Below are 133,410 nucleotides of genomic sequence, written 5' to 3' on the forward strand. Positions count from 1 at the left end.
AGTTAATTCATTAGTAAAGTCACTCAAGCTTGACTAATAACAGTCTGAGACAGAAAATCTAGTGATTTAAAGTAAACCCTTAGTTGCTTGCATAACTTGATGCATATGATGCCAGCTGCCGAAATTGCCATTTCAAACCTCGCTCTGGTTGGCACAATGGGAACAAATAGCTCTCAGCTGCAGGTGAAGCCTACCAGACCTTTCTCCTCAATCTTTGTATAGTGTCAGTTCTTCTTAAAAAACAGCCATTAAATTATCGCCATTGTCTTGGGGGAATGGTGATTGATGCCTCTTCTTTTATGCTAACTCAGCTTGTCTCTCTGCTCTAAATGGCCTTGTCTTTGGCATGGATGTTGGTAGTACATCATTAGGTTTTGGTACACTTCGTGCTGCCTGCTTGCTCACAGCTTGGCAACCAAGGCTGTCAGGTGACGTGGCCGTGCAGCAGATTAATACAACTCTCCCAAACTCCTTAATACAAAAAGCTACGGGCTCCCACCTGCTGGGGCTCAAACAGGGTGCTTTGCAGGGAGTGCCTTCCCTGCGTGAGTGTTAAGATGACAGGTAAAACAACAGGACTCAGTGCTTCTTGCTGCATCTGTTAGGTGTCATCCCAGCTGCCGCAGGTGGCCTGGGAGGATGCACACAAGGGAGCGGGAGCTACAAAGAACTCTCATGATGGCAGTGGAGCCCAAACCAACCGTTTCAGGTGTTTATGTTGGCATTCAAGTGCTGTTGTTTTGTAGTTGCATCAAAAATGTGAGCTACTCCCTCATATGCTGGTACACTGCAGAGGATGGCCCTTTTTTGTACACAGCTGATCATTGTTTGTAAAGTACAGCCACATACCTTTGAAGAGGGATCAAAAAGAGAAGTGAAACCAAGGAGAAAGAGAAAGCTCTAAGGGTCCGTAAGGAGCAAAAAGCATGTTCTGTGAATACCAGTACAAGCCTTCAGCAAACCCAGAGATACTGGTGGTTATCCCTGTGACCATGACCAATATGGTCCTGAGTGCTTTTTGCCATGCTGGGTTCCCTGGGAAGCACTGAGTGGTTTCAGAGGTGACTCACATTCATGCTGGCAGAGCAGAGGGTCAGCTGCTGGTCAAGAGCCACTTCCCTGCTGTGCCACCGTGCTGACCTGCGCTGGGATGGGGACTGGGCCAGGAATCAGACCTGACAGTGCTGTGGTTTTGGATCAAGGGGTTTGGCAGTCTGAGCTATGGCTCCAGCCTGAGTGAGTTGTTTCACTGTCTTCCTGCAAAGCAGGAATAGCTGTGGTAAACTCACAGGTGACTTCTGAGAGCAAATTTCTAAGGAGCTGCGGGATTTTTTGACAAGGAGATTAGAGGGTCAGGGAGGACAAAGACAGAAGTGTTTGAAGATATTTTTCTTGTGTGAAAAATCTTCCTTCTAAGACTGTAAATATTGAAATAAAAGAGCCAGTCTTTATATCTCTCTGTTTCCCTGTGTAGCATCACCCTTCACCTCGCTGGTCCTCTTCTCCCTCTTCCTCCCTTGCCCATTTTGATTGCAAGTTCTTTGAGCAGGAAAAGTTCCTTGCAACGTCTGAATTGGCATAACATGCCTCTAGTGCTGGCTGTGGTTTGTCAGAGTAAAATGAGCCTTAAATGCTTTATTTTTTCCTTTCTGCCCCTCAAATAGCCATAGTTTGAATTAACTGTGGTATTCACAATTTGTAGATTTCAAACTTCCAAGTAAAGACAGCAAGTACTAAAATAAATAGACACATAAAAATTGTTATCTTAAAGAAATAAAAAAGCTTAGCCGATCAACTGTACATCACACCTGGGGAGTGTGTGAAGCTTACCCATGCATCTGTACTTGACAGATGGGTGGCCTGAGCACAGGGTTTGTTACTCAGGCTCATATTTTTAATCAGCTTCTGACTCAGGAGGCAACCTATGTGTGCTGCAGTCACCAGAGCACTTAGCAGATGTCATACAGACAAAATCTCTCCCAATGTGAGCCTTGTTTGAACTAAGGGTACTCACAGGACACTACTAGTGAGATTACTATGGTGTTCATGGTATAACATGACTCTATTTAATGCATAATGGGGTTTACCTTTAACTCATTTTGTATTCTTTTTCATTTTCTTTTTAGGATAAAGAGAGACCAAGAACCTTATTTCTCCCATATCTTAAGTACTGGGTGCAGTTCAAGTCTCTGCATCTCCAGAAGGATGTACTGAAGTAGAAGATACAGAAAAGGGCAATGAAAATGACTGGGGGTGAAGCAGCCACTTCATGTGGAGGGACTAAAAAGGCTCCTTAGTTTAGAGGAGAGAAGGCTGAGGGGTTATGTACAAAGTTCACAAAAACATGAAGGTGATGGGTAAGGCAAACTTGGAACTGCTGTCCACTAAATCCCTTAATTCAAGCACCAGAGAGTGCTCTGGGAAACTTGGGGAGATTGGTTTAAAACACACACGGACCGGTGCATGGCTGGTAGCAAATACCTGGGAATCATGTCCATGGGGGGCTGCAAAGGTGAATAGTATCAGCAGGTTCTCAATAGGAGTAGACACCTCCGTGGCCAGCAGGCTCATGAGCTGGCATTCAGGACCCATGCAGGTACCTCCCATAGCATCCCATCACCTCTGGGGCTGGGAGCTCCCAGCAGTGCGAATGGACCACAGCAAATGGTAAAAATCCTGTGCTCTCCCTCATAGTGGCTCCTACTGCCCACAAAGGAGATAGAGTAGGGGGGTCAGGGATCACTGGTCAGACCCACTAGAGTGTTTCTCAAGTTCACCTTCTGCAGTTTTCTTCCCCAACGGCTTCTTGCTCTCCCCAGAGTCCAAAGAAAGCTCTCACTTGCAAAGGGACCACCATGGTCTGGCAGGAAGGGGGTGCATGCCACGGAGTAGATGGTTCTCATGTCTCCGAATGTGGTCCTGGAGTTACTTTTATTCTGCTTTGGTGGCCGGGAACAATACTCCTTCAATAAAGACACTGTTTTAGAGTGACTCTGTTTACAGCCAACTCCAAACAACTTTTTGCAAATGTTTTCCCAAATACAAAATAATAAGTCTGCTTTGGTGGCATTCAACTCCTTCGTATCATTCCTTTCCAGAGATGTGAGGGGAATATGGTTTGTTACGACGTTCATGGACACAGAGCCTTTGGCAAACATGCTCCTCCATGAAGAATCACAGTAGGAAGGGATCATCTGGTAAATCTTCAAAGCTCCAGGAATTGCCCAATTGGACATTAGAAAAAAAGTGTCTCTAAGTTACCCGTTATGGTCTAATCACAAAACATAAAAAAGAAGTATCTTAGGAATGCACAAAGCAATAGTCAAGGAATCTGCAGACAATCCAGTGATTGCCCAACTGCTGAGCAGATCGCTACAGGTGAATTATAAATGCAAACAAAATCCTTTTACAGATAAATTTGCAAACAAGAAAATGTCAGATAAACTAGACTTGGTTAGAAGTCCTGTTCTAGTTTTTAAAACCTTGATTTGTACAAAATTGGAATGATAGAAAATAATGGCTCAAAGGCCTGTTTCAGATATGGGTTGGGGTGTTTGTTTTTTTTTCTTAAGTTTGTAATTGCTTCTTTTGAATGAACATTATGCCCTTGGAAGATGTTTGGGAACTACAGAATTCAATCAAAAGCTAAAGAAACCTTCCTTTATCCCTCCATTTTTCCAGCCAACCTTTCTGTAAGGTGACATGCTGCCCCTACTCAACATCAAAGACCTTCCATGTGTTGTTTCTGCTGTTTCCTTTCATCTTTGATGTGGTTAGATATATAAAATCATAATTATATGAATCTAGAAGTAGAAGCAGAGTCTACTCTTTTATAGCCTGTTGCTAGATGAAGGGGATTTAACCTGTTCCTGGACTTTCTTTGGAACACTCAAACTCATCAGTGATCCCCATATGAGCTGCTGTGTTTACTGAGGTCATCCATTTTATGGATTAAAGCACTGGATTTGCCCTGGTTCTGCATCAGGTCAGAGCTGGATGCATTCTGCTGGAAGCTCCTGAGAAAGCATTTTAACCTCTTCAAAGCTCCTGAGAGCATTGCCGATCCAAGGGGACCATGAAGAGATAGCTGTGTTCAGGGGGGAAGAGGAGAAAGGGTGGGATGGCCAAACTTTGGGTGAATAGGAATCCAAACACAGCACTGCCTCACACCTCTCCCCTCTGCTCATTCCTTTTGCTACCTTCACACCAGCATGTCTTCTGGACTCCCAATTGCCTTAATATCTCTTAACTTCTTAGTTGCTCATGCCTGTAAACAGCTCTCAAGATTCCGGCAGGTGAGATGTGAAAAATGAATGGTGAGATCTCTGGAAAAGAAAATCAGTGTCTTCAGATCCTGTGGAGATATACTCTGAGAGACTCCTTCTTCAGGCTCCACCCAATTTCTTCAGTAGTAAGGATCACCCACATTTCTGAAACACATTAATCCCATGTCTGTCTTGCCTGCAAGTTATTCCATGTGCAGGGTGACATGGAGCTGGATGTGTAAGCAACTCCAGCTCCTGGGAGTGTAAATGATGGTGAGCACTCGAATATCTGGAAGGAGGAGATTTGCATCCAGCATTTGGCACAACACTCCAATAGCTAAAGGGCTTTATCCATGTGCATGACTTGGGTGTCAGGACTGATATCCCATGACTGTCTGAGAGGCCATTGCAGTCGCTAGCACATGGGCATGCGAGGCTTGCAGTTCTGCTCCCATTGCTGGTGGTCAGGCCCCCACACACAGTCAGGCACACAGAGCCACTGTGCCCAGGAAAGTAGCTAGAAATGGAGTTTAAAGAGAAGATGGAATAGACTGCGGTGATCAGGCACAGAGACAGACCAGCAGCTTCATTACATGCAACTAGCCCTTTTGATTTTCTTTCCCTCCATTCTCCTACATTTGTTTCCTCAAAGCACTTCTACCTCTTCATCCTACATTTAGTCCTTCCCTTACAGGACCTGCTGCAAGTTTTGTGCTACCCCAAAATGTTCTTCCCACTCTTCTTGTACTCTGTCCCACATCCCCATAGGCACTAACCCCCTCAGTCTTTAAGGTGAGCAGGAAGATGCTCGGTTAGGAGCTGTTACCCCCAGACCATGGGCCTGGTGTCTGGTCTGTGATAGCCCTGGAAAGGTCAGGTTTCTCCATCAGGTTATCTTAGTTTTCTCTGATTGGGTTATGGAGGTTCCTGCCCTGTCATCACTGTTCCCCTGTGATTCTTTGTGTTCACAGGGATAAGCTTTCAGTCACATAGCCTAATACCTCAGGCAGCTGAATCCTGCTCCTAAGGCTGATCAAGAAAACAACAGTTTCTGGAAAATTGTGCCAGATACTTGGATCATGCATGATAATTTTTATTGACATTATAAACTTGCAGATCTTCTCAAGGCAAATTGTTGTTTTTGAAGATCTGTGTGGTCTGTCATTTGACTAAAGTTTACTTTCGTGTTTGTAATTTATTTTTATTTCTCTCCATTCTTCCCATTGTAAATAAACCATGAACTTCTGCCAGACAAGCAAGGTGACCAGTGTCATCCAGCCTTGCACAATGACATTCCAGAGGCAAACCAGGGCCCTTGGCATCTGCTCTTGTCCCTATCCCCACAGGGCAGGACCTGCCTCTCTGGCCAATCTGGATTGTCCCTGGCAGTTTATAAGCAGTCTTTTCCTTCTCAGACCCACAACATCAGCTGAATCGGACACATGCAGAAACACCTCTGGGTCCATCTTTACTAGGGATGAACAAAACTCTCAGGTTTCAAGCTGTTTGATGTCTGAGTCCTAGCTGAAGATTAAATTAAGACTTAAGCCTATGTTTATTCTCTAAAAGCCCGGAGTTTTATGATGTGTTTCCAGGTAGAGTAAACACTAGTGTTAAAATTTGGTCTCCAAACACAGAAGAGGGTTTATTTCTATATACGTAAAAGCTGATCACTTCTATTTCCAAGAGTGCAGTTGACCGTGAGCATGTCAAGAGTCTAACGTAAAGCAACAAACCTCATTCCTGCCCATCTACGTGCTAGAGATTTAAATATTATTTATCTATCCCTGAATTTTGCTATTCCCTGTTGAACAGATAACTTGGAGCAAAAAAAAATGGCCAGAGGGACTGCCTGCAAGCTTCAACTTTTTTGTCCTCATTTAAGAGAGGGAAAGCTCCGATGAATTCCTTCAAAGCTCTTGAAAAAACTGGACAAAACTGCCACTCCAGCTATAGCCCACACTTCAAATGGCTGTGATATGGCCTTTTCTGTATGTTACATAGTTCAAGGAGGCAGTGAAGTGCTCAGTGGAAGATTTTGTATGGGAACTTTAACTTCCCATTCCATTTGACTTTTGGTCTTTAAAATACAGGTCAAATCAATGAATTTAATGAAGGCCATGGAACACAAAGGCTTTGCCTTGCATTTTGACCTAGATAAAGGAGAGTCAGTCCAGGTCAAAAGGCTTTAGCAGCACTTTAAGTGGTTAGTACACAAATGTGACAGAGTGTTTAGACTCTCAGAGACTTGCAAGACCCAGTGACAAGCCGTTAAAAGTATTTGAAATAGCTGCTTGAATGAACTTTGATAAGGTACTGCTATTGTCTTCCATTGTCTCTTTCTTTCCATACCAAAACACCCCCAAAAGAACAAGAGTCAATGAATGTATAATGCAGTCCCACTTTTACTGGATTTGGGGCTTCTTTTTGGTTCTTTTGGCCCCTTGGACTTTTTTTGTGAACAGTTTATGCCATTTTCATTCATTTCCCCACATGAAGCCTTTCTCAGAAGCTAGTGATTAATGTGACTTGTCAGTAAGAGCTTTTAAAGTGCAATAATACTTACAGAAGCTATAACATGTCAATCGAACCTAAGATTAAGAACAAATTAAGAATAAATTTACTCTTACTGAACCGTCTTGAGAGACGGAGCTACCAAACGTGAAGGTGGTGGTGGCACTTTCCAGCTCCTACAGCACAGATCCAGACATCTGAGGCAAAGCTAGCTCAGAGCAGCAGGCCTGTACATTAAATTCTGGATTCATACCTTTCCTCTCACTGGGCTTAAATAGCCTGGTGAGACCATGAGGCATTTAACACACGTTCACATACTCTATGCAGGCATCTAAATTAGGTGTTTGAAATCAGCTTGTTGGTAAAGGTAAGTTTCTATTATCAAAAATAAATATATTTTAATGGTGGACAACATACTGTCAGAAAGTGCCAGATATGCCAGAAAGCAAATCTCCATTTAAGTACATAATTATTCTTCATTACCAGAAAGCATTTGTTCAAGGAAAACTGGTAAAATGCATAACAGTTCATTATGCAAGACCAAATTTGTTTAGGAAGACCAAAATCCTAGTTAATTTGTGCAAGGCAGAAAGGTTCAGTTTTGTTTTGCTTTTCAATTTTATTGTAAAAAGTCTGCTTCTTGAAAGCTTTCCAGGCCAGAGATCAGGTTCCCCTTTTATAATGGGAGCTATTAATGCCTGAAATGGGCCACTCTAAAGAACCACATGTCTGTTTCACATGGTTTGATAGCTCCAAGATTTTGCTCACTGTGCTTTTGGGACTATTCTCAGTATTCTCTATAGTGAGATTTTTATTGTATTTTACTCTTTTGTCTGGTTTTTGTGTTAGAAATTTTTCCTTTATTCATTGACCAGCAACTTTCTGTCACCCATCTTTGACTTTTCTTCTTACATCTGCATTAAAGCTGTCATTTACTTCTGCTTTTTCCCCTCTCTCCATATTTGACAGCAAAAGCCTTCATCAGCTTTTATCCCTTTTTGTTCACATTATGACATAACCTGCGCAAAGTGGCACAGCTCCCCAATTCTTGTATATAAAATTTGCAACATTTTTTGAGACGGGTCAATGCCCATTTTTGGGATCCTTTTCTTTATCTGAGTACCGTGTTAAAACTTTTTGCAGATGTGAGCTATTCAGGAGCAGCCTGCGGCTGCATGCAGAGATGGGGAAAAGAAGAAAAGGCCTTCCTATTTTGTGATTGCCATAGTAACTCAAACATTGCCAGGGTGTTTGTCGGTTTGGTAGGGCATAGCCAGGGAATTTTATTTCCTGTGCAATCAAGCCCTCTACTGGAGATCATGGCTTGTATGACACAGGGTTACAGAGAGGACAGTGGGCTTGTTAGGCCTGGATTAAGCATTTCACTTTAAAATAATACCCATTTGTATCCATTTTGTTCAACATAACAACAGCTGCTGGCCTTGGGATGACAGGCTTGCCTTTTTAACCAAAGTCTCGTATGACATTTATGAATGAGACAGACTCCATTCATTTTCACTTTGAATTCACACTGGTTATATTTGGTTGTTTGATTCTTTTTTACTTTAAGTTGTTCCTGCACTTATGTTCGTGGTTTATGAGAGGGTAAACTCCAGCTTTATTTGGGGTGTCTGACTTTCATTTCAGGGGAAACAGCTTAAAAAAGAAAGGAGAAAGAAGGAAAGAAAGCATTTTATGTCAGTATAGTGGAAGATTTTTATTAAACCAACAGACAGAGATGGAGAAATAAACCTTCAGGCATAGGAGCTTTTCTTCAGACCTATACAGGAGCCACAGACTTCAGGCAGAGAAGGTTTCTGTCTCTTTTCTGGATCAGCAGAAAGACTTGCTGCTCCAAGAACTTCCCAGGTTTCCAGGTTGGGACAGACACAACTACTCCCTGCATACTGTGCTTTGCATGCACCCACCCAGGTCATTCTTTAGCCACAGCTGCTGCTGCTCCAAAGCATCCCAGCTTTCACCTGACCGTGGCTTAACCTAGAGGCTCCACTGAACTCGTCTCCTGCCCACCTTCTGCAATGGGTCCCAACAGAGGACTGGAGACAGATGCACTGATGCAGACGTGGAAAGGAAAACAACAGCTTTTGGGGAGGCTCTTTCAATGGATTGATTTCAAAGGGAGTTCAATTTTCTGATATTTTATGGTCATTTTCTGCTAACCTCAGGGTTGTAGGGAAAGGATGGACCCACCCAAGCAATTGTGATGAGGCTGAGAGTCACCTTTCATTCCTCATTCCTTCATCCCCCCAAAAGAGTTTGTTGTATTGGTTTGCATTTGTAATCTGAAGCAAGTAAAAAAGTGAGGACCCCATTGATCCTGGCAGCAAGTTTTCCATGCAGAGTGCAGGGGAGCTCTGCAGCTGCAGGTCCCATGGTCTTTGGCCCTGGTGAGCCTTCATGCTGGTGCTGGGTAAGTACAGGACATTCCGATTTCAGTCAGGCAGTAATGGCATTCCTGCCTGAGGTAATGCAAAGGAGCAAGGCCAGGGTGAATAGTGCCTAGAGCTGGCATTTGCTATCATACCTCTGATCAGCCCTCCGTCCCCATCACCATCCTCACATAGCCAGTCCCGAGGTCAGGGCTGCCCTGAAGTCTTCAAGGAACTCAGGACACAGACACAAGTTTCATGTTCCCACCAGCTCCTCTTCTGACTTTCCTGCTCTTGCAGCAGGGCTTTGAGAGACTCACAAAATTATCTTGACACATCTCTTCAACTGCATTCACCGAAGAATTCCAGCTCCATTTAAATATCAGCCAAAGTACTTAAAATCTGGCATATTGGGAAAGCTATAAGGGAAGCCTCCCTTCTATAAATCCAGACATGAAATTTGGCTTTTCTTTTCCTTGAAACATATCCTAGAGGAGACAGTCACCCCGATCTTTTTCCTCTACTGAAGCTCTTATTTAAAAGCTTCCCTGACACAGGACAGCAGTTTGGTGCAGGTGCCCTCAGCTGCCTGCAGAAAAAGCAAGATGGGGTGGGAGGAGAGAGAGTGCTCTTGGTGACATCAGCACGGCGAGCTTGATATCAGATCCTGTCTGAAGGACAGAAGCTGCCTTACACAATACCAGATCACTAAAATGCTCCTTCCCTCCTACCCTTCTTCCTTCCCTCCCTCCACCTTTCTCTCTCTCCCCCTCTCACTCCTTCCCCCACAGTGAGGTCCGAACTTTTCATTCCTGAATCATAAGAGAGGTTCCAAATTAGACAGGACTCGAAAGCTTCCTTCATTGTTGGTGACTGAGGGAACAGAGCAGAATAACTTTGATGACATCAGAAGGGCTACAGTCTGACTTAGACACACGAAGTACTGGGCACTCCACCATGTGAACCTGACATTTGTGTAAACCAGACCTTTCTCAACTCTGTGTCCTAGTATCTTCAGGATCCAAATCCTGGTTTGCTGATGAGATGCAGGAAAAGCCAATGAAGACTGTAGTTATTTTTCTACCTACTTTAGAAATGAAATAAAATCACTTGCTTTCACACAGAGACTGAAGCAATGATATAATACTCAAAAATATCATTAACCAAATGTGGTGGTTCAAAGAGGGATTTTTCCTGCAAGTGGCATGTTGTTAATTGATTTGGAATCTGGTCTGTTTTGCTCTTCCATTCCAGAGTGGATTCACAGCTGTGAGATTGGTGGGCACGTCCCATACTGCCACATGAATTCACTTTAACCAGGCTGGAGTGCAACCATGACCATGACCGATTTGAGCTGCTTGACCATGGAAATGCCTTCACTGAGCTGGTGTTGCCCACCAGCTGACAGTCTCTGACATTATTCACCCAGTCAAGCCCCAGGAAAGGCAGTACCCTGTGCCATGGGAGCTCTCCAGCTCACCCCATGCCCTTACCTTTTCCTTGCGGGCACTTCGAAGTCACACCATTTAAGAACCAGAATGGGGATTAGGATAACTGGCTACTGGGAAAAATCTCTTTGGCCACATTTATTGCAGGATCTTCTTTCCCCTTCTCAGAAATAAATGAGTTAAGCTGATGTAGAATAAAGAAAAAAGAAAATATTGTACATTAGGACGGTGGAGTGGCTGATCTTCTTAAGCATCTGTTTGCAATGAACTCCCTGCTTTCAGATTGAATAGTTAAGATTAATATTCAGCTATCTCCCTGAAGCAAACAGGATTGTAGCCCATTGCTACTTCTTTACATATGTTTATGGACCTGGATCCAAATCACTCAGGCCACAATATCTAAGAAGCCTGAACATGCACATGGCTCATTAACCCATGGAAGATCTTCCTCAAGGACAGCTTTCTTGTGTACTGCCCTTCCTACTTTCTGCACTGAAGTGGAACTTCTGAAGAGGCTGCCCAACATGTGCCCCTCTTCCAATGTGCTACCTTCCTGGTGGGTGGGCTGGATGGGGCTGTAGTCCATGACCTGCCTTCTTAGTGCCCACATCTGCACAAAGTAATACTGTAACCACTTGTAACTAACAACATCACACACAATAAGGCAGGAACATCTGGATATACCACCACTCTGACTGGGAGCAGGGTCTATCTGTCCTAAAAACCCATTGCTGCCCTGAGATAAATCTAGTGATCTCAAAAAGTCTCATGTGCAACCCAGAGGAAGACTTTCTTCATTAACACAAAGCTGTCTACATTCTGCATTCTTGTGACCTCTCTATTTTGCCAGTAAATCAAAATTCCTGTTTCAACTCTCCCTTCCCTTGCCCCAAAGAAACAATCCCATTGGGAAAGCCACCATTAATAAAATAAACCATCATGCTAGCACAGCTGATAATCATAGTATTCTTTAGGTATTTCCCCGTTTCCACTGCCAGGAATTCTTCCTCTCACATTACAGCAGGTAGAAAATACTATGGAGTTGGCAAGCTTTTATTGTGTCCATTATCTACATACAGTGAAATCAGTCCTACTGTTATCAATAGCAGTTGAACCTATAAAAAATCATCACAATATGATGAAGTAAGGCTATGATGCTTGGAGATATTCATAACTCCTTGGAGATATTCAGAAGTCTTCTGGAGATGGTCCTGGGCAATGAGCTCTAGGTGGGTTGGACTAGGTGACCTCCAGAGGTCAACGTCAACCTCCCTGTGATGCTAAGTTGAGTGCTGGATGCTATAATATATATATCCAGTCCAGGTTCCACAATTCTGAAAAAAGAAGTTGTCTCAAAGGTCAGTCAAACACAGTGATGCATGAAAAACTATTGTTGTAGAAGCCTTCACTTGCAATCCATTTCACACCTTGCTTACTTATCTGCAGAAGAATTTAATTCTTTTTTTCCACATGGCACTTGATTTGTAAGTTTTACAAACCAAAGCAATTCAAAATATTGTATCTGTATTCAGCTGTTTTCATCATGGTCAGACCTATAAACACAGCTCTGTTTTGGTGGGACCATGGTCTTTCCTGAGAGTGAGTTGTGATTCACTGGGCAGCAACCTTGCCCTTCTTACAGCATAGGAATTAGGATGATAGGAATATACATTTGCCTTTAGGTTAGACATATTAAAATTCAAGGTGTGCTGACCTTTGAAATAGAGAAGTAACATGCCTCTTATATAAATTACCAAATTTACTCTCCCAAATTTACTTATACAAAATATTTACTCAGTTCCAGAACCAAATGATAGGAAAAACTTACTAAAATAATGTGCCACATGATGTAATCCACTTCTAGGAAGAGCACTGATATGTCTCAGAGCTTGTCTTCAAGGTAGGCATGTCTCTTCACTACAGTTGTCACATTAAGGTTATTACGTGATACCTAAAATACATTGCTGAACAGGGAAAATCAGTAGACTGCTACCGCTTCTCACAAATTGTGAACTAAACAGGGCTTAGAAGCTACTTCCATGATCTTATCCTTTGCAGACAGAAGGTTGCAGTGGGACTTAACTAAACTTTAGTACACTGTGTATTGCCTCACCAGGTACTGTAACATGGCATAAGCACAGAAGAAAGGCAAATAAAATCTGCAGCCAACTCCTCCTCCATAAATTACATAGTGTACAGCTTTGTTGCTGCTGCTGCTGAAGAAAGGTGCTCAGACTAGATGCCTAATGGCACGGGAGAGAGGAAAAGAGCCTGTGCTAGCCGTGGCATGGCTGTAGTTGGCTCTGGCCCTGGAAGGGTTAAATGCTTTGTGGTGAGGTGGGACAAACTTCACTTAAACTCAATTCTGTGGCCAGCCTGATTGTTTTGACACCTGCACTATGTGTGGGATGGCATGGTCTCCTTTGTGGTGCATAATGACACATCTTCATTATTGTTCTAATACTCTGAAAAAAAAAAAAATCCCTAATCTTTCTGTGGTGCCAGTGACTGTAACAATGCCGGGACGTTTTATTTTCCTCCTTGCTCTCTTTCCCTTAACCCACTATTGTTGCCATAGCCACGATGGTGCAGTACTGCTGGTTCAGGGAAGTTTCTGTACTGTACCGCCCTGAGCTTATTGTTTAAATCTGTATTATTCAACTGTTCTGAAGATTTACATTTTTAATGGCTCATTTATGTAATCCCATAAATAAAGTAGCAGAAAAGCATCCCACACAAATGAGTGAATTGGGGTTTGAAAAAAGCTGCTGAAGCAGGTCACTCAGGGTCTCAGCTGCGGGGCCTTGATTGGTATCAGCGATATAACCACTGTGGCAATGGACTTAAGACCACCCAGTCAGCCCCAAAATGGTGCATTACCAGGGAATAGTGGAATGGTGCTATAGTTCAATCTCTCCTATTTAACAGGGAGCAGAGTTCTGCTGCAAAAACCATTTCAGCCTCAGACTCATTTACCTTATTGCTTTGACAGCTGCACCTCTCCTGCCATAAAGTTTAGATGATTAGCTTTTCCCTCCTTGCAGCTGATGGTGATAGGTTTTTTTTTCTTAACCAGTATATTCCTGAAGCTGATAAATTCCCTCTGTAGAGGCTGTGAATTCAAGCACCTGCCTGAAGAATTTGTTTTACAAACTGAGCACTGAGATGGAGATATGTTCTAACAATTCTAAGCTTCTCCCCAGTGCTCCCCTTGCTGGCTACCTCCCAACACATAAATCCTTCATGAACTGTAAATCCTTTTGAGCAGCACAAGTGTATTTGTAGCTGTACTGGTGCTAATGAAAGATGGTAAAGATATTTTGTTTCCAGTCAGTTCTCACCCTTCAAAGTTGATTCTTAGTTGTTAACTCAAAGAACCAGCCACACAGCTGCTGTGCATTTGGGGAACTCTTGTGTCGGGTGCATCTCCTGAAGCACCCTGCTCTCCAGGACAGGTACCAGCAGCCAGCTGCATGGCCCACACCTCACACCTTCACACTACTCGGCAGAGTCAGAAGGAGAAACCCACCTAACTCCAGCCTTGTGACCCTGACACAGCTTTGGCTCCACCCCAGAGTGCCCAGGCTCAGCACGGGCAGTTTGCCTGGGGCTGCCCTGCTTAAAGTACTGCAGCCAGGCAGATGTGAGGCAGAAGCCTCGGGGCTGGAGGACCCCACTGATGTACCTGCAGAGAGCTGGTCCTCAGTACAAGCCCTCATTGCCTGGATAGCCTGGGCTGCATGGGAGCTCAGGTCACAGCAAGGTGGGGGAGCAGGGGCAGAGGGACAAGCTGGTATGACCCGACAAACAGACACAGGACTGGCCATTTCTCTTCATTCCCAGCATTTCTGGGGATCTCAGTTGATGGCAGCACATTTGGAAAACAGTTTGCTCTCCTGTACCCTCCAGTGGACACCCTGCCGCTGCACCAGGGAAGCTTGGCGGTGGTATGAGCTGAGACCCCACCGTGGTGGGCACCTACCACGAGGGCCTGCCATTTCTCACCTCCCAAACTTGACAGGTAACAATGGGCACCATCCTCTCCCTGCCACAGGACAGCCAGGCCAGGTCCTCATAGCACTGCTCCCACATACCTTCCCTCCTCCCAGAAAGCTGTGGGAGTGCACAGGTGTGGAGACAGTCCCATCCATCCTCCCTGACTCTTCCCAAGGCTGTCAGAACAAGCACCAGCCAAGGCACTGGCTGGAGGACAGACAAGGCCCACGCAGTCAGGGCCAAAGCAACGTGACCGACGTCCAGCACCCCAACAAGGTCTGCTGTTACTGACACACCAATGCTGCCCTCCCTATGCACAAACATTCTAGGTGCAAAGGAACAAGGCGTTTCCCCCTAATCCAAAAGCAAAGCAGCTCTTTACAGAGGTACGCTGTGGGAAGCTCTGCTGGCAGATAAACCACAGTGGTCTGCAGGCGAGGGGCAGCCGGACAATAGCCCTTCCTCAGTTTACCTGCTGGATCTCGTTCTGCCCGGCTGCACGGAGCTGAGTCAAAGGAAGCTGCTCCAAGGCAGGGAGCAGGCAGCAAAACAAAGGCACGGAGAATACCAGCCGGCCCAAAGGAACAGTGGGGAAGCTGGTAATTGGGCCGTGTGTGTGTTTGGCTTTCGCCAGGCTAGCAGGTTTGTTTTTCTCAGGCTGGAGCCTAGACTGAAAGAGACATGGTGCTATTAAAGAACTCAACCTAGAAAGAAGAAAAAAAAAAGAAAAAATGTTGGCAGCGACGGCTGGAGGTGAATCTCAAGTAATGAGAGTGCGGTGGGGGCTCTTTGCTCTTTCCCAAGGGCGGAGATGCCTGGGAAATTATTTTCAACAGGCAAAGAAAAATGAAGTTTAGATGAAATTCATTCCAGTGGACTTTTATTGCTAGTTTAACTCATTTCTCAGACAGCAGAGAGCTTACTGGGCAGGATGCAATGGGTCTTGCTACAGAAAGGTAGAGCTGTGCCTTCCTGGTCCCTTCCTTGCTGCAAGTTTCCCTGTAGGGATCCAAGTCTAAATGGGACCTGTTGGTGAGGCAGACCTAGAACCACCCTCAGGAAGGGATTCTCCCACAGTGGGGCCGATCCTCAGTCCTTTTGCCGGCAGATGATGCAAGGAACTGCACATCTACCTGCAGGTCTGTAGCACTTCTTGCAGGCAGGATGTGTGCAGGAGCTCAGGGCAGACCAAAAGCCATGCTCATGCAGCACTACGCCTGGGATGCTTTATCCTGCTCCAGCCTAACACCTTGCAAATGTCAGGTGTCAGCACGGAGGACTGTGATTCCTTGTATGTATTTGCAAAGCACATTATAGATATAAAATTTTCAATAAAGTAACCAAACCACCCTATATCTAAGCTTGGTGTTAGGGAGGGAAAATATATTTGCAGACCCTTTCCCTTTTAATTCAGAGAGAACCTGCCTTGAGCCCTGTGGTCTTCACCTGCAAGTAAAGGTGATGTGAAATTCTGCTGCTGGACAGGCAGTCTTGAAGGCTGGGGAAAGCAGCACCCAAATCGTGAGTCCCAGGAGGAAAAATGGGACCAGTAGGAGCTGCTGGTGATCCTACACTGTTCTTCTGACTTCCCTCCCCCTTTAACCTACATGTCAGTGGCCCAACGGAGACTCAGCGACGTGTTGAGTGTGTGCCAACCAGTTCAGCTCTGCTGACGGCAGCACAGCTTCACTGATTCACACCACATGAGGGTTTACCCATTGGCACAGTACCATCTGCTTTTCTAGGAGCCCATGCTTTCTCACAGAGATTCATTCAACCGGAATGGTCTCAGGTATTTGACATGAAGGAGGTCTTCCCAGCAGCCATGCCCCACACAGCATCTTGTGGGAGTCCTCAGGGAGGGACGTGGAGGGCCAGACCATGGGAAACTTCACCCGCCTCTCCTTGAGGCATCCCCCAACTTAGTAAATTGAGACCAGGAGAGAAAGAAGGGCGTAACACTCGGAGTCAAACTCTTTTCTAGATAAAACACACTCTGTTCTCCAAGGACTTTGCAAATGCCTTTGCTGCATGGAGGAGCATCAGAAACCAGCAATGCCATGAAACCACAGCAACACCACGGCTTTAGCAACGCCATGGATTATGCTGAAAAGTGATATTTTAATTTAGGGATCTGCTGCAGCAGAGTTGTCAAAGTTTAGACATCCAGATTGACGCCAACCATTTTGCTTACCTTCATTTTGGCTTTTGCTATTACTCTGGTATCTGCTAACGTGGTAGGGAGAGAAAACGGTATTGGAATATAATATACAGAATTAATATGAAGTAATAGCTTGCTTAGAGCCTTGGTTTCCTTCACATGTTATATTTATTTCTTAATATTGTTATTATTGAACTTAACAGCTCATTACAGCAACTGTTGGTCGTTGCTGTTGGATTAGCTGCTTGCTGGCATTTTTCTTTCTCCCTTTCTCATGTTTCCCAAAACTGGACTTTGGTTGTATTTAAAAAATTGATATTGAGCTGAGTGTAATATCACTGCTGTAGCACTTTCTGCAGGCTTTCACCATTCCATCTGTGTGTCCCAGGAAAGCATGGACAGCCTGGTTGGGCCGTGGGTTTCATGACGAGTGAAGGACCAGGGACATGCCCGCCTGGAGGCAAATGTGTGTGCTCCTGCTTGGCAGGAGGGAGATCTGAAACCACAGTAAGAATACTGCAGCTGCTGATTGTCCAAGTAAACAACAGGTCATGTCCCTGAATTCTCTCTTCATACTACAGTCCTGTGTTCATGCTCCTCTTTCAGATACTCCATGACAAAACTGAACACCCCCAAGCCAGAGCCTTGCAGTGGCAACTGGATGGAGGCACAAACCAAGGAAGGATCTCCACAAAGTGAACTTTACTGAAACTGCTTAACATACAGCTTAAAAGGATTAATGATTAAGTAGCTGCATCATGTGGCACTTTTTCGGTATTATTCTAATTACCTTATGTTTGTGACAAGCATCAGAATCAACTCCACCAAGTTTCAGGGCTTGTGCCCTTAGCCTTAACGCTGACAAACAGTATGGATCTTTGCAATCCCAGCACAGATCCAAGACGGGTCAGAACTGATGAGAGAGCAGGAAAGACTCACTGTGCTGTGTTTGCCACCCAAGGGAACAGGAACTGGGTGCGATGGGGTAATCACAGTTCCTCCCACACAAAGGCGCACTGGTGGAGGTGGGAGGGTGGCAGAGAGCAGCAGGATTTCTGTTCTGTTTTGTCAGCTCTTTGGGGTTGTTGTTTAAAGACTTAGGAGTTCAACTAAATCCCCAGTTATGCTGGTTTCCTACAGTGGTCTAGACAGTCTTTTCTCATTCAAAGATGAATTAAAGACCATTACAATTTTACACCATTAAAGATGCCATTGCCTTCACCTTCTGACAGTTTTGATTTTTGCCTTTGTGATTGTAGTGTCATACCCTTGTAAGGCACTTCCCGTGACTGTGTTCCAGCCTGCAATGACACTGAAATGACAGAACATGAGTCTGTTTGTCACGTGATACTCCAGCCTGTAACAGTGCTTCATGGGCATACAGAGAGCCTGACGTTATCAACATGAGGCTATGATATGATTTTCTCAAAGCATCCACCTGTATCTAAGCTGGGTAACCCTCTATCTCAAATCCCCACTATAGAGATTAAATTAATCCTGCTCTGCTCACTGCCAAAGCCACGTTTAGCCATGGCTTGTCCACAACCACGTGGCACTGGTTCCTACCAGGTCCAGAGACAGGGCTCCACTAGCCTGTGGGACCTTACCAAACATGGCCACATTGGAAAGCTGATGGCCACCTGCAGAGCAGCGCAACAGAATGGAAAATGGGTGAGGAACACAGCCTACAATACTTATGACCATGCAAAACCTATTCTTTATGGTTCAGACATATCCACAGAGAAAACCTATAAGGAAGTCATAGATGGGGAACTGAACTCTTCTCCAGAAACCTACAGTAACATTACAGGGGACCGTATCCCCTCCCCAGGGCACCCCACCACTTCCCACACAATGTTTGTGCAGCTGACCCTACACGACCACGATATAAAAGATACAGGATGCTCTTGGGAGAGCTATGCAGAACTTGCACTGTTCCTTAGCCTAAACTCTTTGGCTCAACGTTCCAGTTGTAACACAAGGCTCATCATTTTGGGCAGCAGTGAATATTGTATGAACAGCAATTTTGCATAAATACAGCACATTCTTTTTGTTTCCTCTTACAAACAAAAGTTTATTTTTTGCTGTAGACAGAGAGTCAATGTTTTGAGATTCAATATGGATTTTGCCTTCTAGAAACATTTTATAAGGTAATGGCCTGAGAATGATAAAACCGCATTTAATAAATTTAGAGTCTAAGCAATACTGAAATGATGTAAAATAAACAGGGAAAATACATCCACAGTCTTCATATGAGACTTTTAGAGGCTGCTAAATATTTGGCATAAGAGTATTTGAGCTTTTTTTGTCTTAAGATTATTGCATCTGAAAATCAGTGTGTGAATATATATTTTTCAGGCTTTCTTTTAATTGGAGCTATGCATTCCTTAACATTTACTCTTGATTATTTCCTATTGACAGTCACTAAAACAAAGAGTGTATATTAATGCAGACAAGAGTTTCATTCATAGATGGTGAGCTACAACAGGATTATTTGCAAGTGCAAAGATCACTCACATGAATAAAGATTTGGTGGATCAGTGACTCCACTGGTAAAATGGATAAAATCCTTCTCCAAACACAATCCAAATATGTTTTCTTGCTACTTATCCAAGCAAGTCTGCATTTGTGTTGTTCCACTTTAATTAACTGAAAAGACATAATTATTAATGAGAGCTCTGATAGGACAGGAAAGAAAACATGCTTCTTGGTGATCAACTTGCAGCCACAACAACAAAAAAACTCCAGTTCTGTGCAGGAAAAGTAACCCCCTCCTGCTACATTATTCCATTGATCTACAAACATTTACATCTCTTTTGTTAACTAGATTTCTGTAGAAATTTCATGATCAGTAAAGAATGCTCTTACAAGTGGACCTCAAGAAACTCCTGTTTTAGACTGATACAGTCTAAAAAAGAGAATCTGGTTTTGCCTTTAAGTGGTGTTATACATGAAATCTGTTGGGCTTTTCCTGGATGTTCGTGATTTTGTGTAAATAATTCAAACTGCATTTACAAAGGAGAAGAGGCTGTACAATAAACATAAGAACTGCATGGTACTATATCTCTGAAAGTCAAAACTAACGAAAGCATTTCATAAAGGCTACATAAAATGTTTTTTCCTCCTCTCCTCATACTGTTTTGTGATCTACATTCAGTATCAGGTTGATGAAAATGAACATTTGGAAGATTTCTGTCCAACCTAATAATAAAGTCTAATAAGCAAGTTGTTCTGGCTGTGGGAAGAGAATAGCTTCATCTGAATAAACTGCGTCTTCCACACTGTGCACTGAAACTAAACAGAGACAACATTGGTAGCTCATAGATAAACAAGAAACACCTGTGAAGTGACACTGCAGGAACACTAAAGGTGCATTCCCCTCCCATGTGAGTAACTAGGCTGCAATGCACTACTATGGGAAGCCAAGACCAAGAACACATTATTTATTTACGCATCTATACTTAAGGACTAGGCACTTTTACATGTAACAAGAGTGCTGAGTTACAGCAGTTAGTAACACATTTTGAAAAGTCATGTCAAGTTTTAATTTTCAGGGTTAAATACTATCTTTAAGGTACCTTATAAACATGATGCTGGTGCTGCACAATATGAGCAACTGTAGACACAATACAAACCTGGCTTTATGCACCCAATTTTCTATTAAAAAATTCATCAGTGGATGATCACTGTGATCTCTTCTAAGTTTACCCATTCTGTGGTTCTATGAAGAGTTGCCTTAAGAACAGGTAATGCGCAGCACAGGATTTTGTGTTTATTAAGTATGCTTATTAAAGACAGCATTAAAGGATGGAATTAACCAATGCAAGATTAATAATTCATGTATATTCTTTAAGTCAGAAAAATGTGGAATTAGATCTGAACCTACCACCATCACCACCAAAACAGGCTTTCTCCAGTTATCTGTGTTGGTCATGTCAGATCCTTTAGTTGAGCATTTCCAGTATGTAAGCATTATCAACAATCCAGACTAATTTTGAAAGCATATTCTAATCAGTTTCCTACCTGAAAGTCTGGCATAAATTATTTTAGAATCAACAACAGTCCTTATTCTAAAGAGGTGTTTGAAGGTCTGACTGTTGAAAGCTCTCAGGACAGCATATTATCAGCACGAGCCAGACCAGCAAGAATTCACAAAAACTTGTTCTGTGGAAAATCCCAGTCCAAATCCTGACCAATGGTGAGAATAATTCTCTGCTGCGGTTACATCCATCCAGCACCATCACTGCAGCAGAGTCCAGCTGGTATTATAGCTGCCGTCCTTCCAAAAAGGATTACTAAGAGTACACAATCAGTTCCCAGCAAAATAAGGACTGCAAACAACTTCAGTTTATTTAAACCAAAGACAGGCCTACATTCTCTAAAGATACTACTCTTTCATTGATCCCACTTGAATGATTATAAATTTTCTGAAAGGCTGGGACTTCTGTTCTAGTGCTATAGTTCCTGCAGGGAGATAGAGGAACTGTCCACAGCTCCTCTGTGGAAACGTACAAGTATCCCACTTCATTGGGTATGCTGATCCTGGCAGTTGCCGGTGGGCTCAAAGCCAGTTTAACTACCTTCCCATTACTCAGAAGAGTAATTCCCAGCTCATGCACTAAAATTCAGCCACAGCAGATCACCACTTCGGTCTTCCCATCCCCTAGCTAACAGGAGCTTTCCAAGAGACAGGTAAGTGCGGCAAGGCTAGGTGCACACACGCCTATAGGTGGCACTCTTGCCCTGACTCAACACGGAAGGACCACGAAGCCCCGGTTCCTTTGGAGCAGAGAGTCAAGAAATGCACTAAAGCACTAATTCCACAAGGCACGTGCAACGAACATTTTCGATTTTATTGTCACCACACTTAAAAACATAAACCTATGTTCAAAACAATTATTTCTGAGAACAGTGAAATACAAAATATTTCACACAGAAGTTTGTTACTGTAACACAAACAGAAGTGAGACGTAGAATATGCCAGTGTATTATTTGTGCTCCCAGTCACAAATTTAAGAACTGTACCACTACAGAATTGTCACACAGGCTTGGAAAGTGAGCATTTGAGCATTTGACTGTTTTTGAGCATCACCTCTGCGTTTCTAGTATTACACATTTACTTTGAAACTTCCTAGCAGTGGACAGAGAATGCGAAAATTTTGTCTTCAGGGTTTGTTTTGAAAGCACCGTGACAACAGACTGTTCAAACTACTTCCTTATAGAGGGAAGTCTAAACAGAGACAATTATTGCACGTACAGCTTTTTAGGGGTAATGTTTATGGTTATCTATGATAGATTTGTGCATATACAATAACAAGCAAAATCAAAATTTTCCTGGTAGTTCCTCCTGAAAAGTAAAGCTGGTGTTGCCCATCTTAAATTTGTTCTTTTCATACTAAAGAAAGCAATCTCTTATATTCTGTAAAAAATGCATGTGCTTGGCCAGGCACTGACCAGCTTTCCCTGCCTCAAGATTCTGTAAAACTAAATTAACCCAAATAAGCAAAACTTTTTTATTGGTTAGCAGCAAAGAAATTCTGTAAACTTCACGCAATGAATAAATTTCTGCTTAATTTAAATCTATTTCCAAAAGAGTGACATGACTAAATGATTTGTACCAGACAGAGACACACGAATCACACTCCATCACCAAGACCCTAAGCTTAGTCAGAAGGGGACAGAGCAATGGAACAAAGGGAAAGGAATGTCTGCTCTAAAACGACTGAAGGATTTATGCTGCACTTTGCTTTTCTCTTAAAGGTCCCAAAGAAAAGTTTTCTAAAGCTACCTCAAGGTTACCTCTCACACAAGCAACTTGGTTCAAAACTCAGGTTTGAACAGCATCTCTTCCTGAAAAACTGAGACATCCCTGCTGTCCTACACTTAATGACATTCCTGACTTGTAACAGCGTGTATTTGTCACTGTCTTCTCCTCATCGTTTGCTTGATCGCTTTTCATGCTTATCCTTTGTGTGCTGGTTCCTGGTTTGGTGCCTTGGAGGAGAGTAGCTGACTCTCCTTCTGGACTGAAAGCTGGGTGTATATGGGTGAATTCTGCGTTTCTTTGGTTTTTCTTCTTTTCTGCTTTTGTTTGGCTCAGACTCCTTATTGTCTTCCTTTTGCTCACGTTCTTGGTCTTGTTCTTTTTGAGATGGTAATGTGTTTTTGATGGTATTAATAAGAAATCTTTTATTTGTACCAGCAAGAGGACATTTCAACCTGTAAAGACATTTAAAAGTGATCAAAAGACAAGATAAAAACATCCTGAAACAAGTCTAAGATTTAAACTTGTGATTTTTTTAAGATAAGTTTGTGATTTTGGCTTTCCTTGCATGCCACCTAGTGTAAACTCTCAGTACAGTAAAACATGTTCAACGTTATCTCCATTCTCCTTCTGTCTTACTCTTTATGGGAAGAAAATTATTTTACTTCAACATAGTGAAAATCCACACGATTTTCACAAGGTCACGTGTTCACGGAGAGACAGAGGATGACAATATAATTTAAGGTTGATGGTGCTTAACTTAGCTATTCAGGAATCAAACATTTAGTAACATTTTCTAAGTTGAATCAGAATGGTTTATAAAAATGACCACCTTCTAAAGTCAGCATTATCTACTGAACTCTGATATTCAGGAAGTGAGATACATATGCATGAAGAACCCAAACAGCTGTAGCAATGTAACATATACATGAGGTATATCAATTTTAACATATCTAGAAACTACCAAAGTGTACTACTTCTTTTTCTTAAACAGAAAGAATACTTATCCAACTATTTTCCATTTTTTCTGTCTCCTCTCACAGCTTAACACTTTTGCACACAATTTATCAGCTTTGTTCAGTAAACAAGTATCGTACATTTCATTTATCTTGTTGGTATCAGCTGTACTCCTGCCCACTTTATCACCTTTTAAAGAACGGAATGAGAAAAAACAAGTTGGAACATGTTCCTACAGAAAGCAGAAATCACTCTGAAGGCTTTGTTTATAGTTGGAGACACTGCACTGTTTGTCTTTACAACATTTTTGACAGAGGTTACAGGATTACTTTAAGAAAATCAGAGCTGTTGGAGATCACAGTGCCATTTACTGAATCAACCACACAGGAATCCTAACACCACACTGTTAAGATCATCTATTCTACTTGCATGTTCTGTATAAGTGTAGAAACCATACCCTATTCAAAAACCTTTGACATCTCTAAACAATTAGAGGTATCAGAACAATAAGCAAATTGCAACAAAGATCACATCTGATTATTTAGTATACTTCATGACTTAACTGGACATGGCATTTACCATGATGTTTTGCTTCAGGTCTGCCCACTAAGAATTCCTGAAAATTGTTCTTGTCCTAAATCCTCAAAGAACTTAGGAGACTAACTGTACAAGTATATACATTGAACAGCCACGCTGTTTTATTTCCACTAGGTATTTCCTGAGACATTCCTATAGCATAGCTAGTTTTAAAATTTTCTAAATTTTCTGCATAGAAATCTACACTGTTTTCCTCAAACCCTGGTTCAAAATAATAATAAAAAGTCTAGATCTTTATCTAGTATAGCTGTTTCACAAATTAGGGAGACAATATTTATCCATTAATTGTATTACTGAGTAAAAACACAAGGCTAATAAATGTCAGTAGAACAGGGCTTCTACTTCAAGCTACATCACCTATGAACATGGTGCTGAACATGCCATGGCACAGGTTACACTGTAGACATAACACAAACCAGCCAACATTTAAGTTCTCCATGTATCTTATGCGAGCATTAAACTGTTGTAACTCAAAATTTCCTACTCAGGAATGGAGCTTTCTCTAGGCTGCATTCAGGCAAAAACTGTTTCACATTTGTTCTCCTTCCCCTTGCTTTTTCTTAAGAGCTAATGCATTGATTTAAGTGCTAATATATATAGTGCCAGAAGGAGACAATCTGCCCTAAATAAACTCATCTGGCTGAAGTATTTATTTCTTTTTGACACTATGAGTGCTGCCTGAGCTACACTAAGAATGAAAACTGATGAGAAATGCAGGACTTGAGAGTCAGTTAAGAGATGCCATTAGTTCACCATCATACAGTGATAAAAGTGAGCCACCAGGCTTTCACGGAGCAGCAGTAAGTCATGGCACCAAAGAAAAACATTAGCCCTTACTTTTATTGACCTCAGACTTCAACAAAGCAAATTCTGCCTTCAAGTCTTAAAGGAAATGAGATGTATGGCACATGCTACATTACACACAAGCACATGTTTACATATATCCATGGTATATATAGAACTCTAAAAGTGAACTGTATTAATCCACCAATATCTTTGAGAGCATTTCTAATCACAAGAAAATTGGTACCCCAAAGACAAGCCTTTGGCTCACTGTAGGGTCTGATCCTGCAATGCTCAATTCACTGACAGCTCTGCCCTCAATGTGAGTTCTGAAGGGCTGAGAGGCAAGCTCAGCCTATGCAAGGTGGAATACAATACTGCTGACTAGTAAATAGTGCCACAGAACTGATTTGAGAAGCTTTTCTTTATAACAAATGACAAAAAAAACCAAGACATGTTAAAGAACATTAAAGTTCTGAACCAGAGCGTGCCCCAAACAGGGCTGCAGACATGACTGAAGCAAGCACACACCCTGCAATGCTAGAGCAGTCTTGTCTACAAAACAGACTCCAGTTCTGTGGCAGTGTGTTCACTCAGCAATAAGGTTCATTTTTTGCTTTACATGCTCCAATAAGCTAAACCAACCTATTATTACCAAGAGAATCTTGCCTCCCTCCACAGGTAAGTCTCACACACCCCAGAATCTCTCCACTATGCAATGACCAAAACAGTGCAATGTATTGTCAAAATACAATGTTAATGTTAAAATGCAACGGTATTGTATTTTGAGAAAAGAAAAATTAAATCTGTTATTGTGAACGTAGGTCAAATCTTAACTCTACTTTTGACATTTTAAGTCAACTTCTGTGCAATAACACAGAATTTCCAACCAACACCTGCCATCCAGTGAAGCAGTGACATTCAGTACAGAAGTATATATACTATACAAGTTCTTAACAGGAGAAACATGCCAACACTATTTAAGACACAAGAGGACAGTGCCATGAGCCACAGTCTTTTCTTTGCTGAGTAATCAGACATATCAAACAGGCTTGGCACAGCAAGGCTCATCATATAGAGTAAAAGCATATCTTTCCAGGAAACAAAGTTTATTATGGATGAACTGACAAGAACATTTCTACCATTTCCAAAATGCCATGGAAAATACCAAACTTAATAGAAGAGTGACTGAAGGCAAAAAAAAAAAAGGCAGTTAGAGGTTGTTTTGCCAAATCAACTAATCTATGCTATTACCCTTTCACAGGGGACCTCACAGAAAAGGATGCCTGGGAGGACACTGCAAGCTTTTAAATATGACCTTGGCAACTAGGTACAGCTGGCAGGGCTTTGTAGAACCATAGAATGGCCTGGGTTGGCAGGGACCTTAACAATCATCTACTTCCAACCCTGCTGTTGGTTCCTTTCACTAGACCAGGCTTCTTAGAGCTCCATTCAGCCTAGCCTCGAACACTTCCAGAGAGGAGACACCCACATCTTCTCTGGGCAACCTGTTCCAGTGACAACTTGACTTGGGATTAGAACATGTGCTCTGGTGACAAGATTTTAACATAGTTACTTTGCAATCTCTAACTGTGCCCTATTTCTCCTCCTCCTTCTCCTCACATTCAAATGAAAGACACAGGGGAATCACATTGCAGTGTTTCTGCACAGTCACACAACACCCATTCAAAGACAAGATGCAATACAGCATTTCACAGTTCCGATGCCCTCATCATCATTTTGTATTTTGCTATACTTCTAAAAGATTTGGTATTGAACAGAAAGCTATCTATAGGAATGAAAGCAATTTTAGGATTGCTTTACAAGAAATAGAGTTAAAAATAATGCCTCCAAAATTTATCTTTTTGCAATTTCATCTGCTCTTATAATGCAGAGCTGAACAAACCATCCAAAAATATCCTGTTTTCCATTTCTTATTTTACATAAGCTTCTCAAGTAAGCCAAGAAGGATACATTCAGTTTAGCTACCAGCATCTCTGACGATCAGACCTACACAACAGAGGAAAAAAAAGCCCCTAGAACTTTTTTCACACAGTAGCTTCTGTTACATTTTAACTGCTTTTCTTAATTAAATGACAACAACTGCTTAAAATGGGACCCAACTACATTGCTGTGGAAAACCTTATGAATTATGTACATAGCACCAAGAGAAACATTTAAGGAAAGCTGAACTTTTAGCTTTATTTTAATTAGACATACAGTGGAAAACCCCAAATATCCTATACCTTTATTCCATCTATATCCAATAGCTTCTGATGAAACAAGGATAAATTTATCTAACTATTCCAAGTATTCTCACACTGTTTGTTCACAACTTCTCACTCCGGATCCAGCTGGTCCTTCAAATGTTAGCTTCCAAACAGCTGCTTGGATATATTTTCTTATCTCAGAAGTTCCAGCATCACAGCATCATCACTGAGATTCAGCCACAATTTCTGCTCTCTTCTGCTCAAGATTTCCAGGATTAAGACAGCTTCAGAAGAGGATTCTCCCTTCCCCTTCTCTGAGACATTTCCTTATTTGTGATTAGCTGTACTAATGCTTGAGCCAGATACATCAGCAGCAGGATCTACATGTGTCATCGTAAGGATGTAGGAGACCCCCCAAAAAGAGTCACCATGGCCATAGAGTACATACAAAAGAAACATTCTAGGAACTAGAAAGACTGCACTGCTGAGTGAAATCTACAAATACAAATATCCAGTATTTCTCAGATTCATTTACCATGGATGTACATACTGCCTATCTGAGCAGTCCTGAGAGTATGGAGACCAGGGAGCTTAGACTCTTAGCAATTAAGAGTTCATGCAGTCCACTGCCAATACTGACAGTTGCTCCATGTCCAGAGAGCCTCTGATGATTTCCCTTCCTGCACAAGCTCTTGCCCAATATCACTGCCAACTTCCCTGTTGGTTGCTTGTTCCAAACAGGGACAAGCTTTTCTTCTACTAGCCTCTAACCTGTACAAATTGCATCTCCTGCCCATGTCATCCACACTAAACTTGTAAGACAATGTAGCAGCAGCAAAAAACTCCCCAACTGGAAAAAATACTTGCAACGCTGTCCCATATTTGAAGGCTGAATCTTTGTATGAAAGACTGAGCTAAAGGTTGACTGCTTTGTACACTTTTAATGTACCTGTCAGCTAAGCCAGCTTGAATGCCTGTAATTTAGGCTTCAGCAGCAGCTGACTATCCATCTCAAATGATGAGATAGCAAGAAGTCAGGCAGGGGTGCTTGGGGAACTTTTTCAAACAGTGCACTTGAGCTATGGAGAATTAATCACTCCAGATGGTAAAAGAGTATCAACTTGAACCTGAAAGTAGTCCCAAAACAGCATTCAGAGGCTTGCTGGCTAAGACTTTGCTGCCACCAACATCCACTAGGAGACATTACTTTGTAATGGTATGCACAACGTAATTCCCTCCCCAGGAACACCACTTCTCCATACACCTCCCTTGAACCAACTCCTGTCAAATGCCACTGACTCCAGAAATGTATTTCCCAGTATTCAGAGGCTGCTGGAGAGCAACATATGCTGGAATCAGTGAAGTATGAGCAGTAGTAGTCTCTGCTTCTCCTTACCCAAAGACAGGTGGTAGAACATATCTTTTCTTCATAGTCCGAGTTGCTTCAACTTTCCAGTGCCAACGCAGGACTGATGGCCTTACACTAGATGTCTCCAGGGTTTGTGCATCTCTTCTCCAGGACTCCTCTGACAAAGGGTTGAGGAAATCCCAGAAGTCCTCATGAAACACACCTGTAAGCATTTCGAGTTTGGCAAGGAAGGAAGTTTTTGCATTTCACCTGTTAACGCTGTGCTCTTAGACAAGTTGGTGATGACCTCATCTTTGCTTCTATCAGTGATGCTTTGCAGGATCTGGTCCATTAATACACATTTTCATGAACCAAATTTTCTGCTCATTTCATTTGCTATCCACAAAGCTCTGAGCAGCAGTTACCTTCCTCTCAGTAGTTTACACCCTGGAAGGTTACATATCAGCCCTGGATGTAATCTCTGAAGCCCTTTAGGATTTACTTTGTTCCAGGATCAGTTACATCTGATGGCATTTTGCTGGAGTGTGATACTCAACCTAGCATAGTTAAATTTCCTTCCAATATCTTACTGATTATATAATTTCTGACATCTATATGCAATACCTATTTGTTGGGCCAGTTCAGAAGCACCAGAGCAGCACAACAGGACATGAATAATATTAAAGGGACGAGAGCAGTGGCAGCTTGCAGCTGCTGTTCTGTCCATTGTTCTTGCAGAACTAGACAGCAAAGGCTTAACAGGATTCTGCCTATGGGGGGTTTTATACCTTCCTTACAGCAACACATGCCAGCTGTACAGTACCCTATGCCAAACTCTACAGCAGCAGATTTGTGACAACTGGGATTACTACTAGTCTCTCTAAGGATAAATTCAGAAAGGAGAAAGTCCCCAAAGATGCATTACATACAAAGAAATCACCTCTGAGAGCATAATATCCTGAGTTGCAGACAGCCCGAAGCTGGGATAGTACCTTGAAGCTACTATAGAGAGTATTCAGAAAGAAAGATATTCAGCAAAGCACTTCCTAGGCACTGGGTATCAGCCACTGATGGAGACAGGGCACTGCAGAGATGGATCCTTTGTTTGATCCAGTATAGCTATTCTCATGTACCTCTGGAGTGAAAAGGATCCTTATTTAACAGTCTTAGTTTAGGATATCACCACAACAACCCCTATATCAACAGTCTTCATCTGCCTGAAGCCTTCTCGACAATCCTCTTCACCTTTAACACAATCCTGGCCTAGCCAGACACTATTTTGCTCTAGTGGAATCTGCAGCTGCTCAGAAGAACAGGTCACCCTTGGCTATCCCATCCCCTGGTAGGTCTTGGGATCAGGCTTTAGCAAACTGCCCGGTGCCACGAGCTGATCATCAGCTGAACAGGTCCACTACTGTTTTACAGACAAGGAATAAGTAGGCAGACCCAGGAGCGGAAGCTCAGGCACACTCCCGGCAGCTATTCCAGGCTGCACAAGTTGCAGCGAAGTTGCGCAAGGACAGTTGATTCTCTCCCAGCAGAAATCTTTAGTCTCCATGTCTGGAATTAACTTGCAAATTCACAGTAAATGAATGCATATAACACTTCATGGTGCTAATTATCTGCACTCCTTTACCTGGCCATTTTGGCAAGGCTGACAGAGTAAAAGCATGATGGATCAGTATTGTTATAGCCACTCTAGGGGATTCAACCAATTAAGTTATTTTAACATAAACGGTATGAACTGCATTCCTAGAAGAAATACTGAGTAAAACACACAGAAAAACCCAAACTTGCTTAGAAAACATAAAGAAATAATTTTTTTTCAACAAGACACTATTCAGAGCTACTAAAATTAGCCGAGAACTTCATTAACAGTGCAGACTTATCTTTTACTACTTTGGTGGAGGAAGCCAAACTTTATCTACAAATAAGTTTAATGCAGTCAACTGATGCACTACCTGTATGAACATCTCTAGATCCAACAGCTTCTTACCAAATAGCTAATCATACACATTATTTTAAGATGAATGACTCTTCTCAGCATGTTATTACTTTTTAAATTACAATTACATGCATTACATTCCATTATAATCTAGCTGTAAAATCTGGACTACTGCATTGTATTTCACTTAAGTTTTAAATACTGTGATTCTTTTCCCAGTTGCTATAAAGGTTAGCCTAGCCCCTGGGTTTTAGGTTTTTTTTAGTATTAAAAAATAGCCATCTTCCAAAACTGGGTTATACTTGAGTTCACTGAGTTTGGTTTTGGCTACAATTTACACACGAATTCTCTACTAAAGGATAGTTTATTACTTTCAATATAAGGTTTTAGGTTTCTTTGTTAGGCTATGGATTCTTTTCACTTAAGACAGAATCTAACCCAGTAATATGTGGATAGTATGTAAGCACATGCGCACTTCAGATAGCTGACATTTTAAAGGTTCACGAGCTTCCAACCCGAGCTTTGCAATTCCATCTATTATAAGGACATATTATTACAAAAGATATTCTCAATTTTCCAATTGCTTTGACTTCAACACATTCAGACAAGCAATTTCATGCAGACAGAACTTACTTGAACTTCTTACCTAGACTCAATTTTTTGCCCAAATTAATATGTGGATGAAGACAAATTATTTAAACACAAAGCACATAAAAAGGTAGAGACTTCTGTCACGCATTAAATACAAAATTTACTTTGGCATCAGTCAAAGCATTCATTTCCTCTTGGTACAACTTACCAACCCATAGCTCCCATTGTTTCAGCCCTGGTTCTCCCACGTTTTGCCTCTTTAAGTAACTCCTCCACGGCCTTCCTAAATATGAGAAAAAGAAACAAGTCACCACTGGCGGAACACAAGAACTTGCCACTTTATGCACATATGTAGGGAAAGTGGACAGCTTCTTCACTGCAGTGAGTTAAGCATTAAAGAAGCTACCAAAATCACCCTGACTTTATGATAATTTGGATTCCCATGCACCAAGACTGAAAGAAACATTTTGAAATATTAAAAACAATTAAAGTTGTTGCAAATACAACAACAGTCATACTAAATGAAGAACAGAAATATGCAAAACTGGTGTATTACGCTGAAATGCACAGTTCCTGTCACTTCACTTTGGGAATGCTCTTCCCTCCTGTCACTTCGCTTAAGTTCTTCCTGAAGTCTTTCAACCACAGCAAACCTATTTTGAGCACAGCTGAACACCACCAGTAAAATAGCAAGCAGTCAGATGACAGTAAAATCACTGCAACTACAAGTTGTCAAACTGTACTAACTTTGTGTAACAGAGGAAGAAAAGAGCTCGTCTTTGTGACTGTGATCTACAGATATATGTATGTGTATATATATACATATATAAAAACTGAGATCTGTAGATCTGTGCCAGGCAGGCTTCAAATATTCACAGGTCATAACTTTTTCCTTAAGAGTTCACATTTGAAGGGCTTTGCAGAGGAAAGTGTCCAAGACTTCCACAGAAACAACAGTACAGAAATGCATCAAAAATTGCAGTATTGCTTCTCTGTGCAGTAGTCTATTAATGGCACAATGGTTTAAAGTTCCTCACAGAAGTCTTTCTTATCTAAGGTTATTAGTATGGTCTCAGTAGCAACTGGGCTTGGGGTACTTCAAATCCTTTGTAAGCAGACATCTGACTGCGAGAACATGTTGCATATCCTGTCATACCACAGGCATTCATGAAAACCAAGTGACTACCCAGGTAAATTACCATCTGTTAGAGCTGCTGCCCCAAGATGCCAAGTACAGTGTCAGCGACCTCACCAGCTACTGATGCCTTCTCAGGTAGTGGAAGTAGTGTGTGGGATGGCTACTTGCAAGAACACCAAAAAAAAGGGTGCAAAATCAGGCTCTACCACTGGAACGTGAGAGATTTTGCATACACAGGTTTTCATGAAATTATAGCAAAATTTATTTTTTCCCCAGACCCTGAATCTGCTATCTGAGCAGCCTAAGCTAGTTTACAGTGACGACAGCAAGAACATATGGCATTATAAAAGCTTGCCCTGAGCCTTCAAACAGCAATGTCAGACAAAGGTGAGGAAAGAAGAAAAAAGTGTCTGATTTTACTTAGCAATTACCAAACTTGGTGATTCTGTTTTCAGAAACCTGACTAGGAGGCAGATTAAAAGCCTGTCAAAAACCTACAAAAAGCCTACAAAATCTGTCACAATTCATAACTAAAATAATAGAGAAAAGTATCTGAGCTACAAAGCACTAATAAAACACATATATTGTGAACAGCTACAATTCAATTTTAGGGAAAACACCACGGTAAATTAATATGGTGACAGCAATTCTATTTACTTAGGTAGGAATTACAGGCCATTAAGTATTTGAGACTTTTTTTTGTTGTTGTATCAAAGATCAGACTGACTTGGCATTCATCTTGGAAGCCTTCTAAGTCCACACCTGCCTTCATTATCAAACACTGTTCCCTAATAATGGTCTTTCAACATCACTCTTATTCACTGCACCTTGACAAAGCCCTTTCAACTTGCACAGGCAAATTAAACACAATGCTCAGATCCTCTTCAAAAATACGTGTTTCCACTCACTGAACTTATATCCTCTACACAAGTAAGCCAAAAGCTATGCAAACAAGATTTTAAAATTTGCTTTTAGAGGCCTCGTGGGACTCCACATTCCTTGCTATCTTCATTTTTACAGCTTGGTTACAATACAGTCCCGTGGCTGCCAGCTTCAATTCAAAGAGCAGCAGCATGAGCAAAGGGAATGCAGCATGCAACTTTCACATGAGAACCACCCGAACACTAGGAGATTGATAGGAGGAAAAATTAGGGACAGGAGCACATTTAAGAACCCTGTCATCATTCTGGCATCTTTTATAGCAAGCACCACTTAAAACTTTCTGTGGCAATTCTTTTTGAGCAATCAAGCTGCAGAATTACAGTAATATGAAGGTACAAGCAGTGATATTTTTATCTTCAAGACTATGGTCCAAGACCTATTTACATTTCTAAGGTATTAGACTTTTTCCTCTCTCTATATTACAAGGTTACAGGCGAAGCTCCCGTTGCATAAATCCTAATAACCTGTATGACAAATGCATGTGCCAAAAGAGTAGAATATTAAAAGCTCCCAAGACAGGCAAAATGAGAGTTATTTTCTATTCCCCACTCAGGAGAAGAGCTTCATCTTTTTTTCCCAAAAGATCAAATTGATAGACTGAAAAAATGAATAATTGGTAATAGAGGTATGTCTGATACAGTTACAGGCAATGAAAACACCGTGTCATTACAGAGACCACCCAATGTTTGTAATTACAAACGACTGCTAGGAGCAGATGTATCGTGCAGGATCTGACAGCCAAGGGGCCAGGCAGTCACAATTCCATGCCCAGGTTCAACCAGCAGCAAGGCTGAAAATCTACTCCCAGGAGGCAGATGCACACACCATGCACCTACACCGCTGGCCACAGCAATCACAGACAGACACACAGAGTACTCACACCAACAGCATCATCCTGCTCTTGTCTCCAGCCAGGTGTGGGAGCCCCCAAGTCTTCCGCTCAACTCCACTGTTGGTACAGGCCATCCCACAGAGCTGGCTGGGACTCCCTGGTCCCCCAATACCCAATCCAACCCACTGCAGTCTTGCCTGCAGAGACACACAGGCACACATATGTGTCTCCACCTTGACCTTACAGTCTCTCCAGCAGGTGGTCAGACTCCCTGGTGCCCCCAACAGCTCCTCCTGTGGTCTTGCTCTTGGAGATACAAGCTCACCCTTCAACTCCCTCCTTATTCACCCGCTCACCAGCTATTCCAGTTTCATCTTCACCAGCAGCCACATGCTCCCTCATACACCCATACTTGCTCCAGTACTGCAACACAAATAAATAGGTCCCCAATCCCATTCCAGTGGCCGACATCTGGATTTGCTCCCTCCATGAAGTGTCCTTGGTAGCTGGCACCCAGTCTTCCAGCCCAGAGTCCCAGCCTAACTGCTGGCATCCAGGTCTTCACTTGTTCCAGTTGCTACCACCATGAACACAGTTTGACTCCAGCTGCTAGCACTGAGATGTATACCCTCTCCCCTCAGAGTCCCTTACCCAAGAGAGAGTTAGAAAGGAATTTAACAGGAAGACAGGACAGCCTGTGATGATCAGGCACAGGGCACAGCTAGACAAGAGTACCCACCAGCACCCTATTTGCACATGACCAGACTCTTTTACACCCTTATTCCTCTATTTTCCCATTCTTGCTTCTCCCCAAATGACTTGAACTTATCGCTTTCCTTGCCTTTGGTTCCTCCCCTACGCATCCCATAATAAGCCATATGCAATCTCGAAATGCTCTTCTGCATTCCTTAACCCATCGCACAAGCCTACAGAGCAACACCCTTAAGTCCCAAAGATGTTCCAGCACTGACTTGTCTTGATGGGTGCCATCCCTGGAGACCTAGGCTGTCTCCCAGCATCAGCCCCGGGGGGTGGGTCCAAAGATGACAACCATTTCTCTCTGACCTTATGATGGGTTACCACCGGCCACTGTGTCCCCACGCTCCTCTGGGCTCATGGCGACAGAGCTCTGATGGACTGGTAACTCCTGGGATGGTCCTGGGAGAGGCCAGGACTGGGTGCTATTTGGGCTCCCCTCATCCACCATGGTCTCTCTCTTTAGTACTCTCTGGGCTCCCTGGAAGCTTTCGGCACATAACCTAACAAACTCTGCCGTCTCCGCCCATGCCATCATCTCATTAAAGATCCTGATGAGAACTCTAATGAAAGTATATCTACTGGAATGGCTTCACAGCACACAATCAGCTATGGAAGCACACAGACCAGGAGTAGGAGGGCAGCATTCCTATTCAACACCTCCCACAGTTGGAGAAGGGACATCATCAAACCCATCTTCATTAAAGCATGAATAACTGTTTGCAGTCTATATCCCCACTATCCAAGCTCAAAGGCCAGGCTTCTCAGCTACTGCAATCCACAAAAATCATGCTTAAACCTACTTCCTGAGGCACTCTAGGTCATGACAGCAAGCTGCAAGCCCAGGAAAAAAAATTATCAATTTTTGAATTCATTTTTCTCCACGGACTTTTATGCTAACTATACAACTTATTTTTAACTGTGCATGGGACTGGAAATAGAAGTGGATGTTGGTATTCCGATTACATCTGAATAATTAATATCAAGACCTTCAGTCAAGTGAAGGACTGAAGACTGCCAGTGTTATTTATAATTAATTCCTGTGAGCTGGTCTTATCTGCTCACCCTTATTAAGAAAACTGATGAAAAGCAATGTCAAGAATAAAGCCTAAACCACAACATTAAGAGCAAGAATGAAAAAGGCACAAATATGCCACAAACTTCCTAATGTTTGTTCAAAGGCAAATACATTCTACATTGGGTATGTGAATGCTCTCATTCTTGATCGATCAGGTTTCGTACTTATTTAAATATTCTATTTGTCAGTCCTGTGAGTGCTATTTGCAGTACATTTCTGTGCTGATATTCTCACCAGTTTGAGTAGTACTGAACATAATACTCCATTTCAAACACTGATTTTTAGCTCGCAGACCACATTTTTTTTTTTACCAGGAATATGGAATACTGAATTCTGACAGTTTGATTTTAACTGTTAAAAACAACAGTAAGAACTATCAGTTTTCTCCAAAACACAAAGATTGCTCTTTAAAAAGTGTAATTGGGATGCCCATGCAGCAAAAATGTTAGACTATTGATTCTCAGCTCAACTACAGGGCTCTTGTTAGAGCCCTTGTGATTCAGAGCAGCATCTCCTTAGGAAACAGTTAATTCCAAGCAAATGATGCTCCAAACAAGCTTGCCAAGCACTTCTAAAGAAGTATGGTATCCAAGGTTGTGAAATATTTATAGCTATTGAAAGAGAGAACAGATTATGGAAGGATTTGGACACATAGTATAACAAAGCCACTTCCTCTGTATTTGCAGAGAAATGACATTTTTACGTGCTTCAAACACACAGAAACACCATGGAAACAATTCTGGAAGGAGAGGATGAAGAAATATTTTTTTTAGATAGGAGTAAATTGGTGACCTCTGTAATATCCCAGTGGATATTTAGTTGAAATAAAGTAAGAAAAGCACTGCTTCCAGAGGAAACAAACTAAACAGCTCCTACTAAGCTGATTTGTAACTTTTTCCATCGTATTCTTGGGTCATAACTTCACAATACCATTAATTATATGTTAACAGAATTCATAATTTTCTTAGAAGAATCATATGGAACCTCAAGACTCTGGGTCTTCACTGATGCACCAGCAAGTTCACAGGAAAAAAAATCTCAGTTCATACTTCCATCAAAAGTTACTAGGTGAGATGGAGCAGAGGACACAATTTTTACTTACACACCTGTGGTATTTACAGCTTTTAGAGTTTTAAAATCCAGAACATGCAACAGCCGCACAGTAACTTGCAAGTTAGTATTCAGCTTTCTAGGAAAACATCACATTTGCTTCATATTAAAGTGAGGAAAACATCAAATGCAAGATCAAGAGAGAATCAGACACAGTAAAGCTGAAAAATAATATCAGGAAATGTGGCAATAAGGACGAAATAAAAGAAGGAAGATGAAGAGATCTCTCCTTAGATAATAACAAAAAAATAGGATGACTGACTTAACAGATCACTTTTTGGAATATTGGGACACAAGATTCGCTTCTGACCAGAAAAAACATGCATAAAAATAGTTACACTTCTTTTCTCTCTCATGGTAAATTAAATAAAACCCATATGTACAAAAATATTAAGTTTTTATTTAAGACTTATTCATTGCAAGCAAGCCTGAATTAAGAGACAGACTACTAAAAATATTCTAGATAAACCCATTTTAAACACTAAAAATCCACCTAAAATAGTTAACACTGTGGCCACAGAACAGAAATGTCGTTATTTGTATGCCAAAGTCATATTATAAAAAGCCTAAAAACCTAAACTACCATCGCTGTACTACTCACAGGAGAATACAATCAACAGATTATTGAATATGAACCTAAGCAATAATGCCTGTAACCCAAAGGATAAAGGTCTGTGTTAGACTAGTAAGGGATTCGTATTGAAGATCGTACAGGGAAGCATATTTAGGGCAAGTAATACCCAAGAATGACACCTAAATGCACACAGCACAAACTGAATTTAGGGTGCTACTAGCAAAGTGAGCTGTTACGAAAACTGAGGGCATGAAAAAGTAACTAATGACAGTGGGATCCAGGACAGAAAGTGTTAACCGCCAAGGGCACTATACTGTAGTTATAATGTGTTTGGAGCCAATTAAACACATACAGAGGTGAGCAGCAGCATGGATTGAAGATACCAGACAGCTAAACCCTATCTTGTACCACTCAGTAAGCGACACTGAGCTTCATCCTCATTATCTACCATGCTGCCACAGAAAAGGAATAGCAAATCCCAACTCAGACTGAACCTATAAGGAAGGATAAAATTTCGACTATGGTTCCTGTGAAGGAGAGCACCAGGAGGTGAGCATGGAGCAGTCAGCCATAGCCAGAGAGCAAGCAGCTGTGCCCTAAACTGCCCAGAGGACCCCAAGTCCCCAGCACAGCGATAGCAACCAGGAGACAGCATGGAAGAACAGTGACACAGATTCACCTTGCTATGAATAAAAAAGGTTTAAGTTTAGAATGGCACTAGTAAAAATAACATTCACGCGTACATAGAAAGAAGCTTTAATTATTAAACTGATGATCTGAGAACAGAAGTAGCTTACCAAGAATTAAAAGCCTCTTAGAGAGCATTATGCTCTCTAGTCTTCCACCACCCCAGTACTATTGCTTTTGGCCCATGTGAAATATGTGCCAGACATAAGCAGAAAACAGTTATTTTCTGTAAGCACTCAGACATCATTTCTTAAAAGTTAAGGAAGAGAACCAGGAGGAGAACAGTTCAGAAAGCTTCTGGTCATCACTTAACTGTAACAGTTGATTTAAACAGCCACCACAAAAATGAACAACTCAGAAACAAACTTGCTAAAAAAGTAATGAAACAATTCCAATCACACAAATAGGACTACTTTAACACCAACTAGTGGTATAAACATGTAAAGTGTATTCCTGAAGCAAGAGAGGCCTACTTTGAGTATCTAAATATAGAAATCTCTATTTTAATCTTCAGTGTTTGCTTGGGAACACTGAAACTCACTATGCGTGGCAAGACGAATCCACTGGTCCCAACAAAATGCAAAGTAGAAAACAATTTTATTTTCTTGACAAAATAACTGCCAAGCTTTTTGTATTATTCCGTACAACAGGGCAATTTTAACAATTCGTCAACTGGCACATCTCCAGACCTGAAAACTGAAATTCGTAATAACACGAGGTGGGTTTTTTTTAATTTATTTTACTAAGTATACCAACTCACCAAATTGTAACTGATGAGGGATGAGCAACCTAAGACTTTACAATCTTGTTTCTAAACGGCACCAACACGCAGTACACGAACAAGCTTGTGGCTTTTTTTGGAATATTTTATTTATTTTTATTTGTCTGTTTGTGAGTTGTTAAGTAATGAATTTTCCTCATTCTGTAGGGAGATTTATTTTCTACTGGAACTCCAAAGTTGTGTCCCGAAGACACCACGGAAGCGGCTCCAGGCCGCGTTCCCTTCGGGGCACCCCCCCACCACACAGCCGGGGGTTGTCAGGGGAGAGTGGGCAGAACCCGGCGGGGCTCGGGTCCCCTCCTCTGCACCGCGGGCCACCCGCCCCCGGGCGCCCGGCCCGGGACGAGCCGCCCCAGGGCCACCGCCAGCCCCGAGCGGCCCCAGGCCGGCGCTGCCCGGGCCTCGCGGGGCGGGAGGCGCCGCCGGGCCCCACAGAGGCCGCTAGCTCCCGGGACCGCTCCGCCGCTGCCCCCGCCGCTGCTCGCCCCTCACCTCTCCAGCTCCGGGTCCTCTTCCATGGCTCCCCTGCCGCCCCCCCGCCGCGGACCCTCAGGCGCAGGCCGCCGCCATCACCCGCTGGCGGCCGGGCGGGGCGGGGCGGGAGCAGGGGCCGGCGAGGACCCCGGCGGGAGGAGCCGGGGCGGTGCGAGTCGAGCCCCGCCACACCCCCCGGGCACCGGTGGCACCGGCGGCCGCGCCCCCCGTAAAAGGGAGTGCGGGGCAGTGGGCTCCGCTTGCGGGCGGGACCCCCGCGGACCTCTGCCGCCGCGGGGGAAGGGGTGGCGGGGCCGTGATTGAGTGTAGGGAAGGCGGGAACGCCAGGAGGCGGGAGCAGGGCTGGGGCTCTTGGTCACGAAGCCCCCCCCCCAGGGTTTGCCCCCCGGGCACAGCCGCGGGGCTCGGGCGGGCGGGGACAGGTCCGCGGGCAGCGCCGGGCGCCGCGGGGGCAGCGCCCCGCCCGGCCCCTCCTCCGCGCCGGCCCCGCCCGCGCCCCCCGCCGCCCCCGGCGCCGCGCTGCCGATCAGGCGAGCGGCGGGGACACCCCGGTCCCGGGCTGCGCCGCGTCCCGCCCCGGCCCCGCTGCCATAGGCTGCGGGCAGCCCGGCCCCGCGCCCGGGGCCGCGGCCGGACTGGCGGAACGCCGCTGTCACTTGGGCCGCGCCGCTGCCCGGGGCGAGGGGCGGAGGCGGGAGCACTGGCCCGGCTCGGCCCGGCCCGGCGGAGACACGCTCCCCAAGTGCTGCTGCCCAGAGTTTGCCTCCCGTAAGGCGGGGCCGCCGCGGCTGAGGAGGAGAGCGCGGCGCGGAGCCGGCGGCGGTGAGTAACTTCCTTGCCCCGCCGCGGCGCCGGGCGGCTCAGCCCCGCTCAGCCCCCTCCGCGGCGGCGGCGCTGGGGGTTCCCGCGGGGGTGGCGGGGCCGGACTGAGCCGCTCTAAGGGGGCATCAAGTCCGGCAGAGGGGCCAGGGCCCGGGGTCTCCGCGCGGGGTTGAGGTGGGAGCTCGGGAGCTGCGTCCCCGCCCTGGAGCCCCCGCCTCGGCGGCGGGGCTCAGCCTGGCGGCGTTGCCCCTCTGCGAGGCTGAGTGGTAGGCTCGGGGGCTGGCGACCCTCCCGGGAAGCACCTGGTTCTGGGGTCCCCCGATGCACCTATGCTGCTCTCTCGTGTGGCTCTACTAAAGAAGCTGCTGCCTGGAAAGGAGTCAGATTACTGCGTGCGGGGGAGGCAGAGGAACAGCTGCGAGCGAACCCCTGCTGCAGGAGCGGGTTTCAGGTTGTGTGTTTTACAGCTGCGCCAGAGGAACTCGGGGCGGGCTGCGAAATGCCGCTGGAGCCCGTGTGGTTGGCAGCTATTTCCAAACGTCGACTCCAGCCCTCGATGCTCCGACCCACACTTCCCGTTCATCTCCCTCATTTGTTAGCTCTTATTGCTGAAAACGTGGTTAGAAAACTTTAAACCTCGTGTCTTCTATGCTTTAACAGGGCATACTTTAAAATTATCACTGCTTTTGACGGAACATTAGTACTTGGCCAAGTAATTGAGAAAACAGTTGCTGGAGCTGTGGTAGTGGCGGATCTAGCAGCCCCTGGTGACTTTTCTTACCGTGTTCCTAATGCATAGTGCTGATTGTTTACTTCTGTAGAAATCCACTGTTAAGTACGTCCGAGCTTCCTTTAATTCCTCTTTTAATTACATGATATTGGGGTTTGTTTTTTGTCTCTGACTGTGAAGTTAAAAAAATGTCTGTTAAGGATTAGCTTTGGGCTACGTTTGATAGTCTTTGGAAGTAAATTTCAAATCATAAATGCTTTTGAGCATCTGTTCAAGAGAGAAACTGTTCTGAGCTAGACTCTCATTAAATAAACACTTTGAATTACTGATTTCATTTTTTATTCCTCTACCCAATTCTTTCTGGCTTTGCAATGCTTTATTGTAAGCTGCAATCCAGCAGCAGATCAAGGAGGCTTAGGAAGAAACATCAGATGGTTTTGGTTAGTGTCCCTACCACTTGGAAAATAAACATGTTAATACCATATGCTGCCCTGACTTTATTAACACAAGTTTCCTCAAAATGGAAATAAGTTATATCAATGTACTTGCTAGAACTATTAAGACTTAATGAGAGTCCTTCATAATTACTCTTTTTTTTTTTTTTTTTTTGCTAATGATCAGCTCACTGAGTAAGGAATCTTCTTTTCTGAGCACAGTACAACATAAAATTATTTTCTCCAAATTCAGCAGGCTGCAAAGAACACCATTGTGCCCAAGTAGATTTCTTTTTTTAATAAAGTTTGTAATATTATTTTTTAAAGTGCTTGTACTGTTACAATTCTAAAATGTGTGGATATTGGGGAAACAAAAACCAGCATAATTTTAAAATGAGAGTTTAAGTACTGAATTTTTAAACATATTGACCCGTACCTTTGCCTTCAGTGACTTCAGCAAGAGAGAGCCCTGGGCCTTGGACTCAGGTCTGAGACTTGCAAATACCGTATGACTTTCTAACACTGGACTCAAATTTTCTATTACCAAAAAAAGAGCAACTATTTAGGGACAAAACTTTGCAAGAGGAATATAAGCTGGTGATTAAGTGGAAAAGTACTGTTCTCTTGGGACAGGTTAAAAAATAAGCCTACTAAAAGCTGTCGTGCCAAAAATGTTGGCTTTGACATTGCAGGCTTTAGCATTTGCTTGGAATCTTTTTTCTTGGAAACACTGACCATCTCAGTGAAACTTTCTTTTTTTTGTAACACTTTACATGTACTGAACAGCCTGTCAGCCTCAGTTGTGGTATATATTTATGGGCCCGTATCACTGAAAAACAGCAGAAGTGTGTTAGTTACCAGTTAAAACTATACTTGAAAATATTCCAAAATAACTCCAAAATAGTCCCTTCTTCTTTTATCCCATTTTTCTGTACTCTTAAAAAAATGTTAATATAGTTGAAAGCAGCTGTGAGGAAGTTGTATGAACAATATCAAAATGAAATGTGTAAAGACATGATGTGTACTAGACATTGAATTAATATAAATTATTGCCTTGGATCAGCAAGATGACACTTGTTTAAGGAGCTATTAGACATTGGGAATTGTAACTAATAAGAGAACAGCATTCATTCAGTGTTAAAATGCTCTCTGTTGTAAAAGGCACCAGAGGAAGCTGGTTGCCTATTTGATACGGTAGTGGCTTGCCTCTGATATTTGAAAATTCTTTGTTGATTTGCTATGCAGAAGCATTTTAATGTGACACCATTGAATTGCATGCTGCTTAATTGTTTTATTAGGTCAGTGGAGTTTGTTGTTTAGAAATTGTAGTGCCTTTTGAGGATGAAAATGCTTTTAAATATCAGTATTAAGTTATGTAATTGTTGGGTCATTCTGTCTACAGAGCAATAAAAAGTAATAATATTGTAGTTTGTGCTTTTTTGTTTTCTTGGTCCCAATTCTGTAGATGTTTGTGTTTACATATGTTTAATTTTAAACATCCAAGTATTTCTTTTGGAATTAGTGGGTCTGTTCTTAGGCTTAATGTTAAGCCAGCATGTAAATGTTTTCAGGGTCAGGATTTATGTTCACAAAGTTCGTGGGTTAAACCTGTGATCTGTTTTCGTACTGATTGCTCTGTATTTTGCATGAGATAATGATGGTAGCTGACTTCTGCTTCTGAGCTGGGGACTGGTTTATCCACCAGCATGTGTGGAGGTGCCTCCAGCCCTGCCACTGCATTACATGGTGTAGCACTGCTGTATCTGAGCTGACTTCATCTTCGCTATGTGCTTTGCAGTGCTACAGGCACCTCTTTCGTTTCTGAAGTACTTTGGTGATATCAGAGATGTCAATCCTTTATGTTCTTATTTCAGTTGATGTCAGTTGTGGGCTGGAACAGGGGCGAATGTTGTGCTGAGCTGTGCATTAGATAGTGAACACAAAATCTGAAGTGTGCAGTGATTTGATACAAAGTCAGGTAATTTGTGAAAATGCAAGATTTCAAGTTGTTTTGCATGTCTGCAATTTTCCTACTCAAATAATGGGAAATACTTTCATTTTAAAAATGGAAACCTGGGGTAGCATAGCTTAATATTTGCAGTCTCATTTTTGTTTCAAGTAAGCAAGTAGATGTTGCTCTGGGGTTTGGAATGTTGTTAAGAATGTCTAGAATTTTCTTGCTGTTATCACAATAAACCAGACCAAATTGGGTAAGAAAGTAATTGTTAAATTATAAATGAGTCAGATCAGTGTTATATAGAAGTCAATTTTTGCCCAGGAAGAGTTGGTTTACTTTGGGATAGAGTGATGGATGTTGTGTTTTGCCTGGCTGTTCTTCCTTCATTCCACAGAGGAATCACTGAATCATCATAGAATGGTTTGAGTAGGAAACGATCTTACAAATCATCTAGTTCCAACTCCCATGCCCTGGGCAGGGACACCTTCCCCTAGACCAGGTTGCTCAGTCCCATTTTGGAGGAGCTTGGAGGAGGTGATCTTTGAATATTAATAAGCTTTTTTGGGCCCCTCTTCCCTCCATGGCGTTATCCCACAATGCTCAAGCAAGCAGATCCCTGAAGAGGCCAGCGTCTGTTCTCCTGAAGCCAAGGGTAGTGACCCTGCTGTGCCCCTTCCTCATTCCCCTAAAGTTCTCAAACTCTGCCATTCCAAGGTCACTGGAGCCAAGGCTGCTCTGGAGCTTCACATTCCCCACCAGCTCCTTTTGTTGGTGAGAACAAGGTCCAGTATAGCACCTCTTCTTGTTGGCCTATCTATCACTTGGAGAAGGAAGTGTTTTTATATTCCACTGGAGAGATGTTACGCGCTTAACCCCTGATAGATGGGCTGTGCAGGATTTTTGTGAAGAACCCGTGTTTGTAGAACAAAATGCAATGTGATGGAGTATATCCAGTGTATGAACTGATCCAGTTTTAAAATGCTGTAAATGCTAGATAATGAAGCAGGAGGAACTATGAGTTATTTATCCTTTTTCTAGCAGTAGAGCACAATGGAAAGTGGTACACATTAAAGGAGAACCCACGTGTCAGGGCAAAAAGGAGGAACCCAGTAGCTGCAGAAGGGGAAAGTGGGATCAGGTTTTGGATCTGGTTGCCTGGAGTGGTATAAAGCTGTCAGATATTATTCAGCAGAGTGAACAAAACTGAGCGACAGGCTTCCTACTTCTGTATTGTACATTCCTTGCAGTGGGAGTGATTTTGGAGTGTGATATAGACTGTTCCCGAGCCCCTGAGATCACAGTGCCACTGCATGTTTCCATGACCTTGTCTGAAGAGGTTGCACAAGTCCAGTGGAAGATGTCGGGATGCCAGTGTTGTGCATTCCCAGGGGCTGGCTGGTTAGCAAACAATTTGAAATAAGCACAGTTTATTATTGGGTTCCAGTCAGTGTTCTTTATGTTGGCACTTTTACGACTCTTGCAGTTGTACTCATTGTGTAGATTTTTTTTTATTTTCTTTGCATGCAATTTTTTTCTTGAACCCAAGTTCTCTACCACAGAGAACCTCTCTTAATGCAGTGTCATTTTCAAAAATTTTGGTCCCAAAAGGCAAACAATATCAGTGACACAGTATTTTAAGCTCTTACCTTCCTGTGGCTTTTTTTGTTCTTCAGATTGGTTCTAATCCTCATTTCTGAGTTCATAGATAGGAAGAAGAAAGCTAGTGCAGCAGAGGTTTTTGGCACAACAGAAGCAAATTGAAATTCAAGCAAAGCTAATGGAGGCTGACTTGTGTGCTGAAACCAGTTTGTGGGAAGTGATTTTTCGTAGTAGCAGTCTTGTGCTTGGACAAGCTGTCGTGTTCTGCCACAGGAATGTTGTGTTTGCTTTGAAGGGACCAACCCATGAGGTTTGTTTTTTTTCTGATAAAAAACAACGTTTCAGAATCCTGGTGTGTCATGATTTTTCTGGCTATCAAGTTTTGGTTGGTATTCCTGAAAAAAGTCTTAATTTAAAACAAAAACAAAACAAAACAACAACAACTTAGCTGGTATCAGTGAGCCACCTTTGTTGGTGCATTTTACTTTGTCGTAATGTGAATGTGCTTTTGTCTGCATACCTCATAGTCCCCAGATGAAAGGAACTGTTACTCTTACGGCAGTAGAACAGAGCCTATAGGGGTATGCCCATGTCATCCAAATCATTGCTCTAATTGACATCACTGCCTGCAAAAACTAAACCTCTACAAGGCTCTTAAGCGAACCACATTTTTACTTCGACACTCTTGTTTTTTTCCGCTGCCATCAGTAACGGCCTGTGCAGAATGGTACCATCCAAGTCCATCCTATAGCTGGATAACCTACATCTAGAGGAAGTCACATTTCAAGGAGGATGCTGGAGACATTCTTGTCTGTGTCTGCCTCATGGATAGTGCAATGAATATCAGCAGTAGATTAAATACATAAATATGGGCTGTTAAGTTGCCTCTGTGCATTTGGAGGTTAAAAGTTATAGAAAAAAAAACCAGTAAAAACTATCGCCTCTTCATGCGGAAGAGGATTGCTTATTATTACCTCCAATAGCCCACCCTTTGTCTTCTTGCCTCTTCTTATTGGTTCTGTTCCCCTGCCCTGTATAATTTTCTCCCTTTTTTTTTAAATCAAATTGGTTAGCATTTGTTTATAACCAGAGTGAAATAGCTGTAAGTGAAAGCTGATCGATGCATCACAAGACCTCATGGATCCTAATATGTTGTGTAATTGTTCTAGTTGTGTTCAGAGAGTTTGCTATAATCCCCATTCCGATTGTACAGCTCTAACTACCCTTGACACAGTATTTGTGCACCACAGCTGTCATCCAAACCCACAGTGCTCCCCTGGGCTGCCCCGACTGTGAATTGAAGTAACTTGTTTTTTAAACTTCTAAGAAAACTTTTTCAGTGAAGCTTCTTCTGGAGCAGGTTGATGAGGATTTCCTTCTGTCTGGCCTCTTTTTCCTGTTTTTATGTCTTGTTTGCTCAAGAGGGATTTTCTCATCCATTTATTGTTACTAACAGAAGCTAATGGAGGCTCACCCAGTGAATTAGTAAAATAGTTGTCCTGCATTTATGTTAATTAAAAATTAGTAAAATTAAATTCCTAAACTGTTTTTGCAATTAGTGTATTGCTAATCTGTCATTGCTGCTTCTAATGAAGATAGAAGGTATAAAAATCACAGGGTTTCCTGCCTAATATTAAACCAGTACTGAATACCTTCAGATTTTAGATTTGCTTCTTAACTGTTTTAATTCCTTTTAGATGTTAAAGGTAAAGCTAATCTCGATTATGATAAAAATACAAATATTTTTGTGTATTTGTGGATCTGTCATGCATTTCATGCAAATGTCTTAAAAAGACATGTAAGTTAGATCTGTATGTAGACATTACAAAACTTCATAAGAATTCAATGACAACCACCAAATGTATTTCTTTTTGAAATCAGCAGTAAAAAAAGGTTTCTGTCTGCTTCATCTGGCAGAATAACCACTCTCCATTCTTGTTACCTGGCGGATGGCTCAGCATGTCTGTTTGCTCTAGATACTTTTATATTCTGTAGCTGGAAGTGACATGAACTGAATTGGGCTTCCCCGCATGTACAACAGAAAATATACCTGTCGTCGTGTATTTATACAGTGTTGGAATGATCCTCTATAAATAATACTTATGGGTTTAGTTGTGTGAAGGGTTTTTCCCCCCTTTGAAATCCATTTTGACTGGTAGCTGCTGACTTATATATTGACTGTGGCTCTCCTGCTTTTTGCGGGGAAAATAACTTTGCAGTGAAGCAAAAGTGAAGGTGATTCAGTGGTGGTGAAAAGGAGAATCAGCAGCACATCTTGTCTGAGCACTTGACCTGAGTTGTCTTGCCATGTAAGCAGAAAAAGAGAATCTATGGGAAAATTAACACTAAAGTGAGTGGTAACACAGAATTTTGGGTTACTGGAGTGTGAAATGAAACCGTTAACGGTCCTTTCTTCTGCAGTAAGGGATATGTGCCATTGACTAGAGAAATGTTGTAGAAATGTAATGGTTTCCTAAGTCATATTTTGAAAAGTTTGAAAAGCTGCGAAGCCAGGAAATGGTCAGAAGTGCCGTGCCGCTATGAAGTGGAAGATACTTAATCAAGAACTTTTGGGTACAGCTTGACATGTTACCTCCTACAAACAATCAGAACCATATGGATTTCACAACAGCTATCTTTTGTCTTTAAGTGAGTCTCAAGTTTAGTGAAGGCAACTTAATTCACACAGTGATGTCAGCTTTGTGCTGAGATTTATTTATTTTTGCCTCACAGCGTCAGAGAGGAAAGAGTTCTGTTTTAGCTGCAATACTGATTTTGAGGATAAAGATGTTTTGTTCTGGGGTGTTGATATAGGTGAGGCCGTGTATACCTGAAAACCTGCTAAGCAAGTTAAGTTGAAATGCAGGAGAGAAGGGATTTCACTTGAATGCACCCACGTGTGTTAGGAGCAGTTGCTATCCTGTATATACTGTTTTTCAGATGATGTATGACGTGCTGAGTCTTATTTAGCCATCCCTATAGCTTGACTGCAGTGGTGACTCCATGGGGTATTCTGTAGGCATGAGAGTCCTTTTGCCGGCTTCTGCTCCCAAGGAAGTCACTCAGTTCACCACAGCTATGATGGTGTGGTTATAGTAAAGCATCCCTTGTGGCCTTTCTTTGCTAGGGCTGCTTGTACCAGTCTGGTTAGCATTCTACTCTTCATTGATCTTCCTTTACAAATATTTGTGCATATATATAAAATTAATTTCTTTATATAAAGAAGTAAAACGGCATAGAAAGGGAAAAAACAAACCCTGTACTTACTATTTTCTTTCAACAATTCTCTTTTTTTTTTTTCAGACCTTAACTTAGAACTACTTCCAAATTTATCTCTAACATCTAAGCTTTTTTATTGAAGAATGAAGCAGAACTACAGTAGTAAAAAACATAGAAATCTGATCCAGTATGTTTTTACTGATTTAATTATTGTTCAGTTCTGTAGTTTTTTACCTTTTTAATTGTGAAGTAACTTTATTCTTCTAGTGCTGGCAGCAGTTACAGCAGTGAGGAGCTTCAATAATGTGTTGTTTAAAGTAGAAGATCTGTACAGATATTATTAATTATCAACATTCATTATAGAAAAGCCATGAACAGTTTATGGGTTTCATTGAGGGAATTTTTATCTGAATCGCCACACCAAAAGTTTGGAACACAGTAGTTGTGTGATGGAAAAGTAGTAACCTTTATAGGATAAACAGAGTTATTTTCTTGATTTTCCAGCTGATGAGTGAAATATGTAAAAAGGCATCAGTAAAAGGCATTGAAAAACATATGATAGCAAAAGCATAGTCCACAGGCTGTTCTGTCCTCAGTTTTCTGACATAAAATAAGCCTGCTTTTCAAATTTGAAATAAAGTGGAAGCATTTAAAGATGTGGAATAACCAATCATTTAATCAGATATTAGAACTGTATGAAAACATATTTAAATATTTTAAAAATTAATTTAAATACATTGATAACAGTCTTTATTAGAAAAAGTGCTTTACTTTTACATGAATTGACAAGGATTAGGATTTAGTAGTGAATTAATTACTGTTTTCTGTTTGAGGGGGGGGAAATATTTTCCCCAAAGATACCGCTTCTAATGCTGCCATCTTTCTTCCCAGATGTGCTCAAATACATTCTACATTGTTTTAAAACAACTCTAATCTTTAATACAATTATCCGTAAACTTCCTTTGTTTACTAAGGGATTTTTTCAGATTATCAAATCATTTTATATACAAATCCTCCTTTTCTTGGTGCATACCATAACTCTCGATTGCATGCCTGAGGCAGTGCCCCAAATGAAACCAACTGACATCAATTATTGATGATTACTTTCTGCCCGCTGGGAGGTGAAATCAAGTCTCTGATCTCAATTCAGGATCTGTTTCAAATGGAGGGTAATGAGAGCGGGTGCAGGGGGACTCCAGAGCAGGTGCACTGATTTGCAACATAAGCATAGGCACGATGCTTATGAGTATGTGGGTCTGAGAAGAGAAAATGTTTGGAGCCAAAGTTTTCATGTGGTTTCAAAGAATTTGTTCGGTAGTTTCCTAGAAGCCACACATCAAAATAAGAGTGTCTCACTGTGGTCATATTTCATTGCACTGGAGCCTGGGATAGCACTTAATAGGAGGGGAGAGCCCCTCTGTCCCAGTTCTTCATCCCACCTAAATATGGCCTGATCTGATTCACTCTGACTCCATCGGTCTTCATAAGCTGAAACTGTACTCCTTAGTTCTCGTGTACCAGTAACTGTCTTTCAGTGGGGTTTCCTAAGTGTGAGATCAAGCAACCTAACAGAAACTGGAAAACTGGAAGGCAGTGGGTAAGCTAAAATGTGACATTTCTTAATTTTGTAAATTAGCTTGCAGCCTGAGTCATCATGTTTTAACATTGCTACATGTAATTTTTGACGCTGTCTTTTTAATGCAACAGTTGCAGCAACTTCATTTTTAGTAAAATCCTTATTGTTTATGAGGTTTAGAAGGAACTGGCAATACTGCCTGAACTACAAGACAACTTAGAGACAGGGGAAAACTTTATTATCCTATAGGAGAAAATTAATCTGCTTTCTGGAGGACAAAATAATGAGTGAGGATTTGGGTCCAACCAGGTTTCCTCCACTGCAAATTCTTTCCAATGTTGGCAGCCTCTCATGAGCCTACCTGCCTGGGTCTCCCAGCAAAACATACACTCTTGGGTATTTTTTTAGTAAGCTGTCTTTAGACTTGCTAAAAAACAGGAAAAAGAAGGGAAACATACATTTTTTTTTTTAAGAACCCAATGTGGAATTTCTTGGGACAGAGCAAGTTGTGCAGGCACATAAGCATTTTTTGTGTTTGAAATCGTCAGAATCTGTTGTACGGATAAAGGTCAGATGTGAATACAAGAGTATGGCGTTTTCTCATCAGGACTGCTCCTCCATCCTCTGAATTCAGTTCTAACGCCAAATGTCGTAGGGAGGAGTAAGTGAAAGAGGATGCATCTTCGAAGGGCAAATCAGTGCAGTGAGAGCTTCCCTGGTTGTCAAAAGCCTGAGTAAGCAGGTGGGGCTGGCAGCATGCCCTGAAGGTTAATGCGTCGGTCACAAAGCTGGAGGGGGAGGTGAAGCCCTCCCTTCTGCCAGGGTTCTCAAAGAAGATGCCCTGAGAAGGCTTCTGGCTCCTGAGTCTCATTCTACCTTGGGTGCAGGGAGAAGGAAATGGTAACTAGGACTGAGAAAATGCAAGGCTAAAAAATAATTAGCCAAAAAATCAGTGTATATAGTATTGGTGGCATTTAGAACCACGTTGGTTTCTTTGGTGGGCTCCAAGCAGCAGCAGGGCCAGTGTTTCCTTTCTTTTGCAGCTGAGCTGCCCTCCCAACCGCCCCAGCTGCCTACCACACTAGCTGGGGTTTTATGGTGCCTCTGAGGCTATTCCTGGATGTCAAGTCTACGCTGGAGAAATACTGCCAAATTTTCTTTAGCGTTAATGCAGGAGAGGTCTAGCTGAGCACAGAGACAGTGATATTGTTAATTTTCCAGGCTGTTGCTATCTTACTCTCAGCCGTCCCTAGACAGCCTCACCATTTTATGTTTCCTCTCTAATGGTGTGAGCCGGGATGTCATAATATCCAAAACCAAATGTACCAGAAAATACAATAAATTAGAGTCGGGCTAGCAGAGTAATTGAAGAATAAACTGAATTTTAAACAACACAAGATTGTGTTATGAACTGATTGCTATGCATAAAATGCACCGGAGGAGTGTGACTTCATATAGATTTACTATTGATGGCAGCATTTCCCAGATTGCTGCTGGTAGTAAAGAAATGAAAACAATGTGAACTTTTGAGTTAGTACCACAACATATTGCAGTGAAGGAGAAGTACCATTCTAGTTACACTGCAAAGTAATTCTAGAAGAAAAATTTTCTCGGTTCTTTATTTATTTGTTTAAGAGGTTTACATGAATTTAGCAATTCTTGAGCTTATAAAAGTCACAAAGGGAGTGCACACCTTGGCATGGAAAGAACTAAATTTTCCCTCAACTTTTAATGTAATTCTGTAAGAAATTACTTAGGAAATGTAGCAGTAGAGTGGATTCCTCTCAATTCAGAAAATTGAGTCGAAGGACTTTTAGGGTCCTTAGGGAACTTTAAGGTTGTTTGCCAGTAAAGTTTTATGGCAGATAGTCTGCATATTTTTCTTTGAATAAATTTTTCTGGATTTTATTTCATTAAAAGCGGGTAATGCACATACATAAGACATTTTAAAAATAACCCTCTAGCTGTCATGCTGGTAGAGATGTAGGGACATGGCAGAAGAAGGTGTGGGTTTGTGAGCTACAAGTTACTTCAGCTGAGCCCTGGAAACTGAGCATCTGTGTTCTCCTGGTCTCTTGAAATGTGAAATGAGATAGTGCTAGTGAAAGCCACCCTGAAGATTGCTCATACAACCAGAAGCCATGGGAAAGCCTGTGGAAATGCAAGCAATCAGTAGCAGGTACTTGGTAAAAGATAACAAATGTTGTTTGAGCTGCTAGGTTGAAGAATCTGTGTGGGTTGTATGAAAGCGGGTCCTGTGCAGAGGCTGACCTGTCGATGTTAAAGTAGTCAAACTTTATATGCGGAGAAACCTAAAAACCACTTTGGGCAATATCTTATTTTCTAATCTTTCTGATTTTGAGAATGCGAAGTCAATTTTGTAAGGATGAGATTTTTGGCTACAGTGATTCAAGCTCAAGGCAAGACTCTACCACTTCCAAAATTAAGTTGTGCAGTGGAAGCAAATGGAAGGGCTGTTCAGTGGTAGAAATCAAACATGAGCCTTCAGTGGCAGGGAGGGCAGGAACAGAGAAGAGCAGTATTACTGCACTGAAAGAATCTAATTTTGTAGTGATAAGCAGTATGATTTGTTTAATTGAGTGCTTTTAAGTTTAAAGGTTTAAGTTGTATTTAAACATGAAGTGATATTGTCTATTTTCGTTATCGTTGTAAAATTTAAATAAGGTTCTCTACCAGCAATGGTAATGAAATACTTTGATTTTTGAACTAATTTTACTAAATAGTGAAAAAAGGTAGTTCTTGTGAGATAAATACTTGAATATATACAGTAAGCTTTAGCATTATTAAACTAATTCAAAGTGCTGTTAAATCCCTTGATTTAAATTATTTCACTGTGCCATGACCTAGTGGAATTAGAAATTAATCTGGAAGATGCAATTAATAAACTACTTATATCCCCCATGTAATACTTAAAATTAATTGTTTTTCTGTATGTATTTTGGTCACTTAATAACTTATCTCCTTGCATCTATCCTGTATCTCCATAGAAGTGGGCTGAGGGATCACTGGGAGGCAGGAGGGAGGACTGCCAGCTACTTCATGTCCCTCCAGGCTGCCAGGGGAGATAGTGAGGGCCAGATTCATAAGCTGCAAACAGCCTTGACTCTGGCTCTTCAAACTTGTGTAGCAGAGAACTTGGGAAAATGCTGCTATAAAGGAAAAAAGAATCTTCCTAGCAATAGGGGGGGGAAATAGGCAGCATTTAACCCACTTAAAAAGAAACAAGCAATACAGGAATTCATATAAGAAGGTTTTGAGGAAGGTAATTTTCAAGATCTGATATTTCTGCTTGCTTCAACAGCAAGTTCCGATATTTTGTAAAAAATTCAGAGCTCTCCTGTGCTAGTGCTCCTGTTTCTTTCCCTCTGTCCTGCACCCCAGGTGACTTCTGGTGAGTTACAAAGCACTGTTTATCTTTGAGAGCTTTCCCCAGTGGAGCACAACACTTGTAACAAGAATTTGTACGATTAAGTTTTTCTCTAGCTGTGGTCAGTCTCTTTTCTAGTGCTTCTTACCTAGTTAACTTAGCACATGAAATCTGTGTACCGTGGATGGGCTCTTAGTGCAGGTAAGACCACTCAAGAAACTTTGAGTGCGGTTGTTAGGGAGGAGTATGATGGGTAAATGGAGTTCTTGCTGAGAGTTGTGCAGCATGATTTTCTTTCAAAATGTATTTGTGGCATGGAAGAAGGTAAGAATTTCTGATAAAGTTTATTGCAATAATAAACGATAGAAACAAGTCAGTTTGTTTTGGAAGCTGCAGACAATTGAATCATATATTACAATTTAAACAATATATTTTCTATAACATTTAGAAGCAGAAAATCTAAGCCATTTTCACAGGGTGAATGCATCTTGGAAACATGCAGAGTTATCATGATTAACCATAGGAAGACAGCTCCATATTCAATCCTGCAGTAAGGTGCCTAAGAGTCCTTCGAGGAAGGGAATATTAACAAGGAACCCAAAGGTGCTGTAGCTGGGGCATGGGGCACAGGTGGTACTTTGGACCTACTGGTTTCTGACTTAAATGCACATGCTCACACATGAAAGCTGGAAAGGCTTAAAAAAACCTGAGAAGTTTACAAAAAAATAATTAGTGGCAGGTTTGTGGTATTTATTCAAGAGCTCTTCTTTCCTTGTCTTATTGGTAAGTAGACCACAGTGCATAGTGCATAAAAGTAATGGGAAGTTTCATCATTTTATAAAGATGTTTACATATCTGATGGCATCGCTGACAGGCAGCTGGTACAGCTGGGTATGTCTGGTAATGGTTTGCTACAGACTGAGTAAATATCATAAACACCTAATGATGGGAAACCCTCAGGAGCAGTACACATGACTAGTTAATACCACTAGGTAAAGATTTCACTGTTGGATGCAAAGCTGCAGAAATGTGTATTTAAATGTGTACACGCAAACTAATCACTTCAGCAAGGTACATTGTATAGTGATGCTATTGGGATCTGCACTTGATCGTACAAATGGAATGCTTTTCCTGTAGTAGGTGGCAGGGAACCACTGTTATGTAATGTCATTAATGTCATTTCACAGCTACTAATAGGGGGGACAGGTGGGATGAGAGATCCTGAGGCCAGCGCACAAGGTAGCCAGATCCATCCTTGTATGCCCTGCTGCTGCATTCTTGCACTGCTGAGGATCATTTTATGGTATGTTGTTGAATCCTGTAAGGAGAGCCTTGTAGTCTGGCAATCAGCTTTGCAGTGGAGACTTTAATGCTTGAAGAATCTCTTCAGTGTGTCATTTTAAATTATATATACCCCAAAGCAAGTATAAATCACAGAATACCAGGTTGGGAGGGACCTCAAGAATCATCTGGTCCAACCTTTATTGGCAAAAGTACAACTAAATAAGATGGTCCAGCACCCTGTCCTCCAGATGAATCTTAGAAGTGTCTAGAGTTGGGGAATCCACCACTTCTGTGGGGAGATTATTCCAGTAGCTGATTGTGCCTCTTATGTTCAGTCGGAATCTCCAAAAGGTGACTTGTACGCCTTGTCTTTTCCACGTGTCTCCTTGTGAAATAGAGTCTCCAGCTTCTTTGTAGCCACTCTTTAAATACTGGAACATGGTGATAAGGTCTCCCCTAAGCCTTCTTTTCTCAAAGCTGAACAAACCCAGTTCTCTCAGCCTCTCATATGGCAGGCTTTTCACTCCTTTGATCACCTTTGCCCTCTCTGGACCCTCTCCAGCCTCTTCACATCTTTTTGGGATGCTTCTAGTGTGTCCATTAGATAGGGAGATGAACAGCTCATAAATTCAGATGTTGCTTTGTTTCATGTTCAGTGAAATAGACTCTGATGGTTGTAGTGCTGCAACACAAAGGCATTTTGAGTTTCGTGAATGCAAGAAGGAATATTAATTCAATTTATCCCTGAAAAGTCCAATGAAAAAAACAAGGAAGAGCCTTTCATTTATTTTGTTATGTTGTTTTCCTACTTTGGTAAGAGCTGCTTCTCTTCAGCCTTGATAAAGGATGTAGCAGCTGAAAAGAAGCTTTCCTCATGTGAAGAAAAAGGGTGAGAAGTTGCAAAATTAGTTTAGAAGACAGTCAACAGAAGTATTTCATAGGGCTTACAGAGGATCCGTTTTTATGAAAGTGGGAGAACTACAGATATAAACAAAGTCCATACATGAGGCAGTAGTTTGTTTGAAGTGGCATACTACTAAAATGTTGGGTTTTGTTCCTTCCAGCTCTTCCACATTTCTGAAGAGGGCACGGAAAAAGAGGAGTTCATAAAGGTTAAGACTTTTATGATTGTCAGTGACTTTGAGGTTCTTGGGTAAAGGCATTAAATAAGTGGAGTATACAGTGGCTGTATCGTGGCCAGTATGTTGTTCTGTCACACCTTACAAAGTTAAAATGTCATGAGTTCAAAATATGTTTCCTCATATTTATGCACAACATAGAACAGCACAATTGCTCAGCTAAATAAACAGGACATTTTCCATTATAAGGTGCCATTACCTTTGTGCGTTCTTGTCATTTATGAAATCAGTGGGTGGTTAATTAAATTGCTCCTTCGGACTCTTCTGGAGGCTGTGTATTAATTATATTTTAGTGGTGGTATGCACATTTCTCAACTTTTTAATGAGAGTAAAAGTTGTTTACCGCTTCCTTCAGAAATACATTTTTGGGTTTGGCGTTTGGTTTTTTTTGAGGTTAGTATGATAAGAGGTTTTGTGGTAGGTTTTCTTTCCCATAAAATCTCATTATTCAGCTGATCATAGCAATCATGTAGCATGTTTAGTTGAAATGAAATCTTAAAATGTTAAATTTCCTGTTGCAAAGTGCTATTAAAACTGTAGTGTGTGTGTTAAACCCAATGTTGTTGAAGGGAATAGGTTGATCACTAAGGAGGAGAACATTCTTCCTTTAGCCACTCAGGTCTTTTGAAGACATGGCTCCTGAAGGCATTTTTGGGGCTCACATAGTGAGTTCTGGTTCAGCCTGTTGGCTGTCCTCTGCTTTCACAGTAGTAGAAACAGTACTGGTGTTTGGGATTTTGGAGGGAGCCGTGTGACAGCAGGGCTGGTCTGGGGGGTAGCTTCCATGTACCAGAGTAAGGGCTCTGTTTACACTCCCTTCCTTTGCTGTGTGACTTTTCACATGCTAAGATCATACAGCTAAGATCCTCATGTTAAAAATTTTGGTATCTTACCAAATGCCATTTCTAACCATGACTTCATTTTAGTTAATGACATGTGCATGCTAAAGGAAGCCCTCTGTCAGCATCCCTGACAGAGGAATGCTGTAGCCAAGATAGGTTTATATTTGTTCTCTATCTGAAATGGTGTATTGCAGGTAAATGTAAAAACCCAAAGAAAATGCCCCTAACCTAGCGTAAATATCATTGACATTGTTGTTTTAGTGCTGTTGGAAATGTCTCTAGCAGAGGTGAAAAATTTCCAAGTGTTCTCTGTTTTTGAGATACCATTACAGGTTTTATCCAGTGGGAAGGAGCAGAATGGGCCTCACTTCTGAGTGGACAATTTATTTAACTGTTCTGGTGGTCTCCCCAGGGTGATGTCTCAGCTAGGCCATGCAGCTCTCCTATGAACTAGAAGGACATCAGTCCTCTTCATTATACTTTTTATCCAAGTGTGTTTGTTTAAGACCATGCCAAGCCAAGAAAGTCAAGAAAAACAATTTTGGTAGTTTTTCATATGGGTAATTTACTTTGCAGTCATATTTTCTCAAGTGGAGAGTGGTATAAAGACCACCATGACATCTTCTGAAGCGTCCACTGAGACTTCAAACTGAAGCCCTCACCACTGGAGCATAATACTTGTCTACTGCTGATTTACTCTGGTGTTTGTAAATTTGGGTTGGGTTTTTTTCAGCCACTTCATGGAACTAAGTGAAGGGAGAGGATGGTCTCAGGAAGGGATATGGTGGTTATCGCATTTTGGTGGCTGTAGGTGCTCCTGTATATCATTTGCATTATGTCAAATATAAGGGGAAAGTAATACTGAAGTATTCAATTTGCAAGTGATGTTATTGAAATCCAGTATACTGGACTTTATAAAAGCTGCTGTGAAAGATAGTAGTTTGTAGTTTGTGAGTCTGCAAATATACAGTGTATCTAGTATTCGAAAAGCTAGGATCTTAGTTAATTTGAAAGAGAAACAATACTCTTTTTTCTCCTCCTTTTTTAATTGACAAAAGTAGAGCAATTTCAGGATGTAAAACTGACTGTCTTTACTGAATACAGCTGCAGTGTTGAGATACTGAATTATAAAACTATATAGAAATTGAGATTTTTTTTTTCAGAAAGTATGTGCAGTTTTGAGAACTGTTTCAAGATTTCACTTTCATTTCCTTTTTTCAAAAAACCAGAATTTTCTTAAATAGAAGAGTACAAGAAAGAAAAAGAATGTTATATAATCCAATTTGTTGTTTTTCTTGCAAACATTGTGTTCCTTTACATAATATTTATAGCATACAGCACATGGAGAGCACTACGGAGAGTTGAAACCTCCTGTATGTGTTGTGAAGCCACAATATGCATGGAGTTACTGTAAGTGTTCCTGCATGTGTGATGCACACGCACACTCGCCGGGTGTGCTTACAAAACTGTGATGTGCGAGATGTAGTAGCAATGTTTCATTATGCATTCATGAGGAATTGCTGGCGACATTTTAGCTTGCAGTTAATTTTAATATTAGGTTTAGGATTTGAAAAGGACACAATGTAAGAGAGTGCAGATCCTTTACCCTGGCTTCTGCCCTGGCTAGTGTTTCCTGAGCCGCAGCTATTAGGACTTCACTCATATTCATGTGAGGTTAGGTGATTAATGTACTGCTTTAAGTAAATCAAACCCCAAGAGCTGCTTGGTGATTATGAGAGGAACTGGTTCTGTTTTAATTACCCACTGGTGAATTAATTTGTGTATACCAATATGCCAACAACCTTTTTCCTTGAAGTTCTCTGTGATGTGATATCCCCTCCTCCAGGAGGCCAACAGTATATTCTTTTCCTTTATGCTGGGCAGGTATGCTGTGCTCCCTTCTCACCTCCACTGGGATGGAAGGGTAAGAAATGTAGACCAAAAAGGTGAGGAAGAGAAGGAGCTGTCATGGTCTGTGTTGCAGGTTTTGTAATAGAACCTGGGTGCCGGCTGCCAAGGAATTGTACCAGGGTGTTTCTGGGGCTCTGCTCGGCATTTTAAGGCTGCTCCTCTTGAGAGTCTGGGCGCTGGGTGCTTAACTGCAGGTTAGACCTTGTGGTGAGAATTACAAACAAGCAATGAAGGGATTGCTTTTGATTCAGTTTGTTTCAATTGCATAGGCTATTCAAACATGAAGTGTAAAGCGAGTCTCTTAAATTAGCTGGTTTGTGCTTTTGTTTAATTTTTTTTTTAAATTTCTCTTTTGGAGGGTTTTTCCTAAATTATATGTTGTTTTTAGCAGGCTGAATACAAAGGCTCTTTATGATGATTTGCATGAATGTGTGTGAATTTTTAAAGATTAAAAAAAATATATCTTTGTGTGGTTGTAAAAATTCAAGTTTAAAAACACCATTTCATGAATTACATGAGGTATCTTACATAGTATTCTTGTAGTCAGAAGGTGAGAAAGAAGTAGTGAAATACAATGCAACATTTATGCAGATACAAGCAGAGGTCAGCATATGTTCTGGCTGAAATTAAACCAGTGTCCTCCTTTCTCGCAGCTATTTGTATTATTTATAATTGCATGAGATGTGTATTGAGAGGGTGGCTGGGAAATAAGCTCTTAAATACGAAAGCTCTTTGGTCTCCTAGGATACGTGTGGAGTAGTGTTTGTACAGTTATCCATAAGGTTTTCCAATGGGCATCCTAGAAACCTTGGTAAACTTCCAGGTAGCCTTCATAACCACCTTGCAAAAAAAGGTTGCTTGTTTTGCTGGGTGCTATGCAACACATGCAAACTTTAAGTAACACAAGTCCTTTGATTAAGATTTTTTTAGAATCAGAAGAGGATGATATACTCCTGAAAAACAGAATGAGAAACTGAAGATCATTCAGACTTTTATTCCTTCTTTATTTATTAAATCTATTTGCTTTCAGGACTTGTTGGTGTGTAGGTATTTTGAAATAACTGCACTTAATATTTTCAGCTGGAAATGTTTATCCCGAAGAATATTTCACATTTTGCTGTTTTTCCAGGATTTGAGGAGGGGAAGGAGAGAGGAAAAAAAGATGGGAGAGCAAGTGAGGCATCAGGTGTGGCTGTTAGGAGGTTTTTTTAGTTGAAGATTTGAAATTGTTGGTGAGGTTCACTGGTTCTGTTGGTGTATTTTCTTACCTTAAGCATACTGTGTATCAATGTTTACAATAATTATTTGGAATACGGTTTTATAGCTAGTTCATTGCATGCTCTGGCTGTCAGTTTTTTGGTACTGGGAATCTCTAAGCCAGAGTATCTCCTCGGTTACATTTGCAAGTCTGAAGGGAGTCTGGAGGGCAGTGGAAAACTTGGGTCTCCAGCCAGCCAGTGCCTCAGCAGATGTGCTGCTCTCCAAATCTAGCATCCAGAAAGAAAACACCTTTTATTGGATATAGGAAAGGTACAGTGATTTATTTTCATGTACTCAGTGGAAAAAAACCCAAGACTCTTTGTAAACCCTTTCTGGTTTATATTCCATTTAGTAATAAGGATTCACTAAAGCTAAAGCAAGACAACATACTCTAACAGCAAAATAAGTATCAGTTCAGAATTTAACTTTATTGAAACCTAATGCTCAATTAAACCGGTCCGTGTGGACAAGCAGTAAATCTGAGTTCATAAATTTCTAGTCTCAAAGTTTACAAAGGGAAATTATGCAAATTACTCCCTTTAGCCAAAGTATGCTATATTATTGCAGAAGCTTTCTAGTGTAACTTCTCAGTTCCATGAAAGGTTTTACCTTTTCCATCTTAAAATTCTTCAGCTGGGATGGCCTTTTCATGACTCCATCCTCCCTATGTCTTTTATTTATAGTCACTCAACACATGGAGGCAGCCTAGTTGCCTGGGATATTACTTGTTTCTGTGTTCTCATCTCATATGACTGATATTAAGAGACAGTGTTGCTTGTAGTTGAGTTGCTGCTTTTAAAGTAAAATGTCTCCTTTGAATGAGACTCTCATCATGTTCTTGTCTGCATTTCTGGTTTTCACATGAAGTACAGGATAAAGGCTTTTAATTACCCTGTCTGTCCTCCTCTTGGTTCACTAAATTGAAATTATTAGCTTTTTAACTGTCAAAATCAGTGAAAATCAAGGCTGTTTTTTATTGCAGTATTGAACAGTTCTTTATGGAAGCATAAAAGGTTGGTTTTCTGACACAAATGTCTGTGTCTAGCTGGAAACTGGTAACTGTAGAGCAGACTGCTTTTTGTGGGGTTGATACAGAAGGGACCCTTCTCAGGATTAAGTGTGCACTTCTTTTCTGGGTGTTCCTTAGCTTTTTAGTGACTCTGCTAAGTGAAGATGACTTGTGGCATTGTCTTTAAACCCATTAAACCCTGTTCTTGTGAGCCATTAGATTGCTCTGAACTTGATTGGTAAGTTTGAGCTGCTTCTTACAGGATCTGGAGTTTATGAACAGGGACTTCGCAGGTGAACTTCTGAGTAATTTCTTGAATACCTGTTGCTGATAGGGGCAGAGAAACTTGGAAGTATGCTATTTCCAAATACTCCCTTGCATGGAGCTAACCTGGCCTTACCAACACAGGTGCTGCTGCTTCTGTATGAAGGGTAGGCAGGTGTCTACAGCAGCACTGGTGTTCATGTGGCATTTCTGGCATCTCGTAGTCTCTTTGCACAGCACTGCGACTTTTTTTTGTGAAAAAGAAATATATCCCGTGGGAATGTGAGTCCTTATCTTGGAGACACCATAATACTTTGGGTTCATTTACACAGCTCCCAGTGCAGCAGGATTGTTGTGTCTGATGGTTTCTGGCTCTTGGACAATATGGCAATTAAAAAAAAAATGTTTATAAAGCTTGAAAAATGTTTCATCTAAGTATCTGGCATAAAACATGTGAAAGTGTTTAGCATAGGTTGGGAGTAAAAAAAGAAGTGCAGAAATAAAAGAGAAATTGAATTTTTTATGTCTATGAACCTAACCTAACTTGTTGAGAAGTGCCTCGTTTGAGAAAATGGGTGTTGTGGTTAAGGAGTGCAAAGAAGATGGGTACTCCAGAGGGTGAGTTGTCTGCCTCTTAAAGACCTTTTTTCAAAAGCATTGCTGATGAAGTACTATCCTTCAAAGCAAGACTGGTATTTTAAAAGCTAGCTCTTAGGGGTTGAATGCATGGAATAAATTAGGAAGTGAAAATGGTATCATCCCCCACAGAATCTCAAATGCAAAATTTCAGCATGTTGAAAAGAGATTGGACAGGGAGGAGGAGGAGGAGGAAAAGGTTGGCTCCTTCCCAATGTAGCATGCCTCTGTTGGCCTCTGTTGCTGCAACTATTTTGACCATGAATACAGAAGAGCGGTGCCTAAAGTTAGGAATCTGAACGGCCTACCTGGTGGGGCTCTTTAGCGCATTGCTCCTTTCCCACTCTCTTCCCAAAATGTGGTGAATCAGAATTGCCTAGTGACGTAAATGTCTTGTATATGTTTTGCAAATTTATGATTAAGTATCTAAGAACTGAAATGCATTTTTCTTTCATAATTCTAGGCCTTTTTTTTTTTTTCAACAACTCCATTTTTGTTCGCTAGATGAGCATAGCAGTTGGGAGCCCTGATGCCTCCCCACCCTAACAAACTTCTGAGCTTTCCCCCTGTTTGCTCGTAGCCTTCTGTGAGGACTTAACTCTCGTGTATTGAGCAATTTTATTCTAGTTTATTTCTTGATTTATAGTTCTTTACATATATTGTCTGTTATATATGATTTCTGCATATGGCTACCAGTTTGATGTCTTACATAGGTGCTGCCACTTGTCCTTAGTGTCATTTTTTTTTCTTTGATTTGATTTTAATTTGTACTACTCACTTAGAAGGTAATGGTTTTCAGTTGCCTGCCTTTGTTTAGGAATGTTATTTTTTCTTAAACAAAGAGAACAAGGCCATCAAGGAAAGTGGCCAGAAATGCTGTAACAGCAATTCAGCTCTCCCTCCTCCACATTATTCATTCTGCGAGGGTGAGTTGGAAGATTGCTGCTTAATATTTAGCCCCTGTCACTCATGCGAGAATACATACCAGGACCTCTTGGCCTGCTGTGTGTGTGCTGCTGTGCATCTTTGCCAGCATTTTCACTTGAATCTTAAAGAACTGTTTTCCAACAGTGTTCCCGCTGAAGTAGTTTCTTTCTGAGAGCAGTAACAGGATTCAAGGGACACGCTGTAGCAGCCAAACTTTGCACCTCAGGTGGATAAATAGCTGCGCTGTAAAAGCTTCCCTATGTAATAGGTGGTGAAATTCTATTTTTATTTATATATGTTTGTGTGTGTATTTAACATGCAGTTAGACAAACTTATGGAGAAAGTATTTGAAATAAACAGCTGGCAAACTTGGTTAGGGGATAGAGAAGTGTTTTAGGAAAAATATTTGATTTTTTTTTTTTCATTCAGCAAATGTTGTCTCCACTCGTTCTTGGTGGCTGTGTAATTACAAGGGCTGAAGTGGAGAATGTATGATTCCTATAGTGGGACTAAAAAGCAGGCTTTGCTCCATGTTTTTTGTCTCTGTCAAATATGTATAACCAGACTTGATTTTACATAGTCAACTCAACATCCACTTCCCTCTCTGAATCCTGTCTGGATTCATGCACAGTCTACTGTGCATGTAAATATCTGTTTACATACAAAGTATTTAAATGGTTCTTATTTAAGATAATATTTGTATATTTTAAGACTACAACTTCTAGATCTAACATGTTCTTGTTATGTAAATTCTGATAATGTGTGGAGCCATACATTTTCAATATCTCTACAGAGTACAACTGTTGAGGTATGACAGGCAACATAAGCAGAAAGTCTCAATTCAAAGGTTTTATTTTCTGAAAAGCATCCTAAAAAATAGTATGGGGGTATTTTGTACAAATATAAAAGAGCATGAGGACAAGTCACGCTCTGCCTTTTCTGTGTGCCCAAAGCTGGGTCAGCCAGCTTTTTACACATACCAGAAAGAAAGTTCTCCCTGGAAATTAGGTGGAAATTAAATTATGTACAGCAGCAGAGTTAAATTTCTTCAACAGATTTAATAGGGAGAGGCACAGCCGTCTCCCTAAAGCATTAAGAATCAAAGAACTTACCTTTATCATGGAGTTAATTCAAGTGACAGCTAGTGCATGGGATCCTAATGTCATTCCCAGGCACGAATAGGGACTGCTCAGGTGTGGCAGTGCTTTTGGGATGAGCCACCTGCTTGCCGAGGAGTGACCAGAGCCAGCCCAGCTTTCCCTGATCCCTGGCTGTGCTGGGCTGCAGACCAAGAGGGGTGGTTGTGTAGGTGAGCCGGTCACTGCCTGCAGTATCCCTGCTCAGGGGCAAGTCATGTCTCCTGGCTAATTTGGCCTGCGTGTAGGTAGGCTGAGTTAAATGCTCCTTTGACTGTGGGCTTAAAGAAGGCTCTTATTTTCTTCTTTTTCTGAGAGAGAGTCCTAATGTGATGATATTTGTTTTCTTTCATTAGGGAGAAAATAAGCAGTTTAGGCAATTACCTTAGCTCTCCAAGTGATGCTCCTTAGCTGCTGGGGTTTGGCAGGTTGAGGCTGGAGGCTGAAGCTGCAAGCTTCAGACCAAGTCTAGACCATCCTCTGCACTACTCTCCTGTACTTAAAACTTTCTTCCTCTGGTCATGAGTTCTCATGTGTTCTTTTCAGCCCATGGGCACCCGCTCCTGCAGAGGACTCTGCCTCCTTTCCTGCAGGACAAGGACAGCGTGGGGCTTATCATTTATCTGAGCTGTCTCTAAACGGAGTCTTCTTGGCTCTGTCTCGCACAGATCTTAGAAATGCTTGTTTTGAGAGCGATTGTGGGATTTTTGTTAGCTTAGTAGGAGGTAGCTTTGTTTTTTTTCATGATGTGGCTAAGCAAAAAAACTGCTTAGTAACAGCATAGTTTACCTTTGAAAATAGCTTTCCACCATCACTCAAGGTGTGGTTGATGGGGGAAACCAGCTGTAACAAGTTATGCAAGGTGGCATATGCCTGAAGGAAGAGATGGGCTGGCGTTTCTCATTGAAAATAGTTAAGTCCTGCAATTTAACTATTCAGAAAGTTCTTTTATCCTTTACACCCCTCCACCCCCAGCTTCTCTCTGTCATCAAAGCTATTTTGCGATTAATCCCAGTGCTGTCTCCCTGAGTTTCCTCCATGCACACCCGTAGGGCTGGGGGCTGGTTATACAGAAGAGCAGAAAAAGGGAACATAGCTCTCAGATTCCTTTAGTTTCTTTGGATCTCTGCTGCTCCTTAAAATCTGAATTAATCAAATCAAATTCTCTCTGTGCATCTCCAGGAGCAAGCTACATTTAATCTAGTTAAGTGTTTTCTGTTCATCCATGAAAGTCCCCTTTTCAGGGCAAAGTGCGCAGGGGAGGGCTTTCCAGAAGGTTTAGCATCTTGATGGACAGCTTTCCGCTGCCTTCATATCTCCGAACAGAAAGGGTGGCACATATGGCAAGGGCTGGTGGACAGATTGCACGGCAGAAAATATCCATGGTGGATAAGCAAATGTTTTACTCTTTCTTGCCTTTCTCCTCTGCTCCATCAGTGAGAAGAAAGCTTTACTAATTGTCTCCTTATCGTGGATTTTTGACTCTTGGGGTACTCTCTTTGCTTCCACTGGATATAAAAGCCCACCTGTTACAGCAGGTGTAATTAGATACTGCTTTCCTTATTTTTGCACTAGGAAGGAAATTTGTCTTTGGGTCTCCTGGCAGGTAAGAGTGCATTATTTTCACTTTCATTTCATTTTACTTTTTATTTTTTCACTGCTGCAAAAAACTGGAAACAGGTTTAGAAACTTGAAGGAGGTTTCTTGCAGATCTTTTTATATGCTCAGACCTAAAAGTTGCCAGCCTGCTCGGTTGTTGAGATACCTGGGTGCATCTTGAGTCGCCAGGTGCTTGTCCCATGTTTAGGCATTCCTGCAGTGTGGTGGCTTCTGACACCAAATAGGGTTAGCCTCCAGAAAGAGGCACTTTTCTTTCCACTGAGTAGAAAATTTAATTTACTTAGAGAAAGGGAATCCTCTCACAAATTATAAAGACAGCTCCTGCCTCTCTTGTGAAGTGGGATGGCAGAGGAGGGAAGTACTTGTGAGCAATACTTCACTTAGGTTGGGCAGCAGTGGCTGCCATGCCTGTAGAGGAGAGGGTACAAGCTCAAGTTCATTCTTCTCCGGCGGGGTTCGTGCTTCCTGCAGACTAGGAGTGGCTCTCATCTGGCTTGGCTTGAGTGTCCTACTTCCTCCCTTTTCAGTGTTAATCTTGTTCAGTTGGAATATGGAAAATTTAATCTGTAGAGGTATGTTCATTAAAGGTTCGTACTCTTACCTCCTTTTCTTCTATTCTGAGGTGATTTATTTGATGTAACTCTGTATTTGCTACAAAGAATGGATATTTCATTGCAGGGACCTCTGTCCAGTCACAGTGCTCATCTTCCCTATCTCATTCGAGACCAATTTGACTAACATAAAGCTGTTTTAATCTCCTGGTCCCAAAATAGAAGCCATTCCATTTGTGCCACGGAAGATGGCTGCAAGATGATCTTTGCATGTTTGAGCAAAACCTTCTGGCCATTTGTTTTATCTTTGGGCACCATGTCCCTCTCTTTCCTCCTGTTAAGGATGTCGAGCATCCCTGGGTTTGAGGTTGTGGTTTTGGGAGGTGGGCATCATCCATCATCTCTCCTAAGGATGACTAGTCTTGTGCTTCCCTTTGGTGTCCCTGTTCTGTACATCACTTCGTTTCCTGGTGTGATGATTGCTTGGAACCTCTAAACCTCTGTAGGCAGCCGTGGGGCAGAGAGGGCAGCACAGACATTTCCTCTGCCGGTCCGCTCGCGTGGCAACGTCTCACACCCTGATGTACAGCGGGGACCCTTAACGTTGCAATGGTAATTAAAGCCCGTAGCCCCCTAGTTGCCATGGAAACACGGCACTCTACAAATATCAAACACAGCTTACAGTCCTGTTAATTTTCCCAAAAACACTTATTCCTCAGATTTAAGCAGGGTTGCATTTTGCATTTTTCTTGAAAAATACCGTACTGTGAAAATACTCAGCAAGGGGAGTGCATGTGCATGTTTTTTTAAGGAATTGCATGTAAAAACCCTCGCTCCTGAGGTGGGGAAGGAAAACTGTCACCTGTGACCCGTTGCCTTTGCAGTGATAATGGCGTCATCACCTGGTGTAGGGTTGACATCTTGTCTGTGAGGGCATTCCTTTGATGGAACCAAAAGGCTATCACAGAGGCAAAAAAATAATCTATGGAGAGGTGGTTTTATTGCAAACCTGGCATTGCCTGGTTTTGGTTCAGTGGAACCAAGTCACCATTCATGTGCAATATTATTTATTTTGAATATAAAACTTCCAGTCACTGTGCTGAACACTTAAAAACATGGAAAAGGGTTGCTTGTATTTTTTTTTTTTTTTTGGCACCAAAAATAGGTGTACTGGGTAATTGGCATGCGGTGACAGTGTGGCTGCAGCTTTAGCAGAAAACTGCCCCAGGCTAATTGCTGTGCCCTGTCCATATCTGGTAGATTTTGTTTCCTGACTTTGAGCTGACAGGTGCTATTTTTTGACAACACTTTCATTTGTTTGCATTTTCAAAAGACAAAGAGTCTTAACAGGATTACTGTCTCATAAACTTGGACTAGAATTGTATTGGGGTTTGGTGTCTGAAGGCAGTGCAGCCCTCAGATATCAGTATAATTAACATGGCTGTTGTAAAGTCAATACATGTTGCTAGTACTGCTTCACTTGTTTGCTGTATGACTTTAATATTAAAGCAGAGATTGTATCTAATGAGCTGGGTCACGCTTATGGGAAGATGGGGAATAACACTTTTCCCTTCTAGTGCTGTTCGCTAGCTGTTTATTCCCATTATGTTTTTTATTAGTTTCTTCTATTTTTTATTCTTCCACTCAAGCTAGGGTCTGCTTTGAGAACAGTTAGGAATCATCAGCCTGATACTGTAATTCCTATGAAGACTACCGGACTGGGAACTAAGAACTAATGTTTAATTAATGTCATGATGTGGTTTTAAGGAATGGATTTAACCACTGTCTAGTTTCCCTTTCCTGGGGCTTGTGTTGATCCAGCCCTGACTTCTCAGACATGCTGTTCACAACCCTGGCATTTGAATAAGGCACGGGAGTTTGGGTATCATGGGACCCTTCCTAGCTAGCATAGGTACTCAGGTGCCATTGACCATGGAGAACAGGCTTTGGAAATCTTGTGACATTTTAAAATTAAGCCTGAAATCCAGGTTGATGACCATACTGTTGTTCAGTGTTACTGATCAGTTTGTGTTATATGTTGCCTTGCAAGGTCAAATCTGACTGACCAGGAAAGGACTGCCTGAATTCAGGGTCACATGAAGTCTTCACCATAGCTGTCAGAGTTTTTTTCCATACCCTCCCTTTCCACACTGCAGAGGGATAAGGAAGGGATATACTGAGGCATTTCTGTGCTGCCAGGAGGCAGCAAAATTTTGAGCCTTCTGGGAGGAGAAGAAGCAGCAGCCAGTACCTGGTGGCCTTTAATCTAGTGGAAATATGGGTGGACGGTTTTTCACTTGCAGTTGGTTTAAACTACACGGTAGAAATTAACCATTGATTCAATGGGGAGATAGATCTCGGTGTGAATATGTCCATTCTGGTGTAGAAAGTTGTTAGGCACAGAACTGAGATTTGCATCCCAGCCATTTTGGGACACCAGAGTCCAGCAAAGGAACAGAGGTGTCATTCATCTAAGGGTGCTCTTTTGACCTTTGCTTTTGGTTGAGAAAATTGCATAGGGGATTGCAAACAAAATAAGAAATTGTGGTACAGTAAAGGTAATTTTTGAAGAGGTTAGTTGGTAAGATGGTTGTTCTATATAGTTGTTTGCTTCTGGAGAATACTCAGGATTTTTTTGTAAAATTTTGACCAGTCAGTTAATGGGCTCTAAATCTCTAGGATTTTATTGAGATAATTTAGAAATAGATTACTTAAATCCTGAGAGCATTAATTGCAAAATACATATTTCCATTAACTTCAAACTGGAACTAGTGTTAATTATTTGTGACTTACGTAAAGACAACCATAGTAAAAAGGCCAAGTTATTGTTACAATTCCAGTTTGCTTGTGGTTTGTTTGGGGGTTTTTTAATAGTGCCTATTCAGATAGAAGGAATAAACATTGTGAAATCTGATGTAGGTATAAAGCCTGACATCTTATGCTTTTGTAAAAATGTGTCAGGCTTCTCCAGAGAATGTTAGTTGAATCAATAAGTCAGAACTAGAGGAGGCCTAAGGATAAGGCTGTCTTTTGCAGCCTAAAAATCGTTCTCGTGCGCACTCCACTTAAAAAACTAAAATAAAAATTTGCACAGTCAGATGTCCAGTCTTGCCTGGTTTCCAAATGGATTGTGATTTAAAACTGAAAGCAGGGCAGCACCTGCACTATTTGACTGGTTTAACGAAGTCCTGGGAGAATTATTTTCTAGGGAATTATATGACTTGAATAACGGGCCTGGCTGGCTCTTTTACCCACTTCATATTTTTTATAATTCTGGCTATTTTTCCTGTTTGCAGCTTTCCTGAGCTGTTATCATCCTGTGATACTGGTGATCTGCTGTGATAACAGATATAGCAAATAGTATAAGGGATGCAGAAAGAGGGTTGAAGTAGGGTATTATAAATGGCAGTGCTCTAATACTGTGGATTTCAGGGGTATAGTGCTTTACATCAGTGAAATTTAGACCTTGCCTGCCATCCCAACTGTTGCTCAGACTACAAATATTGTGTTTGTGGACTTTGAAAAGAAGCTGTTATTTTGCACTGAGAACAAATAGTAAAAAGTCTTTAAATTGATAATTAAGCACCACAGTATATGAACAATACAAGTCCTGGTGAGTGATTCCTCAGTGATGGAATGGGCTTGCCCCAAGTACAGCACAGCAGTGAAAAAAGCAGACAGAAGTGTGAAAGTACAGAAGTCTTGATTTTTCTATTATTATTTTTTTTGTTATTTTTTTATTTTTGAGGGGTATTTTAATTTTTTTGTTTGTTTTCGGGGGGGTTTGTTGTTGGTTAGGGGGTTTTTTGGGTGGTGGCAGTGGGATTTTTTTTTCCTTTTGAGTCTTCATGTTGTAATCCACTATCTGTTTCTTCCACAACTCTACTGGCAGAATGGTTGTGGAAGGGTGATGACGTCAGCTGCAGAAAAGGTGGTGGGGTTACTTCATATGGCATTTATTAATAGTTTAAGCTAACAGGACACTGGCAGCACCAAGGACTGACTAGAGGCAATGTCAGCTGTCAGCAGGAACAGCCTACCCCTGGCCTGGAGTGGCACCTCTGCAGCAAAGCACAGCATTCAGAAACTGGGGTGGGTCAGTCGTAGGAACAGGTGTGTCTGCTCACCTGCTGCAGTGGTGGGCCATAGAGTGACTGCCTGTGTTTCACTCAGGACAAGCTCTTGTGACTTCAGTGAACAGAGCCTGTCTCTGGGTATACATTTCCTAGGAGAGAAGACTCTTTGTGATAATTTTTAATGTGGCAGTGAATACCCAATTGCTCAGTAACTTTTCTGATTTTACCTTTTGTTCAGAATTTATAGTAAGCTATTAAAAAGAGTTTTTAACACATGCAAGGATTTAATTACAACCTTCTAAAAGAGGGGCCACAAGTATCTTTGACCACAGCAAGTCACACAGCTCAAAGTATCTCATGAGTATATTTACTGTATGACATTGCCTGGAGTTCTGTCACAGACTGCTGTGTGAGTTACACAGACTTCAAAGGATAGAAGTGCTAGAAGCCCTCAAGAAGGTGAATTCAGGATGTTCACTGTCAGGAGTCCATAACTGGAGCTCCATAATAGCAGTACGCAGAATGGTCCTTGGGTTTTTCTGTAGCCTTGCTGGTGTCAGACTTGGTCCTCTCTTGGGACCTGGGTTACCTGGAGAAGGAGGAAGAATCCTGGTCGTAGTCAATGGTAGAAGTGAGTCTACCATTTGGACAATGCACTCATGAAATGGCTTTTGCTACCTGTCTACGTGTCCCTTTCCCCTGCCCTGCCTGTTGGTGTTGCAGGTAACCCCAAGTACAATACGGCACGTGTACCACGTGTTCCTTTCCTGGTGCCCTGAGTAGCAAAATAATTTGGTAAAGTTGCAAATCAATGCAGTGTTTTTCTAGAGCATTTATCTGGTTTATTTTGCATTACATAAAGAACAGCCATTAGATGGTTCTCATCCCTTTTGCATTAATCCAGCAGCACAAATGCAGAGCTGCAGTTTGAGCACGTGGACCCCGTGCGCTGCTCTCCTTATCTGCTCTCCAATCTTTGAGCTCTTACATAATACGTTTAAGACTGTTTTTTGACTAATCTCTTTTGGGGTCTCATTTTGCATTCTTGATCTCCAGCAAGAAAGAACTGCTGTGCTCTTCTCTCGTGAAATCCTTTCCAGAAGGTGCACATTATCTACTACGAGACAGGGCAACGATGAGCATCAATTTCCACAGCAGAATAGAAGCCTGGATTACAAATTACTATTTAATCCTTTTTGCGTCAAAGGATATAATAATCCTTGTAAAATGTGCTCTAAGTCTTGTGCTTGGCTGTGTGAGGTTAAGGGGCAAAAACCAAAACAGGGAATCTCTTAAACAGTAAGACATAGTGAAACGCATGTATTGCACATGAATTTCAGAATATATATTTAGTACTACATTTCAGCAGCTAAAAATAAAGGTGATGAGCTGGTACCTAGACTACTAGTTTTCATTTCTCCGTATGGTTGCTGCTACTCTGCTAGAATACAGTAAGTGTCTGTCATGAGTGTTGCCTGCTGAATTGCAATTAAGAATTTAGTCACAAAGTAGGCATTGCTCAAATTTGCTTCCCCCACCACCACTGCGAACATTTACCAAAACTAACAAATATAGAGGTCTCTTAAGACTGTGAGAAAATTTGTTTTATGTTCTAAATCATCCTGTTTTGAGTGTCAAGCAGTGTGATTCCATAAGGGAGAGAAAGGTAAATAAGGTTGGGAGGGATAAGGATTTAGTGTTGGAAATTGCAGACTGACGGCTGCACAATTTCCCGACCAGGCAGCTATTTTAAGAGGGGCAAAGTTTAATAACATAAAAAGTTTAGAAAATAAGTCCCACAGTGACAGGCCTACAGTCCTTTATTGTCACATTGAGTCTGCTGTAACTTTGTTAGATAAAAAGAAAAACAGGATTAAGTTGTTTGAAACCAACAGCTTCATATGATTAGTTTATTCCATATTTGTATTACTGGCCTCTCTACTAAATCAGGTGGGTCATATTGGATAGAATCTGTCCTTACTGCGTAGCAACCCACAGAGAGAACCTGAAAATAAGTGGTGACATATATGCAATATTACTAATGGAAGGAACAGGGTAAGCCGTTTGCCGTTATTTTTAATGCACTCTTACTTAGAACTTTACTAATAATGTAATATTCTGTATAGTCAAAATCCTAAAAAGAGAGTAGAACCAGATTAAAATAATAATCTCATATTAAAGAACACATTTAATTACTTGGTCATATAACTATTATTCCACAATAGGGTATTTTTGTGCCAGATGCTAATTATACGCTTCTAGTGTGACATTGCATAATGCGGTGTCCTTGCTGTCACAAACTGGTCATCTTGCAGGTGAAAACTGTGCAGTGCAGCAGCTGTTACAGAGACATTAAATGTTTGTGTTGTAAAAGGAGTCATACTTGTACATTTTTTGTTTACTCTCTTCTATGATAAACTTAGAGAAAACAGGAATATTCCCTTAATCTGTCTAGCTGTTGTGTTATAATAAACCCGGAGTCAAATGTTTTGAAAAGAATTTTCATATTTAGTGCAAAATGAATAATTTATTTTTTTATTTGTTACAGAAAATGACATTTGATTGAAGAGCATAAGTCACCCTGGAAGAAGCTTCCCTATGAGCTTTACATGAGCAACCTCCTCCTACGAGGAGGAAGAGGAGGAGGATCCGTCAGTCTTCTTAGCTGTAAAATGGGGACTACAGGTGATGACATGGCAGCAGTGGAGCAGAATGCCTCCTTGAACCCTCTGTGCTTTGAGTGTGGCCAGCAACACTGGACAAGGGAGAACCATCTCTACAACTACCAAAACGAAGTGGACGATGACTTGGTCTGTCACATTTGCCTTCAGCCCTTGTTGCAGCCGTTGGACACTCCCTGTGGACACACTTTCTGCTACAAGTGCCTAAGGAACTTTCTGCAGGAGAAGGATTTCTGCCCGCTGGATCGAAAAAGACTCCATTTTAAACTCTGCAAAAAATCCAGCATCCTTGTTCATAAACTGTTAGACAAGCTATTTGTTTTGTGCCCCTTCTCTTCTGCATGTCAGGAAGTCATGCAGCGATGTGACCTGGCGGCACATCTTAAAAACAGGTGAGCGGTGCCAGTGCTTGCATTGCATGTTTCTTACACCCTACTATGCCAGTTTGTATAGCAGTAGAAATTGGTGGCAGGAGGGCGAGAGAGTTAGTGATGGCTTTTAAATTCCCTGTAGAAGACCCTAGGAAATGGTCAGTCTGTGACTATGTACAGCTAGAGCACTGGTAGTATATCACACCAGAAAATAGTGAAGACTGCTTGGATACAGCCATAGGGGGAATGACATGATTCATTAGAAGTCTGAAAAAAATTATTTGTCAAAAAAAAATAATAAATGAGGGTTGATTATGGTAGGGGAAAAAGGCTGAGGGAGGGGAAAAATTAGAGATGTGCAAAGGAGGACAGAAATAATGCAATAGGAACAAAGAAGATTTAGTTCAGGTTTTAGGGAGAAAAGCTTTACAATGGTCTAGCACTGGCACAGATTGTTTATGTGGTGATTGTGCATTTCCCACTTTCAGAACATTTATGAACATATTAAACTAACCTTTATCAGGAATTGTTATGTCAGAATTGATTCTACTTTGAGATAGGCAGGTGGACAGGGTACCTCTCACGTCTGGTGGGCCTCCTCTACTTGCCCTCAGTCTGGTCCAGCAACACTGGTGACCACCCAGGCAGAAAGGTTCATCTGGGAGGTGCATGGGCCTACCCCATGAACTTCTTTCCAAGTCTTGGTCTTTGTCCATTTAGAGACCATCTTTAGGTGAAGGGTGACATTACAGAGGGAGATCAAGAGTCAGGTGCAGTGTGAGTGTGCGTGCAGGCAAGTGCTCCACAGAGAAGGGAAAGAGGACAGCCACCACCTGCCTTGGAAACAGTTTGTTCGCATTCATATTTCCAGCATGCTGTCTTCCTGCTTCCCCACATCCTGAAGGCTTCTGGGGATTCAGAACCTGGGAGGACCCTGGGCATACAGAACATTGAGCAGCTCTAGACTGTGATGAGCCTTGGAGCTGCCTGGGTTTTGTTGGTTGTGGTAGTGCAGTGTCCATGTCAGGGAGGTATGGGGGCTAATGAAGAGCCTTTCCCTCTGCGTTTTTTTCTTCTTTTATTTCTCCCTGAAGTATCCATGTCAGCTTAGGCTCCTGCTTGTTTCCTTCTGGCAAGTAATTTCCGATCTATATGATTACTTGCGGGTGTTGAGAAGGCCTAATTGTTTGTTTCATTTATAACCCTAATATTAAACCGATTTGATTTTAATAAAAGGCAAAATGCTAGCAAGACTACTGCTAAATATTTGATTTATCTTCTGGTTTCCCAGTGTCGTATCCCTCACCTCTTCAGTCCTTTTTCCTTGGTTGACATCTCTTTGAATGATATTAGGGTTGTTTACAACAGAGTCACATAATTTTTTTTGTACATGGAACAGTGTGTGTGCCATCTTTAGGTATACATGAAATATTCATTTACTTAATGCAAAAGGTTATTATGAAATCTGAGTGAGCTGAATCACTAGCTTTTCCTGTTTGTCGGCTGGAAAAAAGCTTTCAGTTGCAGGAGGCTGCTCATTTTCAATTCCTTCTGTTGTCTTGGGATGCCGATATGCATTTTGAGTATATGGTGATTTACAGTTTTCAATTAAGTTTATTTGCAAACATCTGAACACCTGTAAATTATCATTGCTGCCATAAACGATGGCAGCAACTGCATAGTTTGAATTTGATTCTGTATGGATTAGTGAATCCAGTAAAATTCCACTACTGATCATTACATTTAGGAAAGAAATATAAAATCCAGTATTATTGTAATTGTCAGCATAGATTAATATAAACCAGTCTGAACAAGCCTTTACATGAACTGGTTTGTTTTTCTAAGAAATGTAGTATGGTTTGTTACTTTTCAGTGCCTAAAAACCTTCACACTCGGGTTTTCCGGTGTTGTTTTAATCGGCTCCATTTGAGCATAAAAGCTGGAAGAAAATGTTGTCATATCCACTAGGTGCCTCAGAGTGTAAGGTTACTGCAAGATGCTCCAACAAGGAGATGAGAGGCATGAGACACAAACTTCACAGTCACTAATTGCACTCCATGATACCTCATTGCATAAAAAAAATATTCTTGATTTCTCAAACTCTGAGTTTCATTACATTCACTTGCAAACTGTAGTTTTCAAAGTTAAACACAATACACATAATCTGATTTTAAAGAAAAAACCCAGAAGTAATATTGTACGATTTTTTACAGTCACTTGGTACAGAAAATTTGTTAGTGTTTAGTACAGTAGGTGCCAATTTAATTTCCTAAATATCAAAGGGAAATTGTGGTTCTTGTCTGCTCTGAAGCCACTTAACTCCGTGTAAGCTTCTCACGTCCTTGGGTGGGAGAGAAAAGTATGCAACAAAACCAGTCTTTTTTGATTTTTCTGAGTCTTCTCTGATTCACAAACCTAGTTAACTCCTAGTGCCTTGTTTTCTTCTTTTTTTTTTTCCCCTTTATTTTTTTTTGTTGTTTTCCCTCTGGCAAAAGACAAACCAAGACCCAGACGCTTAACTTTCCAGAGCAGCACCAGGTTTTACTTTGAATTGCAGTTGTAAATCTTGCCACCAGAATTACTGCTTAAGGTCACTTTGCTAGCAAAGTTTTATGAGCAATAGCAAAAGCATTTGTGTTGCTTCTCTGCAGTCTTTGCTTAAATACGCATCCTGCTTGGAAAATGATTTAGTGCAATTGGTTTGAGGTTATTTAGTGTGTTTGCTTTTATCAAACCTCTAGACTGGGCAGAAGGTGATGGCATAAGTTACAATGAATTCTTTCTTTATAGTAAGTAGTGAGCAAATATGTTTTTCAAGCTCCTACTGTTATTTCACAGAAATACCCTGTAAACTACATCTCAATTTTGTATGAAAGCTCTTTTTGTCAGCAAAGAGGGATTGCTGCTAGTGTTCCAAGAAGTCAGCTTTTAAATGAGAAATATAGTAGATTTGGCTGCCAAAAAACAAACAAACAAACAAACAAACAGAACAACAAAAACCCCAAACAAACAAAAAACCAACCAAAACCCACAAACAAACCAACCAAAAAAGACCATTTTTCTTCTCTGTCTGATATGAATTAAGAGAAATGGAAGATAAAAGCTATGCTTCATCACCATGCAGAACTGATGTTGAAGGGGGGAGAGGAAGAAGTCGATGAATATAAGCAGAAGCTTGTTTTACATACCGAGAACTGCCCTTCAGGTTTCCTGTTAAATAGCCAGCTTTAGCTAGTTGTTTTAGTATCATGGAATAGTTTGAGTTGAAATCTTACTCTTGAGCATCTTGATTCATGAAAGAAATAATTTTCACAAGTTTTAGAAAACATTCCCGCCTTTCTCGCTTCTAGCTAAGATATTCTGGCATTGTAGGTAGATATGAAATGCAGTTCCTGTAAGACATGTTTCACTCTCAATTCAGCCCTTACTTATGCAATTTGTTTTATGAGAATGGATTCCTGTACCCATACAATCTTCAAAGCTTGTTTTGATCACGAGATGCCCATCTGTGTACATAACTTGTTACAAGATTTAGTCCAAAATGTTCTTTATCCCAGATATTTGACAATAGCAGTATTGGTAACGGTGTGCACCTTTAGAGATTTATTGGCGCTTGTTAGCTGTTACAACTGCTGTATGGTTCTGCTGTTTGTGAATAATACATTCCTACTGCTAATAAAAATCTTTTTTAAGTTGCAAGTGGAAGTCAAAAATCTCCTTATAGATGTGATTGAATACCAATACAGGGCTTTGCTGCTTGGTAGGAGGCATACGGTGTTTAAAGACTTAAGAACTGGCATCCTGTGAATCAATGTCTCCACTGGACAACTACTTTCCTGGCAATGCAGTTGCACTATACCAGGTTGAAAGTCATAGTTTGTTACAATTAGTGGTTAATTTGGGGAAGAATCTGGAGGGGTTTTCCTCTTTTTTGCCCCATACAGTACTACACAAAAGGGATTCCACTGAACTGAGTAGGTGTGTTCAGAAGGCTCTTTACGTTTCTTGATATTAGCCTTTGAAATGACAATTAAACAATACTGGCAAAAATAAACCTCAAATCTATTTATATTTTGTGTGATGACTTTCATCATCTGCCAGGTAAAAATGGGAGAATGTGTTCTGTGAAGGAGGGTAGAGGAGGACCTGGCTGTGGTTTAGAAGGCTTTGACAGAAATAGGACGCTTCCAGGACTGAGTTTTGTGCTGTCCTGGTTTGATACAGTTTAAAAAAAATAAAATTGGAAGGTGTGCTTTGCCATCTCCACCAGGCCCTTTGGTTTCCTGAGGCCTTGTGAGCTGGCTCAATCAGAGCCTAACAGCACAGTGGTTTGGTAGAAGGTACCTAAAGGAGTATGTGGTTTGCTGAAGCAGTCTGTAACACTGGACACTGCTGTCTAGGCTCAGCGGGATTGAAGCGTGGTCCTCTGACAGCGTCAGTTTTGAATAGTTCATTCCCCTCTTTGCTGAAAAATCCCCACTCCTATAACAGAGCAGTTTAGGGACAGCAAGGATGTGCAACTTGGGGTGCCTTTGTGCTAAATTCTTACGGAACAGTGTGGGAGAAACATGTCTGTCAGTGCTCCCAGTAGACAAGAGGTTTCCTCTGCAAGAGCATTTACCTCTTGCTGTGTTGCTGCAGAAGTGAGTGATGGTGGAGATTGTTCTTTTTTTTTTTTCCTATTGCCAGAGTTAAGATTTGAGGGAGCATGAGGCTAAGCCATCAAGTTGAAGTATTTTAGAAATTTTGAGGGAAGCGTTTGCATCTCTCCTTTTCTTGTTTTTTTGGGATTCTGGTTTTGAGGTTTGCATTGTGAAATGGTCAATGTGAGAAATTTCCTGCTAAGTTTTACGTGGCTCTGGCCACAGAACAGATTTCTTAGCTGATCACCACTATATCAATGGTTTTATGCAGCAAATATTGCTTGGGCAAAATCAAGAAGTAGGGTTGTGTTTAATCATTAAAATCAGAGAAAATTTTTCACAAAGCATAACCTTTCAAATAATTTTCATCTTTTATGCTTGCACTTTCCTTCACTTTGAAGAGCAAGATGACCAGCAGTTGCTCTGGGGAAAGCCCTAAGAAATTTTTTCTGAAATGCGTCATGTTATTATGTGAACTGTCTCTAATGTATGGTTTTATGCATATTTCAGAGCATATTTGGGTTACCTTTTGCTATTCTTCAAAACATGGGGAACAAAAAGCTCCAGGAAAACTTTATAGCACCTTCCAATACCTACAAGGGCTACAAGAAAACTGGAGAGGGGTTTTTTGCAATGGCATGTAGTGATAGGTCAAGGAGGAATAACTTTAAACTGAGAGTAGATTTAGTTTAGATAATAGGAAAAAAAATCTTTACTGTGAGGGTGGTGAGGCACTTTCTTGGAACAGGTTGCCGAGAAAAACTGCGGATTCCCCATCCCTGGAAGTGTTCAAAGCCAGACTGGATGGGGCCCTGAGCAACCTGGTCTAGTGGAAGGTGTCGGTGTCCCTGCCCATGGCAGGAGGTTTTGAACTAGGTGATCTTTGAGGTCCCTTCCAAACCAAACCATTCTATCATTTTGTGCATATCATGACTATATATATATATATAAATGATTTAATTATTTTTATGTATCTCTCTCTATATATATCACTTTATGTATGTATAACATGGCTGGGGGTCACAAAAGCTAAGGTGTCTATCAACATTATTTGGACCTAAAAACTTTGTTATTAGGTTATCTTCAAAATCCCTCATGTTGAAACATTCTAACCATATATTATCAAATCCCCTTCACAGAGTATCAGAACAGAATTGTGATTCTCAAAATATTCTGCTTTAACAAGTTAGACTTCTGCTACCTTTAACTCTGTTAGCTCATTTCTTCTCCCATTGCAAAAATAAATAATTGCTTCTTTTGTTATAACAATCTGTCAAGTTCCCAAACAGTGAGTCCTTTCAAGAACGTGTTTCCTTTTTTTCTGACGCTGCTACAATGTGAGTGTTTTTAGGTGGTCAGCAGCTTCAGAAGCAGGAGCTTTAACGACATCAAATACTGTAAGAAGTGATATATCAGACACTGGCAAAACTGTCACAAAGGCAGATGTAAGATTGGTGTCCACATCTAATTATCTACACATAAACGCAAGACTATCCCATAAATGAAGGCTTTCCATGAATTTGCAACATTGTAGCCCTTCTTTCTTAAACATAAGCAAAAATAAATATTGCATTAAGAAGAATGGAAATTCACAAAAATGAGTTTATAGTGAAAAGTATCAAATGCTGAGGGAGGATTGTTACATAAGGAAAAGCAAAAAATTTTACCTCCTGTGTGAAGTCAGAGAAAACAGGAGATAGAAGGGGAATGAAACACCTTCTACTGGTCCAAGAGATGATGAGCAGAACTGTTACTTTTGTTGAACTTCTCATACAAACTCCTAGACAAGCATAATTTTTTTTTTAGTATTTTAACAATTAGTGCAATATGGGTAAAATTTTCATCTCTTTCCTCCCTCAACCCCAGGAAAATATGATGAAAAAAGATTGCTTCAGTGGGTCTCCAGACCTGTCTTTGAAAGGGGCTTCTCTTATGTGGCTTTTTTTGCCAGTCTTGCTTAGTCTTTTCAGCAAGGTTATCTTCCAGAAACTGAAATGTACAGAATCCACCTTCTAGTGCAAGGTATCCCTGCCCATGGCAGAGGGGTGGAACTAGATGATCTTTAAGGCCCTTTCCAACCCAAACCATTCAATGATAACAAATGAAGTCCACATTCAGAAGGTGTTACAGCACATTTAGTTCATGGCCAAAAGTAGTAGACATTTGGGGGAAAAGGCAGTATTATCTTGGGGTTCCGTCCACTAAAACATATTTTGGCCTTAAAATTCAATGTGTTTAATATTTATTTTTATGATGAGTTTAAAGCTGTGGCTTTGAAGAAGGCTGATTCTGTTCAACGGAGTACTCAGGGATTTTGTGCTACAAACATGGCTGCAGCCTTGAAGTATGGTATAAACCTTGTCTTCACAGGTGTCCTGGGGCTTCTCATCGAAGGGTTGCTCTGGAGAGAAGGAAAACGAGCAAGCTTCAAGCAGAAGCAGAGGGCGAGAGTGGTGTCGGTGGGATGGAGCAGCCCAGCAGTTTATCTCCAGATGCAGATCAGGGAATAGTGCCAGCTGAGCAGAGCTTTACCTCGCCTGCCCTTCCCACATGGACAGACGAGTCCGGCATCGACAATCCACCTTTTGAGGAGAACACAGTAGCAGACAGTATGTCATCACTTATCTTCTCAAGCCTCTTTTATCAGATGTGGAAACATTTGTGGTGTCAGAGCTTGTCACTTACCAACTGTGAATGTGCATCTTCATCTTCGGCTCTTTTCTTTTGCAATTTCTGGAGAAATGTTACTGGGTTTTGGTTAAGTGTAAGTTTATAACTGGGATAAAGTCACAGGAGGGAAAGAAATATCTCAGTGTGTGTCAGATACCATGGTGGTATGTATCATGTCATGGTCATGGTGCAGTAGTTCATGTTAATCTGCTAGTAGGACTGGCCTCACAGTGAGATGGAAGGAGTGTAATTTCTGTAAAATTACAGAAGTTGTTTTCTAAGATGAGGTTTGTGTTTCCCTCTTCCTCCTTGCCCCCAACTGGATCAGCAACCTTCCTGCACATGGAGTGCTGTCCTGCTCAAGCAAAAAGGCAGCTGAATTACTCCTGCATCCATCTGTACTGAATGAGCAGTAACGCCTCTAGCATCTGGAATTTTAGAGAGGAAGTGCTGAGCCTTACCACAGAGGAAGGTGGTCCTGTCCCTGTCTTTCTCCTCTGTATTTGCCATCCTTTGGCATTCCACTTTTCCTTCTTTAGTTGTCTCCATGTTTGCTTCAGAAATGGGCTTCTTCCCTTGACCTGGTAACTCAATAGCGGCTCCTAGTGCAATTGTGAAACCAGCTGACAAAGAGCTTACCGTGAGGTAACCCCTAAAACACATTTTTATCGTCGTCACCAAATGCAAATCTGCAAGCAACCCAATGTATAAAATTTATTATAAGGAACAGGATCCAAAGGATTCGGGTATCCTTTTACAATCCAAATGACCCCATTTCAGGAAGCATGGATGCTACTAAGTCATTAGAGAGCTGTTTCTAACCAGCTAGGAGTTTCATCAAGTAGTGGAACTAATCTATTTGCGCTTTAGTTTGTTGTTAAACCACTGCTTTGTGACCTCTCTTACATTATCCTTTGATGATTTGTTTTATTGAAAATGAATAAGTAGAAAGGATATTAATCATCTTTCTTTTTTAAAATAATTGGCAGCAAATCAACAGCCACCTGCCTTGCCTGAAGGAGAGATCACTACTATTGAAATTCATCGGTCCAATCCTTACATCGAATTAGGAATTAGCATAGTGGGTGGCAATGAAACACCTTTGATCAACATTGTCATTCAGGAGGTTTATCGAGATGGGATCATTGCCAGAGATGGAAGACTTCTTGCTGGAGACCAAATACTTCAAGTATGGAACCTAATTGTGTATTCTATCTGCTTGCTTTCCATTCACTCCTTGCAGAACTTCTGTTAAAATGAGATGGGAGATTTTCCTTGTCAGACTATGTTGTGTCAGTGTTAGCATTTCAATTATCAGTTGGAAGGCAAATTAATATTCAGAGCAAAGCCTGTAGTTTTAGTAGTTTTGGCTGTCATGCTTTATGTTGTTTCTCGGGCCAGTCCCTGGAATTTTTTCCTCCTTAGCATCTCTTATCAATGCTTAAAATACAAGTTTATTTTTCTGTTTTTAAATGTTGTGGGACTTGGTCCTTGTCTCAACTTTATGCATGCATTTTGAAGGAACCCAAAGTTATTTCTGGCTAACAAGTTGGCGTAACTTTATAAGCAATTTGTGGAATGTAAGGCTGGCTTCATCTAAACTGCTATTTTAATCTAGCTTCACTGTTATCTTCCAAAAGCCTAGGCAGTTGACCTGCATCTTTCAATATGTGTGAAAGAGTCAGTGATAGTCTTCAATGGCGTGATTTGAAGCAAGGTGCACTAAGTATTTTCAAAAAAAAGTAAAATTAAAATATAAGTTGGTTTTGATTGTGTATTTTTGTTATGGTTTTAAGTAACTACCACAGACAGTATAAAAAGATCAAATTCTTTTAATTTTGACGTTTCAATTTTTATGTTAGGGGAAGGGATTGTTTATAGGACACTTAAGAATGGCAGTAACTGAGTGCTGCATAAACAGGACAGTCCTCCAGCTTTTTTGTATTTTTAATCATTCCACCTGGAACAAATATATTACTGTCAATTCAAAAGTACTTCAGTAAAAATGACTGCTTTTGATCTGGCAGCCTAAGATCAGTACAAAAGTAGTATCAGCCTTCTTTATTTCACTGTTTTGAAATCAAGCTGATAGAAGTAGCTTAAATGCAGTAGTTATGCTTGGAATGAAATCAGTTTGCACTTCAGAAAATAAAGTCCCTTTTGAGAAACATGCCTTTTTCCTCTCCTGGAGTGTTAGCATAGTGTCTGGCCAAGAAAACAACCCAAGAGGTTTCCAAAATGTTGTCTTTTCAACAAGTAATTGCAGACACTGATTGAATGCTGCCTCATTTATTTTGATACTAAGGGCTCCACTTGGTTGACAGAATAGAGAGTTTGAGCTCCAGTGAAGCTTTGGAAATTCCTGCTGTTTGGGTAGGTGTCAATTACAGTTTCCAAGGCCATAAATGGCAGTACATTGACTGTAAATAGGAATTTACAAACTGCAGTGAGTCTTCCCTATCAACATGCTGGCAGTGGGGCTGTCAGATGCTAGGGGGGTTTCGAAGGGAGAGGTACAGAGGTTAAAAGCCGAACTTTTTGGAAGTTACAATACCTTTATTTCTTTGAATTTACCTGTGCATGTGCTGAGCTGTTATATTAAAATGACCAGACTCATTCTCTGGCGTCTGTAGTTCGGTACAGTTAGATGCAGCTCACCATGCATACTTTGGTTTGATATTTCTGAAAATGTCTTTAGGGACTTTTATGAGCAGTAAAGGTCTAAAAGAAAGCCAGAAAGGACTATGAGGTGAAACTCAGCATTTTCTTGCCCGGTCAAATGAGAAGTATTACCCTTTTAAGATCTGTGGGAACAGCATTTTGTAACAGCTACATAAAAGCTTATGTTGTCTGCAAGGTACAGATAGGTGCCTAACATTTTCAAAGTGCTCTACAAATTGTCTCTTTTTTATGCTGGACTGTGACTGTAATTCACGTAAAGCATGTCCTAATGAGAATCTCTTTCCCCAAGAAATGCTAAGGCTGTTTTATTCTGAAATTGTGAACTGCCTTGTAGAAAGAAGAATTACATTTTATTGCATGTATTCTTTGTGCCCTTTGAATGCTTCCGTATTTTATGTATTTACTTTAACTAGAGACAGCTAAAAATAAAACTGGACTTAATTTAAGTGCTCTGATGGATGAGCCATAGTGGTTTTTGTGGGGGGCAGCTCTAAATGTTATTTCTCCTAGCTATGCCCCTCTTCCCTTTGCCCAGGGTTACAGCCTGTCTCAGGGCAGTAGCAGAGCAGGACGTGACCATGGTTTGGTGTCTGAGCTCATGGTGCCGCTGGCAGCAGTGGCTTTGTGCTGGGGGTGGCTCAGTGAGGGTACTGTGCCCCTTCACCATTCTGAAACTACCACGGCCAAATGGTTTGGCACAGACCTCTCGGAGCCCCTCAGCTCAGATGTGTGATGTAAATGCGGCAGCTGTTGTACATAGATTTCTAGGTCCTTTCTCTTCAGACATTTTAAGCTTCAATATTGCTATTAGATGGTGAGAAGCTGCAAGTTTATATTTTTACTGAGGTTGCAATGGGGAGCATTAGAAGGCACAGGTAAGGCAGATCAGCATAGGTCATTTGATGTTAGTTTCTGTCTGCTGAAATTGCGGGGCAGGGGTTCCTCCACTAAGGCACAATAGTATGTTCTAGGGGTGAAGCTTTAGTGTTGACTTTGAATCCCTTTTTACAGGACAAGGCAAACACAGCTCTTGTGCTGATTTTTTTGTGGTGTTTGTTTTCTGCCAAATCTCATTGCACTGTCAGTTCTTACCTTATTCTGCAAGAAATGACTGAAGATTACTGATCTTTGTATCAGTGGGCCATATAACAAACACAATTCTTAGTTGTAAGGCAGGAAAGTTTAATTCATTTTTCATTTACAGCTGGATTTTGAGGGATACAGCTTAGAAGTTTTAAACTCTGACCTAGGTAAAGTCTGTGGAAAATCACCAAAGTTCACGCTAAGACTTGAGAATTAGGACAACCGCCTTTTTCCACAATCCTAATAAACAAATTTCATTATTCTGGATTCTGAGGTTTGCTGGGGTTTTTTTTTCATGTTGTGGAGGTACTGCTTATTGTAAGACACAAGCTTGCTTCAGAGATTTTTATGTATTCTTTTTATAGCTATTATTTTACAGTTTTAAGTGATGCTGGGCTTGACACTGAAAGCCAAAGTTCTTGGCCTGGAGAACAAACATCTAAGGAAGATAAGTATAGGAAACAAGGAGAACAAAACCCCTGACCTGTGATGGCAGAGGGTGTTCACTGCAAGAAAGATGTTGTCACTTCTGTGGGAAAAAGCCTAAAGGTGTACCAAGTTCAGATTAGATAGGAAAAATTTCTTCACAAAGGGGTTGTTAAGTACTGGAACAGGCTGCCCAGTGAGGTGGTGGAGACACCATCCCTGGAGGTGTTTAAAAGACTTGTAGATATGGCACTTGGGAACATGGCTTAGTGGTGGACTTGGCAGTGCTGGGTTAACGGTTGGACTTCATGATGTTAAGGGTCTTTTCCAACGTAAAAATAAATTTTTAAATTGAGCAACCAATATGAGTTTGCAGGAGATGATGGAAGGACAAGAGAGGAAGTCTAGTAGGGTCAGATATGTAGGTTGCTCTAAGGCTGGTTTTGCAGTGAGTGAATTTACTTTGGAAAGGAAAGGACTTTATTTCCATAACCAGGAACAATATCATTCTGATATATTTTTGTTGTTGTTGTTGTTTTGCAGGTAAACAGCTTTGACATCAGCAACGTGTCTCACAACCATGCTCGAGCTGTGCTTTCCCAGCCTTGCTCAGTGCTGCACCTCACAGTGCTGAGGGAGAGGCGCTTCGGCAGCCGCACGCACAACCACGGGGACACCCCCAGCTCCCTGCGGGAGGACAGCTTCCAAGTGACGCTGCACAAGCGTGACTCCAGCGAGCAGCTCGGCATTAAGCTCGTGCGCAGAACAGATGAGCCAGGAGTTTTTATTCTCGACCTTTTGGAAGGGGGGTTGGCTGCTCAGGATGGCAGGCTCTGCAGCAATGACCGCGTACTTGCAATTAATGGACATGACTTGAAGCATGGGACACCAGAGCTTGCTGCTCAGGTTATACAGGTAATTTGCATTCCCTACCTGAGCTCAGCTTTATTTCTTGGGCAAAGCCTGGGGTAGAGTCTGTCCCAGACAGAATCAGTTATGTAATGCCTAAAAGCCTGTGGCAGTACAAATTGCAGTGATCTGTGTTCTGGAAATAATAGTGCAGAACAGGATCTGCTTCGCAACTAACAGATGAACATCACCTCCTCAGAAGTGAAAAGTGTGTTAGTCTTCCCTGGCATGCAGCCTGAAGGTTAGAAAATGGCTCATGTGAGTGAGCAGAGTAGCTTATTGTAGCCTATTGCTTAGCAGAAAAAAAAAAGAGGATTATTTTTATTCTATTTATGTATGTATTGTATTTTAATCTGCCAGTAAGCTCTGTAAAAGTGGGCTTTATTTTGTATTGATTTGCCTGTGCATGGAATTGAGTTGAAACAGGAAAGTAATTGTCAGACTTCTTGCTGTCAACAGGTGGCAGCTGGGAAGTCTAATATAGGTCTTCCATGAGTTCTGCATGGTAAAACTCATTTTTTGAGTGTTCAGAAGGGTTTATTCACCATGTCTGGCTCTGCTCTGGACACGACTGTTATCCAAAGCTTGATGCAGTGTGACATATGACCCTTCCCTGTTCCCACAGGAAAACCTTTACTCTATGCCTTTCTCCCAGTCTGTAAGGAAACAGCTGCAGCACTTTGCTACTTCCTGCTGATGGGATGTTGGTGAAAATTGCTCTGTTTTTAGGAAAGTTGGAATATACCAGTAGTAGGTTCTTGCAGTGTAGTGCAGTCATCTTTGCCTAACCCAGCACCACACCGAGAACTCTGGTACAAATGAGTAGTAAATATTTGTTTCAGGAATAATTTTGAGAACTTTCCTTGCAGTGAAAGGAAATTAACAATGATGTTGGGAATTGTAATTTCAGTTCCCAATTTTTATATAGAGTGATTGAAATTTAACATTGGGTAACTTTTATCTATTAAGGTGTGGTTTTGCAGCAATAGAAAGAGTTGTTGTTTTATTTAACATCTGGTAACTGAGTCTCCTGATATTCCCCAAACTCCAGAATTTGATGGTCTACTCATGTATAATGTCTTTCTTGGACGTGTCTTTGGGAAGTACCAGAGGTGTTCAGAGCTTTTGACCAAAATCTGCAGATCTGGAGCCATCACACAGGCATTTCTTCCATTTATTGCTATGTGTTGCTGAAGTTCATGAAGAATGCAAATGGAATGGGGTGAATTTTAAGGTTTGAAGCTTTGTAACACAAACTGAGAAATGGTCCTTTTGACAAGGGATTTCCGCTTGATGTAGATGTAGCATCAGAGGTGAAGGAAGAGTGTTAATATCCCCTCCATTTTGGGGAGAATTGCAAAAAGAAGCAAGTAGGGAACTGTGCAGTCTAAGCAGGAACTGGAAAATAAGTTCTGCTGTTGTCTCGTTTCACATTTTTTCATGTTTTCCTCCCTCTCTAATAATCAATATCCTATCAAACTTGATGACTTTGTCTTATGTATTCAACAGGCTAGTGGGGAGAGAGTGAATTTGATCATCTCTAGACCCCTGAAGTCACAGACAGTCAGTATTATCCGAGACACCGGGACTCACAACAGCAACTCACACCAACACCAGTCCCAGCAGCTGTTTCACAGCAGACCTAACTCACATAAGGTTGGTGTTTCTCCTTCTGGGAGGTATAAATACCATTTTACTCATGTGATGGTCCAAGTGTGTAGCAGGGCAAAACTAGAAGAAAGGATTGTATCTTCTTTTTTACCTAATGAAAAAAAATTGTGATGACTTCCAAGTATTCAGGTCCTGCATCGTGTCTGGATTGGGAACAAAAGACACACAACAGCTTTTCAGTATGTTTTGGGATTTGTGGACTGCAGTGAAAGAAGCAAGTTCTATGAGCTCATACAGCTGTAGTTGTTAGACCTTCCTTGTCTAAGACAGTGATTCATGTGTTATTCTTGCATGGAAGAACTGTCATTCAAGAATGTTACGTTTTTGTTGCCACTGTGCTAGCTTCAACCAGGAAGGACAGGAGGTGTGGTGTCCCCGATCCAGCTTATAAAGAGCATGTTGGAGGAATGTGTCATCTCCTCCGTGAGTCAACAGTCCTGGCTGCAAGACGCTGAGTTCTGCATTGTCTCAAGCAGGGAGAGAAAGGCAAAATGAGGAGACTGTCATGAAGCTAATGTCAAATTATCTGGAAGACCAGCAGGAATAAAGCCTCTGCTTGAGATGTTCTTGTAGTTAGAAAAATACAACTTCTCACTGTTAAGAAGTTGATTAGCATCAATTGGCCTTAGTTTGTGCTCTGGAGAGTCTACATACCAGCTGCAAAAGAAAAGATGATGTATAAGGGCTTTAAAGGGTCTCTTATTGTCATCATGAAAACACATGTGTGTTCATTTCTTAGGAGCTTCTTTGTAGTTCTGGACAGTTCTGGGAACATCATGCTGATGTTCACCGTGACACGAAAAGATTTGTTTCTGGTTTGTCTACAGTCTTTTCACTGTATGAATTTCTAGTGTCATCCTAAAATTGAGCCTGTTCCAGTGTAGGATGTTAATTAAAACTAGACTGAGATTTTCAAGATAGGCCTTTATAAACTTTCCATCTATATTTAAGTATCTGCATGCCATGGGGGTTTTGTTGGGTTTTATTTTAGTTTGGGGTTTTTTTAGGGAGAGGTAGTCTGATCTGGAGGAAATTCAGCCAAAGCTGATTTCCACTACTTAGTCCTTCTAAACTGTTCTGCTAAAGTGTAGTTCTGGGGTGTATTTAGTTGTGTTTTGTTCTGGAGTTTGGGTTTTGTTTGGTTGGTTTTTTTCCTTAGTTTTAACAGTGTTATTTATCCTTACCAAACAGGATCTCTCCCAGTGTGTTACATGCCAAGAAAAGCACATTACTGTGAAAAAAGAGCCACATGAATCTCTGGGAATGACAGTGGCAGGAGGCAGAGGCAGCAAAAGTGGCGAACTGCCCATCTTTGTGACAAGTGTGCAGCCTCACGGATGTTTGGCAAGAGACGGCAGGATTAAACGAGGTGGGGTTTGACTTCCCTGGTGCCATGGGTGACCTCTCATTGCTTTCTGATGACTACATTCTGTGGAGTCAGGTGGTGTCAAAAAGTCTTTCCACAGATGTAGGGAAATGCTTATGGATGCTTTTCTTCATGATTCAGTAATAGAAATACAGTATTTAGTATCGCACTTCCACCTTTTCTGGGAAGGGGATGTTTAGAGTGTGATAGCAGGGGAAGCAGATAAGACCAGGAAATGTCTGGTTAAATTCTTTAAAGCTGGCAGTAATTCCCTGATTACTGGTCTGGTGGGATGCTTTGCTCTGTAGCACACACATCCTGGTTTTGTGTTTAATATAGTGGGCGGGACCACATCTCTGTCCAGGAAATCTCTGCTCCCCAGTATAATATCTGAACAGCAGAGATGCTCTGATGACAGGCCACAGTTTACCCATGCTAAGTTTACCTCAGAAGCCACATCAGTGTTGATCCTAGTTCCCAAATGCGTTCTCTTGGGTTTGCTGGTCTTCAGGAGTGTTGCAGCACCTGCCCTTATTCCTTGGCTTTGCAGAAGGGAACGAGGAGGTGGAGGTTAGACTCAGCATAGGTGAAGGCAGTCCTGCGTGACTGATAGCAAAGCATTTGATGATTAAAACGTATTGTATGTGAAACAAAGACTGCCTGTAATATATCTGCGATTCACAGTCCACAGAATTACAGAATGTTTTAAGAAAGAAATTTAGGAAAAAAATTTCACAGATTGTACATTTAAAAAGAACAGTGTGGGAGCATCCTTATATGCTCCCGAGAGAGGGAGATTTACACCCACATACCAGCAGGTATGCTTTCTTTTTCTGTACTATGATGAAAAACACACTTGATAGAAGAAGTACTATTGTTCTTTCATTGTGTAACATTAAAGTAGCCACAGCAGCTACTGGGAGGAAAAACCTTTTAAAAACTGAATCTCATTCCAAATGTGATCCAGGTGTTCACACTTTTGCTTTGTTTTTTCTGGCTTTCATTGGTGAGACATTGTGTAAAAAAAGGAAACTGTTGCTGCTTCAATAGTTAGTAACATTCTTGTTTTCATCCTGAGACTTTTAAAAAATATTATGAAGTTAAATTTTAATTTTGGCAGGTTTTTTAGTGGCTTTGACTCTTTCCATATTATCTTTGTAGAGATGCTCAGTTTGTTTCTTGGAATTAACTGGGTTTTATACCAAACTTTCCAGTAGATTTTGAATTCCGTTTTCTTCTCCCAAGGAACAAGTTAGAAAACGGATAACTTAAAACACTCTGTGGAACCCTGCTTATCTACAAAAATAGGTTACTTTGAGGTGTCTGTATTGCTCCTTCCAGCATTCTTCCTTCACTTTTAAGGTTAGAGTGAACATAAGATCCACTACTGGAAACAATTGTCATGGCATCTGCAGTAGCAGTTGCAGCCGAGCTGGTGAAATGCTTAGGTAATTTCTATTTCAAATTTTCAGGGCAATATACATTAAAAACCACAGTATTTGATGTGTTACGGGGAAATAAATTATACCAATCCAGCTTAATAGTTCAATACGTTAATGTTTCAAACTCTCAATGTAAGGCTTCAGAGCTGTTCACATTCCCAGTCTGTTAGTTCAGACTGTCTCAGGTCCAAAAAACAGTATGAAATGAAACTGTGGCGTGGGAGGTGCTGTCAGTAGGAAGGACTGTCAGACTGATGTGGTCTCACTTGTGCCTTTGAACAGGTGATGTGCTGCTGAACATCAATGGCATCGATCTGACTAACCTGAGTCACAGCGAGGCCGTGGCCATGCTGAAAGCTAGTGCTGCCTCTTCCATAGTTGCCCTGAAAGCCCTGGAAGTCCAGATTGTAGAAGAACAGCCCCAGGCTAATGAAGAACAACTGAGTACCATCAGTGAAAATGAATATGATGCTAGCTGGTCACCATCGTGGGTCATGTGGCTGGGACTTCCAAGGTATGGAATGAATCAGCAGAGTAATTAGTTAGCTGTTTTAAGCTAAGTCCAAGAGAGATAAAGAAGCAGAGACCTTATTAGTTGCAACACATCTGCCATTATTTCTGCCTGCCTGACTATATTTCGTTGGCAATGTGCTTACGAAGCAGACTGTGAGCAGGAGCAATGTTTCCTTGGGAAACTCAAAGGTGAATAGACTGGGTTCGTCCCTTCACAAATCATAGTGACTACCCATGTGGAATCTTCTTATTGAACACAATTCATCATTTATATTGTTTAATCATATAATAACTTTCTGTAAAATACCTAAAACCAGAGTAATCATTAATAAAAATACGAAGTATATACCCATGTGTCTCTTTGCTAATCTGCTACCTGAATTTATGAGGCCAAGTATTTAACTTCAGAATATTGGATTAGGCTTTGGCTGTTCTGACACTCTTGACACATCCCTTGTCAAGACTGTAGCCATGTAACTGTAGACACACAGATGAACCTATAGTTATAAATCCCCATCTTTTTTTTTTTTCAAGAATCCACTACCATCTCTTCCAAACACAAAAACTCTTCAAGGTTTGCAGTGAGCTCCCTCCCCTCGAGTAATCTGTAATCTGATGGACATCATGTTTCATTTGTACTCTTCGTTTTTCACTCTCATGTGGCTGCAGCTATAAACTCATTCTGACATTGCTTGCTATCAAGAAGAGCTTCTGCTACAGCAGATAGTGTTATTAACTTCAGTCAGGGCATGCAGGTTAATTCCTTTCTCTCTGATGGAGTTACCAGGTCTGTACTTTAAGTGTAAAACCAAAACAACAACCAGACAGATTGGTAGCAGAATGCGGCCAAAGATAACAGAACTAACTATGCATTGGTCCTCCAGAGATTTCACTTTTTCTTAGTTTAACTTTCAGTTAATTTCTCTTTTATTCAAGTATAAATAAGCTACCTAATCTTGATAAATGACTCTCAGTTCTGGTAAAAGTACTCCTTTTTGTGCTTCAGCAGTGGGTTATTTCTTCTATACCACAGATGCCCCTGTATGGCTCCTAAAGTTATGTTATGCATTGTGCTGCTGTTCTTAAAAATAGTAAAGAACTTGGCCTCTTTTTACTCAAAAGTTAATGTCTGTGTTTTGAGGGTTTTTTTGGTTCTTTTTTTAGTTACGGTCATTGTCAACTTCATTGGCAAGAATTAATTTTCACTAGAGAAGATACCATATAGCAGGACAGTTAGTAAAGCGTGATCTGAATTATTTGCATTCTGTGTAATAAAATGATTAGTTGTGTATATTTTCATTACTGGTGATGCATCAGTTCAGAGGTAAAAAAGATTGTGTATGGAATTTTAATTTTTACTTAAAGTAGAAAAAGCCTAAACTGACTGGGGGTGGAAGAAAAACACTCTGCATTTTTGACTCTCGAACTAAACACATCAGGTATCAATTTTCCACCCACATTGTTGCCACCTGCAAAAACTCTAAAATGCTGTTCTATTACTGTCAGTTTACAGAGTTAACTGTGTTTAAGTAATTGTTCTAGCACTGCATTATTTCTTTTAAAACACATTCCTGTCTCAAGATTGTGGGGTTTTTTTTGGTAATTGGTTTGAATACTGCAAAATTACTCTGGGAACAGAAGTCTAATCACCATCCCTCCCCTTCTCTTGCACACTTAACACAGTGGTAATGGTGAGACAGCAGATGTTGTGCCTACTGTAAAATTATACACGGCTTTTTCTCTTGCTATCCTGTGCTTCCATTCCACAGCTGCCTACATAGCTGCCATGATGTAGTACTGCGGCGGAGCAATTTAGGGAGCTGGGGCTTCAGCATCGTCGGTGGCTATGAGGAGAACCACACAAACCAGCCTTTCTTCATTAAAACCATTGTTCTTGGGACTCCTGCGTACTTTGATGGAAGATTAAAGTAAGCTAATATAATAGTGGTAGAAATACTAATAGTAATAACAGCAACAAACCACTTTTAAATAGTTACATGCTGGTGCAACTAATTGTTTAAGGAAATACACTGTAGGATCTTGTGCTGGGGGATCGTGCAGCCCTGTAGTGCTTTGCCTCCCTGATGAGTGTGATGCAGGGAATTAACAGGGAAGGGATATCTGTCAGAGAGGATGGTTGTGCTGACATCTCTGCCTCTCCTGTGCTCCTCCCCAGCTGTGGTGCTGATGTCACCTGCTGTCTCCATCTCCCTGTAGATTTCTTCTTTAGGCCAAGAGAAATGCAATGTATATGTGCTGAACTAGCTAGCTTTTGTCTTCCTAGAGAACAGCTAGAAATGAGAACTTATCTCTGCAAAGTAGGGAAAAATCTTTTGTCCTTTCATATAACTTTCTGAAGCCACTGCTGGAAACCCTGGTACTGAAGATGGGTGCTGCTGCTTTAATGGAAGGGCAAGAAAGTAGATGAAAAATATCTCTGAGAAGATTGTTAAGGAATCAAGTCCCCGTGGCAGTGCCCTGAGAGTCATTAGTTGGCAGGAAAGTCACTGATAAATGAAGCAAGTTCAGCAGAGGCCCCTGAAGTGGTAGGAGCTGGAGCACTTGCCCCACAAGGAGAGGGCTTTAGGGGCAGCCAACAGCCTCTTCCAGTACATAGAAGGAGATTATCAAGGAGACAGAGGCCGGGCTTTTCAGTGGTACAGGGCAAGAGGATGAGAGACAGCAGGCACAAACTGAACAAACAAGGCTGAGACTGTAAGGAGAAACTACTTCCCCTGGGGATAGTCAGGTAGTGGCATAAGTTGTGTGGTCTCTGCCCTTAAGAGGTTTCTGAATCGTACCTGGGTAAAGCTCTGAGAGTTCTGGTGAGATCTTACAGCTGACCTTGCTTGCAGCAGAAGGTGGACTGCAGACCTCCTGAGGTCCCTTCTAACCCTAAAAATTATATGATTTTACTTACACGTTATGTTTGGATGCAGCCCCCAGGTCTAGTATCCAGATACAGATCTTAGCCTCGTGTAGGATTAGTTCAGAACTAGGACTTAAAATTCCTATTTAAGTTTCTCTTGTTCATAAACTTGATTTTGTGAAGGTGGCAGTCAAGAATATGCAACTTGAAGTTTCATGGCATGATTTTTACATGTAGATTTGCTTACAAAGTAACTTAGGAAAAAATGTGCTTACACTTAGAGCCTTGACAGTAATTGATTTTTCAGTTCAATGACTAAATAAATAAACGAAAAAATAACTTGGCTGAACACAAAATTACTTTTTTTCCAACTGTGGAACAGTTTGCATTAAAGTAAAGATCTCAGTTCAACTCAAATAATTTCAGGTTGAGGACTTAATAACTAGAAGTCTTCACACAAATGGAAATTCAAGCATCATTCCTAAGAAGGGGGGAAGAGTCGGCATGGTCACATTTAGCCCCTTGTAAAGAATGGAAAAGATGCTCGTGCGATATTGTGATATAGTACCCTTGGTTCAAATGTACTGTCTCGCTGAGAATATGGACTTAAAAATGGGCCATTAATAAGGGAGAGCTCCTTAGAATCTGCATCTTGAGTTATTGTGGGGCAGGTCTCTTTAAAGCTGTTCTGTTTTGTTTAAGTTATCTAAATGTTTTGTTAGGCTAGAAGGGAAGGTAGTAAATAACTTTACAGCTGAATAGTTTAGACAGTTTTCTGCTTACATGATCTGTCTAGTGTGATTTTATAGAAGGTGAAATGACTTCAGCAGAAAGGCTGGGTGAGTGAGATGCCACTCAGTGAACCATAGCATTGTGGCTTGGGTGATGTGGTTCCTTGGTTCTGACAGAGAAGGACTTCTGAACGCACATTTGACTGGTCACACTGCATCCTCTTCCTCTGCTCTAGCCAGGTGGAGGGCACCGGGAGAGTTCAGGAAAGCATCTTTTTGCCACCCATTTCGGTGCCTCCAATAACTGGGAAGATCAGTTTCAGGAAAAGTCCCATTTGATCTCCCAGGTCATGTTCAGCTGCTCTGGGGAATGCCAAACACCACGCTCAAGTCACAAAGAAGAGATGTCTGGAGATGGAACAAGCTCAACATTGGAAGGACTTAGGTGCCTTTTTGAAGTTTCTCTGGAGTGTCTGAAAAAACCAAAACTTAACCCTTTGAGGTCAATTTTCTCAGGGCCAGCAAGCAGCACCTTCCAAAATTTCTCTTCCCTGTTTCAAAACACAGAGATGCTCCAACTTCTCAGTTGAACCATCTGCTGAGGGAGATTTCAAGCCAAACAGTTATATTTGACAAAATCATAAGCCACTGAAAACAAGGTTCTCGGTTAGAATGTGTTTGGTTGGTAACCATAAGTATCTTTACTTACACCTCCTACAGTAAAGGCATGTTTGGTGTAAATGTGCTATAATCCACACAAACAAACAGAAATGCTTCTATCATGCACGTGCTACCTCATTATCTTCTCCTGACTCCATTAGGTCTTTCCAACTCGCTCTTTTCACGTTTCCCTCTAGGTCTGTTCTTAATACAGAACTATCTTTGTATTAGAATTGAATTTTAGCAGTTTGGGAATTTCCCAGATGAGTTTCATAGAATCCTAGAATATTTTCAAAGTTGGAAGGGACCTTTTAAAGGTCATTTAGTCCAACACTCCTGCAATAAGCAGATATATCTATCAGTAGTAGGACAGACTTAAAATTTGAACCCCTTTGGGTTTTTTTAGCTACCATTCCAGCCTGATGCAAACCCCAGCAGTGCAGTGCTGTTTGTTGGTGTGTGCTAATTACAGCAGAGCAGGACTCATAATGTCATTTTTTCTTTTTCTTCTTGTGTTTTTTTAGGTGTGGTGATATGATTGTTGCTGTAAATGGACTATCCACGGTTGGAATGAGCCATTCTGCACTCGTTCCCATGCTGAAGGAGCAGAGGAACAAAGTGACTTTAACTGTGATTTGCTGGCCTGGAAGCCTCATATAGATGTGTGAATCACTTCTGTTCAAAGCAGCATCTTCTTCTAGATAGCTGGCACAAAACTTTCCTCTTATCTTTTTTTCCCCTATTAATACAGCTGGTTATAAGCAGGGCCAAAACTGCTGTATTTTCCTTTTTTACAGGCCTCTCAGACTTACTCTGTATATTTTTCCAGCCTTTTCTGTTTGCTGTGTCTATTGCTGACACAAATGCAAATGTACACAAGCTCACAGAGGAACTCCCACTCCACTATGGTTGTCATTGAGTTTTTCTCATCAGGCTTGTAGAGTCAGCAGAAGAACTTAGCAGTTCTTTGGGTTTCTCTGCACAGTCCTCAAGTTATATATGATATATAAATGTAATATTCATGTGACCGCTCTTCCCTACAAAGAGAACATGTGTCAGTTCCAGAATGACACATTTATCTGCTGCTATGAATCAAAACCTGTTTCCAAAGGTACATCTCTTCATTTTGTAAGCCTTTCCAATTTTGATTCCATATTTCAGACTGATTCAAGTATTCCATCTTACTCATCAGAAATTACTTGGTCCCCCAGATTTTTTTTGCAGGGCATCAGTGTTCATAGAAAAGTAGGACAAAAGCCTGATATTACTGGAATTTTTATAAAGTGCAATAATTGGACTCTTTGTTAGGAAACTTTAATATATTACAGAGTTTGTACCCTATAATGACAAGAAATATGGAAGTAATTACCATTGCAATGCTGGCAAGAATACACGTGCCCAAGGTCGCCTTTGAGTAAATGGCTTGCAGTATTAGACTTTACTTCACAAATGAATGTTTTGCTATGTCAGAGAATTTTGATGAACATTTTTATAAAGATCATTTTTACCATTTCTACTGTAGTTGTCAGCTGTCTTTATTCAAGTGTGGAAACAATACTTTGACTTGTACTTTCTAAATGAGAGAATTATTTCCAGGGAAAAAAGCAAGCTATTAAGAAACCATATGTTACGGTTTACAGGTGGGCAGGCTAGAAGGAAGACTCTTTGATTTCAAGTCCAACTGCAAAGTTCACTCTTACTCTGTCATCTGCTGACAAATGTGCAAATGCCTTGATATCAAATGCTGAAACGATCTCTTTTGCATTTCAGGATATTTTTTTTTCCCTTTTAGAGAGCACCTGCTATTAAGTTGTCGGTAACACTATTTGTCTTGGATTGTATTTAGTATTTTTACAAACAAACCTGTAACTTCTAGACTTTGCCTTTCCATGATATTTGCAGGCTAAGCACACATTTGTGTAAGAAAAAGACGGGTGGAGCACAGAAAAGTGTGCTGACCTGGAGCTAACCCTGTGCGTTGTCAGTGTTCTCAGTATTTGCAAAAGAGCTTCATTTATAAACCAGGTTCCCAACCGGAACTGATTTTCTGAATGACCTCTGTATTGTATTATTAATTACCAGAGAATGTATTTGAGAGTCACAGCATATTTCAATTGTGGAGCATGAACTTTATTTTCAGACTTAGCTGGTATAATATTGGGGCATATTATCGCATGTCATTAATTCCAGTAGCTTTGTTTTCAAAAGAAATGAAGTTACTCTTTTGCAAAAAAAGAAAAAGAAAAAAAAAGTAAAGTAAAAAGCTCATGTAAGTGAAGTGGGTTTATTCCTCTCTGTAATATATACTATCGGTTTCATTTCATAATACTAAAATACAAAAGAATGTCCTCTCCAGTATATTACTGTAGTGAGAATCCTTATTTCTGAAACAAACACCAAATTTATTTGATACTCTAACTAATTTGAGAACAAGTTTTCTCCTATCCTCAGATGGTGTTTAACTGTATGCTTTGCCCTTAATGCAGACTTTTTTGTAAAGTACATCTTAGTGTAGCCTTTAGGGAAGTTTTTGACATATGTATTAGATTTAATATTTTTTATTTTAAAAATTACACTTTTCATTCAGAATTCTGCAAAGATATTTTTAGATTTTTTTTTTTCCTTTTATATGTTATATGTAACAAAAGCATGGGTTAGCTTATACTGTGCAGTTTTGTTTCTGTGTGCTGTAGCTTTTGATCAGAATATTTAGTGATAAAACGTTTCAGAATAAATTCGCTTCCTGAAACATTTTCCCCCTTTCTCTTGTAGCTGATAGTTGGGTTTGGTTTTCTGTGCCTTCTGTTTTAAATTATTTCAAGTTTATTTTTTTTCCAGATACTGCTATCTAATTGTATGGTATTAATGAAGGATGAATGAAAATAAAAGTTCATTCTACACATTGTAATAACTCGAAGTATTGTCTCACTCTTTGCAACAGATACCGGTAGCTCAATGCAGACTCAGTTTGAAGGTTATTTTTTTCTGCCATGATTTATCATAAATTACAGTTAATGAATGTACCAAAAGGGTCTGAAGGCATGCTCATCCTGCCAGGGCAATATACCAGCTGTTTAACTAGAACTCAGCGCTGAGAAGTGTTTCTGAAGTGGAGGTAAGATCTGTGCCTTTTGGTACTTTGCCACAAGTAGCATTTCCTCTTTCCCCCTCAGTGCCAGCTGGTACTGATCAGCTTGAGGATGTTTTCACAGCAGAGATTTGATGCAAGGAGACAGTCCTGCTGGAAACATCAGTTTTACAGCGAAAACTTGAGCCTCCTGGTTATCAGTTTCCATCTCCTGCAGGCAAGTATGCTCTATCTTTAGATGTCTGCAATGCTAGAACAAGTCTAAAAGCAATTTCTTAATGAATTGCAGTAAAGTTGCCTAGAGTCTGTATTCTTACTCCTTGCAGTAGTTAGTGGGTTATGAATAGTTGAGTTGCTTTAACACAAAACTGTGCCTATGTACAGAAATGCAGAAGAAACCAGCCATGTCTGCCAGTAAGCTATGAGGTCCTGTACTTCTGTAAGGTAAGAGCCAGACCACCAGAGGTTTGGTTTACAGACAGATGAATGAATTCATTTTTGCACCTGGAGGTGCACAGAGCTTTGTGTAAGGTGGTGGACTTAGTCACCTGTGTGCTGGATCTTCATGGGACGAACAACTTTCCCAAACGACCCTAGGGATCTCAGTTAGGAATGTAAAATGGTTTATTCTGCTTCACAGCATGCCAGTGAAGTGAAATTTGAAGGTACTTCATTTGCCACTCTAAACTTTCTGTTTAGAGTCAGGAGCAACTGAGGGGGGAAATCAACATCACAGAAGAATTAAGAATTCATATATTTGCAAATTCCCTAATAGATTTGGGGTGGGTATAATCAAAATCTAAGCCTGGTTCTCAGATACAGTGTGACAGAAGCAAGGCAAATTCCTTTTAGTTAAGAAACTTGACCATTTACTTGTGAGGCAATTTTAATGGATCATAAAAATTTATTAACAAGCTAAGGTAGGATCATGCCGACTTAAAAGTATGTGTATGCCAAGCTGGGCAGGAGTGGTGGCAGCAGAAATGGAGTTAAGGCCACATACGTCTGATGCCACATGGCTCAAGATGTTATAACACCAAGGAAGATCAGTGAACATCGTTATCACAATTGTCTCAGGCAACTTTTGGGCGAGCTTACTCACCTAAAAAGTGGTTCTCTCTTGACACATGGGAAAAAGAGAGACAGAAGTGACCTTGTCATACCTGACATAAATCTGTCCAGCTAGTGAAGAACAATCCTTAGATGACTTATTGCCCAGAGGATGGAGAAGGCTTTAGGCTTCATAGTTTTGGGACAATTCAAATAACATTATATGAGTAAGAAAACTTAATCTTGACTAAATGTTGGTGTTGTCCTTCTATTTGTTGCCGTATCACATAGCTAGGTCTCATGAATGTTAGCAGCGCAGTATGGATGCAACACCTATGTCAGTGATGCATTGGTGAACTCCTGTAGAGTCATGCAGAAAACTTCAGACAACTCAGAAATCAAATTGGCCCAAGAGTCCGGTTAAAGGCAGCCTGCTCTGCATTGACCGTGGCATTCACTGTGCCTGAAGCTGTTTTAGAAGGAGAAGAAATGTGTTTGGGTTTGGGGGTTGTTTTTGTTGTTAAGCTATGCTGGTAAAGGCTGGCTGGAGGAGTCCGTGGGTTGCAAGCACAGCCAAGCAGAAACAGCATGCTTCTCAGTAGGGAATGCCAAGTTTGTTTTGCCAAAGGACAGATGAGAGCCAACTGCTCCCGTCACAGGACATGGAGGAAATGGGAAAGAAATGGAAGGCCACAAGTCTCTTCTGTGACTCTTGGGGACAAATATCGTATCTAAGAGGGGCTGCCCCTCTTCACTCTCCTTGCTGAGTAGTAGTAGCCTCAATTCCCCGCACAGACCTTTCCTACCCTGTCTTAGCTGCAGCAAGCAGCTATAGAGACCCTGTAGAGACCATGGCTCAGGTTTAGAGATAAGAGATAATGGTACTGAGGCCACTTTGCATCCCACAGCAGCCTGCCACAGTGGGGAATAGTAGCTTCAGCTACATGGGAATCAGTGGTCCCAGTGGTGACTCACTCTTGGGGGTCTTGCGAGGAGGTGGTCTGTAGAACAACCACCCCTTTCTTTTTAAGATGCAAATGCAAGGGTTGATGCAAACACATCAGGAACTCTCTCTAACTCTGGTCTTGGAGCTAGGTTTGCTAACACTATGGATCCATAGCATGCAGAATAATCTCTGCTGTGAAGGGAGTTCCTCTAGCAGCTCTGTTTTACTCCCAGTGTATGACAGTGCAAAACCACCAGGCAGCAAGACCCAAAATGCTTTTTTTTTTGCCCCTAAACAGGCAGATATTGAACCTTAAGCAGCTTTAGGGCAGGCCCGGCCATCTGACTGGTTCCACAAGCCCTTTCTCAATGAGCAGCTCCACTAAAGCCAAACGAGCTGGGTTTGCAGTTTGGGCACAGCTTTGTATGGTAAGGAATGAAGTACTCAGTTAAGGAACCCATTTGGTATTTCATTCAGTCTGGGACAAACCAAAGTGCTGGTGGCTTTGCTCCCAGGTCTTGCTATAAAGTGATTGTGGAAAGCTACTGAAGAGAAACCTTTTAATCAGATTAGAATAGATAAAGAGTATAACCCCTTGGTTATACAGTTGAGCTTTCTAATCATATTAAACTTTAATACTGGCATCAGTGCCATATTGGAACAACAATCGCAAAAAGCTGTAAGCATAAAATATTACAGATCCTTAAACATATTACAAAATGTCATCCACTAAAGTTAAGAAATGTTATCATGTTTGGGGAAATGTGCCAGCTTAAAAAAAACAACACCCGGGAGGCTGAAGTCCTATGTACATGTGCAGATTAAATGCAGCACAGCAGAGGCAAGGCTTGACCTTTTTGTTTCTTACATTTTTATTAATTAAACTGCTTCCCAAGCAGCTATTTCTGCCACCACTATTACCCACCTTAGCCCTCATCTACCCGGGTGCTAAGTACACTTAACTCTTTTCGCAATCAGTCAGTGTGTCCCTTGTTGTGGGATGCAGCAAGAGGCAGTTCCTCTTTACTGGTGAAACAACCCTGGAAAGAAAGAGCATCAGCTCTCTCGCCACTCCACTGCTGCAGTCATGGCTCAGCATCCATTGGTGCTTAAAGCCAGAGAGGACTGAAGCCAAGAGCCGAAAGAAAGGGTATGTTAATGCATTTCAAATGCTAGATTTAAGTGGGTTGATTTTCTGGCATCTATATGTTTCTATAGATCCGAGTTTCCTCTGTGAGTCAGGTTTGCAACTACGAAGGAGACTGCTTGGAATCAGTGGTCTTACACTGCAGCTGCAAGTCCTGCTGGGATGCCTCCAGGCTGCCATGGCTTTGAATCATAGCAAATGATCATGGCTGTCCCTCCTTGAGTGGAACAGCCAAGCAGTAATTCAAAACTGAAGGTTTTCCTTTCTTCTTTCCTCCAGCTGGAGTTGCCTCTTCTCACAGACATGCTGAAGATGCAATGTGGTTTGTTTTGATTGAGTAGAGTGAAGGTAGCAAAGACCTCGAATTTAAACCACACAGTCCCTTCTGGCTGCAGTGTGAGTGTGGCTGGCAGCTTGGCTTGGGGTGACATCCATGAGGGCAGTCAGGACAGGCCAGGAGCCATCACACTGTTCCAGCCCTCATCCTATCCTAGGGAGCTGGTCCAAGGATCCTGGGTCAGCTGTCCCTCTGCAGCAATTTCATCCTATTTTCATCCCAGGATGAAAATCACACCAACCTGTGTATTGTTTTCACCTTGGAGTGAAATTTTTTCAGCTAAATATTTTACATCTCATGGAGTCTTTCTCATCCTTCAACTAAATAGCATTTATCCTCAGATTTTTCTTCCCAAACTTTCCATCATTTTTTCAACCTTTTTGCATGTTTCCTGTCCACTGTCCTGCTGCAGTGATGCTTAGCTGCTCCCGTACAACCATGTAAGTGCTGTTTTTTGCAATGCATTTTCCAGCCTACTAATGCCTCCTCCAGGCTCAGGGTCTCTCTGCATCATACTCTTGACAGGTAGTGCATGGGGAGGCATAAGGGGTATTTTGGGCTTTCCATCACTGCTGGCACTGATGGTGCTGGATGTGCAGCATGGCACTGGGACATCTGCTGGGTTTTCTGCTCCCCACTGCAGGGGAAACATCATGACTGGGTCTTGGAAAGGTCCCCCACCTCTGGTGCCCACCCCAGCATCCCTCACACTGGTGGCCCCAGGTTGGCGGGAGGGGACCTCACTCTAACAGCCTGAGAAGTTTGGCTCTTTGTGTTTCTTTGTGATTGGTGCCCTGGTAATTATGCACCTTATGAAGATACGCGATGTAATCATACCCTTCTAAAAATGCCTTGGATTAAAAGCTTTTCCTGGGTCTTTAGGTGATGGGCCTGCAATTACAGAAAATGAACTGCATTTTAGCTTTCCATTCAAATTAATAACAGTGGTTCTCCAGTTGACTCTGTGAGTAGTTAATGGAACAAACTGGGTGCTCCACTACAATAAGGGTTTTAAAGCTATTTGAGAGAGATTCTGTGTTTCAAATAGGAAAATAATTCACACAATGCAAAATTATTTTGTGTTCGCATCTTTGTGAAATAGTGGCTCTATATAGCTTCGAGATGTAACTGTTTATCAATAATCATTTCAATGTGTTCTTCCATCCCTTGGTGCGCTGGGAAAGAATGACCTGCAGAGAACTCTGGAAAAAGAAAAACAAGTCAAGGATTAATAAAGCAGAAAGGAGCACCAGCCTGGCCTGAGCTGCATGAGGGGGGTTTACCATAAACATTGAAAAATAGATTTGTGTGAGTTCATGCAGGGCAGAACATGAAATATTCTGAGACTTGTTGAATTTTAGTTACTCCAACTCAGCTCAGTTAAGCTCCGATAGCAAATTTTGGAGTGCTGCTGATGGGTTGCAACTGATCTCAGGGAGAGAGGAGCCAGCGCCCCACTATATCCTAGTTAACTTGCCCTAATAGGCAGGGGCAAAATAGCTCACTCCTCTTCTGCTGCATCAGCTTCCTTTCATAGCTTCTTGCCTGCAGAGTAGAGGTGCATCTAGTGTATCGCTTTCCACATGGGTGGAAAAAAAAGTGATCCCTTTTTCCCAGGTGCCTTTTTCATATGAACTGCACAGAAGATGGACCAGGATCCAACTCTGCACCTCTCCTGGTAAAGCCAGTCCCATTGCTCCTCTGCACGGGGGATACTGGAGGTCCAGAGCAGATTCAGACCATTTTTCCCATGTAGCAGATGTACTGTAAGGCCACCTTGTCTGTCTTCGATATCATCACCCACATGCCACCAGCCCCGCCCACTCCTTCAGTGCCACGGTTCACCCAAGAAACGTTTCAACATCTTTGGCCCCCAGTCAGCAAGTCACTGGCCGTTGCAGGGCTGGACACCGAAGGGGTGATAACCGTAGGTCATAGTGCAGCCGCTGCTTTCCGGTACTGGGCACAGTGGTTTTTGAAACCTGTCTGTCTCTTACTCCTCTTACTCCTCTTACTCCTCTGCAGACACCATTTCAGTGTCCCCCTTTTTTTCTCCCATCCGTTTGTGTCCCGTCACTTTGGTGCCGTGATGCCGCAGCAGAAAGGGTATTGAGTGCCACAAGCAATTCCCTGCAATTGACACTGGGGCTGGCTCCCTGCTCCTGGCTCCTTTAGCAAGGCAAGAAGAGCCCTGAGCATTCCCACTCCTGCTCAAGATGTCCTTTCTTCAGGCTTGTCCCCACAGGGTATGGGGTTGGTCCTCGGTCCCACACACTGTGTCTTGCCGAGGGCTGCTCATCTGTCAGTATTGCCAGTTTTACTGCCTATCCCCTGGATTATAGCATCATCTATGCGAGTTTTATTACCTTCCCTGACATCAAAAATAGTTGCATTTTCAGGGCATATTTCTCAGCTGTCCAGAGCAACCTGAACTGCAATCTAAAGAAACTGTATTTTGCAAGGAGCTTCTTGAATGAAAGATTTGCTCTTTTTTTTTTTTCCCTTCTCTCTCCCCCAAAGTATTTGCCAGAAATCCACTGAGACATCAATCACAGAGAAATATTTTTCATCAGCTGAGTCTCCTGGGACTCACACAATCACAGGAAAATATTCCCTCAGTCACTGGCCCTGTACACAAACGTGTACTGAGCTGCCTCCTCAGGTACCCTCCAGGAGGATGAGAGGCACCGATTTCCAGCAACAGCCCAAAACCCGTGGCCTGGGCCCAGAGCTACTTGTAACAGCAGTGCTTGCACAAGGACAAGTTTTGGCAACATCCTGCTTCCCTGCCGGTTTGGATGTGGTCAGGAAAGAGGGTGTGTAATCAATCAAAACCTCAGGACATGAAACTGTAGGTAATTTTCTAGCATGTTTTATAGAAATATAACTTTATGACCTATATATTATGTATTACCCACATATTATAATTACACATATAACTAACTAAAACTACCTATATGTTATAGGTAACAAATTACATATAATTACCTAAAAGTTTGCAGCTTTTGGATGGCCCAATGGGCAAGACTGAATTTCAGTTGTTCTCCTTCCAGACTTACAGCTCCTCAAGGAAGCTCTGCTTCCTTATGCAGCTGTAAATCAGCCTTAGCTAGGTTAAAAAAACCACTCACACTCAGTTACCCTGTTCTTCCTTCTCTCCTGATTCACCTTCCCCTCACTATTTGTATAGTCTACCTTTCCCAAAAGACCAAGACCCAGGAAGGTCTGACCCCACCACCCTGGGCCAGAACCGCTGCTGCAAGTACAACCAAGACAGGTGCTTCTACCCCAGGGCAGGCTTTGAAGGCATCCAGCTGCAATGCTTCTGTCTACACTGACTTGATTTTATGTCTGTGTTGCATTATTTCTGTTGGCATGGAAGCTGGGAGGAAAGATTTTTCATCAGGAGTGGAGTCAATTGAGAGGCACCGCAGAAGCATCTTTTGGCAGCTGGCTGCTGCTGCAATCCTGCCTTCCATGAGACAGAGGAAAACTTGCCCCAATCTAATGAAGTCTGAGGCATTTGTCTGCTTTTAGAAAATCCTTCTTTTATGGCTGTGATTGGTTAATTCTATTACCAAATAGATAACTACATCCAATTCTCTGTGTGTGTGTGTGTTATGGTCTCATGGGCCACGTGACTATGCTGCACATGGATTATCAACAGAAGGTCTCTAATGGCTGTGCCTTAATTCATGCTCTGCTGGCACAAGAAGCCACAGCTCCTCAGCTATTGCTGGTGATCATGGCTGGAGCACTCAAATACCTGTTCTTTGAGATATAATTACCAAAAAAAGACGCTCCCTAAAAAAACTCCTCTGTGCAGAACTCCAAAGCAAATCAACCTTTATATACATGTGCTAGAAAGAGGAGGTTTTAGTGCCAGTGCTGCCAGTCTCCCACTCAGAGCCACTCTGACAATTGGCCTCATCATCATGACGCTGCCCAATGTTGGTGGCCTTGTGGAGGCCATCAGCTGTCCCAGGCTGGCAGGCTCTTCTCGGACACTGACCTCAGCTTCCTCTCAGGGACTCCAGGTAAAGTCAACCAGAGTGAATAAGATCTGAGGCTCACAGCTCATCCTTCAGTTGCTACTTTACACATGAACAGCGAGATGGATGTCTTCCTCAGTTTAGGGTAAATGTTCTGTGAGCCGTACCCTTCAGAAGCTTTGTTACTCTCCCACTGTCTCCCGTTCACAGTATTTGACAGCGTTTGTTTACCAATCAAAATGGAAAACTTACAAACTTTATCTCGAGGGTGGAAGGCTGAGCGGAAGAGATACATGTTTGTGATGCAAATTTTCCCTTTGTTTATTGTGTTTCTTCATTGTCAAATAGATAAAAGCTAAGCAGGGAGCAAGGAGGAAACCTGGCATGTTGTGATAGGCACTTGCAAACGACAGATAAAACCTGCCGATTCCAGCTTCAGCCAGGTGTGTCTGACTGTCACTCCATGAGTCTTTGGAAGATTTCAGTATCAGGTATTTTAATTAAAAATGCTCAGCCAAGTCAATACATTTCTCAGTGCAGAAGCAGCAACAGACAAAAAGGATTTTCTTAAAATTCAGCATGCACAGCAACATCCCCAACATTTAAAAATAAGACAAGAACATCTTTTAAAAAAAAAATTAGAACTCAGATATACAAAACAGAAAGAGCAAAATAGACCTCTGGGGAGACTGCAGGTAAGCTTCAGCCCAAACTTGGAAAGAAACATAAGCTTTGGAAGTCTGAAAAGACTCGTTATTGTCTAATTACATTGCACTTGCATACCTTGAAGTAAAACATGGCTGCAGCTGTGCAATCTTTGGGCTACACAGGACCTTCAGGATGGAGTAGAATTTCACCAGACAGGCACCTCTCCCACCAGCGGTCTGGAAGTGAGGCATGAGGATAGAGGTGCTCTGCCCAGGCACAGGTATCTGTCATGTTGAGACCTAATGTTTATATCATGGAGCTTGGGCTTCCTTTTTCCTTAATGGAGAGAAATTGCTGCTGTTCATCTCATCCTAATGTAGTTGTCTAAAATAAATCAGATGACTCACACTGTGGGCATAGCTTTTCTTTTCCCCTATCTTGAAAGGGAGCGGGGATGAGCAGCTGATGTACCAACTTTCGCACAATTGTGTCTAAAAGTCGGGGAGATAAATCCTACCATAGACAGGAGGAGGAGTTTTCCAAATCAGTCAGATGTAAAGCCCCTGAGAGAGGCTGCTTTGAGAGCAGTCAACAAAATTTAAGCAACAAAGAACATTTAATTTCCCCTCATGGGATGCAGGCAACATCAGACGATGCTAAGCACACATGGTAAAATGAAAACGGGTTGCCCAAGGTAGTCCTAAGGAGTGGGGTACTCAGAGAGGTCCGTGCTGTGAGAGTGATTACCTTAAGCCACCTCCTGTATGGTGTTCCTGGGCTGGAAATCGTGCATCTCAAACAAAACCCAGGTCAAAGCTTGTGGTTTGGGTGCTGTCAGGGAGACATGAGCTCTTTCAGGGTAACATCGGGTATCTCAAGAATGAGCCACCCCCTACAAATGGCTGCATCCCTGCTGTCTGCTGTTGTCAGCTGCAGGGAGCCAGGCAGTGATGCCAACTGCTGTTAGGGCACCCAACTTTGGGGTCCTCAGTTTCATGGAGGTAAAATGCACAGTCAGCTCGTTGGCAGTTGTAGGGAGGGCCCATGTCAGCCAACTTCACCCATCCAGGGGCTGATCATCCCCTCTAATCATGCCTCCATGAGCAGCAGGGAGGCTGGGAAGATGATCCCTCCACACACCCTCCTTAGGTGTTTGCCCAAACAAGATCTTGGTTGGAGCTCGGCTGGAGCTCCAGGCCAAAGCCTAGAGGCTTTCATGGCCTCTGACTGATGAGGTGGTTACCTGAGCCCTAAACCTGGCTGAGGGGGTCCTGTCATCACACCATCACAACCAAGCAGCAATGCTGGGATGTAGACTTAAATAGTAGACAGTTATATCAGGCATAAGCAGTGGCCAATTTTAAAGTTTAAAATAATGCATTGGTTTGACTATCATGGTAATTCACGGTTTTTCAGAGCCACATATTGCCTGATACACCTAAACTGAAGAAATATCAACTCCCACCTTGAAGATATTCAAAAGCTGGCTGGACATGGTTTTAGAGAACAGGCTTGAGGTGCCCCTGCTGGATTAAATGACCTCCAGAGATCCCTTCACACCTCAAACCCTTTGTGATTCAGTGAAATCTAAAAGTAATGTAAAAGTAATACAGAAATTAAGAATGTTCTCAAATAAGCTTTCCCTGAAGGACAACTGAGATTTTTGAAAATAATTTCATCACTCAGGAGCCCCTTGTGTTTGAAATTTCATTAAAAAAATATGCTTTTGTGGAAGCCTGCCAAGATCTACAGCTCACCAAGCACTTCCCAGCAAAGTCATCCTCTTCCCACCTGGCTGGACAGGGGATCATCACCACCACCATTCAGCAGCAAGGCAGCACCAGGGCATCATCCTCTCCTGGAGCAGAGACTCTCCTCCTGGCCTGCCCCTGCTCCTCTGCCACATGATGGGGATGGACGTGGCCTTGGTGCCAGGCATCCCTCCATAGTCACCCCATAGCAGCCAGCCTCATGTCTTGGTCCTTCTGTTTGGATTTTCATGTACACTATGTAGACACTGGTGAGATATGGACTGAAACCTCATCCCCTTTCTCCCCTTCCATGGTTCTGCACCTGGAGGGAAAGAGTATACTGATGTTGTTTAGATACAAAAGTAAAAAGAAAGAAAAGGAGCAGAGGCAAAATAATTCTTCCCTGATGGAAAGCTCTCCTGTTTGTTCAGATCACTGCCATATCAGCAAACCCACATGAAAGTACCGTTAATACTTTTGCAAGACTAATTAGGTTTAAATTGGGGAGAAAATATTGTGCAAATAACTAGCCATGCATAAAATCCTCAGTGAAGTTTAATCAGGAGTGGTAGAAAACAGGGAAAATAGTTTTTATTAGTGCATTTACACCATCTTAGAATTTCCCTGAATTGTGTTTTACCTTGGCTATAAAAATGAAAACATTTAAATTTCTTTAAAATTACATTTGACTTAATTACAGCCAATCCCTAATACCAGCAAACAACCCATTTTGCCTACTTTGCAGCATAAATAGCCACCAGCCTCATCATTTCATAAAGAGTTGTTTTTCTACATGATGTTCTCTATGTGCAGAATGTTAATAGCTACTATAGCTGAATATGAATAGGCTTTGTAGCTCCACTTGAAATATAGAAAAATGGCCCAGACATTAAAAAAGATAAAAGGGAAAAGGGCAGTAATGAATTTAGAGGAAAATGAACATTAATGGTACTAGCATTACCTCATGTTCCACATAACAAATTATTGGAAATCTGTCAAGCACACCAAATTATCTACTCATCTGCTGTTGTGGGGCCCTTTGGAGCCATCCAAAACCAGCAAAAGCAAGACAATTTAAGCTAATTTTACTATTTATAACAATAGAACAGACCATTAAGATAAATTAATGTCATTATCAAGTTTCTATGAAAATGACAAATACCGCTATTTCAAGCAGCTTTAGAAGCTGTTGACTATAATGAAATGTGCTGTACAGGTACTAAAAAGAAACACTCCAAGTAATTATTTTCTAGTAGCTTGTTTGTTTCCTTCACATTCATTTACTTTCACCACAATTAGTTCTGTACACAATATATGGTAACTAAACAGTCAACACTACGCAGCATTAGGACTAATTGGACAATTATGATGCAGTTTTTAGCCTTTTAGATCCTAAAGAGAGCCAGGAGTAAACATTTTAGAGGCAACAATAGCGGCACCGCATCGATTTGCGAGGTTGGAGTTTGAAGGAATACAAAGCAATGCGAGAAATAAAGCCAGGTAAAATGCTTTACACAAAACAGCCCGAATTGAGATGGTTATTAAATGATCTAATTGCTGTGGCTCCAAGCATGAGGCTGGATGTGGCCAACAGAAGCCAGCTGGGGTTAGGATGTTGGAGCAGGCAGCTCCCGGGTCGGCTGAGGAGCTCAGGGAAGAGCAATGCCAGGTCAGTGCTGGCAGCCTCCAGGCTTGGACCAGTGCATCCAGCTAACCAACAGCCAGTGTTACACCAGGCACAGCCAGAAAAAATACGTCTTGGGAAGATTTATGTGTATTCTTTCAAAATTTCCTCAACGTTGTGTCTCCAGGTGTTTCACATGTACTGTCCCATCCCTCTACATCATCAGCACCACTGTGCTAGACAAAAAATTATGCAAAAAGAATATATTTTCTTACTGCTAGTCTTGCCTTTTGGTTTTGGAGGATAAAGAAAACAGAAGCTCATGGTGCCTCCTTCTCTCTGTGACTCACAATTTACCAGAAGAGGCTGGGAAGAATACACATGTACTGCAAACACGGCACAGATGTGGCTTGATAGGTGAATACATTCCAGCCAAAGCACCGATGTTCAGCTGCATTAACCAAGCACAATGGAGGTAGTCATGGAAAGCTAGGTGGAGATGTCATACTTTTCTTGGACAGCCTTGTGGCTTTTTCACCCCCACAGCTTGTTCACACAGAGGGAAAGAAGAGTATGAGGGAACTTAGCATCCCTCTTTGAACTCCTTTTCACTTTCCCCATTTCTGTAGCTGCCAAGCTTTTATCTGCTCTGTGTGTGGCATTTCATGCCAGCAACATAATGAAATAATTTGCATATTTGGACATAATTTCCAGGGAATCATCTCCAACTTTAAAGGCCCCGTATGGCTAGGGTGTGGGGTCAATGTGAGATGCAGGGAGAGCTCATTTGTGTGATGCCAGGGGAACAGTAAAGCAAAGCTCTGCCTGCATACCTGCTTGGGGACATGCAGGTTGGCCCAGGAGCCTCCTCCATGGCTCAATCTCAGCAAGAGGTTGAGCTGGAGTCTCCCCAAATTGCTGTGTTGGAAGCCACAATCCCTGTGCTCAGTTCCCTGCTACAAGGGAACGCTCTGCAGGGCAGACTGTGCAGGGGGACAAGCTGTGTCAGTGAACTCCCAAGAGTGTGAGGACAGGGTTCTCTGTTCCCAGGGCCACAAGGTCATCTCCAGGTGAGGAACAGGTGAGGGAGGCACCAAACTCAGCTGCTGTCCCAGCTCCTCTTCCTCCTGACCATTCCCTGTCCTGCATCTGGCAACACCACCATGAGACAGCGATATCTTGATTTGGCTGTTATCAGTTCTGTACTGATAATAATGAAAGTCAGTTAGTCTATAAAAGCATTATCACAATGTTCATTGCATTTATGACATTATATTAGTACTATCCATCAGGGATTTTTTGAAGCAGAGGTTTTCTTTTTCATTAATTAGACATTTATGAGAGAATATTAAATCTGACAATCCATTTTAGAATTTATTAGAGAATAAAGAGACTCCAGCAGAAATCCAGCTTTGGTTTATATGACTGGTTTTGCTCTGAATTTAGCAGGAGCTGCATCTACCTGTATCAGTGCAAATTTGACTCAATGTCCCTGTGATGAACTATGCATCCACCAATTTTAGGGTAGGCTAAACCATCCACCCTGCTCACAGCTGCTTCTGAATGCTGGAGATGCTCAGGTTATGTGGGCATGCAAAGGCAAAGGTTCTGTGAACTCTCACACCAGGATGTTTTTAATGCTTTTTTTACAGTAAATGCCTAAGTGAGTGCTTAAAAAAAGTGCTTAAAAACTGCCTAAACCTCTCTCAGAAGCAGACAGCACACAGCAGGGGATCAGTGAGCTCAGTCACTCAGACGGATGCCTAAACCCTTGGGACCTTCACTTTGGTTTCTGTTTTGTTACTGTCTTTGGCCCCTGTGCTTTGCCCTGCATTTTTCATTACCTGGGCAGATACTTGCATTGTGCCACCTCAAAAAGATCCTGAAAGGAATTAAAATTCAACAGCTGAAATGGGTGACGATCCAGCTGCTGTCCCCTCAGCCAGCAGCTGTCAGCAGCACTGAGGCTCTCAGTCAGGGTGTGCAGGATGGGGTGGCTTCACCAGGGGACATCAGGGTCTGGCAGTCTCCTTGGTGACCAGGAGAGCAGCACCTTTCCAGGTGGACCAGGAACAGGTGAAAGGCACAGGACAGCCATGCATTGTAAGCTAGTTTTCTCAGTCTGCTGAGCCCTACAAAGAAAAGGCTTTTGATACCCAGAGCCAGATTCAGGGCAGTAGGGAAGGGAGCAGAACTGTGAAACTGTGTCCAAGGAGGGATGAGGAATTCAGGGAAAAAGCAGGAAAACATGTCCCTTGTGTGCCTAAAGGGCTCTTGCGGTCCTTGCATGCCCAAATGGGGCTGAAAGGGGTATTTTAACTGTGCACGTTAGTCACCCTAACACTGTATCCACTCCTGGCCTCTGCAATTTTGGAAGCTGTTCATATTTAAGAAGTTATAGAAAAAAAACCCCAACTAAATATTTCAAGACTTGGAAAAAACACTGCTGTGAAAAACCTGAAGAGCTTATAAAGGGTAGTGATTGCTGACCTTGCTACAATTTGTATGAACTTTTGTTCAGAGAGAAAATAGGGGTTGCAAAGGAACTGTGTGATATAGAGTCATAGCAAAATCTGAGGAATGAAGCTGCAGCCACACAAATTCAGCCTGATAGGGGAGTGCAGACCTCCACCAGGCAGGGTGCTTAACCATTAACTCTAGTGCCAAAGGCAATACCTCTTGCCAGCTCAAGGCCAGGTGCCTGTATTCCCACACAGGTAATTGGGCTCCAGACAGAGGCAAGCAAATGAAATGTAATAGCCTGTGATAGACAGGCAGTCAGCCCAGGTGATTTAAGGTACTGTCCTGCCCTTAAATACTGCAAATTTATGAGAAGAATCTGCAGGCTGCAGAGGTAGGTCAGCAGGGAACTCACCTGGGCACACACCTAAGATATATAGCAAAAGGGACCATGATGGAAAAAATGCTTAAATGCCACAACTGTAGCACATTTGCTGATTTTTCCAGACTTTAACTGTAAATAAAATACACTATGGGAAATTTCAAGAAAACAGGATTTTTTGTGTGGTCCTCTGCATGCATAGGATTGTGGTGGAGGCAGGAAGGAGAGATTTATCACAGGACCCAGTTACATCCTTGAATACCAGCTTTCCTTGTTCCACTGTAGGCAGATGAAACCCCACAGATATCCACACCCTTCTTTGTCTGTGATGAAGACAGCTGGAGGTCAGGTCCAGCTTTGGCAGCCACGGACACTGCGCTCACCCTCGGTGCAGAAAAGCAGACCCAGCCAGAAAGCGTCAGATGCTCGACAGGCAACCAGCCCCATGTCTAGCACCTCGGCTGTACTGCCAGGTGCCTGGCTTCTGCTCTTCCCTCAATGGATGCTGTTTAGCATTTTCTTTATGCAATAGTAATAAAAATTAACACTTTGTCTGCAAGAAGAGGCCCGAGTAGGGAAATGAATGTGCTTTTTAGATCCTTCAACCTGGCTCTTGCCAAAACTGCTTTTAATCTGTGTATGTGTGTGTGTTAAGGAGAGAGACACAGACAGACAATGGAAAAGCTGCAGGTGCCCTGATGAGGATACAGAGAAAGATAGAACAGAGCTTCTCCCCATTTCTTCATACTTTAGCAGGAGACATAAAGGCAGCAGCATCACCATGGCTGGCCCTTCCCTCCTGCCCTTGCTTATGCAATACCCAAAAAGTCCCAGCTCACTTGGCGAGTCCCTCTGCCATGGCATACAGCACAGAAAATTATCAGATTTTCTGTCCATCAAGCTGATACTTTGCAACAGATCCAGCCTGAATAACCCAGAAAACCATGTGGTCGTTGGTTTATGTTGTTCTGACCTTTTCAGAGTTTAAGTTTTCCCTCTACACACCAGAAGTACAATCTGGGTAGTGGTGAAGAAATCTCCTCCTCCCACTCCCATATGAATTTTTCCTTTCCCCCTGCTTACAGTAAAATCATGAAGCCTTGATGTAAGCATGCTAAGATCAAGGCAATGAGACAGTGTTCCAAGTCTGCAGGCAGCCTGGCACAAGCCACTCCAAGGTGTGGGCTAGCACAGTAATTTAAGCAGCAGCAAATTAAAATCCAAAGCCATCAATGTGCAGTTTACTGAAAATGGAAGTTTGTGAGCACAGAGACAATACATTAATGTACTAACAAACAAAACAGCACCAAACTGATCCTGTTACATAGTTAGTCAGGTGAATTTCATCAGTGCTCTCTGTTTTAAGAAACAGATGGATTTTCAAGGACTTTTCCACTCAAAGAGCACAGGTGGCAGGAACCTGGTGCAGAGCTGACAACCAGCTCACTGCAGTGCTCAGCAATCTGCAGACATGATGCTAATAGCTGCTTACTACATCTTTCTCCAGGCTGGTTGCAGGGACTCAGCCTCTTTTGGAGGAGAAAGATCCACAGTACAGGGTGTGTCAGGCTGTACTAAAGGAAAAACTGTAGTCTTCTTAATTGTCTTTAAGCATCTCTCCTTCTCCCAGGAGAAACCCACCACCATTCCATTCTGGAATGGAGAAAAGTGTGTTCCCTTCCACAGCAGCAACTGAAAATTAGACCTAGGGAACACAGCTGCTCCCCAGAACAGATTACCTGACAGTAACTACTGTCCCTGCATCGATGGAGCTTTTTAATCCCAGCAGTGCTTCTTGCTTTCTCCAGTGAAGCCTCCTGAGAAGGCTGCAGAGGTGGGTCCAGTGGCTGCAGCTCACATTTGCTGCCCCTGTGTGAGTAGGTGACCTTGGAGAGGCCTTGCCATGGAGAGTATTTCCTGCCAGGTGGACGACAGTGAGTTGCCTTTCCCTTAACACCCTGTGCACACAGGCAAGGATGGGCTGTCTAAGCCTCCCTCCAGTGCCCTGTTACAATGAGGAGCTTCTGTGCCTTTGATGGCCAAGCCACACCCAGAAGGTCCCAGCATTCACCCACATTAGATGCCACTGGGGCTCTGATGCCCTTAGGGATAGGGATGCTCTCAGAAGGATCATGTCTTCTCCATCTGGGTGTTCTTGGCCTGAGAGAGGTCTAGGGGACGAAACACGCAACCTGTGGGGTGATGTGGGGATTATATGACTTGCTTCAGCAAGTTAAGGAAAGGAACTGGCACAAAAGTTGTCTAGAGATCCAGATTTCTGATTAACCTGCATGTGGGGAGACAAAGAGCTCCTGCTATGCCAGAGGAGACCTTGACCTGCCTGCTTCAGGGGTGCAGGGGGATCTGCTTGTCCCTACCCCTGTAGAGCCCGAAGGGCATACATGCAGGGTACAGTCACCTTACCAAGACAGAGGACTCAGAGGCGCCCACAGGCTGTCAACCTCCACAGCTTATCTGTTGTATGTGGGGAAGGCTGGAGCATTGACTTATTTGGGCCACAGTGAGGGAGAGGAAGGGCACGCACACACAGAAAGCTGACAGGGAAACCTGCTGAGCAACATAGTCTTGTGTCTCATATCCTGGAAATGGCTTTTAGCTGGAGACCAGAGGGAAAGGCATTAACATGAACACATCAGTGTGCCACTGTGGTATTTGAACTAAGCATTTTATTGCACTATATGAGGGAAACAACTACATGTGCATGAAGACTCTCAGGTATCAGGAGCAGCCTCTGATGCTCTGTCTGTGTGCTTGGGCTCCTGAGTAGTAACAGGGGCACACTGATAGCCTGGCAGTATAAGAGTCCAAACATTCCTGATATCAAACAAATCAGGCCCTCAGGCTACAGCAGCCTCAGAAACAGGCATTCCTCTCAGGAGACAGTCTCTGCTCTGTGGACCTATCTCCACCATTAGGTGCTTGGTTAGTCAGGAGACAAAGCAAGCTGTCTGTTCAGAGCCACCAGCGACACTTCTGCAACACCTTGGTGACACTGGAATGGTACTGGGATATACTGCTGGAGCCTGACAGTGTCATCTATCCAACCACTGCAACATCAATGCCACTGCTGATCATGAATGTCTGCCCTTGCAGACATTCTGCATTATCAGAATGACAGTGGGGCAGTGCTGCATGGAGGATCCTGGTGTCTGCAAGTGAGACGTGGTAGGACCTTGGGGACGTGGAAAGCACAGCCTCCGATTCCATTTCAAATGTATTTGTATTGTGTGCATTTCCACATTGCCAACTAACAAAACAGTCAATCCATATTTCCTCCCAAATCCATCTTCAGCATTTGCTTCTGCTTCTAGTCTGCCAACCAATTGTGCCACACAGGGTGTGCAACACAGGGTGACCAGGACCATTGTACTTACTTTGATGACAAATTTTTGCAAAGTCATTTTTCAGCTGTTTGCCTCAACAGCCATGAAACTGATTGTGCCAGTAGAGCACAGGTGGTAGCATGGTGGGTGGGAAAGAAAGGGCAGGGAAAGGAGAAGAGAGCAGTGGCTGATGAAGAACTGTCTCCACGTGAGGCTGCAGCTTTGCGGTGAGCAGCAATGCATCTCTGCCCCCTCACTCCTGCAGCATGCTCCTTTGCCCACCTGATACTCTTTTACATCGTGGCTCTGGAGCAAACATTTTGCAGCCACATTGTGGATCAAGTTAGGGCTTTTGGCCTCACCTCTAAAAAAAGTCTGCAAAATATATGTTTCCATATAATTCAGTTGGTGGTATGACACAGCATGTAGCTGGAACAAGAGAAATGCAATTTACAGCGGCTGCTGAGACTGCTTCATAGACCACTGAGCACTGTAAGTCAGGACCAAAGTGGGATGTGTGGGTCCACAAGACTTCACAACAATAGCCACATTTTTCGGCGGGCACACACACACACACCCCGCCCACACACATGCCCTTTTAAGCCTAGCTAGTGAATCTGCTGAATGGCTACTGATGTAAGGCTCCTTAAAGGAGTTTGGATTTCTTTTAAGATTGGTATGATAAAAACAAAGGAAGTATGTGATGTACATTGTCACACTTTCCTCTGTGATGAGGACTGAAGAGATTAACATGAAATATCAATTGTTTTGTGATATTGTGGTCCATGAATTTTATCCCCAAAATCAAGTCCTATAAATAAAAATGCTTAATAAATAAATTAATATAATAAATAAGGCTTAATAAATAAATAAATCTTTCCAGCTCCAAGATGGACCTGCTGCTGGCTAAGGCTGAGCCCATCAAACATGACAGTAATACCATATTTAAAAAAGAAAATACATTATTGTGCAGAAATAATTGTGGCCAGAGAAGAGAGGAGTGAGTATATGTGGGAGAAACAATTCTGCAGACACCACGGTCAGTGAAGAAAGAGGGGCAAGAGGTACTCCAGGTGCCAGAACTGAGATTTCCCTGCAGCCTGTGGTGCAGACCACGTCGAGGCAGCTATGCCCCTGCAGCCCACAGAGAATCAGAGAAGAGCTGATGCTCTTTCTTCAGTGGACCTATCTGCTCACACTGCTGTGCCCTTTCAGTTGAGAAATAAATCCCTTAATAATAATCCCTCCATTACCAGGTGTACCAGGGTGATGAACTGCACCCCACGGCCCTGGTTCCACCTAGGGAGCTCACTGCACTCTCCAGACAGCAGTTTGCAAATCACCTTTGCCGCTGGCCTGAAGGACACAAGCAAGTCATGACTAAATCATGAAACGGTAGCTTGAATTAAACAGTGATTCACTTTTTTACAGCCCATTAGTAGCAAACCATCTCTAATTGCAATGATTTGTGGTAATAAATGGCAATTAATACCAGATTTGTCTGGGAGAAAGATAATTTGCTATCTAAAATGAAACAAATTTGTACACAGGTGCTGCTCAAAGATATGATTGGAGTTGCACATGGGGACCACCACAGAAGGTTAGACCAATGCTGTATTTGGTCAGGACAGTTACAGGAGAACTTGACAAATAAAACATTCAGAGTTGCAATTGCTGTGGACCTTGCACTGACTACTGAAAAGTATGATTTCAAACATAAATCTTAGTGCCTTCTCCAGCCAGGAGACTCTACAGCTCTGCCAGGACTGAGGTTCTCTTGCTGCCTGGGAGAACATCCAGTCTTTTCATCCAAATAGTTGCCTTAGATATTTAATTTCCCACTTGCTTGCATCTTACCTCCAGGTACAATGAGGTCAGTAGGAGCTTTGCTTCACCCACCTTCATAAGTGCTTTTTCCTCTGTGCACAAGGAACTTTGTGCTGATACTTTTTTTTCTTTTTTTTTTTTTCCCCCAGAAATCTCCCACTCAGGTCCCTCATGAAGACTCTTACAGAAATGGGGCTATCATGAAAGTTCCTCCTATGAAGATTAATGACTAATCTAAAGTGGTTAAAAGACACGAAACAAAAGGTGAAAAAGATAAGACAGTTTTTCACAACGAAGCAGATAACCACTGGGACCTGTGCTGGCCAACATTTTCATAAGTGATTTGGACAAGGAGTGAATAGTGAGGTTACAAAGTTTGCTGATGTTGCAAAATTGTCAGGGAGCAACAATGACAACTGGGTATGAAGAGCTGCAGATGGATTTTATGCTGTGCAGTGACTTTGAGGACAAAACAGAAGCTGAAATCCAGCATTGAAAAAATGCTAAGTAATGTGCATGAGGGAAAACAACCCTAACTATGGATGTTCAGTGATGGGCTCTAAATTAGGTATTATCACCAGGGAAGAGATCTTTGAATAGCTCTCTGAAATAACAGGTCATTACTCAGTGGTGGTCAAGCAGGTAAATATGATGTCAGGAGTTATTAGGAAACAAACAGAGAAAATTAGAAAACACCATTATGCCATAGCATGGATGTACTCAGACCTTGAATACGGTATTAGTTCTGGTCCCACTACCTTAAAAGCATGTGCTAGAACTGACAATCGATGACATAAGGATATTAAAGGTATGGAATTGCTTTTATGGGAAGTGACCACAGATATGAGGATACTGAAGTTTACAAAAAGAATGAAGACTGATATGTTAAATTACTAATAACATTGAGAAAACAAAAGAGAAAAGCTATTTGCTGTTTCTCAAAGAACAGGTTTTAAAAGGAACAGAAAATACTTAAATTTGACAATTGTCACAAGATATGAGATACATAAAGGCACAGATGAGTCTCTGCTACTGCTTCCTTCTCAGGAGGAGAACTCTTCACACTCTTCCACTCCTCCAGTGTGGGATCCCTCTCTCAGGAGACAGGCCTCTGTGAACTTCTCTGACATAAGTCCTTTCACAGACTGCAGCTCTTCATGAACTGCTCCAGCGTGGGTCCTTCCACAAGGTTCAGTCCTTCAGAAACAGAAACTGCTCCTGCATGGGTCCCCTGCAGGGTCACTAGTCCTACCAGGAACCTGCTCCAGCACAGGGTCCCCACAGGGTCACAGCTTTCTTTTGTCCATCCGCCTGCTCTGGCGTGGGTGGGCTGCAGGTGGATATCTGCTCCACCATGGTCTTCACCACGGGCTGCAGCAGAGTCTTTGCTGTGGCACCTAGAGCACCTTCTACTGCTCCTTCTTCACTGGCCTTGGTGTCTTCAGAGCTGCTCCTCTCACATATTCTCACTCCCCTCTTTTCTGGCTGCAATTCACTTCTGCCCAATAACTTCTTTCCCCTTTCTTAAGTCTGTTATCCCAGAGGTGATGCCACCATTGCTGATGGGCTTGGCCTTGGCCAGCAGCAGGTTTGTCTTGGAGCCAGCTGGCATTCTCTCTGTCAGACAATAGGGGAAGCTCCTAGCAGCTTCTCACAGACCACACCTGTAGCCTCCCACTACCAAAACCCAACAATAGTATTATGAAGCATATTACAAATTAACCACTTTCCCCAGACACTTACTGTAATAAGTATCTCTAGGCTGAGCCCCTGTCAGGGTGGACCATGCCATCTGCATTTAGAAAATTGCCTATACATTTACTAAAGTGAAATTTACCCATTAATTAATCCTGTCAGTGTTTTCTCTCAGAACTGTTATTAGCACATTGAGCTAATTACTACAACTAACAGCACTAGGAGTGTATGTCTGTGCAGGGTGGGGAGGAGGAAATACTACAGCAATATTACTCAGTTCCTTCAGCACTCCTTGCTCAGGATATTTTCCTACTTGCTTGTGTGACACCAGCACCTGGAGACCCTGACTGGATAGGAGGGCTTGGATGCACGACAGAGTAAACTTGAGCTGCCCAATTTCTTCAGTGAGGTGAGCCAGGGTGAATGTGGTAAACTCTTGGCATGCCAGAACCAATCAACTACATTAACTTGAAACTTTTCATTGAGGTTTATGTTAAAAGATTTCCCTTGTGTGTCCCACAGGTTATGAGTTGGTGTGCAGTCAGGGAACCAGGGCTCAGTTAGTCTTGTTTTATGTCATAGCAGCTGCATCCCTGTGATGAATGTCACTGTATGAACATCAAGTGAAACACAGTGAAAACTCCTTGAGGAGCCTGCTAGCTAACCTGACAGGGAAAATGGCAGTATAAGTAAATGGAATTACTTTTAAAGGTCTTGGAGTAGAAGGAGGCAAATATTAAATCCAGGAATCTTAACTCCTCATTGAGACACTGTCCTGGTTTTGTCCAGGATAGAGTTAATTTTCTTCTTAGTAGCTGGTACCATACTGTGTTTTGGATTCAGTGTGAGAATTATGTTGATAACACACAAATGTTTTGGTTGTTGCTAAGTAGTGCTTACCCTCAGTCAAGTACTTTTCAGTGTCTCATGCTCTGCCACTGAGGAGCTACACAAAAAGCCAGGAGAGAGCATGGTCAGGACAGCTGACCCAAACTGGCCAAAGGGATATTCCATACCATGGAACATCATGCCTATCATGTAAATTGGGGGGTGTTGGCCAGGAGGGAGGCTGACTGTAGCTTGGGAACAGGCTGGGAATTTTTCAGTGGGTGGTGAGCTATTGTGTTGTGCATCACTTTTCTTTCTTGGGTTTTATGTCCCTCTCCCCCTCCTTTATATTATTATTAGAATTAGTATTATTGTTATATTTTATTTCTGTTTCAGTTATTAAGCTGTTCTCATCTCAACCCCTGAGTTCTATTTCCTTTTCTTTCATGATTATTCTCCCCATCCCACTGGAGAAGAGCATGCGGGGGAGGAGGGGAGGGGAGAGGGTGTATGTGAAGTGAGTGAGCAGATACATGGTATTTAGTTGCCAGCTGGGGTTAAATCGCAACAGTCGCCTTGCCAGCATACACAGTTGGCCACCTTAAACATCTCACAATTTTTTCCTTCTTTTAGAAATGCACTGTATGTCGCACATGGCTACAGAGGAAAAAGTATTATTTTAACAAGTCTCCTCCTTCTTCACACACCTGTAGTGCTAATATAGCTGTAACTGCCAGTATTGGTTGCAAGTTTTCAACATGGACAACCCTCCACCTTCAAAGTGGAATCAGTCAGGGAGGGGAATGGGAATCTGCCAGCAAAATACAGCTGGCAGACGAGCACATTATCCAGCTGACAGTTCCAGGACACGCATGGCTTGAACACTACACAACACCCACACACGTGGGCTTTCCAGAATCACATAGCAAAGAGGGTGGGATCTGAAGGCATGTGATGAAAGTGAATATTGGGGACATCTTAGAGATCCAAATGTCCAAACTGGTGTATGCGCTGAAAACTAGGCCAAGCTCCACAGGCCTGCATCCTTGAGGGAGAAGAATCAACTGCTACTCACACTGCTCCACACATTACAGAAGGATGAAAACTGAGGGTCCTCTCTTCTCAAGATACTGCAGAGAACAGAACATATTTGTAAGCAAAGGACTATATAGGGTCACTGTAAAAAAACAGTCCACCCCAATTAAACATAATTTGCTTTTACTAATTTCACTGTAGTACAATCCTTGTAACTATAACTATCTGAATCCCTAAGCAAAGATATGTGCAGGTATTTACCGATGAGCCCATCAGCAGTCCCAGTTCTTCAGCACTCTCTTGCATACACAGTTTTTCTCAAGCCTTTTATCCCTTCAAAGTCAGTAGGACAGTCCCTATGTGTAAAGCAGTTCTTACACAGAGAATCAGACCTTAAGTAATGCTTTGTAAACCTGAAAGCATTTTATGTTTAACAAAGAATAACAAAAAGTGTTTCTTTTTCAACAAGACAAAAATACTTTTACTGAAATCGGGTCTCTGACCTCAAATAGAGAACAGGATTACTTAGTCTTGCTAAGAATTTCACTCAGCCTTTTTCTGATATCCTTCCTTGCCTCCTAATACTGACAGATTTCAGCTGTATTCCTCCAGAAACCAATGGATTCTCCTGTGGCTAAAATAATAGTATAAATTGGAATGCTAATGTACTCCTTTCAGCTGATTAATACCAAGTTGTAGAGAAGTGAATTTAGCTTGTACTTATATTATAATTTCTATTAACTTCTGCCCCCAATCTCTGTGTAAAGGTACTTTAGCAGAGAAGTAATGTGAAATAAGCACAAGGTGCAAAACAATTCTAGTGTTGAAAAATGAAAATAAGAAAAATTTAAGGAAGAACTTCATCTGTGTCATTCTTGCCAGATGGCTGCTTATTTAAGTAATCAAGTTAAGCAAGATGTATTTACGGCTATCTTGTTTAATTTGATTATTTAAATGAATAAACTGCCTGTAAGGCAGTCGGGTTTTGCACATATAATCAGGTCACATTCAACTCCGGTTCATATTTGCTGGTTTTGATATGGTTAGTTCACCACTTCTTTATGTAGCTAAAGTGTTTTGCTTACATGAGGAATGTTTTGGATCAGATGAGAATTACCCTGATGCACCAACTGATATTATGTTAATGCCTAGCAGATTAATGGTCTAGAAAATTTGCATATAATGAACACAGATCATAACCCTTTGCTGAAGTGCACATCCCTATGTGCCTGTCCCAGATAATGGGCCCTTTTCCTATCAACAGGGAACCGAGAAGGGAGGAGAAGCAGGTTCTTTAATTCCTCTTTTATGTATTCCACAAAACTACCCTGGCAGAGGGATGGAGTAGTTACTGCAATGGGAGTGATTACACAAATGACATTATGCAATTCCAGCAACTGAACTAACACCACCCTAAGATTCTACATTTGTTCAGTCTACAGCAGGTATTTCCAACCCATATAGACTTCCACAAGGACAAGTGCTTATATGGTCAATAAACAATGATGTTCTGACCTTTTTTCTGGCAAACTTTGTAAGTGGTTATTATTTAGGGCTTGTCCAAAAATTTTCCACTGAAACTATTTCTATGAAAAACTTCAAGTTAAAACTGAATGGCTTTTCTTTTTTTTACTGAAAGGATGTCTCCTGTCTGTGGAATATTCTATCCCTTCTGTCCCACAGCACATTTGTGTCCCAAACAAAGCACATTTCCATGGGGACATGCCATTTTGAATACTCAGAGGAACGCAAGAGTTGGGATCCTTTGGGCTGGGTGGGTTGATGCACCACAGGCTGGTCCAGCACAGGAACAGGTTTCCTAGAGAGGCAGTTGATGTCCCGAGCTTGTCACTGTTTAAGAGGCATTGGGCAATGCCCTCAATAACATGCTTTTATTTTTCGCCAGCCCTGAAGTGGTCAGGCAGTTGGACTAGATGATTCCTGTAGGTCCCTTCCAACTGAAATTATTCTATTCTATTCTGTTCTATTCTTCTCTATTCTATTTTATTCTTTTTAGGGCTCAGCTTAACTACTGATGCACAATTCACCAAAATTAGTAATTGTACTTTGTGAAATTTAGTCCAGCTAGAAAACCCAGCCTGGAGAGGGTAACGAAGGTATGAAGCACCTCAGGGAATTTCCATATCAAAGCATTAAGGTCTATAATTTGACCAAATCTGTTTGAAAGGAAAAGATCAGTAGCTTTGTTCACTGTGCAAAAAGATACTGATTGCGAACCAAAAACTAATTATTGAATTTCACTGAATATATTCAAATTTGGAAATTTTGTATATTTCTCCTGTTTTTCTTGAAGTCGGTTTCTGAATAGCTGGGGAAGGCTACATGGGAACATGGAAAACTAGGTTCACGTATCTAGCCTGGAGCAATGTGAGGTAAGAAATTTTGGTATGAAACTGATAGAGTGAAAACTTCAATCTGCCTTTCACTCCTCTTGAGCAAAGCCTTTGGCTTCTATGAAATGCAACATTTTTCACAATATGTAATTTTATTGGAAATGTTCCAAAGGATCTATGATTAATACTATTAAAAATAAAGAGAGAAACAGTGGGATAGCCTCTATATATTTATTCATACATTTGTTAGAGTTATTTTATATAAATCACATTGCTTGGCTCATGACTGGTTTTTTTTTTTTATGTAATTAGAAGAAACTGTTTACCTTTTAGGGCATCAGTTAATTGTATTTCAAGCTCACAAATTACAGTTGTTTTTCATTACCCACATATGGAACTGTAAAAAACAAAGCAAATGCTACTGTTATAACATGGCATTCCTCTCCAAAGTTTACAAAAGCAGGGTGAGCTAATGGAAACAGAACCACTAAATAAAGCACCAGCTGGCCTGGTTTCTAGGCTTGCTTTTAACTTTTTCCCTTTTTTGGCCATTTCAGAAAAGATACTGTGATTTCTCCCACTTTATTTTTAACCCGACATGAAATAGCTAACAACAATTCTTATCTTTGTCACAAACATGTTGAAACATGTTGGTTCAGATTAATAAGTATGAGATTTGCGTGTTTAAAAAATAATTCCGTCTCTCTTGCTCTAGTTCCTCGTAACCAAGCAGACAAACAAGAAACTTCAGTTTCCCAAGGTATGCTCACGCCCTTACTTGTTAGGACCAGGTACAAATTTTATACTACCTTGAAGACAGGGAAATGCTATAAAACTGTGGATTAGTAAATTCAGACTTTTTAAGATACTGTTGTGGTCAGTAATACTTATGGAACTTCTCACTAGTACATTTTGCAGAATGATTTTCCTTCGACAAATTTACATAGAATAAATGCATGTGAGCCTTTACAGCATGAATAAATTCTGCTCAGTCTTTCTAACACCATCTATGTTTGACAGTTACTTGATCCTAGCTGAATATGGGAATAATTTGTTTGATTCCTGAGTGCAATTCTATATTCTAATGCAAAGCTAGTTTCTGAATTTCTTATCAAAACAATTACCTCCTGCTGTTCTGTAAAGAAAAAATTATGACTCATTTCTGTGGATCCACTATCCATGTTTAATTTACTCAAATAACTTATGGTCTGATACCATGTAAGCATCACTGGCATATGAATCTAAAAATATACATAAACTGTTTGGAATGCAAAGATGTCTCAGCACAATTAAAGTGCTTTAAAATTATTAACAAATAAATTTTCAACCTTCTACTCAAATACAGGTTATTTCCTTATATTTCAAGTGGACTGAGCTTGTAGGACTGTAATTGCTTCTAAGGAAATGCATACATAAGGGTCTCCATTGTTCATTAGAATGTAAAAGGGTAGCATCATAAAATCACTCAGGTCCTGCTGATTCCTGAACTGATTCACAGATAAGTAAGGTGGTTTTTTCACCCAAGCTGAGGTCATAGTCCAAAATTCTTGGTATACCATTGGAGTAGATGACCCTCCCTGAGGTCCCTTCCAACCTGGATTATTCTCCAATTCTGCACTTCTATCACAAAGTACTAAATTGTCCTTGACAGATGTTTCTCCTGAAGCCAAAAGCTTGTTCCTATAACCCTATAGCATGTGGAGGGAGGGCAGAAGGGAAAGGGGAGTGAGACTATTGAAATTACATATGCACTGGGGGATCTAGAAACCACGAATGTACAAAGTCTGGGATCAGGCAATTTGCGCAGGAGACAGAAAGCTGATACAGCTGTGAGAAGTTTGTCGTAGATGCTGTCTGAGAGCACAGCTGATATAAAGACAAAAGACTGAACATTGTAGGAAAAGGTGATATGCAAAACACTGGATGATAAGTTTTCCTTATGTATCTCATGGAAAAATCCAGTCTGAATTCTGTTTGGAACAGAAGGAGATACAAGGGCAGGTACGGATTGGTGTGTATGCTTTGTTGCTGAAGGATGTAATTTTTTTCCCAAGGGTATAGTAGGTTTTTTTAATAGGATGTTGACATCTTGTACCAGGTAGAGGAGCACATACAGGGAAAGCTGATCTTAGAGAACATACTCAATTTTGCTTAGATCATATTGCAGAGCCAGTGATCCTGGCAGTGGACTCCATCCTCATGGGAATAAAACAGAGTAGATTTCGGAGGTACTGTGTGATTAATTCTGGAGGAGGCTTTGTCCCTTGTCTCAGGCACATGGACTGCACCTACCCAAAGGAGAAAAGTTATGGAAAACCTATCAAAATGAGTAAGATGTATAGAAGCATGTTGGTTTATAATTCACTTTGAAAAAAATTAGGCACAGTGAAGTACTGAAGCTACTGCTGAGATTTCAGGAATAAAAAATATGTTACCAATAATCAGGAAATATGAAATACCATAAATCATTATTTTCTGACAACCCAGGGATCATAATTGATGTTTTTTCTTGTTCAAGATGCTATACAAAAAGCAAGCAGTTGGGCAGTAGTCAGGAACCCTCAGTCTTTTGAAGGAATTTTATTTTATTAAGGTTGTCTTTGAAGCCTTGAGATAACAGGAGAGTCCTAGTTAACTGCTCAGTGCAGTATTTCTTTACGGTTCATGCAGACTATATCAGTCTGAGCACAGCTGCATTCTGATAGGCATGGTCCAGGTGTATAATTAGGGAAAGACACTGCAAGGAAAAAGGGAGATAGGTTCTAAGTGGGCAAAAAGATGAGAGGAAAAGCACAGAGATGAAGAGACTTGTCTGAGGTCACGGGGCATGTCAGTAGAGGCGCTGCAGTCAAAATTCACATCTCCTAACTCCCAGTCCAAGAATCACCCAGACAACAGTAGTATGAGAGAAAAGATGTAGCTGAACTTAAGGCTGTGTGAGTCCAGGGCTCTTTGGGCTGCTCTTACTCTCCTTCTCTGCTGCTCCATCACTAAAAGTAAGTTATGATTGCTGACTTGTAACAAACAAATAACCTTGCTTCAGTGTGCCTGCAGCCATCACCCTCGCAACTTACTTTGCAATTCTTCTCTCCAAGCTTCCACTCAGCCTGGACTGTTTGATGCCTGCTGCCTTTGTGAAGCTTTTGAAATTAATGCTTTAAAGCCTGTAAGAGTAGCTCAGAAGGAAAAAAACCGACAGTTTTACATTTTTAAAAAGATGCTCTTATTCTCCTTACAGCTGAGTTTTGATGGCAGCTTGTGAGCAGAATAGTAAGTGGAAGTTTTTGTTGTATTTTTCCAGGCCAGTCTGTCTGGGCTGTGGAGATCCATACGTTTTCTCATTTGTTTTTCAGTGTAGTTATGCCATAGCAAGTCATCTCAGCAGAGGCTGCCCCTCTGTGTGTGTGGATGAAAGAGAGGGGATACACAGCACTCAACTATTAGAGATGGATTGTGCCATTTTCCTCATCTTTGGGAACACGGAAGGCCCTATGTTTCTCCAGCTCTCTCCTCCCCTTGTCTAGTCCCCATAGCCAGCTAAGAATCTATATGCTTGTCTATACACTAAACCAGTGCAAATACTTCTATCTATAATCTACACAGCCTTTCTCTATCTCTGCCAGCTGTGCCTTAGGGAAGAATTCATTCCACACCAAAAAAAGAGGTCATACTAACTGATTTCAAACAGAAGCCTCCCAGAAATGTTGAAGTGATGACATGCATCGAAAAGGACTAATCCAATCCTCCAGAGAGCAAAATCTGCTCTCAGCCATACAGCCCAACCCAACACTAGCCTGAGCTAACACAACAGCAAGCGAGTTAGAAGTTTCAAGCTTTGGTCCTGCTGACTGCAATGACACCACAAAGCAGGTGAAATTTCTTCGGTAAGCAAATGAGCACTTAAATAACTTATAGTTGAATTGTCGAGGCTTGTGTTGTCAGCTCCCACTGCAATCATTCCCACTGTTCTTCTTATCTTCTACAAGAGACCTACAGTATCAAGTACCAAAATTATAGATCAAAATCACCCCAGCACGTCCCCTATACCTCTCCATTGCCAACAATGTGTTCTAGCTCCTTCTCCAATCTCTAAGTTCCCCTCAGCCTTACACATCACCTACGCAGCCCTTGATCAAAGCAAAAGACACCATGGACTATAGCCGATCACAGTATTATAGAATCATAGAGTGATTTGAGTTGGAAGGGACCTTAAAGACCACTTAGTTCCAACCCCCTGCCACAGGACAAGATGCCACACACTAGATTATGTTGCTCAGGGCCCCATCCAACCTGATCTTGAACACTTCCAGGGATGGGGCATCCACAACTTCTCTGGGCAACCTGTTCCAGTGCCCCACTACCCTCTTGAGTAAAGAAATTCTTCCTAACATCTAATCTAAATATCTCCTCTTTTAGTTTAAAACCATTCCCTACATCCTACCTCTATCTGCCTGTGTAAAAAGTCACTCTCCCTCTTTTTTACGAGCTCCCTTTAAGTACTGAAAGGCTGCAATGAGGTCTGATAACACCTGTGTGTTAACCAGGCAGCCCACACACATAAACTGTCTGGTCAGCTGGATGAACTCTTCTGCTAGAACAAGACATCAGTTTGAATGTTCCTCCACTGTTTAAGCACTGGTTTTCACAAAACTTGTTAAAAATACATATAGTTATTATAAATGTACAATATCTTTGAGGCTCCTATCTCTTTGTCAAACTGGGCTGAAGTGTCCAAGCAATTAAAACTGCTGAGAGAACTTGCAGAGAAACAGATGGATAGGAAGACAGGATGATCATATTAGCTTTTTTTTTCCTTTAGGAAAACATGTTAAAAAGAAAAATAAACCTATCAAAATGCAGTTTGTACTTATGAAATGTTATCAGACTTAATTAAATTCTAATTTCAGTTCTTTACTTTGTACAAGTAAAAAAATAACAAAAAATACTGATTAATTAATTCTGATGAAAAAATGATTGGCAGAAGATGATCTGTTGTGTATAAACGTGAAAAATTCTACCGAACCTCTTGAAAATTATATTTGTTCAATAATTTTCAGAAAGATTAAAACTTTCCTCATCTTTGCATTCCAAGAACCTGATTGAGATCTTCACAGTGCAGCTACATTGAGTGTGTTCTGTTGGTTTTGCTTCTTCACTACATTGGAAGGAAAAAAAGAATCAGAAAACCTAGCATTGTGCATTATACACTAAAATATCTTGAAGGGAGATGATGAAGACTGTTGTTAAAGGCATTTGACTGATCATCTTTAGAGGGAGATAAAAAAGAAAATAAGATTACCTTGGGAAAAAGTACATACAAAGTCAGATTGTAAAGCTTCCAATAAAACACTACTCTTGGCAAGCTACATGGGGGGGGGGGGGGGGGGGCGGGGGGGGGGGGGGGGCAGAAAAGCAGTTCCTCCGTCCATAATGTGTATTTTTTTTAACATTTACAAATTATTTTTGACTTAGCCACGCAGGGAGCCTACTTTCAACCCTCAATTTGAAAATCATGGAGGCTTTAAAAAGTCTTCCACCTGCATCTCTTTTTTGCATCACAGTTCTTTATTCTCTAAAGGATGAAAACCCTGGCATATAAAAACTTTGTTAAGCTGTCACTATCAATAGAGTAAAAAAAAAATAATGGTTGACAAAGAAGAAACAAATTGCATCTTCGAATAAGTTTCCTTCATGCTCTTGTTAAAAGCTATAACCTCTGATGTTAACTAAATTTAACCCATTCTGACCCTTGTGGTGGCCCTTAACCTTTTCTTTATTCTGCTTCCTGTGGTTGCTGAAGAAAACTGGCCCAGTCATTGGAAAAGCGCTCTCTGTTGCACACAAAGCCCCAGCCTGGCTGCTAGTCTGTCAGGAGGGATAGAATAGACAGGGAGGTCAGCACCTGTGCTGAGAAGCAGGTGACAGGGAACTGCTTGGACCATTCTAGGGCAAGTTGTAATAGTTTCTACCCTTTAAATATCGCACTGTAGTTTCGGGTATTCAAGGCAGAGAAGTTCACGTTTTCTTTGTGAATGCAGACTTTAAACAAATTAATCTATTGCTGTTCAACTGACTGTAAAATTAGTAGATTTACTGTTGCAAAAAAAAAAAAAAAAGAAAAAAAAAAAGAAGAGAGCTTTCACTTCCACTTTAATAAGGTCACGGATGTGTCCTAGGCTGCCAACAAAAGCAGCTTTTAAAATCTTCACAGCTGAACCCAACAACTTGCAAAGGCTGTAGAACAATGTCTTCAATGTACAGTGGAAACTCCTCTCCCTACAGTCAAGATGTAAAACTAGACAGTTAAAAAACTTTCTATACTGCTAAGTTTTAACTCTAATTGCACCTCGCCCCAGGAACTCACAGGCTTGCTCTATGATTAACATTTTAATAAATTCAGTCAGCCTTGCCTTTCAGGGAGTAAAATCGGTTCTTTGCCTGGATTCAGTAAATCAGCCCAAGCAATTTAATGGCAGAACATGCATCTTCAAAAGATTTGTTTTAATTCCTACAACAGGGGCAGCTCTCAGAAATCAAACAAAACTTTATCTGTTTTAACTATATTTGTATATTTTGTGCAGGGCATCAGTGGGCAGTGACCATTTACCACTCGCTACAACAGAATTTTTGGGTTTCCTTTAATATTTTGCTGTCTCTTGCTAGAGTAAAAATAGACAAGTTTGTGTAGGAAGCAACTTTCGAAAGCTGTGGATGGAAAAGGAATAAATGAGCTACTGCAGATCCAGAAACATGGACCTACTACATACCCAAAATTACTCTGTCCTTTAAATACGTGTTTACTCTCACGTGTTCTCTGCCATATGGCAATGCTCAGCTCAGCACAAGGGAGTGTTCCATCTGAGTTCTGTGTGAAAGTCTTTTATAAACCCTAACGGGAGAAGGAATACTAAGGAGTGTAAAGGGGAGGCTACAGCCCCTCACTGAACCAGGGGACTTCAGACACACACGGCCATGGTTATAACCAGCAGGAAGGTGGAAGGGGGGCCATGCCAGCTGCTGCTGAAGAGCAGGAGTGGGGAGGAGTAAGAGACTCTCTCCAAGTCTTTCCCCAAGCCTCCTGCTGAAACGTCCTGTGAAGGAGGGAGTTACATAGAAAAAACAGGAAAACAGAGTTGCACAGGGTAAGCAGCCCTCCAGATGCTCAGAACCTTTGTAAGCACAAGTGTGCAGGAGACTAATCACAGATATAGTAATAAGACTGAAAAAACCTGCTGTCCTACCCGCTGCTACTGGTCCATGTCCAAGGTCCCAAGGCGCTGCAGAAACCCAACAATATCAGTAACAAATTCCTGATGATCTTGTTTAGCACTTCAGATTTTTTTTACCAGATATTGAGAATTACAGCTCCAGCTTAGGAAGCAGTAAGATATTCACTGTGGACCAAAGACCAGTCCTCCACCCAGTGCCAGCAGGTAAGAGGTCCTCGCAGGACCTCTTGCTTCAGCTTGCTTCCTGCTCCCACAAAATGAATGATGAAGTTTGAATGAAAGTAAACTGTAGCCTTGGGTCTCCAGGTGAACACGTTGTCATCCAGCTAAGGGCATTCTCACTCTCTGCTGGGAATTACGAACTGCCTACTATACCCAGAATGAACAAATTTGGAGGGAGATTTTAGGGGTGATTATGGTGGTGCTAGGTTGATGGCTGGACTAGAGGATCTTGAAGGTCTCCTCCAACTTTGATGATTCTGTGATTCTTTGATTTTGAGATTGACCCCAAAATACAGAAGGACTGGAACCAGTTTCTAACATCCTCAGGGGACAATGAAATCATACCCCACAGATCAGATGTTAATATGGAAAAAGATTCCCAGTAGTTTCTTGAGTCTTGCATTAATTAATAACATTAATAACATCCACACTAGCAGATCATTACGCTGTTCTCGTGTGAGGGCAAGAAATCTCTCCATCCACCATTCCTTCCCCTTCTCACATATTTGCATTTAAAATTAACCAGGGAATGAAGTATCTATGGTTTGGCCCAAGGCCTAGCAGGACAGGCCTTGATATGGCACAAAAAATAATAAAGTGAAAACAACAACTTTTCTAACCAGCTTGGGAAAGTAAACATCAAATGAAAAAAAAAAAAAAAAAAAAAAAAGACAGATTTAGGAATTAAAAAGTAAATAAATTACTGAGAGTATTGTCAGGGGTAGCCAGAGGATGATGTGCATCAAGCAAAATAGAAGGGAGAAAGTTATTATTAACTGCATTTATTATGATAGTGTCTTTCAAATAATTAAGACTGCAGTTCCACCGTGGCAGGTACATATAAAAACATGGCCCCAGGACTATTACAGTGTAAACAGACATGAGACAAAGAACAAGGAGAAAGAGTACAATGAACCCCCAGAAAGATCAAGTTAATTGAGGACAAACAGCATGAGAAGGCTGCACTATTTCTTGGCACACTAAATTTAATTAGAAAGGCATAAAGTAAAAAAGTATTAGGTTTAAACTTAACAGAATTAAATAAAAGGAAGAGAGAAGGAATGCAAGTTGTATGCTCTGAAGTACCTTGCTTTCATGCAGGTAGTTTTTATCACAGTGAAGAGGATTATTAGCTTTATTGCTGCTACTAACATTGCTGAAAATTATCTGTCTTATGGGGATGGTTCTCAGAGTGGCAATAGTAGCTAACTGCAAGCAGGGCTGCTGACAAGCTCTCCTCTAATGCATATTGCAGAGCAGACGATGAAAAAAATATCTCTTCAGGCTTCAGCTCTGCCAAAATTTCCCTTCATGGTTTTTCAAATTCCACACTTGATTTCCAGACCATGAAAAGAGCAGTAAAAACCTTTTTTGTCTTGCCTTTTCTTATTATGGAATATTTCACTCTCCACAACTGGATACTGTAGAATTTCAGTAATTTATATTTCAAGAGATCAAACTGAGATCCAGTTTTTTTAGGCATTCTACTGGTGTAAGTGATGGTAATCCCTGTTCCCAAAGAGCTTACAACTCTAAAGGTGTAAAGCCTGAGTGAAATAAGAAAAATGCACAGAAGAGCAGGATGGAAAAAACAGGCTTCATTTGCATATAATAGGGGAAGCTACAGTTGTCATTCAGGCTCCTAACACAGCTCACCATCTATTTGGCTAATTCTGTTGTTGGCACTTTTCCAAACTCATTACTGCAAGTGAGGAGTTTTAATGAGGATAAGGTGATATGAATGAACTTCAGATTGTGAACTGATTTAGTAAAGTTTTCTGGTTTTGCACACAATTACCATATGATGTCTTCTGTGAAGATGGAGAGCACAAAGAAATGACAGACCTCTTCTTACATGTGTGTACCACAATGACAGTACAAAAACAACAAACCCATGAAATGAAACCATTCTAGGACCACAGTTAAGAACAGAAAGCTTTCAACCCAAAAAGATAAAGCTCAGATTTTCACTGCATTTCTTCTTCCTGGCAGAAAATGGGGAGAGGAAAGAGGGGTCACGTAGCTGGCCTAAACCATATAAGCTAAAAAGTTCTGATTTTTTTAAATCAGGAAGAACAGGAAAAAAGGCCTCCCTCCAAGCTGCTTCACATAGCTTCATTTTGTACTTAGTTATGAACGCAAGCACACTTTCAGTCTGAGTGTTGTTCTAGCTCACACCCAGCTGGCCAAACAGCATCCCTCGATAGACACGAACACCAGGGCTTCTGAAAAGACCTCAGCACATGCTGCCCCTCCAGAGCAACTGGAGAACACCAAACTCCCACGCTGTTCAGCGTTTGACTCTCTTACTGTGTTACAGCTGGGGACCCAACGTTTGCACATGAATTTCAGCTTCTTTGTCAAAGGTTTCTGTCTCCAAACTGGATGGAGGAGCTCACAAACCCAAGGCAGAGCTGCCTACCAAAGATGGTAACAAATCCAAACATCCAACACGCTTTCGGTCTGACTCACGGAACTCCACAATCGCACACGCTGCTGACCCCTGCAGACACAGCTCGGCCGTGCAGTGCCCGCGCCCCGCACACACACGCACGGCCCCGCAGTCCGGTCTCGCAGCCCTAGGAGTGGGGAGAGAGAGACAGACGTACTATGGTACACAGCCCCGTGGAGTGCTGCACGTGGAGCTCTGGGGACCTCAGCACGGGAAGGACATGGGCCTGCTGTAGCGAGTCCAGAGCAGGGCCACAAAGATGCTCAGAGGGCTGGAGCACCTCTCCTGTGGAAACAGGCTGAGAGAGTTGGGATTGTTCAGCCTGGAGCAGGCTCCGGGGAGACCTTATAGCAGCCTCCCACTGCCTAAAGGGGGCCTGTAAGAAACATAACAGACTTTTTAGCAAGGCCTGTACTGATAGGACAAGGGGTTATGGTTTCAAACTAAAAAGAGGGTAGATCTAGACTAGATATAAGAAATTTTTTACAAGGAGGGTGGTGAAACACTGGCACAGGTTGCCCAGAGAGGTAGTAGGGGTCC

At 41.7% G+C, this 133,410-nt stretch overlaps 2 protein-coding genes across 3 annotated transcripts; one reads left to right on the forward strand and one right to left on the reverse strand.

The window, feature by feature from the left end:
- Nucleotides 1-21,844: 21,844 nt before the first annotated feature.
- On the reverse strand, nt 21,845-39,616 carry POLR1D (RNA polymerase I and III subunit D). The gene is made up of 3 exons (XM_027727176.2): nt 39,360-39,616; nt 31,178-31,252; nt 21,845-22,993 (listed from the first exon to the last, which is right to left on the reverse strand). Exons 1-3 carry the CDS (start codon nt 39,383-39,385, stop codon nt 22,708-22,710), a joined length of 387 nt encoding a protein of 128 aa, XP_027582977.1. The 5' UTR covers nt 39,386-39,616; the 3' UTR covers nt 21,845-22,707.
- A 308-nt stretch (nt 39,617-39,924) lies between these two features.
- LNX2 (ligand of numb-protein X 2) lies at nt 39,925-97,370 on the forward strand. Of its 2 annotated transcripts, none has more exons than XM_027727177.2 (10): nt 39,925-40,184; nt 72,291-72,815; nt 79,808-80,046; nt 81,097-81,296; nt 84,842-85,213; nt 86,717-86,863; nt 88,070-88,247; nt 89,969-90,200; nt 91,969-92,127; nt 94,984-97,370. In XM_027727177.2, exons 2-10 carry the CDS (start codon nt 72,352-72,354, stop codon nt 95,117-95,119), a joined length of 2,127 nt encoding a protein of 708 aa, XP_027582978.1. In that variant the 5' UTR covers nt 39,925-40,184; nt 72,291-72,351; the 3' UTR covers nt 95,120-97,370. The 2 variants fall into 2 exon arrangements, with proteins under 2 accessions (XP_027582978.1, XP_027582979.1); XM_027727178.2 differs by lacking the exon at nt 39,925-40,184 and adding an exon at nt 64,745-65,101.
- The last annotated feature ends 36,040 nt before the right edge of the window (nt 97,371-133,410 follow it).

Source organism: Pipra filicauda, unplaced genomic scaffold (genome assembly GCF_003945595.2).
Source record: "Pipra filicauda isolate LSUMZ 115617 unplaced genomic scaffold, ASM394559v2 scaffold50_size3627746_pilon, whole genome shotgun sequence".
Taxonomy (NCBI): domain Eukaryota; kingdom Metazoa; phylum Chordata; class Aves; order Passeriformes; family Pipridae; genus Pipra; species Pipra filicauda.

What these genes read in the sequence shown, in the direction of transcription:
- POLR1D (XM_027727176.2), bottom strand. Translation starts at nt 39,385, where the DNA reads ATGGAAGAGGACCCGGAGCTGGAGAG. An exon ending in GAGGACCCGGAGCTGGAGAG is followed by an intron (nt 31,253 to 39,359) that starts GTGAGGGGCGAG and finishes TCTCATATTTAG; the next exon opens with GAAGGCCGTGGAGGAGTTAC. An exon ending in ACAATGGGAGCTATGGGTTG is followed by an intron (nt 22,994 to 31,177) that starts GTAAGTTGTACC and finishes ATGTCTTTACAG; the next exon opens with GTTGAAATGTCCTCTTGCTG.
- LNX2 (XM_027727177.2), top strand. Translation starts at nt 72,352, where the DNA reads ATGAGCAACCTCCTCCTACGAGGAGGAAGAGGAGGAGGATCCGTCAGT. An exon ending in GCGGCACATCTTAAAAACAG is followed by an intron (nt 72,816 to 79,807) that starts GTGAGCGGTGCC and finishes TTGTCTTCACAG; the next exon opens with GTGTCCTGGGGCTTCTCATC. An exon ending in ATGTGGCTGGGACTTCCAAG is followed by an intron (nt 90,201 to 91,968) that starts GTATGGAATGAA and finishes TCCATTCCACAG; the next exon opens with CTGCCTACATAGCTGCCATG.